The following is a 144,179-nucleotide window of genomic DNA, read 5'->3' as shown; positions in this document are numbered from 1 at the left end:
TAATAGCCCTTTTAAGGGCTAATCATTTCCATTGCTGTTTGTATCACATGCATCTAAACCCACGCATCTAAAAGATTTGTTATTTTGCATTTTTCACCCATACAGTATTTTGTTGTCTGGGGTACATTTTTTTTTATATATCTCACTCAAAAAAGCAGAAAAAAATCTTGCTTAGTTAAATTTCTCAGCCGTAAACTATTCCATGGTCTGGGATACAATTTTGTGGTATATAACACTCTAAAAAATCATGAAAACATTTTGTTAGGACAAATTTCTCACCCATACAGTATTCCATTGTCTGGGGTAAATTAATGCAATAGCTATGATTCCAAACAGAGGCATATCTAGGCTTTCTGGCACCCGGGGCAAAAATTTGGTTCTGCGACCCCCCCCTCCAAGTACATATGCGACTGGCACACTTAGCCATGTACCCACGAGCGGCTCTCCCTTATGCTCTCAATGTTCAGTAAAAAACTGAGAGAAGCAGGAAAAGAAGCTCGTAGTCACAGGACCAGTAGTATGAAAGTCTCATATGAGTGAAGTGTCCATGTGATGACACTGGAGCCTGCAGAGCTGAATCCTGACATTGCAGCTTCTGAATTCTCACAGCTAATGCACTGCACACATTTAGGATTCTCCCTTGCCGATGTACAGTCATGTTAGAACAAGTATATGATTTCTATACTTCTGGCCACGTTCTGACTAGACGTGCCCGGCCTCGCTCTGTTCATTTTCATTGAGTGAGGCCACACACGTCTAGTCAGCATGTGGCCGCATGTATGTAAATTACCGGCATGAGAGAATCCTGACAGCGTTCAGTGAGCACTGTGAGAATTCAGAAGTCTGTAGTCACATAGAATGACAGCAGACTCAGCACAAACCTGGAGAACCCCTGTAATGTTCCTAACATAAATAAAAACATGAGAATTAGTCAGTATCACAAATAACATTTACATCCAGGTACCTTATAGATGACGTCGTCTCTGCCGATCATTCTCCTTTTCTTCTTCTTGTCCAGACCCCATGATGAGTTTTCTCCTCCACATCTCGTCTCTGCAGATGTCCATCTTCTCCGGTCTTCTGCAGCAAATCTCCACACGATCCCCTTAAAGATAGAAGTGTCATTATAATGCTCCTGAATAAAAATGTCTGCAATATACTGTCGCCTCACACTATTCCCCTCTAGCATCCCACCTGTTCACCATACTGTCTCCTCATATATTTATCCCCTCACTCTCTATACTGTCTTCTCACACATACCCCTGACTCCCCATACTGTGTCTGTACACATCCCATCACCCTCACTCCCCATACTGTGTCAACATACATTCACCCGTTCGCACCCCATACTGCCTGCACCCATCCCCCACACTGTTTCCTCATACATGCCCTCATACATACATACTCTTCATTTTGTGTCCTCAAATCACCCCACCCACATTAAATCCCCCCATCCCCAATCCCCCACACACATTAAATCCCCCATCCACACTCCAAATCCCTCACACACATTAAATAACCCCCATCCTCACTCATTAACCCCCATCCCCACTCCATATCCCCCCACACATTAAGTATCCCCCATCCCCACTCAATAATCCCTCTTCCTTACTCCCAAATCCCCTTCACACATTATGTACCCCCCACTCCAAATCCCCCCACACAATAACCCCCATCCCCACTCATTAACCCCCCACTCATTAACCCCATCCCCATATTAACCCCCATCTCCACTCATTAGCCCCCACTCATTAACTCCCCACACATTAACCCCCATCCCCACTCCAAATCCCCCAAACATTAACCCCCATCCCCACTCATTAACCCCCATCCCACATTAACCTCCATCTCCACTCATTAACCCCTTCCACATCTTAACCCCCATCCCCACTCATTAACTCCCCCACTCATTAACCCCCATCCCCACATTATCCCCATCTCTGCTCATTAACCCCCACTCATTAACCCCCCTCACATTAACCCCTATCCAAACTCATTAACCCCCATCCCCACTGCAAATCCACCCACACATTAACCCCCATCCCCACTCATTAACCCCCATCCCACATTAACCCCCATCTCCACTCATTAATCCCTTCCACACATTAACCCCCATCCCCACTCATTAACCCCCACTCATTAACCCCCATCGCCACACGCTAACCCCACACACACATTAATGCCCATCCCAAACTCATTAACCCCCCCACTCATTAACCCCCATCCCCACTCATTAACCCCCCCACATTAACCCCACATCCCCACTCATAAACCCCCCACTCATTAACTCCCATCTCCACTCATTAATCCCCACACTCATTAACCCCAATCCCCACTCATTAACCCTCCACACATTACTCCCTTCCCTACTCATTAACCCCTCACTCATTAACCCCCATCCCCACTCCAAATCCCCCACACATTAACCCCCATCCCCAAAATAACCCCCATCTCCACTCATTAACCCCACTCATTAACCCCCATCCCCACTCATTAATCCCCCCACTCATTAACCCCCTTCCCACATTAACCCCCATCCCCACTCATTAACACCCCCCATCTCCCATCTTCAGTGGTTCTTCAGCTCCACAGTGGAGCACACTAACCACCAGCATTCGCTCTGGGCACCGGGGAGTGACATCAGCAGCATGATCACATGACCTGATCACGCTGCTGACGTCGCTCTGGCCCAGCGGTCAGAGCTTCAATTGTACTGGCGTCTGTATAGATGCCAGTACAATTGCTCCCTGGGAACCGGTGCATGCACCTTCTCTGCGTCAGCTGTCAGCTTGACAGCTGACACAGAGAATCGCCAACTCTCAGGCCGGGAGGTGGCAGAATGCAGACGCAAGGGGAGACACTGTGGACCGCTGCATTAGGTGGCCCAACTGCGCCCCCCCGCCCTCTGCACCCGGGGCAAATGCCCCGGCTGCCCCCCGAATACGCCTCTGATTCCAAAAATGCATACTTTTTCTGCTAGGTTAAATTTCTCAGCCATACAGTATTTCGAGGTCTGGGGTACATTTTTATAACATATGACACTCCAAAAATCGTGTTTACAAAATTATTTGGGTTAAATTTCTCATCTATACAGTATTCTGTTGTACGAGGTACATTTTTAGATATTTAGCACTCAAGAAAAGCATAAACATTTTTGCTGCAGTGAACTTCTCAGCCATACAGTGTTATATGGTATGGGGTACATTTATGTGATATCTAACACAACAATAAGGTGTTTAACATTTTTTCTGGGTTTAATTACTCACCTATAAAGTTTTCCGTGTTGTGGGGTAAATTTCTATGATGTCTAACACTTCTAAAAAGAGTTTGAAAATGTTTCTGGACCAAATTGCTCAGCTATATAGCATTATTATTATTATTATTATTATTCTGTGGTCTGGGGTACATTAATATGATATTTATCACTACAAAAAAGTTCAAATATTTTGCTGGGTGTTTTACAGTATTCTGTGCTGTGTGATACATGTTTGTGACATATAACCCTTCAAAAAAAGCTTTTAAAAATTTACAGGGTTCAATTTCTCACTCATGCAGTATTTTTCTGTCCTGGGTACACTTTTTGTGACATATATCACTCAAAAAAAGCATAAATAAATGCTGATGGGTTAAATTTCTCACCCATACACTAACTCAGTGGTCTCAGGTCCATTTCTGTGGTATATATTAAAATGTTTTTCTGTATTCAGTTAGTCATCCATACAGTGTAACATGGTCAGTGGGCAACAAAGATGGCAGAGCCATGCAAGACTCCTGTAAGAGTGACCGGAGGAATACCAAGTTCAGCTTAGCTGGCACAATAGCAGAGGTGTCAGGGGACTATAGTCTGGATGATTACTCAGAACCATCAAGTCCAGAACCCAAGCTACATACTGCTAGGGTTTTTGTTGGGTGCTGACAGAAAATCCAGGATCCAGGAACTGGTTAGTGGACTGCAGGGCCTAGGCAGGTTTGAAGAGACAAGGAGGCAAGCCAGGACCAGGAATAGAGAAATTTTGTCTGGTCCACTAGCCGTAAGATACCCAGAGTTGGCATCCTGAGGTGATGTAATTATTTATGACTGTCAGCAGAGAAAGGGGTTCATTGCAGAGTTTGGAACCCATCATCACGTCTCGATCAAACATAGGGAAGTAGAGATTGAACTGTGGTGCCCCTGAGAGCATAGTCACCACAAAGGTACTGCACCTCACCCAGAGGTGTGATATCCCACTTTCCAGGTAAGATGCAGGCACCTAACAGTACTCTAACACCTGCACCCAGCACACACCCTATAGTAGCAGGGCACCCTGGATGGACCCTACGGGAGGAGGATCTCAACCATGCCTGGGTAGTAAAGGGTGTTGGGAGGTGGGTGGAGCTTGAAGATTCAGAGCTGGAGAGTAGAGTTAGAGTTAGAGGAGTCTTCCTGTAGAGGAAGAAGTGGGCAGACATGAGTGGAGCAGCTCCTTGTCAGAAGGAGCTGCTGGGAAGGGAAAAACAGAAGGTAGCTCCCTGAAGAAGGAGCAGATCCTAGAGGCACAGAGCAGTGACCATACTGCCTGTGGGATTTGTTCCACGCTGGCTGACGTCGGGTGGAGGGATCTGGTCGTAGTGTGGTACCTTCCCCCTAGCCTAGTGGAGATATCATCAGACTTAACTAGCAAGCTGGAGGTAGAGGTACCTATAGATACCTTAGCCACAAGCCACAGTTATCTTCGCCGGAAAGGCAGCCAAAAGGGAGCAAGGGAACGCAGTGAGGACGCTACCCGACAAAGTCCCCAGCTGCTGTCCTGGGACACTGACTGTGAGGTGTTGGGAAGGAAGAGGAGAGAAACGAACACAGTGAGATGGCCAGGAAAGGCACACACTGAAGGGAGTTCTGGAAAGGTGTTCTCCATCTGTCTTGGAGGTGACTGAGCCCCTCACCTGGAGGACACAGCACCATGTGGGCATCTGTGCACACCAGAACTGTGAGTAAAGCTTTGGAACTGCATCCAGCTGTGTCCCCTCTAATTATTCCTGCGTCACCTATTCAACTCTGCTACATCCATACAACATCTTTTCTATTACATCTGCCCTGGGACTAAAGCTCTGCCTGTGGCAAGCTATTCCAACTTTGCTGTATCCCACCATCAGTCCCAGAGGATCTGCCTGCAGCACTGGTCACCTCTGACCAGAAACCACAGGTGACATCACGAACACCTATTACAAACTTTACAAACTTTATCCATTGTAAATATCCCCTTTTATTGGACTCCCAGGGCCACGGACCAGGTCACTGCTGCTGTGACACTGCCCCTTTAAGAAGTGGCCCAGTATCGAGTATGCCCACTGCCCTGGTGGGCGATCCAACTTGGCATCACGAACAGGATTAACCGACCCCTTAACAAAGGTCCCGTGTGCCTAACAGAATGTGCAAAAGAGTGAACTTATTGGACTGTAAATTGGACTGTAAAGATGGCTGCCATGGCAGCTCCACACGGTATGCAGTGAGGTGTGCCATCGTGAGTGTTAGCAGACAAGAGCGCGAGACACCATGAACCTCCCCTGCCTGTATTTCTAAGCTACTGCATCATGACCGACAGCAAAAGGGTCCGCCTCCTGGCCTGGTATGGCGGAAAAGGAAAAAGACCCCAGATGGGGGCGGGGAAAGGCCCAGAAAGAGAGCAGAAAAGAAGGCAGAGCACCAGGAGGACATCATGGCGAGTGGGGGATGGAGGTCTGTACGGCATGGGGTGGAAGCAGAAGGCTCCCCTGACCCGGAAGAACAAGGCTTCAGCCATCCGTCTGGCACTGACCTGGTGCTCCTGGAAGGAGAGGTGGAGGAGCTGACACACCAGTTCCTGCGAACGCAATAGGCTGCCATCACCAGGTGGAAGCAGACTGTTTTGGAGAAGGCCGCCGGGTCCTGGGTACCCATACCATCGGTACCCCCAGCTCCGGAACCTGCGGTGGATGACAATGGCACTGGAGGAGCAGGTACGAGTGTTGCCCCTAGGAAATGGGATACCCTGTTAAGGCCCGTAGGACCACCACCAACATCTAAATCCGGCCAGGTGGCAGTTGATGTCGCCTGGGATCGGATGGTAGACCCAGGGGTGGGCTGCTGGAACCTGTGAAGCAAGAGCACCTGCTTCCCTTAGTGCACCGCAAACTGGAGGTGATCCCCTGGGAGGACAAGGGGTCAGTGGGTGGCATTGGAGGAAAGAAACCTGCAGGTCAAAGCCCAGGTCTGCAGGGTACACATGGAGAGCCGGAACCCGATGGGTTGGGGGACTGTGATAAGCTTTGACCTAGATAGAGGTTGGGGTTTTATCCAGGACTCAAACAAAGCACCTGATATCTTCGTTAACTGTCGGGACATGGAGTCCCATCTCATCAGGGGACATCCACAGCGTGATCTTTTCCCAGGAGAGCTTGTCTCTTTCACTAGGCACTATGGTGAGAGGGGCTGGTACGCTCTTCATGTGAGCTGAATCCCAGTGAAGTTAAAAGCCCACAGAGAAGATCAGGGGGCAGTAGTGGCCATAGTGCTTCCATCCACAACAGCAGCAACAACAACCAAGGGTTCACAGGCAGAACATATCCAGGCTGAAACCACCACCAAGTCACTAGTAGGGACCACAGCTAAAGATGCTTCCTCCCAACCAGGAAGCCTTACCATCAAGCCAGAATTAATGGAAAAAGCATGTACTGTAAATAGTTAAAAGTTTAAACGGTAAAAGTTAACCTGCTAGGGGTTTGCAAGTTTTGCACAAGTTTTATAGGTTGAATAAGACAGTAGGATCATGTACAGTGAATGATCAAAACTTCCTTTGTAAATAATTTTGCCCCCTCTTTAGGTGCTTCCTCTTAGTTTTACATGTAACCTTTAGAAGCAAAAGTTTGTTGGTTTTAAAAATCACCAACAAAAACCGATTTGGTGTGGCCAAATTGGTGGTCCAGATAGGAGACCAGGTATGCCTTGCAGCCCGCCCAAGGCCTAAGTTGGAGGTTTGGAGCTTGTCCTCCATATTGCACTTAAGACATAATACTCTGCTCATGTATGTGCAACAAGTATTTTCATAAGTGCTGTACCAATTATGACCATTTGAAGTCATGGTTGTTATCTTTTCTTGTTCGTGGATTTAGGATCCTCTCCCTTTAATAGCTTGCTCTGTTTAGAACCGCCCCTTCAGTTTCCCAAGGGGCAGAAAACTTGTAGCCATTTCTCCCCAGATCTCTGAGTTACACACACATGTTCCTGCTCCCTGCAAATCACTGCTTCTGTCAAGAGGATTTAATACAGTTATGTGTTTGTGAAATGTATCTGTGTTAGCTAGTTGTAATGCTCTTTGCACTGCATGATAGATAGATGCATCCTTCCTTAAGGTAGTGCAATGCTGGCAGCCTAAGTTTGCTTAGATATGTGTTGTATTTTGCAACCTCTGTAATATTCCTGTTGCTGATGTAATAGCACCCTGTATTACTGCTGCTGTTTTGTTATCTGCCAGTACTGATATACAGTTGTGGCCAAAAGTATTGACACCCCTGCAGTTTTGTCAGATAATACTCAGTTTCTTCCTGAAAATGATTGCAATCACAAACTCTTTGGTATTATTATCTTCATTTAATTTGTCTTAAATGAAAAAACAAAAAAGAGAATGAAGCAAAAAGCAAAACATTGATCATTTCACACAAAACTCCAAAAATGGGCCAGACAAAAGTATTGGCACCCTCAGCATAATACTTGGTTGCACAAACTTTAGTCAAAATAGCTGCGACCAACCGCTTCCGGTAACCATCAATGAGTTTCTTACAATGCTCTTCTGGAATTTTAGACCATTCATCTTTGGCAAACTGCTCCTGGTCCCTGATATTAGAAAGGTGCCTTCTCCAAACTGCCATTTTTAGATCTCTCCACAGGTGTTCTATGGGATTCAGGTCTGGACTCATTGCTGGCCACTTTAGAAGTCTCCAGTGCTTTCTCTCAAACCATTTTCTACTGCTTTTTGAAGTGTGTTTTGGGTCATTGTCCTGCTGGAAGACCCATGACCTCTGAGGTAGACGCAGCTTCTCACACTGGGCCCTACATTATGCTGCAAAATTTGTTGGTAGTCTTCAGACTTCATAATGCCATGCACACGGTCAAGCAGTCAAGTGCCAGAGGCAGCAAAGCAACCCCAAAACATCAGGGAACCTCCGCCACGTTTGACTGTAGGGACCGTGTTTTTTTTCTTTGAATGCCTCTTTTTTTCTCCTGTAAACTCTATGTTGATGCCTTTGCCTAAAAAGCTCTACTTTTGTCTCATCTGACCAGAGAACATTCTTCCAAAACGTTTTAGGCTTTTTCAGGTAAGTTTTGGCAAACTCCAGCCTGGCTTTTTTATGTCTCGGGGTAAGAAGTGGGGTCTTCCTGGGTCTCCTACCATACAGTCCCTTTTCATTCAGACGCCGACGGAGAGTACGGGTTGACACTGTTGTACCATCGGACTGCAGGGCAGCTTGAAGTTGTTTGGATGTTAGTTGAGGTTCTTTATCCAACATCCGCACAATCTTGTGTTGAAATCTCTTGTCAATTTTTCTTTTCCATCCAAATCTAGGGAGGTTAGCCACAGTGCCATGGGCTTTAAACTTCTTGATGACACTGCGCATGGTAGACACAGGAACATTCAGGTCTTTGGAGATGGACTTGTAACCTTGAGATTGCTCGTGCTTCCTCACAATTTGGTTTCTCAAGTCCTCAGACAGTTCTTTGGTCTTCTTTCTTTTCTCCATGCTCAATGTGATACACACAAGGACACAGGACAGAGGTTGAGTCAACTTTAGTCCATGTCAACTGGCTGCAAGTGTGATTTAGTTATTGCCAACACCTGTTAGGTGCCACAGGTAAGTTACAGGTGCTGTTAATTACACAAATTAGAGAAGCATCACATGATTTTTCGAACAGTGCCAATACTTTTGTCCACCCTCTTTTTTCTGTTTGGTGTGTAGTTATATCCAATTTGGCTTTAGGACAATTATTTTTGTGTTTTTTAATTTAAGACAAATTAAATGAAGATAATAATAACATAGAATTTGTGTTTGCAATAATTTTCAGGAAGAAACTGAGTATTATCTGACAAAATTGCAGCGGTGTCAATACTTTTGGCCACAACTGTACTGTACTGTCTATTTCGTTGTAGTTTTTGTTTTTACCCGATCTCATCCACTATATCATCCGATCTCATCCACTATATCAACCGATCTCATCCACTTTATCATCCGTTATCATCCACTATATCATCCGTTATCATCTACCATTGTTGTTCTCCGTTACTAAGCTCATCATCATCTCAATAAACATAGACTTAAGAATCCATACAGTCATTTTACTGGGAGTGTATGAAGGGTTAAGCCATATGCTGGAAGCCACACAGTGTTATACTTGGAGGAAGGTAGAACAGCAAAAATGGAATCTGCTGGCCGCACGCAACGATTACACAGGCTATACGGGACTATCACCTAGACTCCACCGCATATGGGTGTTACAGCAGCCGCCATACAGCCGCAGGATACAAGAGTCCAGGGCCCAGTAAAAACAGAACCGCCGGTCGCAGGCGGTGGTTACACAGGCTATACGGAACCGCTATCACCCTGACTGCACCTCATACTGGTATTACAACAGCCGCCATACAGCCACAGGGAATAAGAGCCCAAGGCTCAGTATAGAGCTGCCGGTCGCACACATTGATTGCATAGACTGTACTGGACAGCTAACACCCACACTGCTCTGCATACGGGTATCACAGCAGCCGCCATACAGCCACAGAACAAGAGTGCAGCACACCAACAAGTGCTACATCATTCCAGCCACTCTGAAGTCCGTTATTACATAGACTCAGTTTCCCGCCAATAATCTCAGCAGTACACAGCTAAATACACAATGTCTCAAGACAGCACATCCTCACTCAAAGCGATATCACGAGAAAGCTCTAGCAGGCCGTCAATAGCAGAGCTCACTGCTATCGCTTTTGCCGAAGCCGAAGTGGCCAAAGCGAGATCCTCCTTCGCTGAATGAGAGATGCATCTAAAGCTGAGACAAGCAGAGCACGAAGCAGTGAAGGTACGTCTGAAGGCAGAGCAAGATCCGGAAACCACACATTTGCAGGCAGAGAGAGAAGCGGAAGCTGCATGTTTGCAGACAGAGCAAGAGGCGGAGAGTGTGCGCCTGCGAGCGTCTCTATAAAGACTTGTGGCAGACAAAGAAACAGCAGCTACAATAGCTAAAGCAGAGTATTTGTAAGCTATGAAGGATCCTGATTATGAGAGATGCAGCACCATTCTCGAACCGCATCTCCTGTAGAGCAGCATCATCCAGCGCAGTAACTTGCACAGTATGTTCATCAACATGCCGGCATGGATGATACCCCTGACGCACCACATCGATCAGCCTATGCCAATTACCAGCAATCCAACCCCGAACTTCACTATCATAGACGAGATGTCCAGCACAGAGATGTTGACCTCAGCTACCATTCCACTGAGAAGAAGATACAGCTCCCATCCCACTTCAAAGAGCCACCTTCTTCACTGAGAAGGTACTGCACAGACTTTCCAGAGTCAGAAGCATCTTACAGGTATGGTGATACACCACACACTAGACATGACTATAACACACCAGCTTGTGCCAGCACTCACAGAGCCACCATGGACTTTGCAAAGTTCTTTGCCCGCTGAGAACTGGTTACAAAAGGACTTGTAAATTTCACTGACAAACCCGAGAACTATAGGTCATGGCGAGCCTCGTTCCAGAATGCCATTCATGGTCTGGACCTTTCTTGTAGTGAGGAGTTGGATCTCCTAGCAAAGTGGCTTGGAAGTGAGTCGGTCGAGCATGCCAAAAAGCTGAGAGACATTAATATAAAGCATCCATGCACAGGTCTACGTAAATTGTGGAAAAGACTTGATGAATGCTATGGGACAGTAGAAGTCATAGAGAATGCTTTATATAAAATAATTGATGCTTTTCCTAAGATAGGACCTAAAGGTTATCAAAAGCTTAGAGATATGAGTGATTTATTGATAGTTACAGGTTGCCCAGGAGGAAGGAGACTTGCCGGATTGGCATTTTGGACACTGCTAAGGGTGTCAATCCGACAGTACAGAAACGTCCTTACAACCTACAAGAAAAGTGGATTACATGTGGTTCACGGTATCAACAAAATCTTAATGTACTATTCCCTCCTTTCACTGTATTTGCTGGTTTTGTCACCCAACAATCTAGGATTAGAAATGACCCTAGTTTTGACTTTACTCTGTCATGTTCCACTGTCCTCGGTGTCAAACCCAGTAGAACAACCGTGGCAGACCACAAAACTAACATTGTTTCCACAGGCCCTCCTCACAATGTTAATAAACCCCCTCCAGATGAGAACAAACCTCTGGATGTCAGTAAACATTGTCCTCTGAACAAGAAACCACATCCTCTAGTAAAATACAGAGCCTTCAGGGAGAAGTCTTTGGAGGATCGCAAAGGTTTCCTCAAGGAGAACATCATCTGCTTCAAATGTTGTGCCACAACCTCTCACTTCGCCAGGAACTGCGAAGCTAGCGTGAAATGTGCAGAATGCAGCACCATGGATCATAATACAGCCTTGCACCCTGGATCAACCCCACAAGTGTTGTCGCAAGCAGAGGAGAACGATGGGAAGCAGAAGGAAACTGATGAAGACACCCCTGAGGTCAGCTCTAAATGTATGGAGATCTGTAAGGGACTCACAGGAGGAAGGTCCTGTTCAAAGATCTGCCTTATCCGAGTCTATCTTGCAGGCCACAAGGACAAAGCCCTCAAGATATATGTAATCCTGGATGACCAAAGTAACAGGTCTCTAGCCAGGTACATCCTTTTGACAACTTCAGTATCATAGGCCCTGTTTCTCCCTACACCCTGAGGACATGTTCAGGTACCGTTGAGACGGCGGGGAGAAAAGCAACTGGATACAAGGTATAGTTTATAGATGGCCAAACCTGCCTACCATTACCAACCATCATGGAGTGCAACCAGATTCCTGACAATAGGTCAGAGATACCTTCACGGGTGGTGATGACACATCACCCCCATCTAAAGCATGTAGTACACCTGATACCTGAGATGGATCCAGGAACCCCAACAGCTCTACTTCTAGGAAGAGATATACTATGAGTCCCCAAAGCTAGAGAATGTATAAACGGCTCCAGGGATGCTCCATACGCACAGTGGCATGACCTTGGATGGGTCATAATAGGAGACGTCTGCCTAGGAGTAGCACACAAGCCGGCCTTAGTCAACAGTATGCTTACCAGCACACTAGAAAATGGACATCCGTCTCTCTTCCAGCCATGTCACAATAGTCTGCTGGTAAAGGAATTGCCAAAGAGAACTCCCCTACCTTGCCCTTTCTCAGTACCTACCAACATAGACCATGCCTGTGAAGGTGAACAAGACCACATGGGATGTTCAGTCTTACACAGGACAAAGTTGGATGATAAAGTAGTGATGTCCATAGAGGATAAGATGTTCCTGGACATCATGGATAGACAAATAGTGAAAGACAAATCTAACAGTTGAGTTGCACCTTTACCATTTCGACCTCAGAGAAGGAGCCTACCCAACAATAGGGAATTGGTCTACAGCCGATTCATCTCCCTCAGGCTCAAGCTTTAGAAGTCACCTGAGATGAAGGAAGACTTCTTTACCTTCATGAGGAAGATATTCCAGAACAATCACGCAGAGATTGCACCTGCAATTCGGCCCTCAGAGAAGTGTTGGTACCTGCCCATCTTCAGAGCATACCATCCTAAGAAGCCAGGTCAAATGTGAGTGGTATTCGACTCAAGCGCAAAAGCGAATATCTTTAGTTGAATGATGTCCTACTGTCGGGTCCAGACCTCAACAACAGACTTCTGAAAGTTCTACTCTCTTTCTGCAGAGATACGGTGGCATTTATGGCTAACATACAACAGATGTTAAACTGTTTTTTTGTCAAAGAGAAACACAGAAACTACTTAATGCTCTTCTGGTACTGTGACAACAATCCAGACAAGGACATCACAGAATATCGGATGAGGATGCACATCTTCGGGAACAGCCCTTCCCCAGCAGTTGCTATCTATTGCCTCTGAAATTCCACCAAAAAGGGCGAAGAAAAGTATGGGTCAGACGTCAGATCCTTCGTAGAAAAGGACTTCTACATAGACGACTGTTTGAAGTCCACACCGACAAATGAGGCTGCAATCAGTCTACTAAAAAGTGCTCAAGAAATGCTCGCTCAGTCTAACCTAAGGTTACACAAGATTTCCTCCAACAGCCAAGAGCTGATGGAAGCCTTTCCTCTCAAGACTATTCCAGTGTCTAAAGGACCTAGACCTAAGCATCGACTCTCTTCCCATGCAGCGGAGCCTTGGATTGCTTTGGGATCTGAAGACAGATGCCTTCACCTTCCAGATCAGCAAAGAGGAGAAAGCCTTCATGCGCAGAGGAGTCCTCTCTTTCGTGAGTAGTCTATATGACCCCCTAGGATTCATAGATCCAGTCAATCCAAGGAAAAATGATGCTAAGAGACTTCACCCAAGACACATCTGATTGGGATGATCCACTTCCAGCAGACAAAGCAGACCTGTGGGAAGAGTGGAGGAGTTCTTTCGAGGCCTTGAACAACCTTCGTGTGAAAAGACCTTATACTCCTGTTCCATCCACAGAAGTTAAGACAAAAGGCTTTGTATCTTCTGTGACGCATCAGTCAAAGTGATCGCAGCAATAGCATACCTCAAAACCATAGACATGGACGAACAGAGCCACATTGGGCTTGTGATGAGCCGGACTAAATTGGCACCACTCCGTGAACACACGATACCCAGACTGGAACTCTGTGCTGCTGTCCTCGCAGTCGAGTTGGCCGAGCTTATCTCAGATGCGATGAATCTGGAATACAAAGATGAAGAGTTCTACACCAATAGCAAGGTGATGCTAGGATTAGTGTTGAGCATTCCGATATGGCAATATCTGGTATCGGCCGATATTCGCGGTATTGGAGTTCTGATACTGAGTTACGATACTTTTAGAATATCGAATACCGGAATCGGAAGTTCCCATAATTCATTGAGCCAGTTTAATTTTATTCAGCCAATGAGGAATCCTAAGAAGTGTGGGGGAAGGGAATGTTTGACAACATGTTGTAAGTTGTACATGCCTGTCATTTCCAAAACTTTTAATAAAAACTATCTGATTAAAAAAAAATCCTAATAAGTGTGGGCACATCCTGTTATGCATGTTAGGCATGTTAACTAATGGCATGGCTGTGATTGGCTGCTGAAATGATGTCATGATGCACTATAAAAGCCGCCGCCGTCATTTTGGGTTCACTCTGCTATGAATTTACTTAGGGACAGGACACTGCTCTTCTGACTCTGAGGGACAGTTTGAGCTAGCGATTTGCTTTATTGTGCTTTACCCAGGCTACTTTAGCAACCGCTGTGTGAGAAGCTTTCTTTTGCCTTGCAGCACTGCTCACGGCTTTCTGTGAGGTCTCTGTGTGTGAGTGCAGCTCACGCTGTAGTGTGTTCTGCAGCCACCACCGGTTGTAGTCCGCTCAGCATGCATCACATCCTCACACATTGTCCTTTTTTGCATTAGTGCAGCTCATTTTTCCTGATTTCTCCTATTAGTGTGGTTCCATCCGTATCCAGCTAGATTGCTTGAAAACACTATATAGGAGTACATAGAGGAGCTTTTCTGCAGCCTTGCAGCGCTGTTCACGGCTGTCTGCGAGGTCTCTGTGTGTGAGTGCAGCTCACGCTGTAGTGTGTTCTGCAGACACCTCCGGTTGTAGTCCGCTCAGCGTGCGTCACTGCCTCATACATTGTCCTTTTTTGCATTAGTGCTGCTCATTTTTCAAGATTTCTCCTATTAGTGTGGTTCCATACGTATCCAGCTAGAATATTTGCAAACACTATATATGAGTAGATAGAGGAGCCTTTCTGCTGGCTTGTGCCTTGCAGCCCCAGCCAGATAAGTATTAGCCTATTTTTTGGAGCCTCATCTATTGCATTGTAGGTTACCTACCTGCATTGTAATAGCTGCAAAAAGTTTGTGATACTATCGGTTTCACATCTTTGGGCACATCCAGTGTCTTTTTGTGAGAAAAAAAAGTTAATAAAGTTCACCAAACACTCCACTTTACAGATGTGTAGGCCACATTAGCTCATATTAAAGTCTAGTCCACACTGTATAAAATTAGTGTTTCTTATACCTGTTAGCAGCTGTTCAGGAATAAGCACACTAAGCCCTTAGTACTTTTCTGCCTATCTTTATCAGTCTACCAAGATGAAGAAGGCAGGGAGTAAGGCACGTGGTCGTGGGTGTGGAGTTTCTGCAGGGCGAGGACGTGGGGATTCTGTGCTTGCTGCGGGCACCAGTGACTCAGCATTCCACAGTTTTACCAGGGAACAGTCCTTTATGCGCAGCTTTGTAGGAGCTCGCCGTACCCCACTGCTGTGGGATGAACAAATTGAAGCCGTTGTCGGATGGATGGCAGCTAAGACATCGACTTCAATTAGTTCCAGATCCTCTCAGGTCCAGAGCACTGAAGAGCACCCATCTGTCTCTTCACTACCTACCAAATTGCCCAGGCAGTCAGAGAGCCATGGACAGGAGCCATCTCTACTTCTGTTCTCTGAATCTGTTGGCTTGGAAAGAGGGCCAAGCAGCATTCGAGAATTTGAAGAAGAGGTCATATGCAGTGATGCGCAACAGCTTTGTCTCTCTGAATCTGAAGAGGTGGGTGGGCCAGTGCCTATGGTCCGCACACCTCAGTGCGCATCTGATGATGAGACTCAGGTGCCACTTTCTGGTGCATACTGTGCTGTCGAGACTACCCAGGAGAAGCTGTCGTTTGAAGAGGGTAGCCTAGATGATGAGGTCCTTGACCCATCATGGCGTGCAGGAAGGTGGTGGGAGCAGCTCTGAGGAAGAGATTCCCTGAACGGCCAAAAAAGGAGGGAGAGGGAGGGGGCAGACTCGGTTGCCTGTAGCCTCCACTTCGGCACCCATTAGGAGCATGCCTCTTCCAAAAATGGGCACTCCCAAGACTTGCAGTGCCTGGTCCTTTTTTGACACAGTTGCCGATGACATTTGCTTTGTCAAATGCAAGCTGTGTAATCAGAAAGTGAAAGTGAAAAGAGGGAAAAGTGTCAGCAACCTCAATACCACAAATATGTGGAAACATGTATGGACCAAGCACATGGTGGAGTTACAAAGACACACTGAAAACCTAGGCCAACCTACAGCACCACCTACCACCTCTTGAGCTCATGTTGTAGCCTCTTCCTCCAGCTCACACACAGCTGGTTCGGCTTCCTCACAGGATTGCCATGGAAAAACCTCTGGCACTGTTGTACAGAGACACAGTGTCATTCCACCCACAGCACCACGTTCCCTGTCATCCTCACATTCCCAGGCCAGTCTACAGCCATTGGTAGCACAGGCATGGGAGAAAAGGGGCCCATACTCGGCAAACCACCCCCGAGCACAGGCTCTGAATGCTGGCATTGCAAAACTACTGTCCCTTGAAATGTTTTCATTCAGGCTGGTGGAGACTGACATCTTCCGTAACTTCATGGCATTGGCAGTCCCACAATACAACGTGCCCAGCCGCTTTTATTTTAGCAGGCAAGCCGTCCCTGCCCTGCAAAAGCATGTGGAGGGAAAAATTAAACATGCGCTACTAAACGCCGTCAGTAGCAAGATCCACCTGACCACCGATGCGTGGACCAGTAACTATGGACAGGGACGATACTTTCCCTCACTGCCCAATGGGTAAATGTTCTGAGTCGGGTACAGCTCTTGAGAGTGGCACTCTACGTGTTCTGCCAACTCCAAGGATTGCAGGAATCCAGTCTGTACACATTGACTCCTCCTCATACTCCAGTTCCTCTGAATCAGTGCTGCAGGAGCCGTCACTGTCTACCTCCACATGGACCCGTGAACACTTATCTGTTACGACCGATATGAGCACAGCCGTTGCCAAACATCAACAGGCCGTATTGAAATTAATTTCTTTGGGGAATCGAAGCCACACCGCACAGGAGCTCTGGAATGCCATCAAGCAGGAGAGCGACGTGTGGTTTGTGCCAGCGAATCTCCAGCCAGGCATGGTAGTGTGTGACAATGGCCGAAATCTTGTGGCAGCTCTGGGCCTAGGCAACCTCACTCATCCCATGTCTGGCACATGTGCTCAACTTGGTCGTGCAGAGTTTTTTGAGGGACTATCCGGATCTTGATGCACTGCTGCACAAGGTCCGCATAGAGTGCGCTCACATGTGGCGTTCCAGCATGGCAAGATCGCGCATTGCAGCTCTGCGGCGCCGATTCCGCCTTCCGGAACATTGCATCATATGTGACCTACCCACCAGGTGGAATTTAACGTTACATATGTTGGAGAGGTTGTGTGAGCAGCAGGCAGCAGTAATGGAGTACCAGCTGCATCAGGCACAAACACGTCGCACTGCGTGCTGTTCACAATTCACCACCACTGAGTGGGCCTCTATAAAGCACATCTGCCACGTTTTGCGTGCCTTCGATGACTCCACATGGATGGCGAGTACAGGTGATACACTAGTCAGCATGACTATCCCCCTTATCTACCTGCTTGAAAAAATTCTGTAAGCACTAAGGGAGGAGGTTGTGGAAGAGGTGGAGGATGAGGAATCTCAAATGACATCTGCTTCTGGACAGTCTGCGCAACGTGGTTCCTCACAAAGGCCTAGGCAGAGGATACTTTGTGAGGAGGATGAGGAGGAGTCAATGGAGGAGGAAGACATCTGTCCAGAGGAGGGAGGTACACAATGCTCTAGTAGTCAGTATGCAGAGCGAGGGTGGGGTGATGCAGAGCAGGCAGAGATGACGCCTCAAGCAGGGGACAGCATTTCTTGGCCAGTTGGCAGTCTGCAGCACATGGTTGATTTCATGCTGCAGTGCCTGAGAAACAACCGCCGCATCGCCCACATTCTCAACAGGGCTGATTATTGGGTGTACACCCTCCTAGATCCTCGCTACCGGGACAACTTACAAAGCCTCATAACACCATTGAACCGGGAGCGTAAAATGCGGGAGTACCAAGACACACTGGTGCATTTCATCATGTTCTCCATTCCACCCGAGAGCAGTGCTGCTAGTGCTTTACAAAGCAGCTCAGTGTGTGGAGGCAGTGGAGGAAGCTCTGCACAAAGAGGAAGCAGAAGCAGCGCCTCAGCACAAGGCAAGACCAGTATGGCCCAAATGTGGCAAAGTTTTGTGTCCCCGCCACAAATGTCTACACCATCACTGACAGCTCCAGTCAGCAGGAGGCAACGTTTCCGTCAGATGGTGACAGACTACATGTCTTGCCCTCTCAGTGTTCTCCCACACGGCTCTTCCCCATTCAAGTTCTGGGTCTCTAAGCTGAATACACGGCCAGAGCTTAGCCAGTATGCATTGGAGGTGCTGGCTTGCCCTGCTGCTAGTGTATTATCAGATCGCGTCTTTATTGCTGCAGGTGGTGCACTAACAGACCGTCGCATGCGACTATCCTCCGATAACGTTGACCGGCTTACTTTTCTGAAAATGAACAAGGCCTGGATCTCGCAGGAATTTGCCTGTCCTCTTCCAGATTAAATAATTGGTTGGCAACAGTATCCAGGTCTCCTGTTGTGTTCATGTTTCTACCACCTGAACTGTAATCCCTGGGCTCTAACACCGCCAGTTGCTGCTCAGATATGCCGTCTGAACAGTCAACACTTGCTCCTGTATTATTGGGGTTCAGGAACGTCAGCTGATCCCCTGCTGTGTGTCCGGCAATTTCTCCTACTCCGACCACACTCACACTACTACAGATATTAAATGTGCTCCAATTAGGCCTCTGGCTACACTCTGTTTCTCCTGTAATCCCTGGGCTCCAACACCGCCAGCTGCTGCTCAGAAGTGCCGTACGCTCTGTTTCTCCTGTAATCTCTGGGCTCCAACACCGCCAGTTGCTGCTCAGAAGTGCCATCTGCACAGTCAACACATGCTCCAGTATTAATGGGGTTTAGTAACGTCAGCTGATCCCCTGCTGTGTGTCCGGCAATTTCGCCTGCTCTGTCCACATTCAAACTACTACAGATATTAAACTTGCTCCATCCAATTAGGCCTCTGGCTACACTCTGTTTCTACTGTAATCCCTGGGCTCCAACACCGCCAGTTGCTGCTCAGAAGTGTCCTTGGCACGGGTACTCCCTCCTGCCCAGCCTGGTTCCAGCACGCCAGCTGTTTCCGGGTAGTGTCAACGTCACTTTGCCTCCAATACGTTGTCCTGTCGTGTTGCGGTCGGGTTGGCTGACTCAATGGTGCCTGCAGTTTAGGTGCTTCCTATGTGGGCTGCGGGATCTGGCAATGAAGGCTGGTTCCGTAGTGCCAATAGGACAAGCTCCCCCTGTAGGACTGTGGGTTTCGGTAACTCCGGCCGGTTCGCGGCCTTGCAACTTCTTTTTTAATGTGTACCTTCTGCTGCCTATCTGAGTTCCAGTACCATTAGCTGGTTCTTTGGACGACAATCTTGAATATGTCCCCCTGGGTTCCAGTAATGTCAGCTGGTTCCAGGCAGAGCCTTTGGCTTAGGTGCCTCCTTCTCGGTATCCGAGTTCCACCAACGTCTGCTGGTCCTTGGTAGTGCTTTCTGGCACAGGTACCTCCTGCTTAGCAACCGGTTTCCAGTACAATCAGCTGGTTCTCGGTAGTTCCATTGACTCTTGTACTGTACCTTCGGCTACCCATCCAGGTTCCAGTACCGTCAGCTGGTTCTCAGCATTTCCTCAGCCTTCTTGTACCTTCTGCTACATTTCCAAGTTCAAGCTTTTTGAAATGGTTTTTGGTCATCACTCTGGATCTCCCTGACGACGACCCTAAAGACGACGACCCTGAAGACCACCCCGAAGAAGACAACGACCCTGAAAACGACAATCCTGGAGACGACGACCCTGAAGACCACCCAGAAGAAGGCGACGACCCCAAAAATGACAACACTGGAGACGACTGTTATGAATGAGTCACCGTAGGAGGCAAAAACAGAAATGCTAGCTAAGTCCAGAAAACCAGAGAAGTTGGCAGCTATCGGATTGCAGACCCCTGAACCTATAAACAACAACTAGCATTAGCCGTGGGGGGTTCCTACGGTGCCCTAGACCCCCCGATCACAGCCTGAGAACTACATAGCCTAAAGACAGAAAGGGAAATCTAAACTGCCCCAGAGCAGACCCCAAAGCAATAGGCAGCCCCCAACATATAATGACGGTGAAGCAAGAAGAAAAAACACTAACACAGATAGAAGGATAGACTGAGCAAATGATGGGGCCCAAGCTAACTAGATAGGACAGGATAGAAAAGCTGCTGTCTGCAATCCGCCAAAAACCCTATCAAAACAAGAGCCAACAGGCTGACAGGGAAAAAGGCCCTGAAGACGCTAGGCTTCAAAAAGACTATGTCAGTACTCAGGTATTTTCTGAAGACAGAGCAAAAAGACACAAAGGAATTCAGCTCACCCCAGCAGGGAATGGCAGAATCCAGAAAAGCAAGGCAAAATAAAACCAAAACACAAATGCAAAAATCAAGGCAGAAAACTTAGCTTTTGAGGAGCAGGTATCAGACTGGTCTCCTAGAATCCCTCAGAGAAATCACCAGCGAGGCAGAAGGGCGTCGGCTGCCATATATCCAGTCAGCAATTCCCGTCACCCAGTCATCCTCTACCAGCTTAGGTGTTTGGTAATCAGCCTCACTACCTTCCTTCAGCAGAAAAGGGAGTTCATCAGACCTCAATGGTGAAGGGAAAATGAACACATAACAGTACCTCCACCTTGAGGAGGGGTCACCGAACCCTCATCCACGCCACCAGGGCGATCAGGGTGAGCCAGATGAAAGGCACGCACCAATATTTTGGCATGAATATCAGAGGCAGAGACCCAGGAATTATCCTCCTGACCATAACCCTTCCACTTAACCAAATACTGGAGTCTCCATCTAGCCAGATGGGAATCCAGTATCTTCTCTACCTCATATTCCATGTTACCGTCAACCAATACAGGGTCCGGAGGTGCCACCACAGGGACTACTGGTTCAACAAACCTCTTCAACAAGGATTTATGAAACACATTATGGATTTTAAATGTGATAGGAAGAGCCAACTGAAAAGAGACCGGATTAATGATCTACAAAATCTTGTAAGGTCCAATAAATCTAGGCTTAAACTTAGGAGAAGCTACCTTCATAGCGATATTTTTTGATGATAACCAAACCATATCACCCACCTTAAACAGGGGACCAATGGTCCTATGTTGGTTGGAAAACCGCTGGGCCTTTTCCTGGGAGAGAGATAACTTATCCACCACTTGGTCCCAGATCTGGTGCATTCTCTCCACCACAGTGTCAACACCTGGGCAGGCAGAAGGCTCCACCTGCCCTGAAGAAAATCGAGGATGAAACCCAAAGTTGCAAAAAAAGGCATATCAGAGATGAAATCCATTGAAATATGGGTCCATGGCCTCCTGGGGACAGGCAAAGGCATCAACAACCCACTAGAAGGAGAACAAGGTTTAGACCGGGAGCAAGTCCCACAGGACTGCACAAAATTCCTGACATCACGAGAAAAGGCGGGCCACCAAAAAGACCGACTCACCAGATCTCTAGTACCAAAAATGCCTGCATGACCAGCCAATGCCGAGCAATGAACTTCAGACTTCACTCTCTTCTTCCACTGGTCAGGAACATACAACATTCCACTAGGACAACGCTGAGGTTTGTCCTCCTGGAACTCTTCCAGAGCACGTCTCAAATCGGGCAAGATGGCAGAAAGAACTACCCCTTCGCCTAAGATGGTAGCAGGCTTGGTCACCACAGGAGAATCAGCCAAGAATCTCCTAGAAAGAGCATCAGCCTTGACATTCTTAGTACCAGGAAGAAAAGAGACCACAAAGTCAAAACGTGTAAAAAACAAGGCCCATCTAGCCTGTCTAGGGTTCAAGCGTTTGGCCGACTCCAGGTAAATCAAATTCTTGTGGTCAGTGAGGACCAGGACTTGATGTTTAGCTCCCTCCAACCAATGTCTCCCCCCCTCAAATGCCCACTTCATGGCAAACAGTTCCCGATTCCCCACATCATAGTTACGTTCAGATGGGGAGAACTTTCGGGAAAAGAAAGCACAGGGATTCATTTTAGATGTTACAGGATCCTTTTGGGACAAAACAGCTCCTGCACCAATCTCAGAAGCGTCCACCTCTACCTGGAACGGGAGTGAGACATCAGGTTGCCGCAAAACCGGGGCAGAAGTGAATCTTCGCTTCAGCTCCTGAAAGGAAGAAACAGCCTCCGAAGACCAATTCAACACATCAGCACCCTGCTTAGTCAGATCAGTCAATGGCTTGGCAATACTAGAAACTTTTGCTATAAATTTCCGATAAAAATTAGCAAAACCCAAAAACTTCTGAAGGGCCTTCAAAGAAGTGGGCTGAACCCAATCATAAATGGCCTGTACCTTGGCCGGGTCCATTTGAATAGTTGACGGAGACAAAATAAATCCCAAAAATGAAATCCTCTGTACCCCAAAAAGGCATTTCGATCCCTTGACATACAGGGAATTCTCCCTCAAGTTCCAGAACACAGTCCGAACATGTTCCACATGAGAATCCCAATCCTTGGAGAAGATCAAAATATCATCCAGATAGATAATCAAAAATGTATCCGCAAAGTCTCGGAAAATGTCGTTCATGAAGCACTGGAAGACAGAAGGGGCATTAGTGAGCCCAAAAGGCATCACCAGGTACTCAAAATGTCCCTCTGGAGTATTAAACGCCATCTTCCATTCATCCCCATGCTTATTGCGGATAAGATTATACGCCCCCCTGAGGTCAAGCTTGGTAAACCAGCAAGCACCTTTAACTCTGGAGAATAGATCCGAAATCAGGGGTAACGGATACTGATATTTAATAGTAATTTTGTTGAGAGCACGATAATCAATACAAGGCCTTAATGAACCATCCTTTTTGGCCACGAAAAAAAACCCAGCACCTAATGGTGACGAGGATGGTCTAATATGACCCTTCTCCAATGCCTCCTTAATATAGGATCGCATAGCCTCGTGCTCGGGTACAGATAAATTGAAGAGCCAACCCTTGGGAAATTTACACCCCGGGCTCAGTTCAATTGCACAGTCATAACTCCTATGAGGAGGCAAAGATGCAGACTCATTCTCGCTAAATACATCATAAAAATCCACCAAATATTCAGGAACATCATGTGACTGAGGAGAGGTGGAAAAAACCGGAGCCTCACTAAGGGCACACCGACAACCCCAACTCACCACAGACACAGATTTCCAATCCAAAACTGGATTATGAATTTGCAACCAGGGAAACCCCAGAACAATGGTATCATGCAAATTATGCAACACCAAAAATCTGCAATTTTCTTGATGGTCTGGGGTGACCCGCATTACCACCTGGGTCCAAAATTGAGGTTTATTTTTCGCCAAAGGAGTAGCATCAATCCCCCTCAAAGGGATAGGCGTCCGCAGAGGTGTCATAGGAAATCCACAACGTTTAGCAAAATCCAAGTCCATTAGGTTCAGGGCTGCTCCCGAATCCACAAAAGCCTTGGCGGAAAATGTGGACAGGGAGCAGATCAGAGTAATTGCCAGAAGAAACTTAGGTTGAACACCACCCACAGAAAATGTGTGTACAATACGTTTCTTTCGTTTAGGACAGACAGAAATAATATGCGAGGCATCTCCACAAAAAAAATCACAGCTTATTACGCCTTCTGAACTCCTGACGTTGCTCCCTGGACAAAACTCTATCACATTGCATAGGTTCAGACACTTGTTCAACAGGTGGCAACACCTCTCGTGCAGTCCTGCGTTCACCTAAATGCCGATCAACACGAATGGCTAATGACATAGAATTGTCAAGACCAGAGGGAACAGGAAATCCCACCATAGTATCTTTTACGGCTTCTGACAAACCCTTCCGAAAGAGAGCTGCCAAGGCATTATCATTCCAGGTATTAAGGACTGCCCACTTTTGGAATTTTTGACAGTACAATTCTGCAGAATCTCGACCCTGGCTCAATGCCAACAGGGTCTTTTCAGCCTGATCAATAGCATTATGTTCGTCATACAACAACCCCAAGGCTTGAAAAAATGCGTTCACATTAGTCAGAATAGGATCATCTGGTTTCAAAGAAAACGCCCAATCCTGGGGTTCGCCACACAGCAAAGAGATGACAATTTTAACCTGCTGCGCGGAGCTCACTGACGAGTTAGGCTTCAAGGCAAAAAATAATTTACAATTATTTTTGAAATTCAAAAATTTAGACCGATCCCCAAAAAACACATCAGGAGTAGGAATCTTTGGTTCAGCAGCATGTGAATGAGCAAGGTAGGCGGAAATTCCCCACACTTCCGCAGCGAGCTGCTCCACACGATCAGACAATTGCTTTATCTCCATTGAGAGAAAAAAAATTCCCCCTACGGCCTCAGAGATATAGAGGAAAAAATATACACACTTTTTTTTTTTTTTTACAATTCTTTCCTGCTATTGAGTACCCTAGGTTCTGCAATATGGCTGGTGATTCTGTTATGAATGAGTCACTGTAGGAGGCAAAAACAGAAATGCTATCTAAGTCCAGAAAACCAGAGAAGTTGGCAGCTATCGGATTGCAGACCCCTGAACCTATCAACAGCAACTAGCATTAGCCGTGGGGGTTCCTACGGTTCCCCAGACCCCTCGATCACAGCCGGAGAACTACATAGCCTAAAGACAGAAAGGGAAATCTAAACTGCCCCAGAGCAGACCCCAAAGCAATAGGCAGCCCCCAACATATAATGACTGTGAAGCAAGAAGAAAAAACACTAACACAGATAGAAAGATAGACTGAGCAAATGATGGGGCCCAAGCTAACTAGATAGGACAGGATAGAAAAGCTGCTGTCTGCAATCCACCAAAAACCCTATCAAAACAAGAGCCAACAGGCTGACAGGGAAAAAGGCCCTGAAGACGCTAGGCTTCAAAAAGACTATGTCAGTACTCAGGTATTTTCTGAAGACAGAGCAAAAAGACACAAAGGAATTCAGCTCACCCCAGCAGGGAATGGCAGAATTCGGAAAAGCAAGGCAAAATAAAACCAAAACACAAATGCAAAAAGCAAGGCAGAAAACTTAGCTTTTGAGGAACAGGAATCAGACTGGTCTCCTAGAATCCCTCAGAGAAATCACCAGCGAGGCAGAAGGGCGTCGGCTGCCTTATATCCAGTCAGCAATTCCCGTCACCCAGTCATCCTCTACCAGCTCAGGTGTTTGGTAATCAGCCTCACTACCTTCCTTCACCCTTGAAGACCACCCCGAAGAAGACGACGACCCCGAAGATGACAACCCTGAAGACCACCCCGAAGAAGACCAAGAAGACGACCCTGAAGAAGACGACAAGGAGGACAAAAAACAAGAAGACAACCACCAAGGTACAGAAGAACAAGAAGCTGCAGAACAAAAAGCAGAAGAACATTAAGCATAAGACTAAAAATCAGAGCAAAAGGTATTATCTAAATTATAAGCAGAAGAAGACTAAGCAGTGTATGGGGTGAGTCCATTCCTCCTCGTGGTGCCCCTGGAAAATACCTCCTGCTGCAGGCAAAACTGAACGCGGACAAATCCTGTTGTAAATCTTTTGTGACATTCAAAACGGAAGGTGTAATCTTCAAACTTTTATAGATAACAACTACAGGAATGCCTGACACAAATAAAAAGATGAAGAAGAATAATAGTTGAATAAGAAGAATATGAAGAATGTAAAAAAAGGAATAATAGGAAGAAGGTGAAGAAAAAGAAGATGAATAAGGTGAAGAAGTTGATGAAAAAGATGCTTCTGCTGAGGATGATGGAGAAAGTGTGGGAGAAGTAAAAAAGAAGGTGAAGAGCATGGAATTAGTGAACCATAAATATCTGACAAAATATCAAAAAGCTTAACATAGTCAATATCTTTGTAACTCCGAAAGTCTTAAAAAAAATTAATTCCTTCTATTCCATTTGATTGGGCTAAACCTCTATGCCTTTAATGTCTCCTCCACCTCCCCCAATACATTCTACATTATTCTTAGTTGTTTTCCTTCATTTAGAATTAGCCTACATGGAAAGTAAGGGTTTATTTTCATTCCGATATTTGTGTCCCTTTGACTTGCATTGGTTTCCGGTATCGGAATCGGCTATATCCAATATTTTTGGGGTATCGGTCCGATCCAATCCGATATTCCCCGATATTGGAAGGTATCTTTCAACACTAGCTAGGATACATCTGCAATGGAACACAACGCTTTTATGTCTATGTCAGCAACCGGGTACTGAGGATAAGAAGATCCACCTGCCTAACCAGTGGCACTATGTGCCTACTCACCTCAATCCTGCGGACATTGTGACTAGATCCATTGCTCTAAGTTATCTTAAGGACACCACATGGTTCACAGGCCCTGCTTCCTTGTACCGTTCGATACCCCACATCGACAAGCCCGATACATTCGAACTAGTGCATCCAGATGCCGACGAAGAGCTCCATCCTTGAGTGTCTGCTCTACATATAGGGATTTCAAGCCATCACCTGGAATCTCATCGGTTCAGCAGGTTCTCAACCTGAAAGTCACTTGTTCGAGCCATCGCCTGTCTACATCATGTGGCCCAGTCCTACAAGTCAGCATTACCTGCAAGCCTTGTAAAGGTTGGCATCACTGCAAACATGTGTATACCGCCCTCAACCCAATAGTAGCAAGTAGTGGCATCAGTTGATGGCAAGCGGGGAGTGTTCTGCCCATTCATGTGCAGCAATACATTTCTTAAGTGCTGTTCCAGCTATGGCCATTAGAAGTCATAGTTGCCTTTCTCTTTACTATTCATGTGTTAAGTATCCTCTTTCCCTTTAATGGTTAATCTGTTCAGAACTGCCCCTTTTTCCTTTCCAGGTAAGCAGCATGTAACCGTTTATGCCGGACCTCTGAGGTACTCACATCTGCTCAGCTCCCCTGCAAAATCACTGCTTATATCAAGCAGATTCCGGTAAGATTTTAATGCAGTTATGTGCTGTGCATCTGTGTTAGCAGCCATGATGCAGTCCCCCATGATATTTGCAAAGTATTTTCAGTTCCTTGTAATGCTCTTGCTCTGCATGTAGTTATATGCATTTTCTGTTAAGCTAATCCAATGCTAGCAGCCTAAGTTTGTTTAATGTTGTATTGCTCAGCCTCTGTATAATGCATACTACCGATATGACAGCACTCTTTACTGCTATAGCACCTTGTGTATTGCTGTGATGTTATCTGCAAGCACTGACATACTGTTTTGTCTGTTTCTTACAGTTTTTACCCAAAATCATCCATAACTGTGTACAACAAACTCTGATATGATCTACTACTGTGTTCTACTATTACCATCTGTTATCATCTCCCATTGATGCCCATATCATTCCAATAAACAATGACTTAAGCACCCATACAGTCTTTTTACTGGGAGTGGATGAAGGGTTTAGTCGTATGCTGGAATCCTCACAGCGTCATTTGTGGAAGAAGGCAGAACAAATACTGATGTAAAATACTGACCAAATACTGAACGTGTGAACAGGGAGTTAGAGGATTAAATTTCGGATTCACTCAAAATGTAGCAGAGAAACTCTTCTGTACTTTCTATATTTTAATGGTTTACAAAAAATATTATTTGATTTAAGCCACCGTTTTCTAGACTACAAATTACTTTTGAACTTTATCAAGTACACCTGGAACCTCAACTCCTTTGTCCATACTGCGTGACGTATCACCTGCAGGATTGATCAACGCATACACAACAAGCATGGGTTAGCTTTATCTAACAATACTAGTCATCTGCACTATTAATTGCTTGGTACTACAAATCAAAATCCCTTGTAATGCTAAGCGATTAACGAGCAATGTGAATTTTAATAATTGCTGACTAGAATGGGGGTGAGGGAATTTCACTTTTAATTATTGTGTGATAATTGTAAGTCATTTAGTCGAGAATTGCTTCCATTGTAGCTTATGCTTCATTCTTATGTTAGACTTAATCCTATGCTTTTTATAAATCATTTCTTACCTTTTGCAGCAGTCTCTGATTTTCTTTGTATTTTATATTTTTTGCCATCTGTGATTGCATCTCATGTAGAGCATGTGCCACGGCGTAGACAGATTTATAAACAAGATAAGTGACCCTAAAACTGTCAGTATTATACATCATGCTCCCAAGTTCACCTAACTTAATGGTTCTGTTGCATTTGTGATCAGGTTTATGAACAAGATTTTTTCTCATTTGAAGAGTGGTAAAACATTGAAAAACAAGTTCAATGATGCTCGCCAATAAAATGTCATCTGGACGATTTCTTGGGCTTATTTCTTGTAGGAAATTTTTTAAATCTGGCATCTTTTTATTAGGTGGAGTAAATACCAAACTTCCATGAAATGGTGACCTTGTATTTTTAGGTGGCATGAAGTTAGCAATCCAACCTGCTGGTACAATTAAGGTCTTCTCATGGGCTTTGAGTTCCTTCTCAAAAAAGAATATATTGAAAACAGAAAATGTTCCACAAATGACAATGACTTGTGAAGTTGATTTGTTAATAATCTTTATTTTTTGATAATGATCTGCATGTCTTTCTGTGTTACCATTTATCTTAAAAATATACTCAACACAAATCTCATATGTGGCAGCCTTTATCTTTAATTCCTGGCTCTGCTTCTCTCCGAAATCATCATCAGATGTAATAACACCAATCCACGTCCAGTTATAATATCTGAGTAATTGTATAATGGCCAGACACTGAGTTGAGTAATTGGGAAGTGCTTGGAAGAACGATGGAAAGAGGATTGAATTGCTCATAATAGGATCCATTGCACCAAAACTGATCTGAATAATACAGTAACAACATAGAAACATAATTATTATTACTACACACAAATTCTTATCCATATGCTATTCCATACAGTTCTATAGATGGTGAACAGAGCTGAGGTTCAGCATGTGCCAAAGGTGTGTCTAGGTTTTCTGGCATCTGGGGCACAAATTTGGTTCAGCGCCCCCCCCAATCACACATGCAATTTGCACACTTAGTCATGTACCGATGAGCTGCTCTTTGCTCTCAATGTTCAGTGAAAAACTGAGAGAAGCCGTAAGAGAAGCTCGTTGTAACAGGACCATAAGTATGAAAGTCAAATATGAGTGAAGTGTCCATGTGATGACTGCTGGAACCTGCAGGGCTGAATCCTGACATAGCAGCTTCTGAATTCTCACAAGAAATGCACTGCACACTTGAGATGAGCGACTTTGCCTTTTTTATAGTCGAGTCGGGTTTCACGAAATCGGTCGACTATCGGGAAAAGTCGGAGGACCGACTGAAACACGAAACCCAATGCAAGTCAATGGGGATGCAAAGTCAGCATGAGTGGAGGACAGTAAACACACCTACAGTGCCCATTTCAATGCCAACAACATCAACTCTTATTCCTTAAGCTTGTCAACCTTAATTTACTTAATAATAATAGTTACGCATTGAAATCTGGGGGTTATTTGGCTAAAGTTGTGGAGGGGGGTAGGGCTGGCTACAGGTTTTTGTGTGCCCTGGGTGAAAGAGTGTCAGTGGGCCCCTTTAACACATACTACAATTCATGATGCTCCGATATGGCAAAGAAATATTGGTATAGTGCAATGAAAAATACTTCACTTCTTACATTACATGACTGATATCTATTTTAAATTCTACAATAGCTCAAAAACTGGACAGTATATTCCTCCATACAGTATTATGGCCACGACATAGTGCGCCATACAGAATAATTAGCCCCAAATATTGCTCCATACAGAATAATTGGTCCCATATAATGTTCCATACAGTATATGATGAGCTCCACATAATGCTACAGTATATGATGGTCCCTATATAATGTGCTATACAGTATAGGACGGTCCCCATAGAGTAGACTGAGACCCACATATTGCTCCATACAGTATAATGAGTCACATATAAAACTCCATACAGCATATGATGGGCCCCATACATATATTGCTCCATACAGAATGGGCTCCATATGTGCTCCATATAATGCTCTATACCCTATATGATGGCCCATAAATAATGAACTCCATATAATGCTCCAGTATATGATGGGCCCCATGGATGATGCTCCATTGTATGATGGGCCTATATAATGCTCCATATATAATGGGCCCCATATGATACTCCAGTATATGATGGGCCCCATGGATGATGCTCCATTGTATGATGGGCCTATATAATGCTCCATATATAATGGGCCCCAAATGATGCTCTAGTATATGATAGGCCCCATATGATGCTGCAGTATATGATGGGCCCCATGGATGATGCTCCAGTGTATGATGGGCCTATACACTGTGTGCAGGATTATAAGGCAAATTAGTATTTTGATCACATCATCCTTTTTATACATGTTGTCCTACTCCAAGCTGTATAGGCTTGAAAGCAACTGCCAATTATGTAAATCAGGTAATTTGCATCTCTGTAATGAGGAGGGGTGTGGTCTAATGACATCAACACCCTATATAAGTGGTGCTTAATTATTAGGTAACTTCCTTTCATTTGGCAAAATGGGTCAGAAGAGAGAATTAACAGACTCTGAAAAGTAAAAAATTGTGAGATGTCTTTCAGAGGGATGCAGCAGTCTTGAAATTGCCAAACCTTTGAAGCGTGATCACTGAACAATCAAGCGTTTCATGGCAAATAGCCAACAGAGTCGCAAGAGACTTGTTGATAAAAAAAAGGCTCAAAATAACTGCCCATGAATTGAGGAAAATCAAGCGTGAAGCTGCCAAGATGCCATTTGCCACCAGTTTTGCCATATTTCAGAGCTGCAACATTACTGGAGTATCAAAAAGCACAAGGTGTGCCATACTCAGGGTTGAAGATGGAGTGAAGCTCAACTCCCAGACCTAGTGCCAGTTTCTGGAAGACACCTTCTTCAAGCAATTGTACAGGAAGAAGTCAGTATCGTTCAAGAAAAACATGATTTTCATGCAGGGCAATGCTCCATCACATGCATCCAAATACTCCACAGCGTGACTGCCCAGTAAAGGTCTAAAAGAAGAAAAAATAATGACATTGCCCCCTTGTTCACCTGATCTGAACACCATAGAGAACCTGTGGTCCCTCATAAAATGTGAGATCTACAGGGAGTGAAAACATTACAACTCTCGGAACAGTGTCAGGGAGGCTGTGGTGGCTGCTGCACGCAATGTTGATCGTAAACAGATCAAGCAACTGACAGATTCTATGGATGGAAGGCTTTTAAGTGTCATCGTAAAGAAAGGTGGCTATGTTGGTGCCTTTTTTTTGGTTTTGAAAGTCAGAAATGGTTATTTCTAAATTTTGTGTTGTTATATTGGCTTACCTGCTTAAAATAAACAAGTGAGATGGGTATATATTTGGATTTTATTAAGCTGCCTAATAATTCTGCAGAGTAATAGTCATCTCCACAAACAGATATCCTCCTAAGATAGCCAAATAAAAAAAAAACCCACTCCAACTTCCAAAAATATTAAGCTTTGATATTTATGAGTCTTTTCAGTTGATTGAGAACAACAAGGTTCAATAATAAGAAGAATCCTCTCAAATACAAGTTGCCTAATAATAATTATGCAAACAGTGTATAATGCTCAATATATAATAGGTCCCATTTATAATGCTCATGTGTATAATGGGCCCCGTATATGATGCTCCAGTTTATGATGAGCCCCATTTATAATACTCCAGTGTATGATGGGCCCATATAATGCTCCATATATAATGGGCCCCATATGATGCTCCAGTGTATAATGGGCCCCATATATTGCTCCAAACATTATAAAAAATGAAATACCTCTCCTCGCTGGGCACTGCTCCACTCTAGACTCCTCAGCGCCGCTATATTCAAGCTCTCTGCACTTGGACAGACGTGATGTCAGCACGCTCTCTGACATGAATGTCACTGTCAGGAAACACAGAATAGGTCACAACGGTGGAGCAGGGAGAGATAAGTATTGCAAGTGCTGATGCCCTGAGCAAGCAGGGGGGCCCTCTCATTGGCGACAGCAGTGGCACAAGGCCCCTCAAAGTACGACGGAGTCTGTGATGGCGAGTGGGCCCCCAACGTCAGAGACACTGGCGTACTGTGAGGGGCCCTGTGCCAGTGCCGTTGCCCCGAGTGGGCCCCCCCACCTGCTCAGGGCACTACCACTTGCCCGGGTGCGCCAGGTGCTGACACTGGCCCGGGGGAGGGTACAGCCCAGTTAGGGAAGTGGAAAAACTGGCATATGTTGAGGTGTAGGATGGACGTTCAGCAGCTGTAAATGGAGGAATTGCAGAAGTCTGAGGAAGAGGAGGACAAAGCGAGCCATTTTGCTGGCAACCTATGTGGCATCAGGGGAAGGTGGTACAAAATCCTTTGAAACCCAGGCATGGTTCATTTTAATGAAGGTGAGATCACCAACATTTTGGGTCAACATCCGGGTGCTTCTTTCTGTCAGGATTGATCCAGCAGCACTGAAGACTCTTTCTGGTTGCACACAACCAGCAGGGCAAGTGAGCTCCTGTAAGGCATATTGTGTCAATTCAGGCCAGTTGTCCAGTTTAGAGGCCCAGTAGTCAAAGGGGAATGAACTGTGAGGGAGAACATCAATAAGAGAGGAGAGGTAATTTTGTCTCCTGTCAGTTTCAATCGATGCAGTATTACCAGTCGTGTGAGCGGGACTTGAAAAATCAGTCCACAACATGGTCATGAAACCCCTGTCTCCAATGTCAGTTCGGCTGTGTGCACCATGAACACCTCTTCCATTTGGCCCAATATGGCTCGTGGTAGAACCTGCACCACTGCTGTGTGCTGGGAATGCCTCTAACAAACGGTTTACCAGAGTTGTTTGTTTGTTCGCCAATATTAGCTCTAGGTTCTCCTGTGGCATGATGTGCTGTAATTTGCCTTTATAGCGTGGATCCAGGATGCTGGCCAACCAGTAGTCGTCATCCTTCATAATTTTGACAATGTGGGGGTCCCTTTTTAGGATCTGCAAGCGATAATCACACATGTAGGCCAATGTTCCAGGTGTAAATGATGCACTGACAGTGGTGGGTGGAGGAGCACTTTATTTCAAATACACATCCCTCCAGTCATGGACAAACCCTGCACCTGACTTTTTGCAAGTCAACATTCTCTCTTGCCCCCCAAGAAGCATCCTCCTCACCAAAATAATCATCCCCCTCATCCTCCTCCTCCTCTTCCTCCTCCACTGCAGAGGCCTGATCCTTAATGTGCATCAAAGTTTGCATGAGCAGACGTATAAGTGGTATGCTCATGCTTATGATGGTGTCGTCTGCGCTTACCAGCCATGTGCATTCCTCAAAACACTGAAGGACATTACAGAGGTCTTTCAGCTTTGACCAATGCACATCCGACAACTCCATGTCTGCCCTCAATCTGCCTGCCCGTGTATCCTCCCACAAATGCATTACAGCCTGCCTCTATTTGAACAGCCTCTCAACCATGTGCATAGCGGAGATCCACCTTGTTGCAACGTCTATGATTAGGTGGTGCTTGGGGAGGTGGAGCGATCACTGCAGCCTCTGCATACGACTGGAATCTATGGGCGAGAGACGGATGTGCGAGCACAGTCTTCGCACCTTATGGAGGAGGGTTGTTAACTCCGGATAATTATTTACGAAGCACTGCACCATCTGGTTAAAGGAGTGAGCCAGGCAAGGTATGTGTCTCAGTTTTGCAAGGGCTATGGCCGCCACAAAATTCCAACTGTTATCACTGACTACCTTGCCTTGTTCAAGATGTAGACTGCCCAGCCATGACTCAATTTCTCACTGCAAGTAGTCAGCCAGTACCTCTGCCGTGTGTCTGTTGTTGCCCAAAGACATCATCTTTAACACAGCCTGCTGATGCTTACCACTTGCTGTTCGATAGTGCGACATCTCATGTGCCACACTTGCAGCTGCAGATTGAGTGTTCTTGTGACTACGCTCTGTCAACGAGCTTTCGCTTCTGAAGGAGGAGGAGGAGGGTCAAACGACTACAGCCAACTGTTTCCTATACCATGGGCGAGGCAGCACTGTTCCACCGCTGCTGTCCCCTGTGGAGCCTGCATCCACCACATTAACCCAGTGCACAGTGATGGACATGTAACGGCCCTGGCCATGCCTACTGGCCCATGCATCTGTTGTGAGGTGCAACTTTCCACTCACTGATTATTTGAGTGCATGAACAATGCGGTCTTTCACATGAAGGTGGAGGGCAGGGATGGCTTTTCTGGAAAATAAGTGCCGACTGGGTAGATCATAGCGTGGGACAGCATAGGCCATGAGCTCTCGGAACGCTTCGCTTTCAACCGAACGGAAGGGCATCATTTCTAATGAGATCAGTTTGGCAATGTAGGCATTCAAAGCCAGTGTATGCGGATGAGAGGATGAGTACTTTCTTGTCCTGCTCAGAGTGTCTGGTAGGGTGAGCTGGACTTGAGAGCTGCATATGGGGGAACTAGCGGTGGACCTGACGTACTGAGAGGGGGTTGGTGATGGTGATGGTGGTGGTGATGATGGCCTAGATTCAATCTTTCGTTGCAAAAACATTGTGATTCCCTGACTGCTTTGGCCTTGCGACGACACCTCAAAATTTGTTGCTGGTGGTGTGCTTACCAGTGGGCTTACAGTGAGGGAAGCGATGGAGCCTTGCTGGCTACCTTCAGTCGGAGCAGGTGCACATGTGCTACCTGAGGTTTTGTAGGCCGTTCATGCTTTCAAGTACATGGTGGTTAAATATCTAAGCATGCAACTGGTATTCAAATTTCGGAGATTTTTCCCTCGGCTAAAGGTCCTTCCGCACTTCTTACAGATAACTAGAGCTGAGCGAAACGGGTCAAAAAAATTGAAAAGTCGCCGACTTTCGCCAAAGTCGGGTTTCATGAAACGAAACCCGACCTTAGCGTGAGGTCGGCCACGAGGTCGGCGACTTTAGCGCCAAAGTCACGCTTCAAAAGATGCTTGAGCGCCCTTTTTGCAGCCAATCAGGAAGAACGGACACTGTGGGCAACGTGATGACATAGGCAGCGGGTCACCACCATCTTGGAGAAGGGCATGCAAGTGATTGGCTTGCTTTGTGGGGCGTCACAGGGGGTATAAAAGGGCGGGGACACCGACCACCATGTTACTCATGCTGATCTCAGAATAGGGAGAGCTGCTGCTGATTCTGTAGGGAGAGTGTTAGGCAGGGAAGAAGATGCCAAAAACTGATTCTGCTGCTAGCGATTTTGCCTGTACAATACACCAGTCACTGTGCAGTGCAAGGCGAGGCTATATTTTGGTGCATCAGCTCTCTTGGTTATTAGGCTGCCTTTTAAGGCTACCTGGCAGCTGCATTGCTGTGTGCCCACTGCTGAGCCAACTGCTTTTTTCAAAGCAATCCAGATTTTATTGTTTTGTCCTTGTGAGTTACTGAGCGTTCATTTTTCACACACCGTACAGCGGTGTACGCTCCTCTCTCAGTACCGTGTAACGGCTGTTATCACGGCCACAGTGAAGCTATCTGTGTGTGACTCTGTAAGGATAAGTCGAGGAGTTGTTCATTCTTACAGACCCCCACCTTATAGTTTTGTCTGGTTTTGAAACAGTTTAGTATATTTGCTGTTTGATTACATTCAAAATTATAGAGAGACAGCGTGTGTCAGTCCGTATACTAAAACATGGAGCTTGACAATTTTACATACACTGGACAGCGGTGTACGTGCACGCTCCTCTCTCAGTACTGTGTAACGGCTGTTATCACGGCCACAGTGAAGCTATCTGTGTGTGACTCTGTAAGGATAAGTCGAGGAGTTGTTCTGTTCTTACAGACCTCCACCTTATAGTTTTGTCTGGTTTTCAAACAGTTTAGTATATTTGCTGTTTGATTACATTCAAAACTATAGAGAGTCAGCGTGTGTCAGTCCGTATACTAAAACACGGAGCTTGACAATTTTACATACACTGGACAGCGGTGTACATGCACGCTCCTCTCTCAGTACCATGTAACGGCTGTTATCACGGCCACAGAGAAGCTATCTGTGTGTGACTCTGTAAGGATAAGTCAAGGAGTTGTTCCGTTCTTACAGATCTACACTCTAGGGAGATTCCAGTTCTGCCCAATTCTATATACACCTTGTAGTTTGTCATACACTAGGCAATTTCTGCCGGTCACATTGCGGTGTTAAATAAACAGGGCCTGACTGAATCCCACAGTGTCCTGAAGTGTGGAGATATTCCAATTCTCCACAGTCCTCTATACACCTTTCTAACAGCATAGAAAATCTGCCTGTCATATTGCGGTGTTAAATAAACAGGGCCTGGCTGAATCCCACAGTGTCCTGAAGTGTAGAGACATTCCAATTCTCCACAGTCCTCTATACACCCTTCTAACAGCATAGAGAATCTGCCTGTCATATTGCGGTGTTGAATAAACAGGGCCTGACTGAATCCCACTGTGTTCTGAAGTGTAGAGACATTCCAATTCTCCACAGTCCTCTATACACCTTTCTAACAGCATAGAGAATCTGCCTGTCATATTGCGGTGTTAAATAAACAGGGCCTGACTGAATCCCACAGTGTCCTGAAGTGTAGAGACATTCCAATTCTACACAGTACTATATACACCTTGTACTTGTTTTACAGTACAAGAGAGTTGGTGTAAATTTGGGTAAATTTTTCCAAAAAATGAGGAAGTGTGGTGGAAGAGTCCGTGGAAGTGAGCGGGGGTTGGCAGCTGGTAATGATGGTGCTGGTGTTGGTGGTGGATCTGCTGGTAGTGGCAAAAGCAAAATAGCACCTAATACTGGAGGTGTTGAGGCTGCATCATCGTCTGGCTCCACAAGGCCTCGAAGATTCCCTTTTCTGGGAGAAGGTAAACCGCTTCTAAAGCCGGAGCTTCAAGAACAAGTTTTGGCTTACATTGCTGACTCGGCCTCCAGCTCTATCGCCTCCTCTTCTGAAGTTTTAAAAAATAAAAGCACTGAGTCGTCATTGAAGGCTCATGGTCATGAACCACACCTTTCCTTGTGTCCTTCACCCCTACCAAAATTGAAGGATGCGGTAGGCCACACTACAGATTACTCCATGGAGCTGTTTTCACATACCATGCCTGGGTTATCAAGTCAAATCGTGAATTCCCCAGTCCAAGATGAATCTGACATGGAGTACACTGATGCACAGCCACTGCTAGATTTATCTGCTGGTACATTCACTCAGAGCACTACAATGTCCTCGCAGTGTACTGAGCCAGAATCTGACCCTGATGAAACTCAGTTGCCCCCTCCCGCATACTATACCACCATACACGGTGACACAGAGGAAGGTGCACATGACATTGAAGAGGAGGTGATGGATGACCCAGTTGTTGACCCAGATTGGCATCCATTGGGGGTAGAGTGTGCCGCTGCCAATAGCTCAGAAGAGGAGGAGGAGCATCCGCAGCGGGCATCGACATCGCAGTTGTTATCTGGCAGGCCCAGAGCAGTCCAAAAACGGGTTACAAAAACCCCAAAAATTGCAGGACAGCTTGGCCAGACGGTCAAAAAAGCACAGCATGCAAGGCCTCAAACTGTCTTCCCTAGTAGGAAGAGTGCAGTGTGGCACTTTTTTGAACAAAATCCTAATGATCAGGCAAAGGTAATCTGTAAGAAGTGCGCAAAGACGTTTAGCCGAGGGAAAAATCTGAGAAATTTGAATACCAGTTGCATGCTAAGACATTTAACCACCATGCACTTGCAAGCGTGGATGGACTACCAAAACTCACGTACCACATGTGCTACTGCTCCCAAAGAAGGTAATCAGCAACGTAACATTGTTTCCCCCACTGTAAGTCCACCGGTTAGCACACCACCAGCAGCAAATGTTGAGTTGTCATCGCAAGGGCAAATTATTCAGGGAATCACACTGTTATTGCAACGAAATACTGAATCTAGGCCATCAGAAAGAACACCAACTCCATCACCATCATCAACCCTCTCTCAGTCCGCCATGTCCACCGCTACTTCCACCATATCCAGCTCTCAAGTCCAGCTCACCCTACCAGAGTCTATGAGTAGGACAAAAAAGTACTCATCCTCTCATCCGCGTACACTGGCTTTGAACACCAACATTGCCAAACTAATATTGTTAGAGATGATGCCCTATCGGTTGGTTGAAAGCGCAGCTTTCCGCGAACTAATGGCCTACGCAGTTCCACGCTATGAACTACCCAGTCGCCACTTCTTTTCTCACAAAGCCATCCCAGCCCTCCACCTTCATGTGAAAGACCGCATTTTCCATGCACTCAAGCTGTCAGTGAGAGGAAAGGTGCACCTCACAACTGATGCATGGTCCAGTAGGCATGGCCAGGGCCGTTACGCATCCATCACTGCACACTGGGTTAATGTGGTGGATGCAGGGTCCACAGGGGACAGCAGTGGTGGCACAGTGCTACCTAGTCCATGGTATAGGAAGCAGTTGGCTGTAGGCGTTCGACCCTCCTCCTCCTCCTCCAGAAGCGAAAGCTGGTCCACAGAGCGCAGTCGCACGAGCACTGCATCCGCAGTTGACAGTGTTGCAAACGATGTGTCCCCCTATCGATCAGCTAGTGGAAAGCGTCAGCAGGCTGTGTTGCAGATGATGTGTTTGGGCGACAGACACACCGCAGAGGTACTGGCCGACTACTTTCAGCGACAAACTGAGTCATGGCTGGGCACTCTACATATTGAGGCAGGCAAGGTAGTTAGTGATAACGGCCTGAATTTTGTGGCAGCCATAGCCATTTCAAAACTCAGACACATACCTTGCTTGACTGACACCTTGAACCTGGTGGTGCAATGCTTCCGCACTAATTATCCAGATTTAACAGGCCTGCTCCTTAAGGTTTGAAGACTGTGCTCGCACATCCGCCGATCGCCGGTACACTCCAGTCATATGCAGAAGCTGCAGCGATTGCTCCACCTTCCCAAGCACCGCCTAATTATCGACGTTGCAACAAGGTGGAACTCTACCCTGCACATGGTTGAGCGGCTGTGCGAGCAAAGGCAGGCCGTAATGCATTTGTGGGAGGATACACGGGCAGGCACTTTGAGGGCAGACATGGAGTTGACAGGGGTGCAGTGGTCGAAGCTGAAAGACCTCTGTAAAGTTCTTCAGTGTTTTGAGGAATGCACATGGCTGGTAAGCGCAGACAACGCCATCATAAGCATGAGCATCCCATTTATGCATCTGCTCATGAAAACTTTGATGCACATTAAGGAGCAGGCGTCTGCAGTCGAGGTTGATGAGTAGGAAGAGGAGGAGGGAAGCCTTGATGACAGTCAGCCATTGTCTAGTCATGGACCTCTCCTGGACGAGGTGGAGGAAGAAGAGGAAGAGGAGGAGGATGATGATGGGGGATGATTATTTAGGGGAGGAGGATGCATCTCGTGGGGCAAGAGAAAATGTTGGCTTTGCAAGGTCTGGTACAGGGTTTGTGCGTGACTGGAGGGATGTGGATTTGCCAGAAAGTACTCCTCCACCCAGCACTCGCAGTGCATCATTGACATCAGGAGCATTGGCCTACATGTCAGATTATGCTTTGCAGATCCTAAAAAGGGAGCCCCGCATTGCCAAAATGATAAACGATGTTGACTACTGGTTGGTCAGCATCCTGGATCCATGCTATAAAGGCAAATTCCAAAACATCATGCCACAGGAGAACGTTGACCTAATATTGGCTAACAAACAAGCTACTCTGGTAAACCGGTTGGTTGAGGCATTCCCAGCACACAGCAGCGGTGATGGTTCTCAGACGAGCCGTAGGGGCCGGGGGCAACTTGGAAGCGGTGTTGGTGGTGGACACATCAGAAGTGGCGTTGGAAACAGGGATTTCATGTTGTGGACTGATTTTTCAAGTCCCGCTCACACGACTGGTAATACTACATCGATTGAAACTGACAGGAGACAGCACTTGTCGAGTATGGTTACAAACTACTTTTCCTCCCATATCAAGGTTCTCCCTCACAGGTCATTCTCATTTGACTATTGGGCAGCTAAACTGGACATCTGGCCTGAATTGGCACAATATGTCTTACAGGAGCTCGCATGCCCAGCTGCAAGTGTGCTATCGGAAAGAGTCTTCAGTGCTGCTGGATCAATACTGACAGAAAAAAGGACCCGTCTGTCGACCCAAAATGTGGATGATCTAACCTTCATTAAAATGAACCATGCATGGGTTTCCAAGGATTTTGTCCCACCTTACCCTGATGACACATAGGTTGCCAGAAAAATTGTTTTCTTTGGTCCGCCTGTTCCTGGGACTCGACCAATTTCGCCTTTAGCAGCAGGTGAATGTCCCACATCAACATATGGCATTTTGTAAACCTCCCTAACTGGGCAGCCTCCTCCCTCCAATAGCTGGGGTCACCACCAAGCGCACGCAACCGTGCGAGTGCCATTACCCTGGACAGGTGGGTGGGCCGAATCGTGGGCGCGGGCACTGGCACAGAGTCCCTCATAGTGCAATGACGGTGGTGGTGGACACTCACCATCAGACACACCGCCGTACTATGAGGGGCCCAGTGCCAGTGCCGACGCCCACGAGTGGACCCCCCTTGCTTGGGCAGGGCCCCAGCATTTGCAATGTTTACCTCTCCCTCCTCCTCCGCTGTGTAGTCTGGGCTGTCAAATCCATCACTGGGACTGGCACTTCAAATTTGGTGAACTGATAGAAGATGATGGTTAAGACGTAGCTATGCCCTGTCCCGCTGGCAGGGATCCAGCTTCAGATGATCAATGGCTACCATTTCTTATGGACATCGACTCACAATGAGATGCAGTGGTGGTTTCTCATCAGCTTTAACAGTTTTCCTACCCACAGACGTGTGACATTCCAGCACAAATTTTTAAATGTGCCCTGCCCTCCCTCTCATGCCAATCCAATTGAATCGCCTACAGCCTGTGGCTTCTGTGTTTTGCACTCCAAAGTTACGTGACAGATCATGATAGGCAGTGAGCAGCATGTTTACATCTCTACCTGTGATCAAAATTGGATATGAGTAACGGCGATGGGATCAACGGTACTGCGATACAGCAACACTTTCTTCACAAAGAAAGGGTTTTGCTGTGTCCACACACTAATTAATTGAGGGTCAGCATCACCTCTGAGAATTGTGACGGAAGTTGTTCCCGTGAATAGTAATTCATAGATTTCTGCAATCACTAGACTTTAGGTACATAATTGTATGCATCTAATTTCCTATTGCAGAGAGTCTGGGCTGTCTTACTGAGACAGAAATATAAATGAAGATTTAAAAATACCACCAAAAGTGTATCATGGTGTACGCTTGAAATACATTTCCTTTTTTCTAGTTTTTAGATTGTTGTGTAATCCATGCAGAGAACACGGAGATTTTAAATGTTTAATCTATGCTCTATATAATGGCTATCCAGTGATAATGTACCCTATCTCAACTTTGTACAATCTGGTTTAATCCATACTGGGCCTGAGACCGTCTGAGCCTGCCTCCTGATCGATACACATAGGTTTTTAATGTGTAAACTATGCAACATATATGCGTGTTATCCGGTGAAACTGTACCCTTTTTCAACTTTCTCGAATCTTGTAGAATCCATACTGGGCCTAAGAATGGCTGCAGAGCTGTTAAGCAAGCTACAGCACCTGTGGTTTGGACACGTAATGTTTTGCATTTTTTCTGGAATGGCGGTTAGGCCGAAATCAGGAATTGCTGTTGACCTGCACTTACTGGGAAATCATCGTTCACGGCGAATTATTGGAATCCCAGATCCCCATCACTAACGGAGTTCAGCGGGTTATCTGCACCTGTAAGCGACAAAAGATGGTCCTTTCAGTGTAGCGCGCATGTAGCCCCGGACATGGAAGGCCATGATAGCCCTGTTATTGCTCGATCGCGCGTGCCAGAGCCTCGCGTATCCCTCTAGTAAGCTTTACGCGTACCGCAGGGGCATGCCGGAGTCTCGTTCGTTAACGGAATAAAGCTGACAACTCCTAACGGACATACCACACCACACACACAATCGACAAAGCTTTCAATGTGTGCATCTTTTTTTGAGGTGGCATGGTTGTGGTTTCCCAGGTGGAGTCCAATTAAGCCGCAGGCGACACTCCTGGTGGTGCCCTTTTGGACATTCCTTTAAGGTTCAGCTTTGCAGTCATACTGCCCCCGGAAAGCAAACACTTTGGCTTCATGGACGCTGCCCGATCGCCAGTTGCCAGAGTTTATTGGTGGGAAGTACGACGGTATATGATCATGTTCATTTTCAGATTTTGTTTTTTTGGGTTTGGTTTTTACATTTTTAGTCCAGACTTTCTTGACTTCATAAGGGCATGACAAGCCTAGATGTGTGTCTCCTCCACCTCCTCCTTTTACTCCTCCACCTCTTTTATAAATGTAGCTGCCCTTTTCCATATGTTATCTTTGTCTTCTGAGCATTTTGTCGGCTTTGGGACACCTTTTAAGGTGTTTTGTAATTGTTTTCTATGTGTTAGCATGTGTTTGTGTTTGCCTGCCATTGTTTTCAGTGTGGTTCGATGAACATTCAACGAACTTGCCTCCTGTGCGACGAACCAAAACACTAGCGGGGTGGCTCAACACTACTCATGATATATAGACATACATTGTTAATGTTTAAACTATGCTATATATACCTGCTATCTGATGATACTGTACACTTTGTCTACTTTTTATATTCTTGTCTAATCCATACTGAGCCTGGGAGTGTCTCTGTGTGACTGATGGAATATATATGGAGATTGACAATTATCCTTTGACTGAATAGAGCTGTACGCTTCTGATACAGTACCATATATGTGATGTTATTTTGTGTCTATTTTGTGCTAAATTTGGAAGTTTGGTGGAAGAGGCCGCGGACGTGGGCGTGGGAGGGCCAGCTGGTGCTGATGGTGGTGGTGCATCTGCTGATAGTGGCAAAAGCACAATAGCAGCTAAGGCAGGAGGTGTTGAGCCTGCGTCATGGTCTGTCTATGGAACGCCTGGAAGGCTACCTTTTCTGAGAGTAGGTTAACTGTTTTTAAAGCCGGAGCATGAGGAACTGGTTTGGGCTTACATTACCGGAACAGACTCCAGCAAATATGCCCTCCTCTTCTGAAGTTTCAAAAAATGCAAGCACTGAGTGGTCAAGTGCTGGCTCCTGGTCAGGAAGAACCCCTTTCCTTGTCTCCTGCACCCCCACCCAAAGTGAATGATGCAGCAGGCCACACTTCACATTAGTCCATGTAGCTCTTTCTATCATACCATGCATGGGTTATCAAGTCAAATCGTGAATTCCCCAGTCCAAGATGAATCTGACAAAGAGTATGGGTGGCCAGACAGGGCAGTGGGGTTAATCGGTACCGGGACGGTGTCTCCCTGGGATGTGTCACAGTGGTGGTGACCCGTTCCGTGGCCCTGGGCGTCCATGCAAAGGGCTGAATTACGTTTATAGGTGAATGATACGAGATGCCACCTGTGGTTTCTGAGTAGATTGACCTGCGCTGCAGTGGCGCTTCTCTGGGACAGAAGTTGTGGTGCAGCTAAGATGTAGAAGCCCTGCACGGGTATGGCCATTGTCACAGGGCACATGAAAGAGTTGGTAGATGGTGTGCAGTGCAGGATGTAGCAGAGCCATGCGCCAGGCGCAGGAGAAAGCGGACAGACACAGTCGTGCAGTTCCTTTACCTGTACTTGGTAAGTGCCGTCCGGGACCCAGAGTACAGATGGAGAAGGAGTTGGTCAGCCTGGAAGCCAACTTGGAATTCTCTCTGCAGATAGGTAGTGTGGCCTCCGTTCTAGCGCTTATCTGAGGTACTCGCAGTGCTGAGTTCAATGAAGTTCCCCCTGTTGACTCTCTCTTGAAGCTTTCTCATATGGCAGGCAGCCGTAGCCTTTTACTTCTGGCTCCCACACGTCGCTGCTGGGGCCTCCGAGCCTTAGTTGAGTACAGAGCATTTACAGCTGCTTCTTCATCCGGTTTCTGCTGCAGGAAAGTCAGTGTCCCTACAAACTCGGAGACCGGAATCCAGACCATGTGATCAAGCTAGGAGTGAGCCTTAACTCTGCTTATCCTCCAGCTCCCCTTCTCATGTCCACACACTTCCCCTTCCCTTCACAGACTGCCCTAACTTACCTCCTCCGACCACAGACAGCAGTTCCTCTGCAGTCAGGTTCAGAGGTCTCCCTGCTGGACTGGAGTGGGAAATGTGTTGTGTGTTGGTTTAACTGCTAGAGAGATCCTTCATTGCTCCCAAGCATGACATCACACTCCCTAGGAGGAAGGTAATGCCACTGTGGCGACCGTACTCCTGGGGGCGCCAATCACTGCAATGCCCTTCTCTAAGATGGTGGTGGCCGCTGCCCATGTCATCGCGTTGCCCTCAGTGTGCGTCCTTACTCATTGGCTGAGAAAAGGCGCCTGCAAGCATTATGGGAAACCCGACTTTGGCGCTCGGGTCGACGACCGCATGGCTGACCTCACTCTATTGTCAGGTTTCGCTCGACGAAACCCGACTTTGGCGAAAGTCGGCGACTTTTGAATCTGACCGATCTGTTTCGCTCAACTCTTCTGCCCACTTTTAGGATTCTACCTTACCGGTGGCAAGAGTACATGGTCATGTCAGCACAAGCATGTGATTTATATAGTGTACATCTGGCCACATTCCCACTAGATGTGCCGGGCATCGCTCGGTTCATTTTCATTGAGTAAGGTCACACATGTCTAGTCAGCATGTGAACGCATGTATGTAAATTACTGGCATGAGAGAATCCTAACAGCGTTCATTGAGCACTGTTAGAATTCAGAAATCTGCAGTCACCTAGAATGCAGTCACCTAACAAATAAAAAACATGAGAATAAGTCAGTTTCGCAAATAATATTTACATCTAGGTATCTTATAGATGACATCATCTCTGGAGTCGCTCTCCTTTTCTTCATCTTGTCCAGACCTCATGTTGAGTTTTTTCATCCACAGCTGTCTCTGCAGACTTCTATCTTCTCCGTCTTCTGCAGCAAATCTCCACACAATGCCCTTAAAGATAGAAGTGTCATTATAATGCTCCTGAATAAAAATATTTGCAGTATGCTGAGCCCCTGAATAAATAATTTTCCCTCAAAATATTGTCTGCACAAAATATCACCCCACATTGTCCCTCTTTTGGTACATGCTCTTCACACTGACCTCTCCTTTCCAGACTGGGATACCTTTTCACACTGTCCTCTCTCTCTGCCCTCCCTATAGGGCTCATTCTGTAAACTGTACTTTTTCATCATACTCCCCCCTCCTTGGTATATTGTCCCCTCCTGGCTGTACCTTTACACTGTCCCCACCCATGCTACTCCCCCACTACTCCGTCTCTGTTCTGTGCCCACTCACTTTTTCCCCCCCAAACTGTCACCTCAAACTATTCCCCTTCCTCCTTACACTGTCTCCTCTCACATCCCCCTGTTCACCATACTGTCTCCTCATATATTTACCCCTCACTCTATACTGTCTGCTCACACATACCCCTGACTCCCCATACTGTGTCTGCACACATCCCATTACCTTTACTCCCCATACTGTGTCCACATACATTTTTTCGAACAATTGTTGGGTAACTCACCAAACCCTGACTAATGCACTGGCAGGATACAGCAAAGCCCCAATGATAAAGGCTGGGGCAGCACAGGTGCATTCCACTGATGAAGACAGCCAGTTAACCCATCAAGGTCTGGCTGCCTAGTGACCTTGATGGGTTAACTGGCTGTCTTCATCAGTGGAATGCACCTGTGCTGCCCCAGCCTTTATCATTGGGGCTTTGCTGTATCCTGCCAGTGCATTAGTCAGGGTTTGGTGAGTTACCCAACAATTGTTCGCTTTTTGTAAATTTTTGGAAAATTTATTTTTCCTTGTGTTCGCCATTTAGATTTAGTGTTAGGGACTCACAATATCTGGGGACCCTTGACGGTGGGTTGTGAGCTTATCTGCTTTGGCCAAAATAGTAACCAATACCCCATATTTTTTTATCATTTATCTTTTTGCACTTTTTATCATTTTTACAGGATACAGCTTAGCCCTTCATGTTGGCTTGGTTTTTTGGTGTGACGCATGTATACAGTGCTGAGCGGCCCGCCTATTTTGGTGTCATTGATAGGCTGCTCAGACACTATGCATCACACTTATCAGTGTGACTTATGTCTTATGCAAGCCTTATTAGTGTGCATTTCCCACTAGGCAGCCAGACCTTGATGGGTTAACTGGCTGTCTTCATCAGTGGAATGCACCTGTGCTGCCCCAGCCTTTATCACTGGGGCTTTGCTGTATCCTGCCAGTGCATTAGTCAGGGTTTGGTGAGTTACCCAACAATTGTTCGCTTTTTGTAAATTTTTGGAAAATTTATTTTTCCTTGTGTTCGCCACATACATTTTTTCCCATCACTACTCATACTGTGTCCCCATACACTCCCTCGTTTACTCCACATACTGTCTGCACCCATCCCCCACTCACCATACTGTGTCTGCACCCATCTCTCATACTGTTTCCTCATACATGCCCTCATACTTACATGCTCCTCATTTTGTGTCCTCAAATCTCACCACACACATTAAATCCCCCATCTCAATCCAATAGTTCATCATCATCGATCAGCTGCGCTCACGGGAGAGCACGGCTGATCGTGGCTGGGTATCAGCTGATTATCACAGCTGATACCTAGCACTATGTGCCAGGAGTGGTCACGAACCACTCCGGCACATTAACCCTGGCACACTGCGATCAAACATGCGGCATGCGGCCTGCTTACCCTATCTTTAGCATTGGGTACGCAGGCCGTGCCGATGAAGGCGGTTGCCTCTGCATGCGTCTTTTTGATGGTGCGGTGACCGCAACAAAATGCAACACGTTTCCTTCGGTGCAGGTCGCAGCACCATCAAAAAGATGCATGCTAAAGATAGGGTACGCAGGCCACATGCCAACGGAGGCGGAGCTGACCAGAGGAGGTGCGGCAGTGGGTGGAGATTCACTGAGGAAGTCCGCATCCCTCCGCAGCTCCTGCATTCGCTAGTGTGAAACTAGCCTTAGCAATGTAAAATATTTGTTATTCTGTTACTTTTTTTATTGTCCCCATTGTCCAAGCTCTTTTTGGCCTTAAACGGAATTTTCACTCTGTTTTTGCTACTAATCTGAGAGGAGCATGATGTTGGGGCAGAGTGCCTGTTCTGGCATGGCTGTGATTGGCCAGCGCACTACGTGATGCGGCCAGTATAAAGGCAGGATCATGAGTGCCACTGCTATTCTGCTCTTAATTATGTAGAGATTGGACACAGGTGAAGTGAGAGACAGACTCTGATTGCGCACTCTGCAAAAACACCACTGAGTGTACTCTGCAGCCCATATCCATAGGAGTACTGTGCCAAAAGCTGCTGTGCGTACTCTGCTACTCATTGTTAGGGTTGGCAAATTTCAAAAAATAAAACAAAATGAATAAACTGCAATCACAACCCAGAGTCCACCGTGCAGCGATGTTAACCTGCTGCTAGTATGAACAATGACAGATAAAAAAACTAGAGAGTGTTCTTCCTTAAACGCAATTAACTCCACACAGTGTGAAAGGAATGCAGAAAACCAACCCCAGATACTACTAAGATGCACAGGAAGAGGAGTGCCAGCGAAGCTAGCCACCGCGGGGTACAGAGACAATAAATACCAGCTCAGCTAACCACCGGGGGGTACAGGGAAAGTAAGTTGCAGCTCAGCTAACCACTGAGGGGTACAGGGAAAGTAAGTACCAGCTCAGCTAACCACCGAGGGGTAGAGGGAAAGTAAGTACCTGCTCAGCTAACCACTGAAAGGTACAGGGACCATAAGTCCCAGCTTAGCTAACCACCGAGGGGTACTGGTGTAGGAGGAGTAGTCCCCGCTGTGTAACCGGACTGGAACCAAGGGGACTGTCACCAATGTTCCTAGGGGGACTGTTTCCGGAGGACATAATTGGAGGATGGACCAGAAAAAGTTCTACAAGGGAAGGGGGTGGAGCAAGTATAAAAGGGGCTGAGGATGCCAGCTGGGGGCACTCGACCGAGCAGGAGAGGAGGAGCAGGAAGACTAGAGGGTGCCAGAGAGCCAGAGCGAGAGCCAGAACTAGAAGAAGAGAGCAGCGACTGGAGGGACTGGAGAGAGTTTCACCGCAGATAGGCGAGAGACAGCACTGAGCCGTCCAGTAGAGAGACACTGACTGCCTGACTGCGCTCCTCATGGCTGTCACTGACTCCAGCCAACAGCTGCGGCTGCCACAGTCCACTCCAGCCCGCAGCTGCGGACTGCTTGCTGCTGCTCGCGGCCATCGCAGCTCCGCTCCAGCCCGAGGCTGCAGCCTGCCCGCTGCTGCCCGCGGCCACAACAGCTTGACTTCAGCTTGTGGCTGCGGCCTGCCAGTCGCCACCCGTGGCCGCCATAACCCAATCCCAGCCTGCTGCTGCAGCTTGTGCACTGCCACTCGCAGCCGCCGCTGCCCGGCACCAGCTTGTGGCTGCGGCCTACACACCCTGGTCCCCGGGCAATGCCGTCCCGCCTCTGCCGGGAGGCGCAATGCAGAGGAACTTTTCAGAGGCCTGTTGTGCCCTCACTCCGCCTGGGCGGAGGAATGCCCAAAGCTTGCACCAGATTCTCATCGGCTGGGCCCAGCGGCTGAAACGCCAAAGCAGCACAGACCACCACTCTGCCGGACGTCAGAGGAGGATAAGTGACACATTGTAGTTAATACTCTGTAGTTTTCTTGACCCATAGTTGGCCATACCGCCGCCCTATAGTTACCGGTCTCCACATGTCCAGCTTGGACAACCAATATTTATAATGCACAGAGGAATGACGGAGGACATTGTTACGGTCAGAAAGGTACTCCCTTAGCATCTTCCAAAACATTGCATTCCTTGTTACAGTACCTTGCGCCTCTTTGTCAGGGAAATGTGAGGGTCTGTTAAAACTCTGTAAGAACTTTCCCATTGTTCCACTGCCTCTGCTGTATTGGAGTTGTGTCTCTCTCACCTGTACTCCTTTGGTTGGCCAACGAACTGTGTCCTCTGTCGCCAGTGTTTGAGATAGTAATTTTATTAATAATTACACTATAAGGGCCCTCTGGTACAGCAACATTTTAGTACATCTGTCTGCCTCAGGTCTAAGAGATATAAAGTTCTCCGATTACCGTGGGTCTAGAAGTGTCACAAATCAGTATTGCCTGTCTTGATACAGGAAAGATGTATATCTTTGTACCGTGTTAGCCAGTAGATAGAAAAATATTGAGAATTGAGAGTCCTCAGTGGTTGATATCTTTTAATGGCTAACTGAAAAGATGGTAACACATTGCAAGCTTTCGAGACTACTCAGGTCTCTTCATCAGGCATAGACTAATACACAATCTGAAGTCACATATTTATGCACAATACAACACAGAAAAAATGCAATGGATAAGACAAGTGACGTGAAGCAGAATTATGATTATGGGAGAGGGAGAAACATAAATATTGGACCAGTACATAGATAAGGAGTCCGGATGTTTTATGGTCCTCTGATTGGGGTCTCCTAATGTGTTGTGATGCCCCCACCAGGTCTTGAAAGCAAATTCCTTAATTGATGTAAAAAGACATAAATCCATGCGACACATTCATTCCAGTGTCATAGGTCGTCATAAATTTATACTCCCAAACACGTCTCTCTCTCTCTGAGATGTGAAGTTACCTTTCAATACCAGTAATTTCATATCCATGTTGCTGTGATCAGGGATACAAAAATGTTTTGCCACAGGTAGATCCATTCTTTTTCTCTTATTGTGTGACGATGGGCATTCATCCTTGTTCTAAGCTTTTTCCCTGTCTCCCCCACATGCAGACCCCAGTTGGACATTTAGTACAAATAATTAAGTACACCACATTAGATGTAATGCAGGTGAAAGTACCTGGGATCTTGTAGCCCTGATGTGAGTTGGGGATCTTTATCTTGTCCGTGGTCATTATAAATGGACAAGTTTTACATTTTTTCTGGTTGCAAGGAAAGGTTCCTGCAGCTGTTGGAGAGGACAGGGAGCTTCTGACAATGATGTTTCTTAAATTTGGGGGCTGCCTAAAACACAGCAGTGGGGGGTCTGGAAAAATGGATTGTAATCGGGCATCTTTTTGTAGTAAACGTTGTAATTTCCGTGCAGCTCCCCTTAGCACTTCCAGATTTGGGTTGTAGGTGACCACTAGAGGCACCCGGTTATTTTCTTCTTTAGCTTTGTAATGTAGCAGGTGATTCCTTGACAATCTGGTGGCTCTTGTAATTTGGTTTTCAATTGTTTTTGTCAGGCTTGACAAAGACGGGTCACCGTTGAAACGTTGCCATCTGAGGATCAGTGAAGTATCCACTTTTTTCACATTTAATTTGAGTGCTGCCTATTTTTTTTCTTTTGTCATTTTGGCTGTTTGGACACTGCTGAATAGGTTTTGCACCTGCTGTATTATTTTGGTAGTGCTGCCCTTTTTTCTTGATTTATTTATATTTATAGTTATTTCATCTTACTCTGCTTGTCCCCTTATGGTATGAGGTCAAGTAACTTTTCAAAGTGGTTAATGACCCATGTAGGTCTGGACATTTGTCTATCTGCTCAATGCATATATGGTGGCCTGCTGTCTTAACTTAGCTAACCACCGAGCGGTACAAGTGTAGGTGGAGTAGTCCCTACTGTGTAACTGGACTGGAACCAAGGGGACTGTCACCAATGTTCCTAGGGGGACTGTTTCCGGAGGACATAATTGGAGGATGGACCAGAAAGAATTCTACAGGGGAAGGGGGTGGAGCAAGTATAAAAGGGGCTGAGGACGCCAGCTGGGGCCACTCGACCGAGCAGGAGAGGAGGAGCAGGAAGACTAGAGGGTGCCAGAGAGCCAGAGCGAGAGCCAGAGCTAGAAGAAGAGAGCAGCGACTGGAGGGACTGGAGAGAGACTCACCGCAGATAGGAGAGAGACGGCACTGAGCCGTCCAGCAGAGAGACACCGACTGCCTTACTGTGCTCCTCATGGCTGCCACTGACTCAAGCCCGGAGCTGCGGCCACCACAGCTCCACTCCAGCCCATGGCTGCGGACTGCTTGCTGCTGCTCGCGGCCACCACAGCTCCGCTCCAGCCCGAGGATGCGGCCTGCCCGCTGCTGCCCGCGGCCAACAACCATTTGGTTGTTCAAAAATTGACTATTGCCACATACGCTCTAAAACTTGGCTAGTGTGAAATTTCATTGATTTAAAAAAAATTGTCTGTTAGAGGTGTACAAATTTGGTTGTTCAAAAATTGAGCATTGTCAACTACACTGTAGAACTTGGTTTGTCTGAAATATAGTCTCTTTCTAATAAAAACGGTAATTGTCCTTATATCAGTGTCAAAATTTGGTTGCTTCAAAATTGAGTATTCTCGTATGTACTCTAAAACTTGGTTTGTGTTAAATTTCATCTCTTTCAAATAAAAATCATAATTGGCCTGATACAGGAGTAGAACTTCAGTCCGTCTGTACTCGGTCGCCAGCAGTCACTACTTTTCCTGCTCTGGCGTTCCTGTCTTTTATCAGACCATGTCCAGGAGCATCACTCATGCCCTTCCCAATGAACTTACTGGGATTGTCTACTTAACAACTGACATGTGGACAAGTGCTTGTAGCCAGGGATGCTATATGCCCCTGACGGCACACTGTGTGACCATTGTGTAGCTGGGAACCGAGTCCCCACCCTGGCATGAAACATTTTTTTTTACACCAAGAATTACTGCCCTTACTTCTATCACTGTTTCCTCCATTTCCTACACTAGTTATTGCAGTGCCTCATGCTCCTTATCATCCTCCATTTCTGATATGCTATCTCAGAACACATCATCCTCATCAACTGAAAGTTCTGTAGCACTGCCTCAGCAAAGCAGCAACAGGTTCTGCTGAATATAATTTGTCTAGGAGACAAACATGGCAGAGTTACTTAAAGGAATAACAAAGCAGATAGATCTTTGTTTCCTGCTGCTGAACCTCCTACCAGGTATGGTCGTGTGTAATAATGGGTGTAACCTGGTGATTGATGTGAAGCGTTGCAAGCTCACACATGCATCATGCTTGACATGTGCACAATTTGGTAGTTCAGCAGTTTCTGAAAGCGTCCCCAGATTTCACAGAGATTCTGGTCAAGGTATGCCGTGTAAGCACCTATTTCCGCAAAACTCCTACAGCTACCACCTCTCTGGCACTATGGCAGCAGTGCATGCCAGTGCCAACTCACTGACTGGTGTGCCACGCACTCACACATTGGAACTTGACACTGCACATGCATGCAAGGCTTTGTGACCAGCAAAGTTGAATATATATATATATATAGAACAAAAAGAAGCGGGTGGCACCGCTGTTACCGTGCTAGGATCCGTGACTTTCAGCCGGCGGTAAGCTCACATCCAGGATCCCGGGTGCTTGACCTCGTAGCAAACCACTAGGACAATCCAGAAGAAAAGGGTCGCACTCAACGGGATTAATGTGAATGTTTTAATGACACATAGTTACATGTCACGTCGGGGATGTGATAGCATGAGTGTCAAGGGCTGATAACGGCCGTTTCGCGCTACTCGAGCGCTTCCACGGGTGAAAGTGCAGGGGGAAATGATGGATTCTTATGCTGACCATGTCATCCAGTCACACCTCCAACACCTGCCGCTGTTAAATAACAATGAAATAAACTACACAAGTGCTCAGTGCAAACATATAAAATGAACATACAAATCACCGCTGCAGCAGGAAAAAAATTAGTACATAGAAAGATAAATATCACAATGACTGCTTAATCATATAAATCGTACAAAATTATCCCTATTATTGAGTTAACCCTTCAGGGTGATTAAATCTGAGAAATCTACTAGTTAACTGTAGATCTAGGGACTACCCAGCACTGGATCTATAACAAATATATGCCTCCATGAATCGTGATCTATGCCACCTATATATCTCTTTTTAATAGTATCTCGGCCCCAACATTAGGAATTAATTATCACTACCATCTGTGTTTTTTAACCCATTAAGGCTGGTTTCACATTTGCGTTTTTTTGCGCTTTAAAAAAACGCATACGTGCGCATGCGTTTTTTCCCCTATATTTAACATGGGTGCGCATACCTGCGCGCTGGTAAGCGCATGTATGCGATTTTCATGCGCTGCGTTTTTTTGGGGTGTGCGTTTGTATTTTCCAGACGCAGCATGTTGCATTTTTTGGCCCTGCAAAAAAGCGCATGCGCACGTATGCGCACGTTTTGCGCTAAAAATGGCCATTATAGCCTATGGAAGTGCATACGTGCGCACTGGCATGCTCATGTATGCGTTTTTTTGCACATGCGTTTTTTTTTGTTAACCATGGAATTTAGGGGTTTGGGTTAGAGTTAGGGTTAGTTAAGGGGGTTTAGGGTTAGGGTTAGGGTCAGGGTCAGGGTTAGGGTTGGGGTTAGGGTCAGGGTTAGGGTTAAGTATGGTTTGGTTAAGGGTTAGGGTCAGGGTTAGGGTTAAGTATCGTTTGGTTAAGGGTTAGGGTCAGGGTTAGGGTTAGGGTTAGGGTTAAGGTTAGTTAGGGTTTGGGTTAGGGTTAAGTATGGTTTGGTTAAGGGTTAGGGTCAGGGTTAGGGTTAGGTTCAGGGTTAGGGTTAAGTATGGTTTGGTTAAGGGTTAGGGTTAGGGTCAGGGTTAGGGTTAAGTATGGTTTGGTTAAGGGTTAGGGTTAGGGTCAGGGTTAGGGTTAGGGTTAGGGTTAGGGTTAGGGTCAGGGTTAGGGTTAGGGTTAGGGTTAGGGTCAGGGTTAGGGTTAGGGTTAGGGTTTAGGGTTTGGGTTAGGGTTAAGTATGGTTTGGTTAAGGGTTAGGGTCAGGGTTAGGGTTAGGGTTAGGGTCAGGGTTAGGGTTAGGGTTAGGGTTAAGGTTAGTTAGGGTTTGGGTTAGGGTTAAGTATGGTTTTGTTAAGGGTTAGGGTCAGGGTTAGGGTTAAGTATGGTTTGGTTAAGGGTTAGGGTTAGGGTCAGGGTTAGGGTTAAGTATGGTTTGGTTAAGGGTTAGGGTCAGGGTTAGGGTTAGGGTTAGGGTTAAGGTTAGTTAGGGTTTGGGTTAGTGTTAAGTATGGTTTGGTTAAGGGTTAGGGTCAGGGTTAGGGTTAGGGTCAGGGTTAGGGTTAAGTATGGTTTGGTTAAGGGTTAGGGTTAGGGTCAGGGTTAGGGTTAAGTATGGTTTGGTTAAGGGTTAGGGTCAGGGTTAGGGTAAGGGTTAGGGTTAGGGTCAGGGTTAGGGTTAGGGTTAGGGTTAGGGTCAGGGTTAGGGTTAGGGTTAGGGTTAGTTAGGGTTTAGGGTTTGGGTTAGGGTTAAGTATGGTTTGGTTAAGGGTTAGGGTCAGGGTTAGGGTTAGGGTCAGGGTTAGGGTTAGGGTTAGGGTTAGTAAAGTCATGGTTTGGGTTAGTGTGAGGGGCCACCTAATGTTGGAAAAAAACGCAAACACGGTAAAAACGCACTAAAAACGCATACAAACGCGTAAAAACGCTGCGTTTTTTTCATGCATGCTCATAAAAATGCTTGAAAAAAACGCAGCAGTTGTATGCTTTTGTATGCGTTTTTTCAATGCGTTTTTTTGCGGGAAAAACGCGCTGCAAAAAAAAGCAAGTGTGAAACTAGCCTAAGCCATGCTGATAATCATAAAAAATGATCGTTTTCTCACTTTTACCGGTATTTAACCAAAATATAGATCGTAGGTCAAAATTAACCAATTGAAAACCGAGTCCCAATATGTACGTTTCAAACACTATATATTGTTTATTGCCAAAAGGACACTATGTCATCTAGACATGATCTTAGAACTTCTAATCTAATTAATTCCATATCATATTTAAACCAGTTATCATAAAAAAATGGCCATATCTACGTTATCATTAAAACCTACAGGACCAGTAGCTCGTGTATCCATAATCCCTTTGGATTCTCGCTTCAACAGTAATTTATGCAAATTCCCCCCTTGTGGGGGTAACGTCACTTTTTCAATACCCGCAAAGGAGAGGACACCTGGATCCATCCCATGTGCACTCCTAACATGATTAATAAGCCGTGGAACTCCTTTACCTGTTTTTATCGACTTAAAGTGCTCTCGAAATCGTACATAAAGCAGGCGTATTGTCTTTCCTATGTAAAAAAATCGGCATGTACAGAAGATGACATAGACCACTTAATCAGTCTTACATGTGATTAGACTGGACACAGTGTGTCTAACTGCACATATCTGTAATGTGCGGTCCGTACAATGATACCTGCAATAGGAACATTGTCCGCATTTGTAATTTCCTTTAGGGATTCCTGAATTCAACCATGTGTCACGTTGAATTGTTAATCGGTTTTGAACTAAAACATCCCTAATCCTTGTACTTCGTTTGTTAGAAATAAGTGGTCCTCTCGACACTATATCAATCAGTTCCCTATCTTGTTCCAGGATGTGCCAATGTTTCCTGATAACCGATCTAATCTGTCTATCCATCGGTCCATAACGGAAACAAAAAGTAAATCTCTTTTCTTTCTTTTTAAATTTATTCTGTTGATACACCATACATCTCCTATTGTCATCCCATTGTGATTTCACTTTTTGAACTGTGGTATCCAATAATTTATCAGAATATCCTCGTTGTATCAATCTATCTTATAATTCTCTGACTTGTCGTTCCCGACTCTCTACTGTGTTGTTCAACCGGAATATTCTTAAAAATTGGCTGTATGGTACTGAATTAACGGTGTGTTCTGGATGATAACTATCAAACCGCAATATGGAATTGGTTGCTATTGGTTTCCTAAAAACCGATGTGCAAATAATGTCATCTTTGATTTCCAACAGAACATCGAGAAACTCCAATTTCACACCTCCAAAATTATGTGTGAATACCATATTCATTTGATTTACCTCATTCAAATAGTTAACAAACTCCACAAATGTTTCTTTTGTACCCTCCCAAATTATGAACATGTCGTCCACATATCTAAGGTATAATCTGATATGTCTGAAATATTTCTGCGTATTATAAATGTATTTCTCCTCAAAAGCCCCCAAGAACAAATTCGCGAACGTACATGATACTGGAGTACCCATCGCGGTTCCCACATTCTGACAATACCACTTTGATTCAAATGTAAAGGCATTATGTGTTAAAATAAAACTCAATGCGTCACAAGCGAAATCAACAAAACCTTGTTCTTTTACTGCGGTACCTAATATCTCCCTAATAGTATCAACACCCAATTGTTGGGGAATTCTTGTATAAAGACTTTCTACATCTATTGATGCTAAGAAAAGACCAGGTTGCCACACAAACTCATGTATTTCTTTTAAAAGGCTTTCGTGTCTCTTATATAGGACGGAATCTGGATTAACAGCGGTCGTAATAGCCAATCTATATATTGTGACAGTGCCTCCGTGACTGAGCCTATCCCACACACGATGGGGTGACCTGGAGGACAAGATAGGGTTTTATGTATTTTTGGTACATGATACCAGTGAGGGCGCATTGGAAATTCAGGTAATAATTTTTCTGCCTTTTTTTCAGAAATGATATTTTTTATAACATATTGCCTGAGTAAGGACCTCAAATCTCTTAAAAATCTGGGGTAGGATCCCCTACCAATTTAGTGTATGTTACTGTGTCAGACAATTGTCGGTAGGCTTCTGCCAAATACATATCTCTAGGCATCAACACCGTGTTCCCTCCTTTGTCAGATGGTCTAACTACTGTGTCTGCCCAGTCTCTGATTTCTCTCATTGCTCGCTTTTCTGCCAACGTTAAATTCGGGGGAGCGGTCGGGTATATTAATGCCTCTACAACTTTTATAACTTGTATCTCAAATAAGTCAATCAGATTACAGGGGGAAACCGGGGGCATATACTGTGATGTAACCCCCCTAAAAATGGAGTATTAACCGTGTGTGAATCAACTACATTGTCACCCTCAGGTTCATTAAGACTCAACAAGAACGCAGCATCTTCAAGCACTTCCGCTAACGTACCCACTCCTGCCATGAATCCCAAGGGACCCACTTTACATTGGGCTTCCCCTGGTAATGGGGTGTCATTAGGAGGTTTTAATAAAAAATGCTAATATAAATGCATTTTCCTGATGGATTTAAACAAGTCAATCTTAAATTCTGTCAAATCAAATTTCTCTGGTATGCAAAAATTCAAACCCTTAGCTAATAACGAATAATGAGGCTCATTCAGTACATGACTAGTTAAATTTATCACTGTATATGACGTTGTGTCCATTAATCATAGAATCATAAAATCATAGAATCGTAGAGTTGGAAGGGACCTCCTGGGCCATCTGGTCCAACTCCCTGCTCAAAGCAGGATTCGCTAAATCATCCCAGTCAGATGTCTGTCAAGCCTCTGTTTGAAGACTTCCATTGAAGGAGAACTCACCACTTCTCGTGGCAGCCTGTTCCACTCATTGATCACTCTAACTGTCAAAAAGTTTTTTCTAATATCTAATCTGTGTCTCCTCCCATTCAGTTTCATCCCATTGCTTCTAGTCTTTCCTTGTGCAAATGAGAATAAAGTTGATCCTTCTACAATGTGACAGCCCTTTAGATATTTGTAGACAGCTATTAAGTCTCCTCTCAGTCTTCTCTTTTGCAAACTAAACACTCCCAAATCCTGCAACCTTTCCTCATAAGACAGGGTCTCGGTCTCCATGAGACCTGTTTTCTCTAGCGAGAATATATAATATATAATATACTAGTCAGCCTCTTCACATAACAACTGAAGAGTGGGCATGGAATCCAGACATTTGTTCAGTTCTCCAAGACTTTGAGGACTCCAAAAAAATAGTGAGAGACAAAGATGCCATAATCAGCGCAACAACCCCACTTCTGTACCTAGGTAAACAATCGCTGCTGACTATTAAGCATGAAGCTTTGCATGCGAACAAGACAGAGAAGTGGTTAGAGGTGGAGTTGGAGACGGAGGAAAACATGAGCCAGAGAGATATTTCCCAGCCTCGGGTAACAATGAGTAGGTGGAGGCTGAAGGAGAGAAGGAGCTAGCTGAGCAGAAAAGAGGCTATTACCAATGCAAACTTTACCCCTTTCTCTCCTATGTGGATGGGTTGAGGAGGGAAATGAGGAGTAAGAGATGGAGAATGAGGAGATGGAGAGTAGTAATCATGGTGGAGACAGGGATATCTTGGCTGTAGAGACCTTAGCACACATGGCAGACATTTTGTACTTTACATTCTTCTTTGCCAAAAAAGAGTACTGGTTGTTTTATTGATGGACCCACTATAAAAGGAAAACTTTTCATCTCTCCTTCCTGAGGTGGAAAGGTCTTCTAATACAGTGCTATACCAGAAGGCCATTGTGGAAAATATGTGGAAAAAATTCCCATCAGACAACCCTAGCGACAGGGGGCAAGCTTCCTTGCCCAAGTAAGGAGGAAAGGTGAGGAAGAGACACCCAAGTACAGCAGAGGCAGGGGTACACTGTCAAAAGGTTCAGTGATATCATAGATGAGATTTACGGATGACATCTTGTTTGTTTGGCAGGGTTCAAGAACAGAGTTGGAAAAATGTCTTCAATATTTGAATAACAACACCATGAACATCAAACTCACCTGTACCATCAAACAAGATGCCATTGACTTCCTGGGAATATCAGAGGATTATTCTGGACAAGTTCATGCGACTATATTTTGTTAAAAAAACTGTGTAAATGCATTACTCCATTCGAGCTATACCAACTGGACAATTTTTGAGAACCAGACGTATAATGTTAGGGATGGCGGAACGCACCAAATAATAAAGATGATAGTAAGGTGCGTTCGCAGCCCGGGGTCCACCGTGCAGAGGTAGTAAACTGCTGCTTGGTAATGGCGGATGCTATATGGCGATATAAAATACCACACGCAGGTTAATAGTCACCCGACGTGTACTGGAGCAGACTCTGTTACGTCACAGAGCCGCACTACCACAGAACATAAATGCCGGAGCCTGTCAGAACTCACAAAGCTTCGCAAAGGAGCTGTCAGGAACACCGCACTGCACTGGCTCACTGAGCCAGTGCGCGTGTCCTGAGTACAAAAACAGTGCTCAAAGATACCTGTGGAGCAGGGCAGCAGCGGTGACGATACGTACTTCAGACTATCAGGACCTGAAGCACTTGACTGCTGGGGGCGTGGCCTAAGCTCCACAGAGCTAGGAGCGGCAGGGAAACTCCTAGAAAGGTAACTATGGGACAAGTAACCAAGGGGCATAGACAGGGACACAAAACAGATTAATCCGGGTCAAAGCGCAAGATAGCAGGACAGTACCAAAGGGTTAGACAGAGCAAATAGTAAGGACGTAGCAATAGATCAGAAAACCAGAACGGGCAATGGACAGTACAATAGGGACAAACTGTAATGGAGTAACAATAGCCAAGCCAGGAGGTCAGAACCAGAGAAGACAATAATACCAAAACGAGAGACAGAGAACTGAGTGAGGGGGCAGACCGGGTCATACACGGGAATCAAACAAGCAATGCAGTATCCACGCACACCAAGGGGGTCAGACATACAGCCAGAATAACAGTATAGCTGACAGGGAATCCTAGTCTGGAGTGAGTATAAATACCCCTCCCAGATCCAAACAGAGGCCGGCAAAAGTTAACCCTGTGAGAACAGGACATTAACCATGTCCTAACCATGACAGTACCCCCCTCTTATTGGGGGGCCACTGGACCCCCAGGTTTCTCAGGGTATCTGGCATGAAAAGCCCACACCAGTCGATCAGCGGGCACCGAACTGGCCGGAACCCATGACCGATCCTCAACGGAATATCCCTTCCAATGAATAAGGTACTGAAGTCTCCGACGCACCCACCGTGAATCAATGATGCGCCCTACCTCGTACTCCAGTTGACCCTCTACCAACACTGGTGGGGCCACAGATGAGGGATCTTCTCTAACTGTCCCCACAGGTTTTAATAGGGACCTGTGGAAGACGTTAGATATTTTGAAGGAGGTGGGCAACTGTAATCTGTATGCCACCGGGTTGATCACCTCTGCAATCTTGTATGGGCCAATACATTTTGGGCCCAACTTCATAGAGGGTATTTTAAGTTTGATGTTACGGGTGGACAACCAGACTTTTTCCCCCACTGTTAACGCAGGACCCAACCCCCTCCTCCTGTCCGCAAAATGTTTATATTTCTTCTGGGCTTTGGAGATGTTCCCCTGCACCTCCCTCCAGAGGGTTTTTAACTGTTGTACCATCCCCTCGGCACCAGGGCAATCCGTATCCATATGGGAAAATTCCCCAAACTCCGGAACAAACCCATAATTGACCTGAAAGGGAGACTTTACAGTAGACTGATTAATACGACAGTTGAATGCAAATTCTGCCATGGGCGATACCTCACACCAGTCTTCCTGTTTGGAGGAGGCCAGGCATCTCAGAATCTGCTCCAATGACTGGTTGGTGCGTTCAGTCTGTCCATTGGATTCCGAGTGATAGGCAGAGGAGAATGACAACGTGACCCCCAACTTCATAAAAAACACTCTCCAAATCTGGCCACAAATTGCACACCCCTGTTCGACACCACATTCACGGGCACTTCATGCAATCGAACAATGTGCTGTATAAACAAGCGGGCCAAGGTTTCAGCAGATGGTAACGCAAATAATGGCACAAAGTGGGCCTGCTTAGAAAATCTATCAACCACTACCCATACCACTGAGTTGCCCTTGGAAGATGGAAGATTAGTGATAAAGTCCATGGACAGGTGTGTCCATGGTTTATCCGGAATTGGCAAAGGCACCTATTCCCCGTCGGCCGGACGTGAGAGCTTTTAGAGCGCGCGCACACCCCACAAGTATTTACAAACATTTTTATATCAGTACCCATAGAGGGCCACCAAAAACCCCTAGCTACTGCCCCCCAGGTAGCTGCAATACCAGGGTGTGCACTAAACACAGAATCATGAAATTCTTGAAGGAGTGTGAGATGGAATTGTTCGGGTACAAACAATTTACCTGGGGGTTTATTCCTGGGAGCTTGTGCTTGTGCTTCAGGAATCTCTCTCTGTAACTCAGAGAAGATTTCGGCTACAACCACTCCCGGGTGAAAAATGGAGGAAGGAGGTTCTGGAGGGGACACAGAATCAAAACTTCGGGATAAGGCATCCGCCTTTACATTTTTAGACCCTGTTCGAAACGTGATGGTAAAATGAAATCGAGAAAAAAAAAGTGCCCACCAAGCCTGTCTGGGGGTCAATCTCTTAGCAGACTTGATATAGGCCAGGTTTTTATGATCAGTGATGACTGTAATGGGATGAGCGGCTCCCTCCAAAAAATGCCTCCATTCTTCGAAGGCCAATTTAACCGCTAACAATTCCCTGTTACTGACATCATAGTTTCTCTCGGCCGCAGAGAACTTCTTAGAGAAAATGGCACAGGGTTTGAGGTTAGTCAGGGTAGAGGGGCCCCGTGACAATACTGCCCCCACCCCCACCTCCGAAGCATCGACATCGACGATAAAAGGTCTTGATGAATCGGGTTGTACCAACACAGGGGCTGTGGTAAACACTTCTTTAATGTAAGGAATAGTGTTGAGCATTCCGATACTGCAACTATCGGGTATCGGCCAATATTCGCGGTTTCAGAATTCCGATACTGAGTTCCGATACTTTTTGCATATCGAGTACCGGAATCGGAAGTTCCCATAATGCTATGAGCCAGTTTGATTTGATTCAGCCAATGAGGAATCCTAAGAAGTGTGGGCACATCCTGCTAGGCATGTAGGCATGTTAACTAATGGCATGGCTGTGATTGGCTGCTGAAATGATGTCATGATGCACTATAAAAGCCGCCACCGCCATTTTGGGTTCGCTCTGCTGTGAATCTAGTTAGGGACAGGACGCTGCTGTACAAACTCTGAGGGACAGTTAGAGATAGCGATTTTCGATATAGTGCTTTACCCAAGCTACTTTATCAACCGCTGTAGCTTTCTTTTGCCTTGAAGCGCTGTTCACAGCTGTCTGCAAGGTCTGTGTGTGTGAGTGCAGCTCACGCTGTAGTGTGTTCTGCAGCCACCTCTGGTTGTAGTCCGCTCAGCGTGCGTCACTGCCTCATACATTGTCCTTTTTTGCTGCTTTAGTGCTGCTTATTTTTCCTGAATTTCTCCTATTAGGCTACTTTCACACATCAGGTTTTCGGCGTCAGGCGCGATCCGGCGTCGTGCCGAGACGCCGGATCCGGCAAATGTTTCGTAAAACCGGATGTGACGGATCCGGTTTTCTGGCGGATCCGTCTTTTTCTGGACAGACAAAACCGGATCCGTCTCATCCGGTTCATCCGTTTTTCTATCCGTTTTTTGACGGATTACGCCGGATCCGGTTTTTAAAATTGACCCTTGTGGCCTTCCGAACGGGATTGGCTACTGGAAAACTATATATAGCATGTTCCTACAGCCCTTCTTTGACAGGTTGTAGAGGAGAAAGTGCAGGTTGGAGAGAAGAGCAAGTTACTGGCGAAGATGGATGTTGTCATTGGAAATATTTTGAAGAATTTGGCGGATTTTACAGCGGAGGCAAATCGTTTGAGGGTGATTGTTCTGGAGAAGGAGAGAGCGAGACAGCAGCGCATCAGGCATTGTAGACGACGTTTGTGGATCCACCCCATCACAGCCAAGAGAATGACGCGTGGGGTCTATTCTACACTATGCATGGACCTTCGACGAAACCCGGATAAATTTTTTGGATATGTTAGGATGAAAATGGAGAATTTTGATTACTTGGTGGAGCGCATTGCACACCTCATAAGAAAAGCGAACACCTATTGCCGCTTCTCTGTTTCACCCGCAGAGCGTCTGATGGTGACTTTAAGGTAAGCCACATTTATTGGATATGATCGCATCAGAGCACACTTTCACTGCAATCTTGTTGGTGGTAGTTTGTATCTCCAAGTGTTATAGGTCAGTTTTGGTATGTAATGCTGTGATTTAAAACTAATTTATTGTTTTTTAATTCCCCACAGATTTCTTGCAACTGGAGAATCCCTTTCGTCACTGCATTTCCAGTACAGACTCGGGATTTCCACCATATCTGGAATTGTGAAGTACACATGCCGTGCACTGTGGGACTCCTTAGCTGAAGAGTTTTTACCAGAGCCCACAACAGAGAGATGGATTGAAATTGCTGACAAGTTTCAACAGATATGTCAGTTTCCAAACTGCTTGGGCGCTGTGGACGGGAAACATATCCGCATTGTAAAGCCAGCTGGATCGGGATCGGAATATTTCAATTACAAGAAATATTTTTCAATTGTCCTCATGGCCATCGCTGACGCGGAATACAAATTTATTGCGGTTGATATTGGGGCCTATGGCCGCTCCAATGACTCTCAAGTTTTCAAACTGTCTGCCATGGGGCGTAAACTGTATGGAAACACCTTCCAGTTCCCACCACCTAGACCGCTGCCGCAAACATCTGGTCCACCTATGCCATTTGTCTGTGTAGGGGATGAAGCCTTCCAGCTGTCAGAACACCTTTTGAAACCGTACTCTAGCAGAGGATTGACAAGACCAAAACGCATTTTTAATTACCGCCTCACAAGAGCAAGAAGAATGGTTGAATGTACCTTTGGTATTCTGACAGCCAAATGGCGGGTCCTATTGACTGCGATCAACCTCAAGACAGAAACTGTGGACGAGGTGATCAAAGCGTGCGTGGTACTCCACAATTTTGTTATCTGCAAGGAACCCATTTCCATTGAGGACACCTCTGAAGAAACCACCTTGCAAGATTACCATGACATTACCACTAGAAGTTCTGTGACAGTTTCAGTAATGAGGGACAATTTTGCACTATACTTTATGTCACCTCAAGGCAGAGTACACTGGCAGGATGACAGAGTGTGAAAGATTTGTGCCCAACCAAACTTGTGTACCTTCTGTACCAACAGTATATACCTTTGCCAACCAAAGTTGGCTATCTTGTCATGGTCTCTATTTTTAGCTTTAGGCCACAGGTGTGTACCTGGTTGTGTTTTATGCAAAGTATTTCACCTTTTAACAAAAGTTGTGTACATTGTTAGGAAATCACCAACAATAAACACAACTTTTTAGGTGAAATACTTTGCTTCAAACACAACCAGGAACACAACTGTGGCAAAAAGCTAAAATTTACCCACAGTTATATACCTAGTTTTGAATACCATTTCACCTTTTAAATACCCTGTATTTAACCTTTTTCGCCGCAGAAAGAAATGACAGACAACCAGTGTAAAATAATTTAACTTTTATTGAAAAATGTTTTTTTTAGTAAACTTTTTTAAAATTTTAATAAACTTGTTTAATAAAACTTTGAAACTATAAAACTGAAACCATAAAACTGGTCATTTTTATTTAAATACACACATTATAAATCTGTGTAGTGTGTGGTGGAAATACTGCTGTAGGGGCTGCGGGACACTTCGACACTGGGAGTGTGGAGAGAGGACTGGGATCGTGGTGGGGAAGGAACAGTTAGAGGTGAAGGTGTGGAAAAAACTACAGAATGGGTGGACATGTGGGAAGCAGAAGAGGTGGTGGGTGGTGGAGTGGAGGGTTGGGCAGGGACTGTAGGAGCAGATGATGTTGATGGCAAGTTGTATGGGGAAGGAGTTTGGTACGGGGCAGGTTGCTGGAAGTGGGGAGATGTCTGGTACGGGGCAGGTTGCTGGAAGTGGGGAGATGTCTGGTACGGGGCAGGTTGCTGGAAGTGGGGAGATGTCTGGTACGGGGCAGGTTGCTGGAAGTGGGGAGATGTCTGGTACTGGGGAGGTTGCTGGTACTGGGGAGTTTGCAGGTGCTGGGGAGGTTGCTGGTGCTGGGGAGGTGGATGGTGCTGGGGAGGTGGATGGTGCTGGGGAGGTGGAAGGTGCTGGGGAGGTGGATGGTGCTGGGGAGGTGGATGGTATGTAATAGGAGGGGGAGGATGGAAAGTGGCTGGAGGTGGATGGTATGTAATAGGAGGGGGAGGATGGAAAGTGGCTGGAGGGGGTGTAGATGTAATAGGAGGGGGAGGATGGAAAGTGGCTGGAGGGGGTGTAGATGTAATAGGAGGGGGAGGATGGAAAGTGGCATGAGGGGGTGCAGGTGGAGGAACTACTGTGGTGGGAGGAGGAGGAGGTTGGGAGGTAACTTGCTGGAGAGCAGCGTGGCATGAATGCATTACATGCATCTGCTGGGCAGGAGAGAGCGTTTCCATGCGCTCCACAACAGACCTGAAAAAGGTGTGGTTTGGCGAAGATCTTGCTTCTGAATGCATGGTTTGCAGAAGTGTCTTCACCTCCAGAATGCTGGAGTTGATCTGCTGATAGCCTGCGGAGATTTGCTCTGACAAGACTTTTAGACAGTTCTGGAAAGATGCATTCAGATGCAAGAACTCTGGCGCATAAGTCTTTTCCTGACCCCTCTGCCGCTGCCGCCCAGTACCCGCAGGTGTACTAGAGGTGGCAGGGGCAGAAGGGTGGGGTAAAGGGAAAGCGATCTCCTCACCAGCAGCTTCATGTAATGTAGGTGGCCACGATGCTCCTGTGCTGGTGGATGGGACAGATGGGTCGAATGTGTGGGAAGGCTGGGAAGGTGCAGATGTACCGGGGTGGTCGAAGTGTCCCTCGGTGCCGGTCTCCTCAGGGATCGCCTCAGAAGGGTCCAATCGTGCCGGCTCCCGAGTGCTGCTCACCGTGCTGTGGAATAAAGAGAAAAAAAAACAATTAAAATACTGACATGGTATGGCCCTGGCTGAAAAAAAAATTTACATCTAACATTTTTTTTCACATGTGGTGTGTAATATTTACCTTCTGGTGACCATTGTTTCCCGGAGGAACGACAGGGCTTCTGCATACTTGTACTTGCTCCTGCGTCCTCCAGATCCACTCGGGGCCCGCATCTCTTTATTGAACTCCTTCTTGAAACGATCTCTCACAGACCGCCACCGATTCACAATTCTGTTCCCTGAAACGAGAAAGGAGTGGTTAGTATACAACATCAGTGTTTCCCAAACTCCAGTCCTCATGGTCCCCAGGGGTCATGTTTTCAGGATTTCCATAGTAAATAGAAATCCTGAACACATGATCCGTGGGGACCACGAGGACTGGAGTTCGGGAAACACTGGTTTACATCAAGCAACCGGTACTGTATATACTTACGCTCTTTAATCTGGGCCCGAGCTTCGAGGTCCTCCCAGCGGCCCACAAGGAGCGAACAGATTTCCTCCCAGAGTCGTCGGGTAACAATCAGGTCAGCGTGGCGGCGGTCAGCCATATTCCAGAGCGGCTCCCTTTCTCTGACGAGATCGATGAGGCGGTCCACATCAATCCCTCCATCCTCACCGTCAGAGTTGGGAGCACGCTGTGAAGGCTGTTAAAGAAAAAGACAAAAATAACATAATTAGCCTCCACAAAAGAAATGAAATAAAAAGTGCAAAAAAACAAAGCAAAAATATTTATACTTACACGCTGTTGACCGCCGCGTTGCTGTCGCCGACGACCCTGGGAGGCACTGCGAGGACCTCTTGGCCAAGCACCAGATTGGGAAGACTAGAGAAGAAAACAAAAAATGTTATGTCTTTGGATGTAGGCATTTGTTTGCTGTGTGTGGTCTGCAGAACATTGTTTTCTATGTGTTGTGTGTAGTGTGATGTTGTGTTTCTGCGTTTGATGCAAAAAACTTACCAATTGTGAGCCCACTCCAGGTGTCTGTCCACCCCTTCCTTCTTCTTCTGGGAGCTCCTCTTCATCTTGTGATTCCTGTTTTGAAATAAAAGGCAATGAATAGACATATATTACAGAGAAGATGGATTTTGGAAATAAAAACTTACCGTCAAACGCTGACGATGCGAGGGAGGGCTCCCAGAAGATGATGTGCTGTCTTCCTGGTGGCCACACTCCATGCCTGTGGGTGGTGTTCCAGCTGCTGCCATTGCTGCTGCTGCTGCTGCTGCATCTATTGGGCGGCTGTTGAATAAAGAGAAACAAAGGGCCAATGAATATCTTGATATTCAATAGCCCTAGTTTGGAGGAATGGGTGATTTGATAATTACCGTCTCTCATCTGCTGCTGGCCTCCCCTCCTCAGCATGTTCTATTTGCTGCTCCATTTGGGGTGGTGGTGGTGCGGATGGTGCTGCAGTGGTCTCCTGCCTTCTCCTGCTTCGCTTGGTTGCTTTCTTGGGTGGCATGTTGGGTGTGGCTGTGGGTCCCACTGTCTTGCTTTTATATATGTCTTGTGGGCAGAGCTACTGAGCATGCTCAGACCAAAAAACCGGATCCGGCTTTCGCCGGATCCGGCGCATTGCGGCGCTCATAGGCTTTCATTGTGTGAAAAAGCCGGACACGCCGGATCCGGCGTGTCTGGCTTTTTCGCCGGAGACAAAAAACGTTACAGTCACCGTTTTTTCCAGACGCCGGATCGCAACACATTGCCGGATCCGGCGAAAACCGGATGAAACGCATGGCCATCCGGCGCGATCCGGCGCAAATGCAAGTCAATGGGGGGAAACCGGATCCGGCATTGCATTTCGCCGGATCCGGTTTCTGTCAAAAGCGCCGGATCGCGCCTGACGGCGAAAACCTGATGTGTGAAAGAGGCCTTAGTGTGCTTCCATCCGTATCCAGCTAGATTGGTTGCAAACACTATATAGGAGTAGATAGAGGAGCCTTTCTGCTGGCTTGTGCCCTGCAGCCCCAGCCAGATTAGTATTAGCCTGTTTTTTGGAGCCTCATCTATTGCATTGTAGGTTACCTTCCTGCATTGTAGTAGCTACAAAAAGTTTGTGATACTATCGGTTTTACATCTTTGTTCTCATCTAGTGTTGAGCATTCCGATACCGCAAGGATCGGGTATCGGCCGATATTCGCGGTATCGGAATTCCAATACTGAGTTCTGATACTTTTAGGATATCGAATACCGGAATCGGAAGTTCCCATAATGCTATGAGCCAGTTTGATTTGATTCAGCCAACGACAATCATCAGAAGTGTGGGCACATCCTGTTAGGCATGTAGGCATGTTATCTAATGGCATGGCTGTGATTGGCTGCTGAAATGATGTCATGATGCACTATAAAAGCCGCTGCCGCCGCAATTTAGGGTTCACTCTGCTGTGAATTCAGTTAGGGACAGGCTACTGTTCAATACTGTGAGGGACAGTTAGAGATAGCGATTATCCATATTATATTGTGCTTTACCCAGGCTACATTCTCAATAAGTGTAACTTTCTTTTGCCTTGCAGCAGCGCTGTTCACAGCTGTCTGCAAGGTCTGTGTGAGTGCAGCTCACGCTGTGTAGTGTGTCCTGCAGGCACGTCTGCTTGTAGGCCGCTCAGCGTGTCACTGCCTCATACATATTTTTCTTTTATTGTTGCTCATTTTTCATTCTCCTATTCGTGTGCATCCATCCGTCTCCATATACGTTGGTTGCAAACACTATAGGAGTAGACAGCGGAGCCTTTCTGCAGCCTTTCAGTGCTAGTGCCCAATTCTCTGCACTGTTCACGGCTGTCTGAGAGGTCTCTGTGTGTGAGTGCAGCTCACGCTGTAGTGTGTCCTGCAGGCACGTCTGCTTGTAGGCTTCTCAGCGTGCGTCACTGCCTCATACATTTTTTTCTTTTATTGCAGCTCATTTTTCATTAATTCTCCTATTAGTGTGCATCCATCCGTATGCATCTACATTGGTTGGTTGCAAACACTATATAGGAGTAGATAGAGGAGCCTTTTTTCTGGCTTGTGCTCTGCAGCAGAAGCCAGATTAGTATTACCCTATTTTTTGGAGCCTCATCTTTTGCATTGTAGGTTACCTTCCTGCATTGTAATAGCTCCAAAAAGTTTGTGATACTATCGCTTTCACATCTTTGGTCACATCCTTTTTGTTTTTTTGAAAAAATAAAACAAAATAAAGTTCACCAAACATTCCACTTGACAGTTGTGTAGGCCACATTAGCTCGTATTAAAGTGTAGACCACACACCAATCAATCAATCAATCAATCAATCAAATTTATTATCGCCAAGTACATATTACATATATACAAGGAATTCTTTGTGGCAAAGAGGCAACATAATATATAACAACAGATACAACAAGTAACATCTAACAAGACAGATACAGTATATAGTCTACACATGACGATTTAATTGTTGAACAGAGAGTGGATAGAAGCTGTTCATATGGCGGTTGGTACTGCATTTGGGGACTCTGAAGCGACGTCCTGAAGGGAGTAGTTGGAATGAGGAGTGTCCCGGGTGAGAGGGATCGGACGAAATTTTCAATGCGTGGGATCGAATACTCTTATCATAAAGATCCTGGATTTTAGGCAGGGGGAGCCTATAATTCTCTCTGCTGTTCTGAAAGTCCTTTGTAAGCGGAGTTTGTCATGCGCAGTGGCTCCCCCATACCAGACTATCAGAGAGGAACAAATCACAGATCTGATGACAGCATTAAAGAATAAGATCAGCAGATTCTTAGACAAACCATATCTTTTCAGCTGACGCAGGAAGAACATCCTCTGTTGTGCTTTTCTTATAACAGCATCCACGTTTTTCCCCCATTTAAGATCATGAGAGATGATAACACCAAGGAATTTGGTCTCTGTGACCCTAAGAACCACTTCGTCATGGATGTAGATTGGAAGTATCTCATGTTGATCTTTCCTAAAATCCACAACCATCTCAGCAGTTTTTTTAGTGTTGAGTACAAGATTATTGGCTTTACACCAGTCACATATTCTTTCCACCTCACTCCGATACAAGTCTTCAGCATTTCCCCTGATGAGACCAATCAGTGTCATATCATCGGCAAATTTCAAGATTTTTACTGAGTCTGCTGAAGAGATGCAATCATTCGTATAGAGAGAAAACAGTAATGGGGACAAAACACACCCCTGAGGTGCCCCGATGTTTGTGACCAAGGTGTCCGAAGTGAATGGTCCAACTTTTACACTCTGTATCCTGGCTGTCAGGAAGTTATAAATCCACAAGCATAAGTTGAGAGGGACTCCAAGAGCTACCATTTTCTTATGAAGTAAATTCGGATCAATGGTATTGAACGCTGAGCTAAAGTCCATGAAAAGAATCCGGACATATGAGTGCCGCTCATCTGTATGATCCAAAATGTACTTCAGTGCCAGATTGACAGTGTCGTTTGCCGAACGATTCTCCTTATAGGCAAACTGAAGCGGGTCCCATAGCTTCTGCGTGAATTTTATCAGGTGGGACATCAAAATTCTTTCGAAGACTTTCATAGCTACAGATGTGAGTGCTACTGGTCTATAGTCGTTCAACTCAGAGGATCCCACTTTCTTGGGGACAGGGATAATTGTGGAATTTTTCCAACACTGAGGTACAACGCACTCTTTCAGTGACACATTGTATATATTTGTCAGTATAGGGGCAAGCTGGGTAGCACATACTTTCAGACACATTGGAGATACACCATCAGGGCCAGGTGCCTTTTTGACCTTAAGTCCCTTCAGGATGCGTATCACCTCTGCCTCGGAGATCACTACTTGGGTGTTGCACAATGAATGATCTTTATATGAACAGACTGAGGAGCTTAGAGATGAATAGCCACTGTGTGTAGAGCTTGCCTCAAATCTGCAGTAGAATTCATTTAACTCTGCTGCCAGACTTCTGCTGGGGTTCACTATAGTGGGGTGGCTTTTATAATTGGTGACCTCTCTTAATCCTCTCCATGCAGATCTAGTATCTTTTGATGAGAACCTTTCCTCCAGAATCTTTGCATACTCGTGTTTGGCTAACTTGATCTCTTTAGATAGCGAGTTCCTAAGTTTCTTGAATTCAGTAATATCGCCTGCTTTATAAGCCTCCTCTTTTCTCTTACGGATCAACCTGACTTTATTTGTAAACCACGGCTTGTTGTTTCCCCGAAAGTGGACAGATTTGGATGGAATAAACGTGTCTTCACAAAAACGGATATATGAGGACACTGCATCAACCCATTCATCCAGACCCGAGCATGTTTCCTGGAATACCTCCCAGTCCGTGCATTCAAAGCATGCTTGCAGTTGCAATTTTGCCTTCTCAGACCATGTCTTCTTTGTATAAACTGTAGGTTTGGATGTTTTCAACCTTTGCCTGTAGGCTGGAATTAAATGAATTAGACAATGATCTGAAAAGCCCACTGCTGCTCTCCTCACTGCCCTGTAGGCCCCTTTTAAGACAGTACAGCAGTGATCAAGCGTATTGTTCTCTCTCGTGAAGCAGTTTATATGTTGAGTAAATTTGGGGAGATCCAGGTTGAGTTTTCCTTTGTTAAAGTCCCCCATTACGATCACAAATGCTTCAGGAGATCCTTTCTCCCATTCTGATATTTTGCAAGCTAATTCACCAATAGCAGCTTTAACAGATGCTTGAGGGGGAATATATACTGCAACCAGAACCATAGATGAAAACTCTCTTGGAGCGTAAAATGGTCTACAATTGAGTGCAAGGTACTCTAGACCTGGAGAGCAACCTTTTCCCAGTATGTTAACATCACAGCACCAGCTAGTGTTGATGTAGAGACATACCCCACCCCCCCTTTGTTTACCTGAAGCTACACAATCACGGTCAGCTCTGTAGATAACAAAACCAGGTAGATCCAGACTACAATCAGGGATGGTGTCATTCAACCAGGTCTCAGTAAAACAAAGAGCAGCTGAATTGGCCATATCAGATCTCATGTTACAAAGTAAGTTCAGTTCCTCCATTTTGTTAGATAAGGAACGGACATTAGCCAAGTGGAATGAAGGAAGAGCTGTTCTGAACCCTCTCCTCCGAAGGCGTGCCAGGACTCCTCCTCTCCTACCTCTCTTGCAGTACACCTCCACAGGTTTCACAGAAGTAATGGATTTTATGTACTCAATTGTTGAATTAGCAATCATGCTCCAAGAAGGGGAGTCCATGAGAAATTGCGGATGATTCCAGAATAATAAATCGTCCCTTGAAATCATAAGAGTAGGTTTACAGAGTGCAGTGGCCATGACTACACTCAGCTTGTAGCTATAAAGACTGAACAGTCACAGCTTAGCAGAGTTAAATGTACAACTTTCCATAAAGGGTGCTCCCAGCACTGCTGGGGGAGAGGGCATGGGTGCAACAAGACAGGGACATCAGGGGACACGCCAACAGTCAGTCCAAACCTGCCCAGCTCACCCTTTCAGCTCCACCTGGATCACAAGGTCTCCAGAACATCTCCAGCACCGCACACTCCACCAGCTTTCCTATCCCAGGATCATCTGCATGCTGGAAATGGGTACAAGGCAGGTAGCCAGCAGCTTCACTCTCTCCCAGCTGAAACCAGGCACGGAGCTCCACGAGGACAGAAAGACACCGGTCCCAGCTGGTCGCAGTCTCCACACTACTCCCAGCTCTGCCGAATCCTGTAGCCCTACAGCTCCATGTGGACCACAAGATCTCCAGAACAACTCCAGCACCGCACACTCCACCAGGTTTCCTATCCTGGGATCATCTGCATGCTGGAAATGGGTACAAGGCAGGCAGCCAGCAGCTTCACTCTCTCCCAGCTGAATCCAGGCACGGAGCTCCACGAGGACAGAAAGACACCGGTCCCAGCTGATCGCAGTCTCCACACTACTCCCAGCTCTGCCGAATCCTGTAGCTACGCAATGGTGAGTGAACCAAAGGGAGAATTAACAATTAAACGGGGTAAAAAACTAAAAAACTCAGGAGCCTCATGCCAGAGCAGCCATCTCTCGGCGCTCCTCCTCCTTAGAACTCCTTAAAATTACTGTTTCTTATACCTGTTAGCAGCTGTTCAGGAATAAGCACACTAAGCCTCCCCTTAGTACTTTTCTGCCTATCTTTATCAGACTACCAAGATGAAGAAGGCAGGGAGTAAGGCACGTGGTCGTGGGTGTGGAGTTGCAGCAGGGAGAGGACATGGGGATTCTGTGCCTGCTGCGGGCACCAGTGAGTCAGCATCCCCCAGTTTTACCAGGCAGCAGTCCTTTATGCGCAGCTTTGTAGGACCTCGCCGTATCCCACTGCTGCGTGACGAACAAATTAAAGCCGTTGTCGGATGGATGGCAGCTAACGCATCGACTTCAATGACTTCCACATCCTCTCAGGGCCAGAGCACTGAAGAGCAACCATTTGTCTCTTCACCACCTGGAAATTGCCCAGGCAGTCAGAGAGCCCTGGACAGGAGCCATCACAGTCTCTACTTCTGTTCTCTGAATCTGTTGGCTTGGAAAGAGGGGGCCAGCCAAGAAGCATTCAAGAATGTGAAGAAGAGGGAGTATGCAGTGATGCACAACTGCTTTGTCCCTCTGAATCTGAAGAGGAGGGTGGGCCAGTGCCTATAGTCAGCACACCTCAGTATGCATCAGATGATGATGAGACTCAGGTGCCACTTTCTGGTGCGCACGGTGCTGGCGAGACTACCCAGGAGAAGCAGGTGTTTGAAGAGGGGAGTGTAAATGATGAGGTCCTTGACCCATCATGGCGTGAGGAACAGGAAGGTGGTGGGAGCAGCTCTGAGGCAGAGATTCCCAGAACCGCCAAAACAGGAGGGAGATGGAGGGGGCAGACTTGGTTGCCTGTAGCCTCCACTTCGGCACCCATTATGAGCATTCCTCTTCCAAAAGCCAAAGCGGGCACTGCCAAGACTTGCAGTGCGTGGTCCTTTTTTGACACAGTTGCAGATGACATTTGCTTTGTCAAATGCAAGCTGTGTTATCAGAAAGTCAAAAGAGGGAAAAGTGTCAGCAACCTCAATACCACAAATACATGGAAACATGTGCGGACCAAGCACGTGGTGGAGTTACAAAGACACACTGAAGACATAGGCCAACCTACAGCACCACCTACCACCTCTTCAGCTCGTGTTGTTGTAGCCTCTTCCTCCAGCTCACACACAGCTGGTTCGGCTTCCTCACAGGATCGCCATGGAAGAACCTCTGGCACTGTTGTCCAGAGACCCAGTGACATTCCACTCACAGCACCACATTTCCGTTCATCCTCACACTCCCAGTCCACTCTACAGCCATCGGGAGCACAGGCATGGGAGAAAAGGCGGCCATACTCGGCAAACCATCCCCGAGCACAGGCTCTGAATGCTGGCATTGCAAAGTTACTGGCCCTTGAAATGCTCTCATTCAGGCAGGTGGAGACTGACACCTTCCGGAACTTCATGGCATTGGCAGTCCCACAATACACCGTCCCCAGCCGCTTTTATTTCAGCAGGTAAGCCTGCCCTGCAAAAGCATGTGGAGGCAAAAATTAAACATGCGCTACTAAACGCTGTCAGTAGCAAGGTCCACCTGACCACCGATGCGTGGACCAGTACCCATGGACAGGGACGATACCTTTCCCTCACTGCCCATTGGGTCAATGTTGTGGAGCCGGGTATGGATCTTGAGAGAGGCGCTGTACGTGTTCTGCCAACGCCAAGTATTGCAGGAATCCAGTCTGTACACATTGACTCCTCGTCATACTCCAGTTCCTCAGAATCAGCGCTGCAGGAGCCTGTTACGACCGATATGAGCACAGCCGTGGCCAAACGTCAACAGGCCGTACTGAAATTAATTTATTTGGGGAATCGAAGCCACACAGCGCAGAAGCTCTGGAATGCCATCAATTAGGAGAGCAACGTGTGGTTTGTGCCAGCGAACCTCCAGCCAGGCTTGGTAGTGTGTGACAATGGCCGAAATCTGGTGGCAGCTCTGGGCCTAGGCAACCTCACTCACATCCCATGACTGGCACATGTGCTCAACTTGGTCATGCAAAGCTTTCTGAGGGACTATCCGGATCTTGATGCACTGCTGCACAAGGTCCGCATAGAGTGTGCTCACTTGCGGCACTCCAGCACGGCAAGATCGCGCATTGCAGCTCTGCAGCGCCGATTACGCCTTCCGGAACATCGCATCATATGTGACCTACCCACCAGGTGGAATTCAACGTTACATATGTTGGAGCGGTTGTGTGAGTAGCAGGCAGCAGTAATTGAGTACCAGCTGCATCAGGCGCAAACAAGTCGCACTGTGCGCCGGTCACACTTCAGCACCACTGAGTGGGCCTCTATGAAGGACATCTGCCACGTTTTGCGTGCCTTTGATGATTCCACACGGATGGCGAGTGCAGATGATGCTGCAGTGCCTGAGAAATGACCGCCGCATCACCCACATTCTCAACACGACTGATTGTTGGGTGTACACCCTCCTAGATCCTCGTTACCGGGACAACTTACAAAGTGTCATAACACCGTTGAACCGGGAGCGTAAAATGCGGGAGTACCAAGACACACTGGTGCAGTCCATCATGTTCTCCATTCCACCCGAGAGCAGTGCTGCTAGTGCTTTACATAGCAGCTCTGTGCGTCGAGGCAGTGGAGGAAGCTCTGCACAACGAGGGAGCAGAAGCAGTGCCTCAGCACATGCAAGACCAGTATGGCCCAAATGTGGCAAATTTTTGTGTCCCCGCCACAAATGTCTACACCATCATAGATGGCTCCAGTCAGCAGGAGGCAACGTTTCTGTCAGATGGTGACAGACTACTTGTCTTGCCCTGTCAGTGTTCTCCCACACGGCTCTTCCCCCTTCAAGTTTTGGGTCTCTAAGCTGGATACATGGCCAGAGCTTAGCCAGTATGCATTGGAGGTGCTGGCTTGCCCTGCTGCCAGTGTGTTATCGGAGTGCGTCTTTAGTGCCGCAGGCAGGGCCGCCATCATGTCATGACAGCCCTTACTGCTGTATGGGGCCCCGTGAACATCAGTACAGAAGGGGGCCCCGCAGATCAGAGGCCCCGCTCCTGTGCTTCCAGTCATCGGGCCCCAAGTGCTGCATGTCATAGGGCGCCAGGCGGGCCCCAAGAGTGCGCTGTGGCCGGGCCTGCAGCGCACACATCAGCAGTGCCCCCACAACCGCCGACATCAGAGCTACAGAAGAGCTGAAGGACCTGTGGTGACATCATCATTACCAAAGGCCTTCACCATTGATCAGCCCGCCCCCTGATCACATGATGATGACGTCACCACAGGTCCTTTCAGCTCACACAGCTGCAGCTCCATCTTCAACACAGGAGCGAGGCCAGGTAAGAAAAAAGTTTTTATTTTATTTTATTATTGAAAGGGGCAATATGTTTCCCTGGCAGAATGGAGACTCGGGGGCAGGACTGGAGACACACAGGGGCAAATATGGAGAAATGGGGGCAGAATACAGACATGATGGGGCAGAATGCAGACATGATGGGGGCAGAATGCAGACATGGTGGGGGCAAAATGCAAGACATGATGGGGACAGAATGCAGACATGATGGGGGCAGAATGCAAGACATGATGGGGACAGAATGCAGACATGATGGGGGCAGAATGCAGACATGATGGGGACAGAATGCAGACATGATGGGGCAGAATGCAAGACATGATGGGGGCAGAATGCAGACATGATGGGGACAGAATGCAGACATGATGGGGCAGAATGCAAGACATGATGGGGACAGAATGCAGACATGATGGGGACAGAATGCAGACATGATGGGGGCAGAATGCAGACATGATGGGGACAGAATGCAGACATGATGGGGGCAGATTGCAGACATGATGGGGGCAGAATGCAGACATGATGGGGACAGAATGCAGACATGATAGGGCAGAATGCTGACATGATGGGGGCAGAATGAAGACTTGATGGGGCAGAATGCAGACATGATGGGGTAGAATGCAGACATGATGGGACAGAATGCAGACATGATGGGGACAGAATGCAGACATGATGGGGGCAGAATGCAGACATGATGGGGCAGAATGCAGACATGATGGGGCAGAATGCAGACATGATGGGGGTAGAATGCAGACATGATAGGGCAGAATGCAGACATGATAGGGCAGAATGCAGACATGATAGGGCAGAATGCTGACATGATGGGGGCAGAATGAAGACTTGATGGGGACAGAATGCAGACATGATAGGGCAGAATGCAGACATGATAGGGCAGAATGCAGACATGATGGGGGTAGAATGCAGACATGATGGGGACAGAATGCAGACATGATAGGGCAGAATGCTGACATGATGGGGGCAGAATGAAGACTTGATGGGGCAGAATGCAGACATGATGGGGTAGAATGCAGACATGATGGGACAGAATGCAGACATGATGGGGACAGAATGCAGACATGATGGGGGCAGAATGCAGACATGATGGGGCAGAATGCAGACATGATGGGGCAGAATGCAGACATGATGGGGGTAGAATGCAGACATGATGGGGGCAGAATGCAAGACATGAGGGCAGAATGCAGACATGATGGGGCAAAATGTAAGACATGGGGGCAGAATGCAAGACATGACTGCAGAATGCAGACATGATGGGGCAGAATGTAAGATATGATGGGGGCAGAATGCAAGACATGAGGGCAGAATGCAGACATGATGGGGGAAGAATGCTGACATGATGGGGGCAGAATGCAGACTTGATAGGGGAAGAATGCAGACTTGATGGGGGCAGAATGCAGACATGATGGGGCAGAATGTAAGACATGATGGGGCAGAATGCAGACATGATGGGGGCAGAATGCAGACATGATGGGGGCAGAATGTAAGACATGATGGGTCAGAATGCAGACATGATGGGGCAGAATGCAAGACATGGGCCAGAATGCAAGACATGATGGGGGCAGAATGCAGACATGATGGGGCAGAATGTGCCAATAAGACAGGATGGGGCTGAATGTGACAGTGAGACACAGGAGGGGACAGAAAGTGAGACATGGGGGCAGAATGCAAGACATGGGGCAGAATGTGACAGTGAGGCATAGGAGGGGGCAGAATGTGACAGTGAGACACAGGAGGGGGCAGAATGTGACAGACACAGGAGGGGCAGAATGCGACAATGAGACCCAGGCGGGGGCAGAATGGACATGGGGCAAAATGTGACAGTAAGACACAGGAGGGGGCAGAATGGGACAGTGAGACAAAGGAGGGGGCAGAATGGGACAGTAAGACACAGGAGGGGGCAGAATGTGACAGTAAGACACAGGAGGGGGCATAATGTGACAGTGAGACACAGGAGGGGGCAGAATGTGAGGCACGGGGCAGAATGTGACTTTAAGACACAAGAAGGGGTAGAATGTGAAAATAGGACACAGGAGGGGGCATCATGTGACAGTGAGACACAGGAGGGGCAGAATGTGAGGCACGGGGGCAGAATGTGACAGTAAGACACAAGAGGGGGCAAAATGTGAAAGTGAGACACAGGAGGGGGCAGAATGTGAGGCATGGGGCAGAATGTGACTTTAAGACACAGGAAGGGGCAGAATGTGAAAATAGGACACAGGAGGGGGCAGAATGTGACAGTGAGACACAGGAGGGGCAGAATGTGAGGCACGGGGGCAGAATGTGACAGTAAGACACAAGAGGGGGCAGAATGTGAAAGTGAGACACAGGATGGGGCAGAATGTGAGACACAGGGGGCAGGATGGGAGACACATGGTGCAGGATCATGGGGCAGGATGGATACGATGTAGACAGGGCAGGATCGGGAGATCATATGGGGGCAGAATGGATACTCATGAGGGCAGGATGAGAGAAAATATGGCTGAAGCCAAGAATGAGACACACGGGGGTCAGGATGGGGGATATTATTACCATAGGGGCTAATTAAGGGGTATTATTACTGCAGTGATGCATTTATTTTGTTTTTTTGAGGATACTGTTTTAAATGGGGGGCGGTCCTGTTACTGTGCAGAGCGACACTATGTCACCTTTTTTTCTTCATCTGGTGTAGTGTAGAAGTAGGGAAAATAATAAGTAATGTGTTCTGCAAGTGGAGCTCTGGATAACTCTGTTATTTCCTGCAGAGACGAGCCCTGGCTGGAAAATGTGATGGCGGTGTGTGCTGGATGAAAGATGAAAAACAAAGATGAAGAACTTCATCTAGAGATGTCAATGGTGAGTGAGTGTGTTACCTGTACACTGACACTATACATTATATACAGAGTGCCTTTGTACAATGTCACCAGTGATCACTGTGTTATCTGTACACTGACACTATATACAGAGCTCCTGTGTATAATGTCACCAGTGATCATTTTATTACCTGTACACTGACACTATATACAGAGCTCCTGTGTATAATGTCACCAGTGATCACTTTATTACCTGTACACTGGCACTATATACAGAGTTCCTGTGTATAATGTCACCGGTGATCACTGTATTACCTGTACACAGACACCACATGCTAAGTACAGCTCTCCTGTGTATAATAGCACTTATGGTGATAGTATGTTTTTTTTATTAATTATCAGTATTGTAGTATTCAGTCACCATGTGGTCGTAATATGTTGTCTGGGCATGGTGCAATGGTATTTGTTCCTTGTATGTGCTATTATTCTGTCACTGGTGGTAATATGTGGTCCGGTCATGGTGTGTCGGTATTTGTTACATGTCTGTGGTATTATTGGACACTTTGTTGTTATGATGAGTCACCAAAGGAGGAAAAAACAAAATAAAAGCTAAGTCCAGAAAAACCAGAGAGGTTGGCAGCTATCGGATTGCAGACCCCTGGACCTATCCACAACAACTAGCAGTAGCCGTGGGGGGTTCCTACTGTGCCCTAGAGCCCTCGATCACAGTCGGAGAACTACATAGCCTAAAGACAGAAAGGGGAAAAACTAAACTGCCCCAGAGCAGACCCCAAAGCAATAGGCAGCCCCCAACATATAATGACGGTGAAGCAAGATGTAAACACTAACACAGATAGAAAGATAGGTTGAGCAAATGATGGGGCCCAAGCTAACTACATAGGACAGGATAGGAAAGCTGCTGTCTGCCATCCGCAAAAACCCTATCAAAATGAGCCAACCGACTGATAGGAAAAACTGGCCCTGAAGTCGCTAGGCTTCAAAAGACTATATCAGCACTCAGGTATATTCTGAAGACAGAGCAAAAGATCAACAGATCAGAGACAAAATTGGAATTCAGCTCACCCCCGGCAGGGGATGGCAGAACTCCCAAAAAACAAGGCAAAACAAAAACAGAACTGAAGAGTACAAAGCAGAGCAGAAAAACTTAGCTTTGAGATGCAGGAATCAGACTGGTCTCCAAGAATCCAGCAGGAAAATCACCAGCCAGGAAGAAGGGCGTCGGCAGCCTTATATCCAGTCCTCAATTCCAGCCACCAAGTCATCATCTAGCTGCCCAGGTGTTTGATAATCAGCCTCACTACCTTCCTTCACCAGAGGAGGGAGTTCCTCAGACCTCAATGGTGAAGGGAAAAATGAACTCACAACACTTTGTGGTGGTTATATGGTGTCTGGTCATGATGCGGTGGTACTTGTCCCTTGTATGTGCTATTATTCTGTCTCTGTGGTGGTAATATGCGGTCTGGTCATGGTGCAGTGGTATTTGTTCCTTGTATGTGATATTATTCGGTCACTATGATAGTAATATGTGGTCTGGTCATGGTGTGGCTGTATTTGTTCCTTGTATGTGGTATTATAGGTCACTATGTTGTGGTAATATGTGGTCTGGACATGGTGCGGTGGTTTCTGTCCCTTTGGATGTGATATTATTGGTCATTTTAAAAATTGAAAAATAAATAAAAAATATCCCTAAATTGTATTGGATATTTTAGCAAATTTGTAATAGGTTAGAGTAGAGTAGGGCCCTTCCAAAAGAGTCTACCTTGTCGTGGTAGCAGATTTAAAAAATCTTTTGGCCAAAACAAGAGCTGCTGGCTAGATGTGTGATCTGGTAATGGGAACTGTTAATGTGTGATTGATGAGAAGTGCAGTTTTTCCAAGAGAGAGCGGTGGGACTGTGGACAGTTTGAGGGGTGGAGGCGTGGCTGGGGTGGAGCCTGGGTGGAGTCTCAAGGGGGCCCCAAAAATGTTACCAGTATGGGGCCCCGAAATTCCTAGTGGCAGCCCTGGCCGCAGGTGGTGTACTAACAGACCGTCGCACGCGTCTATCCTCCGATAACGCTGACCGGCTTACTTTTCTAAAAATGAACAAGGCATGGATCTCGCCTGAATTTGCCAGTCCTCTTCCAGAATAAAAAATTGGTTGGCAACAGTATCCAGGTCTCCTGTTGTGTTCATGTTTCTACCACCTGAACTGTAATCCCTGGGCTTCAACACAGCCAGTTGTTGCTCAGAAGTGCCGTCTGCACAGAGACAAACACTAGCTCCTGTGTAAGTGGGGTTCCGTAATGCCAGCTGCTCCCCTGCTGTGTGGACGACAATGTCTACTGCCGCCTCCACATTCACACTACTACTGATTTCAAACTTGCTCTAACTAGGCCTCTGGCTCCATCCTGTCTCTAGTATTTCCCCTGGCCTCCAACACCGCCAGTTGCTGCTCAAAAGTGGCGTCTGCACAATCAACACTTGTTCCTGTGTTAGTGTGGTTCAGTAGCGTCAGCTGATCCCCTGATGTGTGTACGGCAATGTCTCCTGCTCTGTCCACATTCCCACTAATAGTAGTGGGAATGTGGACAGAGCAGGAGACATTGCCGGACACACAGCAGGGGATCAGCTGACGTTACTGAACCCCACTAACTCAGGAACAAGTGTTGATTGTGCAGACGCCACTTTTGAGCAGCAACTGGAGGTGTTGGAGGCGTGGGGAAATACAAGAGACAGAGTGGAGCTAGAGTCGTAATTGGAGCACGTTTAAAATCAGTAGTAGTCTATGTAGTCACATATTAAACTTGATGAATTTAGGCCTCAACCTACTCCATGATTGACCCTGGGCTCCAACATCGCCAGTTGTTGCTCGGAAGTGCCATCTGCACAGAGAAAAACACTAGCTCCTGTGTTAGTGGGGTTCAGTAACGCCAGCTGTTCCCCTGCTGTGTAGACGGCAATATCTCCTGCTGCCTCCACATTCAAACTAGATCATATTTTCAATTTCAACTTGCTCCAAGTAGGTCTCAGCCTACTCCATGAGTGACCATGGGCTCCAACATCGCCAGCTGTTGCTCGGAAGTGTCGTCCGCACAGAGAAAAACACAAGCTCCTGTGTTAGTGGGGTTCAGTAACGCCAGCTGCTCCCCTGCTGTGTGGATGGCAATATCTAATGCTGCCTCCACATTCACACTACTACTGATTTCAAACTTGCTACACCTATGCCTCTGGCTCCACCCTGTCTCTAGTATTTTCCCAGGCCTCCAACACCGCCAGTTGCTGTTCAGAAGTGGCGTCTGCACAATCAATACTTGTTCCTGTGTTAGTGGGGTGCAGTAACGCCAGCTGCTCTCCTGCTGTGTGTACGGCAAAGTCTCCTGCTCCCTCCAAAATCACACTATATCAGCTTTTCAACTTGCTACAAGTAGGCCTCAGCCTACAACATGATTCACCCTGGGCTTCCACACAGCCAGTTGTTGATCAGAAGTGCCGTGTACACAGAGAAAAACACGTATTCCAGTGTTAGTGAGGTGCGATAACGCCAGCTGCTCCCCAACTGTGTGTGCGGCAAAGTCTCCTGCTCCCTACAAAATCACACAATATCAGCTTTTCAACTTGCTACAAGTAGGCCTCAGCCTACACCATGACTCACCCTGGGCTTCAACACAGCCAGTTGTTGCTCGGAAGTGCCGTGTACACAGAGAAAAACACATATTCCAGTGTTAGTGGGGTGCAGTAACGCCAGCTGTTCCCCTGCTGTGTGTACAGCAAAGTCTCTTGCTCCGTACAAAATCACACTATATCAGCTTTTCAATTTGCTACAAGTAGGCCTCAGCCTACACCATGATTAACCCTGGCTTCAACACAGCCAGTTGTTGCTCAGAAGTGCCATGTACACAGAGAAAAACACATGTTCCAGTGTTAGTGGGGTGCAGTAACGCCAGCTGCTCCCCTGCTGTGTGTACGGCAAAGTCTCCTGCTCCCTCCAAAATCACACTATATCAGCTTTTCAACTTGCTACAAGTAGGCCTCAGCCTACACCATGATTCACCCTGGGCTTCAACACAGCCAGTTGTTGCTCGGAAGTGCCGTGTACACAGAGAAAAACACATGTTCCAGTGTTAGTGGGGTGCAGTAACGCCAGCTGCTCCCCTGCTGTGTGTACGGCAAAGTCTCCTGCTCCCTCCAAAATCACACTATATCAGCTTTTCAACTTGCTACAAGTAGGCCTCAGCCTACACCATGATTCACCCTGGGCTTCAACACAGCCAGTTGTTGCTCGGAAGTGCCGTGTACACAGAGAAAAACACATGTTCCAGTGTTAGTGGGGTGCAGTAACGCCAGCTGCTCCCCTGCTGTCTGTACGGCAAAGTCTCCTGCTCCCTACAAAATCACACTATATCAGCTTTTCAACTTGCTACAAGTAGGCCTCAGCCTACACCATGATTTACCCTGGGCTTCAACACAGCCAGTTGTTGCTCAGAAGTGCCGTGTGCACAGAGAAAAACACATGTTCCAGTGTTAGTGGGGTGCAATAACGCCAGCTGCTCCCCTGCTGTGTGTGCGGCAAAGTCTTCTGCTCCCTACAAAATCACACTATATCAGCTTTTCAACTAGATAGAAGTAGGCCTCAGCCTACACCATGATTCACCCTGGGCTTCAACACAGCCAATTGTTGCTTGGAAGTTCCGTGTACACAGAGAAAAACACATGATCCAGTGTTAGTGGGGTGCAGTAATGCCAGCTGCTCCCCTGCTGTGTGTACGGCAATGTCTACTGCTGCCTCCACATTCAGACTACTACTGATTTTTAACCGTGCTCCAATTAGGCCTCTGGATCTAGTGTCTCTAGTATTTACCCTTGCCTCCAACACCGCAAGTTGCTGCTCAAAAGTGCAGTCTGCACAATCAACACTTGTTCCTGTGTTACTGGTGCTCAGTAACGTCAGTTGATCCCCTGATGTGTGCCCGGCAATGTCTCCTGCTCTGTCCACATTCCCACTACTACTAGTGGGAATGTGGACAGAGCAGAAGACATTGCTGGACACACATCAGGGGATCAACTGATGTTACAGAACCCCTGTAACACAGGAACAAGTGTTGATTTCGCAGACTGCACTTTTGAGCAGCAACTTGCGGTGTTGGAGGCCAGGGTAAATACTAGAGACACTGGAGCCAGAGGCCTAATTGGAGCACGGTTAAAATCTGTAGTAGTCTACAAGCGATATTAAACTTGATGAAATTAGGCCTCAGCCTATACCCAGATTGAACCTGGGCTCCAACATCGCCAGTTGCTACTCAGAAGTGTCTTTGGCATGGGTACTCCCTCCTGCCCAGCCTGGTTACAGCACACCCGCTGATTCCTGGTAGCGTCAACGTCACTTTGCCACCAATACGTTGTCCTGGGGTGTTGCGGTCGGGTTAGCTGACTCTATGGTGCCTGCAGTTTAGGTGCTTCCTATGTGGGCTGCGGGATCTGGCAATACAGGCTGGTTCCGTAGAGCCAATAGGACAAGCACCCCCTGTTGGACTGTGGGTTTCGGTAACTGCGGCCGGCTCGCGGCCTTGCAACTTTGTTTTTCATGGGTACCTTCTGCTACCCATCCAGGTTCCAGTACCGTCAGCTGGTTCTTGGCAGTGCCTTTGGCTTAGGTGCCTCCTTTTCGGTATCCAAGTTCCAGCAACGTCTGCTGGTCCAGTGCTTTCTAGCACAGGTACCTCCTGCTTAGTAACCAGGTTCCAGTACCATCAGCTGGTCCTCGGTAGTGCCATTGGCTCTTGTTCCTTCTGCTACCCATCTGGGTTCCAGTGCCATCAGCTGGTTCTCGGCAGTTCCTCAGCCTTCTTGTACCTTCTGCTACATTTCCAAGTTCAAGCTTTTTAAAATAGTTTTTGTTAATCACTCAGGATCTCCCTGATGACCACCCTGAAGATGACAACCCTGAAGACCACCCCGAAGAAGACGACGACCCCGAAGACGATGACCCTGAAGACGACGACCTTGAAGACCACCCCGAAGAAGACGACGACCCCAAACACGATGACGCTGAAGACGACAACCCTGAAGACCACCCCAAAGAAGACCAAAAAGATGACCCTGAAAAAGATGACCAAGAGGACAAAGAACATGAAGACAACCACCAAGATACAGAACAACAATTGACAGAAGACCAAGAAGCAGAAGAACAAAAAGCGGAAAAACGAAAAGAAGAAGAACATTAAGCATAAGACTAAAAATCAGAGCAAAAGATATTATCTTAATTATATGCAGAAGAAGACTAAGCAGTGTATGGGGGTGAGTACGTTCCTCCTCATGGTGCCCCTGGAAAATGCCTGCTGCTGCAGGCCAAACTGAACGCGGACAAATCCTGTTGTAAATCTTTTGTGACAGGCTGAACGGAAGGTGACATATTCAAACTTTTATAGATAACAACTACAGGAAGGCCTGTCACAAATAAGAATATGATGAAGAAGAAGAATAGGAAGAAGATGAATAAGGAGAATATGAAGAAGATTAATTTTTGAATAAGAAGAATATGAATAATGTAAAAAAAAGAATAATAGGAAGAAGGTGAAGAAGAAGAAGATGAATGAGGTGAAGAAGTTCATGAAAAAGAGGCTGCTGCTGCTGAGGATCATGAAGGAGAAAGTGTGGGAGAAGTAAAAAAGAAGGTGAAGAGCATGGAAGTAGTGAATCATACATATCTGACAAAATATAAAAAAGGTTAACATAGTCAATATCTTTGTAACTCCGAACGTCTTAAAAAAAAAAAAATTCCTGCTATTCCATTTGATTGGGCTAAACCTCTTTGCCTTTAATGTCTCCTCCACCTCCCCCAATACATTCTACATTATTCTTAGTTGGTTTCCTTCTTGTAGAATTAACCTACAAGGAAAGAAAGGGTTTATTTTAATTCCGATATTTCTGTCCCATTGACTTGCATTGGTTTCCGGTATCGGAATCGGCGATATCCGATACTTTTTGGGTATCGGTCCGCTCCAATCCGATCCGATATTTCCCGATATCGGAAGGTATCGCTCAACACTAGTAAGGAAGGAATTTTTTGCGGCCACGGACAAATTTTTTTACATCTGCCCCTTTAAGAGTGAGGTCCGTCAAGGGTTTCACCACCTGCGAGAACCCTTTAATGAACTTCCTATAATAATTAGCGAAGCCCAGAAATCACTGCAACCTCTTCAGGTCATGAGGCTGCACCCAATCGATGAGAGGATTGTGGCGTTGCAACCAGGGCATCCCCAATACCAGTCCTGCAGGCAGATTATTCATAACGAAACAACTTAACTTTTCCACATGAGTGGAACCCATTTTCATAGAAAAAACTTCAGACATAAAGCAAATTCCATCCCGGGTAAGAGGGGATGAATCCACAGCCACAATTTTAACAGGGTCTTTTAACCTGACTGTCCCTATCTTTTTAAGAGTCACAACTTGGGCATCAATCAGATTAATGGAGGAACCACAGTCAACAAAGGCGGTGGTCATAACAGGACAGCCAGCAAGTTCCAATTAAACCTGCAGCACCTTCTTTGTACATGAGAAAAAATGTACCTGGGAGTCTGGACAACCTCCTCGATTGTTGCCCAGACTCAGTTGTTTCTCTTATGGTTTCTCTGAAGAAGGGCAGGAGGGGCAATTCCTTTTCCAAAGTCCAGAGGCTCCACAGTAAAAGCATTGTAGGTTGTCTCTACGGTGCCTTCTCTCTTTCTCCTTAACCGAGACTGACCCAACCTCTATGGGCTCAGATACAGGTGCAGTGTCACACAATTTGGGGTACAAGGGAGACTCTTGTTGCATCATTCCTCTAGCACGGAATCTCCAGTCCATACGGACCGCCTGCATCATGGCATCTTCCAGGGTATCAGGAGGAGGATGTAATGCCAGAGCGTCCTGCAGACAGTCAGACAGGCCCCTGCGGAACAACCCAATTAGGGCGGCGGTGTTCCAGGATACTTCGGCGGTCCAACGTCTAAACTCTGAGCAGAACCATTCAGCAGATTTCCTCCCCTGTGTCACACTCATCCCCATATCCTCTGCCAGACGTACTCTATCAGGCTCATCATAAATGTGCCCCAGAGCCTCAAAGAACAAATTCACAGACATACGTTCAGGAGCAGAGGAAGAGAGAGAGAAAGCCCATGCCAGTGGAGCTCCCCGAAGTAGGGAAATGACAACCCCCACTATCTGGAACTCATCCCCGGAGGAGCGGGGACTCAGAGAAAAAGAAAGCTTGCATCCTTCTCTTAACGACCTGAACTCCATTTTATCCCCTGAGAAAGGGTCTGGCAATTTGACTGTAGATTTGGGGGATGCAAATGACACATCTCTATCCCCAGCACTTAGAGCCCCTGCAGCAACAGCCCTCTGCACAGTATCCACCAACTGTTGCTTGGGTATGGGCCATCGTGCGCTGTTCCACATTAAGTTTGTGGAACATTTGTGTCAGGTGCTTGACCTGATCAGCCAAATCTTGTATGGGATCCATGAGGATAACACACTTTTTTTTTTCCTTCAGAGGAAAAAAAAACTGAAATGGTCAGCTATAGTGTCAGGAACACCGCAATGCACTTGCTCACTGAGCCAGTGCGCGTGTCCTGAGTACAAAAACAGTGCTCAAAGATACCTGTGGAGCAGGGCAGCAGCGGTGACAATACATGCTTCAGACTATCAGGACCTGAAGCACGTGACTGCTGAGGGTGTGGCCTAAGCTCCACAGAGCTAGGAGCTGCAGGGAAACTCCTAGAAAGGTAACTATGGGACAAGTTACCAAGGGGCATAGACAGTGACGTAAAACAGATCAAGCCGGGTCAAAGCGCGACATAGCAGGACAGTACCAAAGGGTTAGACAGAGCGAATAGTCAGGACGTAGCAATAGATCAGAAAACCAGAATGGGCAATGGACGGTACAACAGGTACAAACTGTAATGGAGTAACAATAGCCAAGCCAGGAGGTCAGATCCAGAGAGGACAATAATACCAAAACAAGAGACAGAGAACTGAGTGAGGGGACAGACCGGGTCATACACGGGAATAAAACAAGCAATGCAGTATCCACGCACACCAGGGGGGGTCAGTCACACAGCCAGAATAACAGTATAGCTGACAGGGAATCCTAGTCTGGAGTGAGTATAAATACCCCTCCCAGATCCAAAGAGAGGCCGGGAAAAGTTAACCCTGTGAGAACAGGACATTAACCATGTCCTAACCAGGACAGGAGCGCACAGAATGTGGTCACAGAAGTCTGCCCCAAGGATACGGGGTCAGAGTCCCTCTAGACCTTCTGAGCATGTGGCGTCGCACCTGTGGATGCCACAATAGACGCTGACTATGGTGGAGTGTCGAATAAGTGCACTGTGGCATGTAGAGCCACTGGTGGACACTGATTCCAATCTCTGACTCTGCCTCTACCTACACCTAGGCCATATTTTTGATTCTAAGGCTCCTAAGTGGGGGTCTTTCAATTGCAGGACCTGTAAAGCCTGCAAACACATGGTTAAAACCATGATTCCACACATGAGCATGAAGATAACATTCTGCATTTTATAAATTGTTGCACATCCATGGTTATTTATCAAGCATCTTGTCCATGCAATTTAAAATACTTTGGAATGACCACACATGAACATCGTGTTTGAACCCTTGAGCACATTAAAGACATCAAAGCAGCAGAAAAAATTGACACTGAGGACGTAGAAACTATATCTAAATTAAAACCTTTAGTGAGGCATTTTCACCACTTCCACCATAATCAGTCTCACTTATTAAAAGTTAGAGGAATTGTAATGTATAATAATTAGATCTGTCTCTTTAAGCAAGCCAGACTTATGGGACTTGGGGGGTGGAGACAAGAGGGATGAGAAGGGAAGTTTCAGTTTCACTTCTGGGTCGCATGGGAATGCAACTGTTATGCTGTGTGCTGGAGGACGAAGAATAAAACATATCTAAAGTTTAATACCTTGAATTCTTCATAACGTGTGGATATTACAACTGGCAATGAGGATGGGATATAATCACCTACTGCTGTGAGTACGGAATATATTTTACCGCTTCACACGCCAGCACCACTGAGAGACTCTATCATGGCTGACTACTTGCACACATTCCCACAATTTGATATGACTGATGTCATTAATCTCTCCCATAACTGGAGAAAATGGCTAAACAGATTTGAGAATTTCCTAGAAGCCATGGACATAAAGGAGGAGAAAAGAAAGAGAGCTTTGCTCCTGCATTGTGCAGGCATAGGAGTCTATGACATATACAGTACGTTACCTGCAGCAGAAACAGACACATACAGCAACTGCACTAAAGCTCTCACTGACTACTTCAACCCCAAACAGAACATCAGATATGAAAGATATAAATTCAGGATTGCCAAGCAGCTTCCAGAAGAGTCCATAGACACTTATGTCACACGGCTGAAAGAGTTAGCACATGGATGTGCCTTTACAGATGTAGATGATGAAATCCTAACTCAAATAATTGTCACCTGCTCGTCTAATAACCTAAGGCGTAAGGCTCTGCAGCAGGATAGCTCTCTACATGACTTGCTCAAAATGGCCCGTGCTATAGAAATAGCAGATCATCAGGCTACCGTAATGGAGAATGGGGATAAATTACATGTGCATAATCTCAAACAGAAAAATTTACCAGACAAACAAGCCCAGAAACAGAAGAAATGTTATAGATGTGGACAGGATTTCCCTCACCACCAGAACAAATGTCCAGCTATGGGACAAACCTGCAGTAAATGTGGAAAAGGGAATCATTTTGCAGCTGTTTGCAAATCAGCGCACTACAAGCCTCCGCTGCCTATGACAAAATCTGCAGATGTAAAAGTAATAAATCAGGACACAGAAGAAATGTCTGCGACTGAGAACTATGTGTTCACTACCTCTGTCACTGGTTCAGTACAGTCTCCCTGTGTTACACTCTCAATCTGCAACACTGACATTACCTTTACAATAGATACAGGAGCTTCAGTGGATATCATAGATGGCACTACATATGAACAATTGAAAACAAGGCCAGTCTTACAACAAGTGCAGACTAAAATCTTTCCTTATGGATCTAAAACACCTCTAGCTATAATGGGACAATTTGATGCTGAAATTAGATATAAAGAAAACAGGCAGAAAACCACTTTCCACACATTACAAGGATCAGGAGGCTGTCTTCTCAGCTATCACACTGCCTTGGAGCTAGGGCTCATCCAGATTATTCATACCATAACTGACCCTGCGGATATGGATGTACAAACTATGGTGAACAGCTTTCCCTCCCTATTTAGTGGTTTGGGAAAACTAAAGGACTCTCAAGTACACCTTCATGTGGATGACAATGTTCGTCCAGTAGCCCAGCCTCACAGGCGTATTCCATTTCACCTGAGACAGAAGGTAGAAAAGGAACTCCAATTGCTCATGGATGAGGACGTTATTGAAACTGTTACTGGTCCCACTCCGTGGGTCTCTCCACTTGTGGTAGTTCCAAAACCAAAGACTCCTGATCAAGTGAGACTGTGTGTTGACATGCGCCTGCCCAACACCGCTATCCAGAGGGAAAGACATATCTCACCCACGATTGATGACATTATTCATTTATTAAATGGAGCCACCGTCTTCTCAAAGCTCGACCTCAATTAGGGATATCATCAATTAGAACTGAGTCCAGAGTCCCGATACTTGACCACATTTTCCACCCATGTGGGCCTCAGAAGATACAAAAGATTGACTTTTGGAGTCTGCTCAGCAGCAGAAATTTTTCAGGATGCAATAAGGATAGTGTTGAGCATTCCGATACCGCAAGTATCGGGTATCGGCCGATACTTGCTGTATCGGAATTCCGATACCGACTTCCGATATTTTTTCAATATCGGAAGTCGGCATCGGAATCGGAAGTTCAAAGTTGATTGACAGCTGAAATGACGTCATCATGATGCGCGGTGTGTGCGCATCATGATGCGCCGTCATTTCGGGCCTTCCGGGGGTCTCTGCCGGCCTGCCGGGGGGCTGTGTGGACTGCCCGGGGTCTGTACCGGCCTGCCGGGGGGCTGTGCCGGCCTGCCGGGGGTCTGTGCACCCTGTGGGGGTCTGTACCGGCATGCCGGGGGGGCAGTGCCGGCCTGCCGGTGGTCTGTGCACCCTGTGGGGGTCTGTACCGGCCTGCCGGGGGGCTGTGCCGGCCTGCCGGGGGGCTGTGCTGATGTCCGGGGGTCTGTGCAAGCATCGTCCGATGGGACTATAAGTCCCATCTGGCGATGCCTGCTACCATGACAGTGATTGACACATTAGCCAATGATGGGACAGTAGTAGTCCCATCATCCGGCTAATGTGTTAAATGTTAAAAAAAAAAAAAAAAAAATACTACATACATACTACATACATACTACATGCATGCTACATACATACTACATGCTACATACATACTACATATATACTACATGCATGCTACATACATACTGCATGCTACATACATACTACATACATACTACATACATACCACATATATGCTACATACATACTACATGCATGCTACATACATACTACATACATACTACATACATACTACATACATACCACATATATATTACATACATACTACATGCATGCTACATACATACTACATACATACTACATACATACTACATGCATGCTACATACATAACACATATATACTACATGCTACATACATACTACATGCTACATACATACTACATATATACTACATACATACTACATACATACTACATGCATGCTACATACATACTACATGCTACATACATACTACATATATACTACATGCATGCTACATACATACTACATGCTACATAAATACTACATATATACTAGATACATACTACATACATACTACATGCATGCTACATACATACTACATGCTACATACATACTACATATATACTACATACATACTACATACATACATGCTACATACATACTGCATGCTACATACATACTACATACATACCACATATATACTACATACATACTACATGCATGCTACATACATACCACATACATACTACATACATACTACATACATACTACATGCATGCTACATACATAACACATATATACTACATGCATGCTACATACATACTACATGCTACATACATACCACATACATACTACATACATACTACATACATACTACATGCATGCTACATACATACTACATACATACTACATATATACTACATGCATGCTACATACATACTACATATATACTACATACATACTACATACATACTACATGCATGCTACATACATACTACATGCTACATACATACCACATACATACTACATACATACTACATGCTACATGCTACATACATACTACATATATACTACATGCATGCTACATACATACTGCATGCTACATGCATGCTACATACATACTACATACATACTACATGCTACATACATACCACATATATACTACATACATACTACATACAATACATTCATACAATACATACATAGACATACAGTACATATAACATAGAGTAACATACTTACCAATACTTGTCACATTGTTCCCCGAAGCCATTGTCTTTTACGGAATAAATATTAACATAACAAACCACAAAAATACTCACCCACGATCCGAAGCAGTCCACGAGTGTGTCCCACGACGATCTTGGGTAGAGAACTGCAGCATCAGCTGATGCTGCCGTTCTCTACGGGCTGCAGGAATCCAATGACGGAAGGTAGGTATCCTTCCGCACTGTATTCCTCCGCCACTTAAAAAAAAAAAGTCCCTAGTCTCACTTTATGCCATTGCTGCGTGGGAAATTCCCACACAGCAATGGCATAAAGTGAGACTAGGGACTTTTTTTTTTTTAAGTGGCGGAGGAATACAGTGCGGAAGGATACCTACCTTCCGTCATTGGATTCCTGCAGCCCGTAGAGAACGGCAGCATCAGCTGATGCTGCAGTTCTCTACCCAAGATCGTCGTGGGACACACTCGTGGACTGCTTCGGATCGTGGGTGAGTATTTTTGTGGTTTGTTATGTTAATATTTATTCCGTAAAAGACAATGGCTTCGGGGAACAATGTGACAAGTATTGGTAAGTATGTTACTCTATGTTATATGTACTGTATGTCTATGTATGTATTGTATGAATGTATTGTATGTAGAATGTATGTAGTATATATGTGGTATGTATGTAGCATGTAGTATGTATGTAGTATGTATGTAGCATGCATGTAGCATGCAGTATTTATGTAGCATGCATGTAGCATATATGTAGTATGTATGTGGTATGTATGTAGCATGTAGTATGTATGTAGCATGCATGTAGTATGTATGTAGTATGTATGTTACATGCATGTAGTATATATGTAGTATGTATGTAGCATGTAGTATGTATGTAGCATCGATGTAGTATATATGTAGTATGTATGTAGCATGTAGTATGTATGTAGCATGCATGTAGTATGTATGTAGTATGTATGTAGTATGTATGTGGTATGTATGTAGCATGTAGTATGTATGTAGCATGCATGTAGTATATATGTGTTATGTATGTAGCATGTAGCATGCATGTAGCATGCATGTAGTATGTATGTAGTATGTATGTAGTATGTATGTGGTATGTATGTAGCATGTAGCATGCATGTAGTATGTATGTAGTATATATGTGGTATGTATGTAGCATGTAGTATGTATGTAGCATGCAGTATGTATGTAGCATGCATGTAGTATATATGTAGTATGTATGTAGCATATATGTAGTATGTATGTAGCATGCAGTATGTATGTAGCATGCAGTATGTATGTAGCATGCATGTAGTATATATGTAGTATGTATGTAGCATATATGTAGTATGTATGTAGCATGTAGTATATATGTAGTATGCATGTTGCATGCATGTAGTATATATGTAGTATGTATGTTGCATGTAGTATATATGTAGTATGCATGTTGCATGCATGTAGTATATATGTAGTATGTATGTTGCATGTAGTATATATGTAGTATGAATGTAGCATGTATGTAGTATGTAGTATGAATGTAGCATGTATGTAGTATGCATGTTGTATGTATGTAGCATGTATGTAGCATGTAATTTTTTTTTTTTTTTTTACATTCAACACATTAGCCGGATGATGGGACTACTACTGTCCCATCATTGGCTAATGTGTCAATCACTGTCATGGTAGCAGGCATCGCCCGATGGGACTTGTAGTCCCATCGGACGATGCCTGCACAGACCCCCGAAGCCTGCACAGACCACCGGCAGGCTGGCACAGCCCCCCGGCAGGCCGGCACAGCCCACCGGAGCCTGCACAGACCACCGGCAGGCCGGCACAGACCACCGGAGCCTGCACAGACCCCCTGGCAGGCCGGCACAGCCCCCCGAAAGGCCCGTACAGACCCCAGAGAGGCTGTACAAGGCAAAAACAGGGTTTTTCTTATTCCGATACCGGAAGTCCCATAGACTTGAATGGGACTTCCGGTATCGGAATCGGCGATACCGATATTTTTTTTTAAGATCGGCCGATCCATTCCGATCCGATACTTTGAAGTATCGGACAGTATCGCTCAACTCTAAATAAGGAGTGTCATTCAACACATCCCAAATGCCTTTAATTACAGTGATGACATATTGGTTTTTGGTAAAACTCAAGCTGAGCATAATCGTGCTCTATATGCTATCTTCGAATGTCTGCTTTCTGCTGGACTCACTTTAAACAAAGAGAAGTGCGAGTTGGACAAGGGTTCATTAGAATTCTATGGTCACATCTTCTCGGCAAAAGGAGTACAACCAGACCCCAAGAAAGTGGAAGCTATCAGAACAGCCTCAATTCCACAGGATGCCAGTGAAGTGCGTTCTTTCCTTGGAATGGCAAGTTACTGTGCTAGATATATTCCGAATTTTTCAACAATCAGCAATCCACTACGGGAACATACAAAACAAAGTTGTATTTTTCAATGGTCTCAAGACTGTCAGGCCTCTTTTGAAACAATTAAAAATGAACTCTGCTCGACAACCACTATGGCTTATTTTGATCCAGCCCTTCGAACTGAACTGATTGTGGACGCCAGTCCCGTAGGACTGGGTGCTATTCTAGCGCAGTACAAGGATAACAATCAAAATCCTCACATCATTTCTTATGCAAGTAAGAGTTTAACAAACACTGAAAGAAAATATTCTCAACCTGAAAAAGAAAGCTTGGCAGTTGTCTGGGGATGTGAACACTTTCACTTATTTCTCTATGGAGCTCCCTTCACCATTGTCACAGATCATCAAGCACTTCTTACAATTTTTGGAAATCCCAGAGCTAAAATGCCTGCACGAATTGAACGATGGGGTCTACGTCTACAGGACTACAACTATAAAATTGTTCACAGACCTGGAAAATACAGCAATCCGGCTGATTATCTTTCAAGACATCCTACTAATGATGATATACCTGTGCATTCCTCGATTGAAGAATACCTACGTTTTGTTACAGATCATGCCGTGCCAAAAGCACTTTCTCTTGATCAATTTATAAATGAAACAACAAAAGACAAGACACTCTGTGCCCTAATACAAATCATCCTGTCAGAGACACCGCACTGCACTTGCTCATAGAGCCAGTGCGCGTGTCCTGAGAACAGAAGCAGTGCTAAAAGATACCTGGGGAGCAGGGCAGCAGAGGTGACCAGGCGTGCTTCAGGCTAATAGTGTCAGGGTCCAGTCAGTGCTGGAAAGTAAAGAGGCATAGGACCTGCGGACACTAAAACTGAATAATGTGCACGGGACCTATGGTCATGTGACTGCAAGGGGACGGGGCTTAGCGTCCTGTATTCAGATAGGACAGGACACCATACAACAACTCAGAGTCAGGCAAAACAGAGGTCACACACAGTACGGGCGAACGAGGTACAGGAGGGACGAACAGACGGGTAGTCAGACAGAGCCAAAGGTCATACACAAAAGGGCGACGTGGTACCAAGGGGACGAGCAGAGAGAAGTCGGGTCACAAGCAGAGAGTCATACACGAGAGGTAGCGCAGTACAAGAGGGTCAGGCAGAACTCGTAACAGGGACAGAACCAGATCACAACCGAACAAACAAGCAAGATATCAGGCACAAGACACACGTATACAAGAGGTCACTTAACTCAGCCGAGGGCAGGAGTATAACTGACACCGGACCCAGGTCCAGTGAGCACTAAATAGCCTCCTGCTGCCAGAGAGAGGCAGCACAATTAACCCCTAGTCTAACCAGGACAGGTCAAAGCGAAATCCCGTCCTGGATCATGACAGTACCCTCCTCTCAATGGGGGGCCACCGGACCCCCAGGTCTCTCAGGGTACTTGGCGTGAAAGGCTCGGATCAACCGATCTGCATGAACTGATCGAGCAGGAACCCACAAGCGTTCCTCAGGACCGTAGCCCTTCCAATGTATCAAATACTGAAGGGCGCGACGGACCAACCTGGAGTCGACAATTCGTTCCACCTCGTACTCAGCCTGCCCATCTACCAGAACCGGTGTCGGGGAAGATGATGATCCCTCCCCACTGGACCTCACAGGTTTCAAAAGGGCCTTATGGAAAACATTTAGGATCCGCAGAGATGGCGGGAGCTGCAACCGAAAAGCCACCGGGTTAACTGCTTCGGTAATTACATAGGGACCTATAAACTTGGGTCCAAGCTTCGCAGAGGGGACCTTGAGCCTTATATTTTTGGTGGATAACCATACCTTATCCCCGACCTGAAACACTGGACCCACGGATCGTTTTTTTGTCCGCAAAAAATTTAAATTTGTCCTGGGCCTTCGTAATGTTATTCTGGACCTCCCGCCATACCTCCCCCAACCGCTGGATCGACTCGTCCACCCCAGGACACCCAGAATTCAAGCGGGAAAATTCTCCAAAATGAGGACGAAACCCATAATTGCAAAAAAAAGGAGATGTACCCGTAGACTGGTTAGTGCGGTTGTTAAAAGCAAACTCAGCCAATGGTAACACAGAACACCAATCATCCTGTCGGGCTGAGGTCAAACAACGCAGAATTTGCTCCAGAGACAGATTGGTCCGCTCAGTCTGCCCATTAGTCTCTGGATGGTAGGCAGATGAAAAGGACAGACTAATACCCAACCTCCTACAAAAAGCTCTCCAAAATCTGGACACAAATTGCACTCCCCTATCAGACACCACATTCAGGGGTACCCCATGCAACCGCCCCACATGCTCCACAAACAATCTGGACAATGTTTCCGCATTAGGTAGAGCTGCCAAAGGTACAAAATGTGCCTGCTTACTAAACCTGTCCACTACGACCCAGACCACGGTATTACCCTTGGAAGGGGGAAGGTTGGTGATGAAATCCATGGACAGATGAGTCCATGGTCTCTCAGGAATTGGCAGTGGTACCAATTCCCCGGCCGGCCGGTTATGGGGAGTTTTCGCACGGGCACAAACCTCACATGCAGACACATACTCCCCAACATCAGAGGCTAAAGAAGACCACCAGAACATTCTAGCAATGGCCTTCCGGGTCGCTGAGATCCCTGGATGTCCACCCAGAACTGAGTCATGGAACTCCTGGAGGACCTTGAGACGAAACTGAGCTGGCACATAAAGTTTATCCACCGGCTTAGCTGGAGGTGCAAGAGCCTGGGCTTCTCGAATCTCTCATTCCAACACATTAGAAACCTCTGCCACCACCACCCCAGGCTGAAGAATGGAGGATGGAGGTTCCGGGGGGGACACCGGATCTAGACTGCGTGACAACGCATCCGCTCTGATATTCTTGGATCCTGGTCGGAAAGTGATCGAGAAGTTGAATCGAGAAAAAAAAAATGACCATCTAGCCTGTCTGGGAGTCAACCTTTTAGCAGACTCGATGTAAGCTAGGTTTTTGTGGTCCGTGATTACCGTTATAGGATGGACAGCCCCCTCCAAAAAATGCCTCCATTCTGCAAAAGCCAATTTTACGGCCAGAAGTTCCCGATTCCCCACATCATAGTTTCTCTCTGCCGGAGAGAACTTCTTTGAGAAAAAGGCGCAAGGTCTTAAATTGGTCAAAGTGGCGGGTCCCTGGGACAATACCGCCCCCACCCCCACCTCTGAGGCGTCTACCTCAACAATAAATGGTTCAGAGGGGTCCGGTTGGATAAGAACCGGGGCCGACATGAAACATTTTTTCAAAAACTGAAATGCCGCTACCGCTGCGGTTGACCAAATCTTGATATCGGCCCCCTTTTGAGTCATGTCTGTGAGGGGTTTAACCACCTGTGAGAACCCCCTTATAAATTTCCGATAATAATTAGCGAACCCTAGGAAACGTTGCAGAACCTTCAAATCACACGGTTGAACCCACTCGAGAATGGCCTGCACCTTATTAGGATCCATGCGATACCCTTCAGCAGACACAATGAACCCCAGAAAGGACAGTTCCTGAACAAAAAATAAACATTTTTCAAGTTTAGCAAACAGACAGTTCTCCCTGAGCCTTTGGAGAACTGCCCGAACATGACCAATGTGAGTCTGTTTATCAGGCGAGTAGATTAAAATGTCATCCAAATACACCACCATAAAACGTCCAATCAAATCGGAGAACACATGATTTATGAAATTTTGGAAGACCGCTGGAGCGTTGGTCAGGCCGAAGGGCATGACCAAATTTTCAAACAACCCTTCAGTAGTGAGAAAGGCGGTCTTCCATTCATCTCCATCCCGGACTCGGATAAGGTTATACTCTCCCCGTAGGTCTAATTTCGAAAACCACTTAGCTCCGGACAACTGATTGTATAAATCAGGAATAAGTGGAAGGGGATAAGTATTCCTCACAGTTATTTTATTTAACTCACGAAAATCGAGGCATGGGCGCAAACCACCGTCTTTTTTTTTTACAAAAAAGAACCCTGCCGCCACAGGAGAAACAGAAGGACGAATATGTCCCTTACGGAGGCTCTCAGAAATATATTCCTTCATCGCAGCCCGTTCCGGACCCGAGAGGTTATACAGGCGGGCTTTGGGCAATTTAGCACCTGGAACCAGGTCAATGGCACAATCAAATGGGCGGTGTGGTGGTAAAACCTCAGCCTCTTTTTCGGAGAAAACGTCAGTATAATCTATCAGGCACTCCGGAATGCCTTCTAGACCCACGGACGACACAGACACAGAAACAAGACATTTCTCAGAGCAATAGGGACCCCATTTAACAATATCCCGAGATTCCCAATTAATCACAGGATTATGCAGCTGTAACCAGGGGAACCCCAACACCAGTCCCGCAGGCAGGTTGTTCATTACAAAACATGAAATACGTTCCTGATGTAAGGAACTCACTTTAAGGAGAAACTCTTCAGTACAAAACACAATGTCATTCTTACCCAGTGGTGTTTTGTCAATAACAACAAGGTGAATCGGAGTCTCCAACCTAACTGTCCCTAACTTACACCTGGCCACCAAGTCAGAGTCAATAAAGTTCAATGATGAACCGCAATCCACGAAGGCAGTTGTGGATGTGGAGACACCCCCACAACAAAGTTCCACTTGGAATGACATTTTAGAAAATGCAGAAAAGGGTACCTGAGAGCCTGGGTGACCTCCACGATAATCACCCGGGCTCAGTCGTTTGTTGGTTAGTGGCCGGGAGGGGCAATCCTTTTTCCCATGTCCAGACTCGCCACTGTGAACACAGCATTTTCTCACGTGCCATTGCCTCCTTTCTTCCTCCTTACGGTTGATGGTTCCCATCGCCGTGATTTTCAGTGAAGAACTGGCTCCCCTTCCTTGGGAGAACAATGATGTCTCGGTTTGTATCACTCCCCTTGCCCGTAACCTGCGATCCATTCGGACGGCCTGTGTCATAGCTTCCTCCAGGGCATCAGGTGGGGGGTGGAGAGCCAAGGCGTCTTTCAGATGCTCAGACAGGCCTCTGCGGAACAACCCCCGGAGAGCAGCGTCGTTCCAGCAGACCTCAGCAGCCCAGCGTCTGAACTCTGAGCAAAACCACTCGGCTGAGTGTTTCCCCTGGCAAACATTCATCAGCCTGTCCTCAGCCATACGCACCCGATCAGGCTCATCATAAATATGCCCCAGGGCCTCAAAAAATGCATCCACAGTCATACGCTCAGGGGCCGTGGTAGGAAGGGAGAAAGCCCAAGCTTGGGGGGCTCCCCTTAACAGAGACATAATGACCCCCACTCTCTGACTTTCATCCCCAGAAGAGTGTGGTCTTAATGAAAAAAAAAGCTTACAGCCCTCCTTGAAAACTCTGAAGTCATTTTTATCTCCAGAAAAGGTATCTGGTAACTTCACTGGAGACTCAGGGGAAATTAATGTAACATCCCGAGCCCCCCATGAAAGAACCCCCTGCACAGTGTCGGCGATCAGCTGCTGAGACTGAGCCAGGACTCTTTGTTCTCCAAAGAGTTTCTGAGACATCTGCGTCAGATGCTTAACCTGCTCAGAAAGAGCGTGCACAGGATCCATCACACACACACAGGTGAATGGGAGCAGAGAAAAAAAAATGGTATGGGTCAGTTATAATGTCAGAGACACCGCACTGCACTTGCTCACAGAGCCAGTGCGCGTGTCCTGAGAACAGAAGCAGTGCTAAAAGATACCTGGGGAGCAGGGCAGCAGAGGTGACCAGGCGTGCTTCAGGCTAATAGTGTCAGGACCCAGTCAGTGCTGGAAAGTAAAGATGCATAGGAACTGCGGACACTGAAACTGAATAGTCTGCACGGGACCTATGGTCATGTGACTGCAAGGGGGCGGGGCTTAGCGTCCTGTATTCAGATAGGACAGGACACCATACAACAACTCAGAGTCAGGCAAAACAGAGGTCACACACAGTACGGGCGAACGAGGTACAGGAGGGATGAACAGACGGGTAGTCAGACAGAGCCAAAGGTCATACACAAGAGGGCGACGTGGTACCAAGGGGACGAGCAGAGAGAAGTCGGGTCACAAGCAGAGAGTCATACACGAGAGGTAGCGCAGTACAAGAGGGTCAGGCAGAACTCGTAACAGGGACAGAACCAGATCACAACTGAACAAACAAGCAAGATATCAGGCACAAGACACACGTATACAAGAGGTCACTTAACTCAGCCGAGGGCAGGAGTATAACTGACACCGGACCCAGGTCCAGTGAGCACTAAATAGCCTCCTGCTGCCAGAGAGAGGCAGCACAATTAACCCCTAGTCTAACCAGGACAGGTCAAAGCGAAATCCCGTCCTGGATCATGACACATCCAAAATCGAAGGTGGCATGAAATTCAAAAGGAAAAATTTCCTGATTCTGAGATTGATCTGAAAGAGTTAAAACTATTCTCAAACGTACGTGAGGAATTATCAGTCACTGAAGAACACCTCATTCTTCGAGGTACCAAACTAGTTGTACCTAAGACTTTGCGTAACTTAGTCATACAGATAGCACATGAAGGTCATTTAGGAATTGTTGGCACAAAGAAGTTACTCAGAGAAAAAGTGTGGTTCCCAAATATGGATCACTTGGTGGAAGAAAAGATTAGACGCTGTTCTACTTGTCAATTGATCACTCCATCATCAAACTTAGAGCCATTACAAATGTCTCCGTTACCCACTGCTGTCTGGGAGGAAGTGGCAGTCGATATATATGGACCATTGCCAAATGGCCAAAACATTCTCGTAACAATTGATGAATATTCTCGATACCCTGTCATTTCATTTATCTCTTCAACATCTGCTAATAATGTCATACCAGAGCTGGACGACATTTTCTCGGCATATGGTATTCCAAGAGTGGTTAAAACAGACAATGGACCTCCATTCAATGGACATGTGTTTACACAATTTTCTGAATACTTGGGATTCAATCACAGGAAAATCACACCTTGCTGGCCGCAAGCCAAAGGAATTGTGGAACGTTTTATGCGCACTCTGGGGAAACGTATCAAGGCAGCGAGTCTGGAGCACATCCCACTGAAACAGTCATTATACAAATTCATGCATAATTACCGCAATACGCCACACTCCACTACTAATGCTGCTCCAGCTCATTTAATGTTCAGCAGAACCCTGCGTATACGTCTCCCTGATGTGACCAGCCATCCCCGACCGAGTGACTCCTCAGTGAGATCCACAGATTTCTCCAACAAACAAGCCATGAAATGTTATGCAGAGAGAAGGTGAAGGACACAGTCAAGTGCCATCGAAAGACGGGATGTCGTGGTGGTACGTCAAAGACCAACCAACAAGACCTCACCTGTATATGGTCCTGCAAAATATTATGTTACTAAAAGGAAAGGCAGCATGATCACAGCTGAACGAGATGGACACTCCATAACGCGAAATTCTTCATATTTTAAAGTCATACCGCAGAATGATGACAATGAACTCTCTTTGGTGGAAGATTTGATATCCGATGGTGAAGAGGACCAACAAGAGGTAGCTGGTCCATCAATAATGAACTCTCTCAATGAGCCCAGACGTTATCCTACACGAGAGAGAAGAGCTCCATCGAGGCTTATTGAAGAAGTGTAATTACAGTTTTGTTTTTTTTTGTTTTTTTGTTTGTTTCTCTGGTTTTGGAATTGAACAAATAAGACAAAACGGACATATGATTTCTTTGGACGTTTTCATGTTGTTGAATTTATCAGTAATATGGGTTATTTATAGTAAAAAAAAAAATAAAAAGGGGATGATGTAATGTATAATAATTAGATCTGTCTCTTTAAGCAAGCCAGACTTATGGGACTTGGGGGATAGAGACAAGAGGGATGAGAAGGGAAGTTTCAGTTTCACTTCTGGGTCGCATGGGAATGCAACTGTTATGCTGTGTGCTGGAGGACGAAGAATAAAACATATCTAAAGTTTAATACCTTGAATTCTTCATAACGTGTGGATATTACAGGAATTGGCCGCATTTATCCTGGCAATAGGAGGGTAGATTTAGGTAAAAGACTGGCACACAAAGAGTGCAAATGGATTACGCTCTTGAAGACTATGACTCCGTGTGGCTTGAATGAACAGTGAGGTCTCTCTAGTTTCCTGTGAATACTAAGGTTCGGCTCTGTTTACAGTTTTTCTTCATTATTTCTTCATTATTTTATTTTATTATTATAATTAATATTTATTTTATGTGGTTTTATCGTTCTCTTCAACATCTCTTATTGGACAAGTTCTTTTTGGGTGTTCTATGGGTCAATGATATATGCATAATATTCATCTTTTTGACTTGCTATATGTTTATATATTTTTTTAAATAAAGGATGTATAACCTTTATATCGGTAAATAAGGGTATATATATATGACTGTTGTCATGGGTTATGGATTTGGTCCATCATGAGTGATGGATTTTTTCATGTTACATAATTCTTTTAAATATAGTGGCTTGCTATGTTTAACGATATAATAAAATGATTTATGTTACATTTGCACTGTCATTTTCACTTTATGTATGTCTGTTTTTATTACTGGCACTTTATTTATGTACATCATATTTACATGTGGTTTCTCACTTTTATCAATTGATTCACCAAAAATTTTATGATTACTCAATTCACTTGTCACTGTAATTCTATAATTTAGCCTTACGTTACTTTATCACACATATTCATTCTCTCTGTTATCTTTATCTCACTAACATTATTACTGACACCAAATTATATGCTCACTACAATAATTATCTCATTCATGGTCAGTTGTATATTATTTCTTTATTATTCCATTATATATATTCATATTTGATTCACTTATATATCAGTGAGGCTGCAGTGCAATGAATTATGACATTATTTTTATTAACCTAAATCATTTATACTTCTTTGAGATTATACTAAAATGTTTACGCTATTTCCAACACCATGACAATATCATTTGACCATCTCAATGTACAGGGTAGGCCATTTATATGGATGCACCTAAATAAAATGGGAATGGTTGGTGATATCAGCTTCCTGTTTGTGGCACATTAGTATATGGGAGGGGGGAAACTTTTCAAGATGGGTGGTGACCATGGTGGCCATTTTGAAGTCAGCCATTTTGGATCCAACTTTATTTTTTCCAATCGTAAGAGGGTCATGTGACACATCAAATTTATTGAGAATTTCACAAGAAAAACAGTGGTGTGCTTGGTTTTAATGTAACTTTATTCTTTCATGAGTTATTTACAAGTTTATGACCTCTTATAAAATGTGTTCAAAGTGCTGCCCATTGTGTTGGATTGCAATCAATCCTCTTCTCCCAGTCTTGGCACACTGATAGCAACTCAGAGTACCCAACTTAGTTATGTCACAAAGATGTACTAAACCCTGTTAAGTGTCACAGGGATAAATAACATATGGGGTGATGTAAGTAACACAATTGACACTAGGTGTGGAAACCTATCACTTTCCCAGGGAAGTCTAGCCTAAGGGTTGGACTTGCTCTGTAACTCAGCTGTGCTAACCTCACACACAAAGGAGACAGATGCTAAGCTAAGCGGGAGTTACCCTGTCCTAACCTATCTGCCAACATAGACAGCCTCTGAGTTTAGAGGGACACACATACACGTGCAGAGTGGTAGAGTATCCACTCACACACACCACACATTAGAGATAATAGCGTGCCCATGTGCACCGGTTGAAGCCTTTTATACCCTAAGCTCCACCCCAAACACTAACACCCAGTCGGCCGAGGCATTGCCCGCGTGCCAATCCGGTGCTGACACCTCACCAGAGCAGCAAACGTCTGACCACCAATGAGATGACGCCACATCACAGACTTGCTCATTAAGGTGATTTCTAGACTTAGACTCCAAAACGTAAGGATGTACCTGTACACCACTGGTTACTATAGACTTGACTGGAGAGCCAGATGTAACCAAACGTATCCCATGTGCCTGAGCAAGATGCTGGGACTAACATCTGTGCAGAACAGCACTCACAGTGGCAGGACCTGAATGGGAGACCACAGTGCCAGGCAATGCTTGGGATCTATCCCGTGCAGCTGGAGAATCCTGACGCCTTTTCAAGCCGTATATCCGCCTTAATGTTTAATCACATATTTTATATATTAAATGAGCCACATTGGTATTTATCACAGATACATATATTTTTTTTCCTGCGTTGTGCGCTTTATTTATTCTTATTTTTTCATCTGTGATTCATCTCAATTATTTTTGTTCTTCATTTTTGGATATTTCAGTTATTGCTTTATCTACCATTTGCCAATTAGGCTCATCTATCTTTCACCAGCATACATTTGTGATTTTATATTTCTTTTTGACCGTTCTCTTCTGTTTTGTGATATCATGTTTTAATTATGAATTGTTGTCTAATCATGATATATATATATATATATATATACACACAATACAGACCAAAAGTTACAGACTACCTCTTCAAGCTCATCAAGAGAATGCCAAGAGTGTGCAAAGCAAAAGGTGGCTACTTTGAAGAACCTAGAATATAAGACATATTTTCAGTTTCATAGTTTTGATGCCTTCAGAGTGAATCTACAATTTTCATAGTCATGAAAACTCTTTGAATGAGAAGGTGTGTCCAAACTTTTGGTCTGTACTGTATATATATGTTAGGCGTCAGATTTCTGTCGCTGCACAGCGGGAATCCTGAGCCTTACTTCCAGCGGTCTCCCATTACTCTCCAGCCGCAGAGGAGGTTGTTCAGCAAACTCGTTGGTACAGGCGCTCTGCCCAGACCAGCTCCGTGGGTTTGCTTGCTGCTGCCACCTCTTGCACAGCTATGGCAATACATGCTGCTCAGCAGCGAGATTCTCCAGGGACTTAGTCCCCATGTCAGGCCACTGAGCATGCCTGTGGAGTGATCTCCCATTGGAGATCGAAGGTCACATGCTCAGGTCCTGCTCATGTTCGGATTGGCCCATCCGAGAAGCCAGGAAGGTCCCGGATGCTCGCAGCAATAAAAGGTTTGCATGGCCGCTCGGCCATGCGCTAGGATAGACTGTATTTTTCAGACTATGTGGAGTGAGTGATGTATGCACGTATGAATGTCTCTGGTGAATGACTCATTAAGAAAACACTACCCTTGGTACCCATGTGTTGTGCAGCCTAGCCTGCTAGCACCCAGGCTTAGGTGTAGGTAGGTCAGAGGTTGCGTCAGGCATCAGTCCTCACCAGGGACTCGGCACGCCTCAGTGCACGTGCTCCACACCTCATAGCCAGCGTCTATAGCGGCGCTCGCGGCAGCGACACTGCGCTCAGTGGGCCTAGAGGGACTCAAAAGCTGTGTCCTTGGGGTAGAGTTCTGTGGCCATACACTGTGCGCTCTTTTGGCCGGGCTCTGTAAGCTAAACAGGCTCTGGCATCTACGTTCAGCGGTTGTGCGGCTCTGTGCATTAACAGAGTTCGCTCCCGTTCACATTGGGTGACGTAACCCACGTGTGACTGTTTTCACACCGCTTAATTCTTCCGCCATTATCTAGCAGCAGTGTACCACCTCTGCACGGTGGACCCCGGATATTCGGATATGGAAATCCTTTCTCAAGCTTGAAACTCGTATATTAAATAGTCATTACAGAATAAATTCACTCAATACTTGGTCGGGGCTCTTTTTGCATTAATTACTGCATCAATGCGTTGTGGCATGGCGGCGATCAGCCTGTGGCACTGCTGAGGGGCTATGGCAGCTCTGGTTGCTTTGATAGCAGCCTTCAGCTCGTCTACATTGTTGGGTCTGGTGTCTCTCATCTTCCTCTTTCTCTATGGGGTTAAGGTGAGGTTAGTTTGCTGGCCAATCAAGCACAGTGATACTGTTGTTTTTAACCAGGTATTGGCACTTTTGGCAGTGTGAACATGTGCCAAGTTCTGCTAAAGAATGAAATGTCTTTCTCCAAATAGCTTGTCGGCAAAGGGAAGCATGAAGTGCTCTAAAATATCCTAGTAGACGGCTGTGCTGGCTTAGATCTTAATAAAACACAGTGGACCTACACCAGCAGATGACATGGCTCCCAAACTATCACTGATTGTGGAAACTTCACACTAGACATTGGAAATCAAGGTCCCAGAGTCTGGAGGAAGAGTGGAGAGGCCACAATCCAAGCTGCTTGAGGTCTAGTGTGAAGTTTCCACAATCAGTGATGGTTTGAGGAGCTATGCCATCTGCTGGTAAAGGTACACTGTGTTTTATCAAGACTAAAGTCAGTGCAGCTGTAGACAAGGAAATTTTATAGCACTTCATGCTTCCTTCTGCAGACAAACTTTTTGGAGATAGAAATTTAATTTTCCAGCAGGACTTGGCCCCTGTCCACACTGCCAAAAGTACCAATTCCTCTTCTAAAAACAAACAGTATCACTGTGCTTGATTGTCCAGCAAATTCAGCTGACCTTAACCCTATAGAGAATCTATGGTGGTATTGTCAAGAGAAAGATGAGAGACACCAGACCCATCAATGCAGACGAGCTGAAGGCTGCTATCAAAGCAACCTGGGCTTCCATAACCCCTCAGCAGTGCCACAGGCTGATCGCCTTCATGTCACGCCGCATTGATGCAGTAATTGATGCCAAAGGAGCCCTGACCAAGTATTGAGTGCATTTACTAAACATAACTTTCAGTAGGACAGCATTTCAGATTGTAAAATCATTTTTTCAAGCTGGTGTTATAAAGTATTCTAATTTACTGAGATAATGACTTTTGGGTTTCCACTGACTGTAAAGCATAATCATAAACATTAACGGAAATAAACACTTGAACACTCTGTTTGTAATGACTCTATACAATACAGATGATATTCTTATTTTGTGAGATGCACCTGTGTATATATATTTATATGTTTTATTGTGCACATTTATTTCTTTGACTACTTGTATTTGGGTTATATATTATGTACACTGTCAAAAGCCTGACCCAATTTCATGACACCATCCCACCGTCCACTCCCTCATGACCCGATATATTTGAAAAGAATAGAAAAATTTTAAAAGATGGTGAAGCATTATCTCGCCTATGAAACCAGCACACTCACTAATTTTTTTGCGACATTTATATTGGGTTGGAAGCTGGGCACTAGGCATAAGCTGTGCCTCTATGCCTTGGAGGTGTTGTGCTGCCCTGCCGCTACTGTCTTGTCTGAGCAGAGTTTTAGTGATAGAGTGGGATCATAACAGACATATCTTTTTGCCTGTCAACAGAAAGTGCTCACAGGATCACCCTGATAATAATTAGCAAATCCTAGCTTAGACCTGAATTTTACACATCACCAGAAAACAGCAGCACGTAAAGTGTTTTTAATATTCTATATTTGAATTAGGCCTGCCAGTTACTGACTTCTAGGGTGTATGAATGACCCTACACATTATTTTTTGTGGGTTTTGCACTTTATGTAAAGCCTTTACGATAGTAGGAGTATCACAACTACAGTTTGTTCAAAATATTTGAATGAAGCAAAACAGTTGATGCCTTCAAGGGTGTATGGATGATCTTGCTTGTAAAGTTTGGCAGGATTTACACTTAGTGCATAGCCTTTATGAGATCAGGAATGCCAATAAGGTACAGGACAATTTGAACAGAATGTGCATGAGGCCTTCCTTTAAGTCTAATAAAGTGTGTATCTGAGTCCCTCCGAGACCCTAATTTCTGGCAGTTCTTGCTTCCTTCATAAATTAAGCAAATTAATAAATGAAATAAAAAAAAACTATTTTGCTTTACTTAATTTTTCTTAATTTTTTTTTTTTTTTAAATCCTCTTTAAATTTTGCCGTATATACAAATCATTATGCAGGAAAAAAAGATTTCTTATTTTTTTCCTGTAAAATTTAATTTCTCATCAGTTTGGAATTTTTAATTGTCAGTTCTTAAAGTGGAGTAAAAGTACGACAACATTGTTCTCAGCAGTGATCTGGAGGTCAGAGATGCTTCCAGGGATCTTCCCCATACTGTTCTCCTCCTTCCATTCACCACTTTTCCAATCCATTTCAACATTTTAACTGCTCCCCAGACCTCTTTGTAGGATCTTCTGCAAAAAGCTTGCATTTTCCATTGACGCCCATTATACTCGCTATTCGAAACAAGCCTTTGCATATTATGAATTGGTCGGTTTGAGCAACGAGCACCCGAGTCTTTTAGAGCTCGCTCTTCCCTACTTTCAATCTGTCAACATTAAAATGGCTTTGGGTTGTTTATTATAATTAGCTCTCATTTACGCATCAGAAATGACCACTGTGGTAATTAATGGGACCTATGGGGGAACGGTGAGGGTGAGTACCTTTTCACTTATTATTATCAGGTGGTTTGAGCTCTTTAAGTATAATTTTGTTTGGCTTGAATTCCCCTTTAAGTGCCACATGATTGTTTTACCTATTGTATTTATCTTTTATTTTGGGAAAAGGAGTTCTTACAGATCCTTTGGTTTGATTTTACTTTAGTGTAGAGACTCGCGAGAGTGAGGACCTTTGACGTGGGTTGCAAACTTGGGTACTTTGGCCAAAATATTGATGAATATCTCATATTTAAATTATGGTTTCCTGTATATTTTATATCTAATATATAAAGCTCAAGTGTGTGCATGTATGTGTGTGTATGTCCAGGATTGGCATCCGCACCGTCGCAGCTACAGCCACAAAATATGGCTCAGTCACACGTCTGGACCCCGAGAGTGTCCTAAGCTATGTTGTGAGGCGAAATTTTAACCCCGCGCGTTCCAATTCACCAAACAATTTTGCCCCTATCTACTTAATGGGGAAAAAGTGTGTGCATCAAGCCCCGCCCCTCATTATGATGTTATAATGGTTGCAATGGCAACGCTGATGTCATCATAGGTTGCAAGCCCCGCCAATCATTATGATGTCATAATGGTTGACTATGGGATGGAGTGTTGTGAGTTCATTTTCCCCTTCACTACTGAGGCCCGAGGAACTCCCTCTTCTGGTAAAGAAAGGTAGTGAGCCTGATTATCAAACACCTGAGGCTGATGATGATGACTGGCTGAGTGGAGTTACTGACTGGATATAAGGCTGCCGACGCCCTTCTGCCCTGCGGGTGATTTCTCTGTGGGATCCTTGGAGACCAGTCTGAATTCCTGCTCCTCTAAAGCTAAGTTTGCTGCTCGGCTTTTTGCATTTGTGCTTTGACTTTGTTTTGCTTTGTTTTTCTGGATTTCTGCCATTCCCTGCTGGGGTGTGCTGAATTCCTTTAGCTCTGTCTTCTGAAAATATCTGAGTGCTGATTTAGTTTTTGAAGCCTAGCAGCTTCAGGGTCTTTTTCATATCAGCTTGTTGGCTTATGTCTTTGATAGGGTTTTGGCAGATTGCAGACAGCAGCCTTCCTGTCCTTTCCTATCTAGGTAGTTTTGGGCCCCGGCTTTGCTCAGTCTATCTTTCTGTCTGTGTTAGTGTTTTCATCTTGCTTCACCGTCATTATATGTTGGGGGCTGCCTATTGCTTTGGGGTCTGCTCTGGGGCAGTTTAGATTTCCCCTTTCTTTCTTTAGGCCTATTTAATTCTCCGGCTGTGATCGAGGGGTCTAGGGCACCGTAGGAACCCCCCACGGCTTCTGCTAGTTGTGTTGATAGGTTCAGGGGTCTGCAATCTGATAGTTGCCAATTTCTCTGGTTTTCTGGACTTAGCTCGTAATTCTGTTTTTGCCTCCTACGGTGACTCATTCATAACAGAATCACCCGCCATACCGCAGATCCTAGGGTACTCAATAGCAGGAAAGAATTGTAAAAAAAAAAAAAAAGTGTGTATATTTTTTCCTCTATATCTCTGAGGCCGAAGGGGGAATTTTTTTTTCTCTCAATGGAGATAAAGCAATTGTCTGATCATGTGGAGCAGCTCGCTGTGGAAGTGCGGGGAATTTCCGCCTACCTTGCTCATTCATATGCTGCTGAACCAAAGACTCCTACACCTGATGTATTTTTTGGGGATCGGTCTAAATTTTTGAATTTCAAAAATAATTGTAAATTATTTTTTGCCTTGAAGCCTAACTCGTCAGGGAGCTCCGCGCAGCAGGTTCAAATTGTCATCTCTTTGCTGCGTGGCGATCCCCAGGATTGGGCGTTTTCTTTGAAACCAGATGATCCTATTCTGACTAATGTGAACGCATTTTTTCAGGCCTTGGGGTTGTTGTATGACGAACCTAATGCCATTGATCAGGCTGAAAAGACCCTGCTGGCATTGAACCAGGATCGTGATTCTGCAGAATTGTACTGTCAAAAATTCCGAAAGTGGGCAGTACTTACTACCTGGAATGATAATGCCTTGGCTGCTCTCTTTCGGAAGGGGTTGTCAGAAGCCGTAAAAGATACTATGGTCGGATTTCCTGTTCCCTCTGGTCTTGACGATTCTATGTCATTAGCCATTCAGGTTGATCGGCGTTTGCGCGAACGCAAAGCTGCACGAGTGGTGTTGCCACCTGTTGAACAAATGTCTGAACCTATGCAATGTGATAGAGTTTTTTCCCAGAGAGCAGCGTCAGGAGTTCAGAAGGCGTAATAAGTTGTGTTTTTTCTGTGGAGATGCCTCGCATATTATTTCTGTCTGTCCTAAACGAGAGAAATGCTTTGCACACACGTTTTCTGTTGGGGGTGTTCAACCTAAGTTTCTTCTGGCTATTACTCTGATCTGCTCCCTGTCCACATTTTCCGCCAAGGCTTTTGTGGATTCGGGAGCAGCCCTAAACCTAATGGACTTGGATTTTGCTAAACGTTGTGGATTTCCGATGATACCTCTGCAGACGCCTATCCCTTTGAGGGGGATTGATGCTACTCCTTTGGCTAAAAATAAACTTCAGTTTTGGACCCAGGTGGTAATGCGGGTCGCCCCAGACCATCAAGAAAATTGCAGATTTTTGGTGTTGCATAATCTGCATGATACTATTGTTCTGGGGTTTCCCTGGTTACAAATTCTTAATCCAGTTTTGGATTGGAAATCTGTGTCTGTGGTGAGTTGGGGTTGTCGGTGTGCCTTTAGTGAGGCTCCGGTGTTTTCCACCTCTCCTCAGTCGCATGATGTTCCTGATTATTTGGCGGACTTTTATGATGTATTTAGTGAGAATGAGTCTGCGTCTCTGCCTCCTCATAGGAGTTATGACTGTGCAATTGAACTGAGCCCAGGGTGTAAATTTCCCAAGGGTCGGCTCTTCAATTTATCTGTACCCGAGCATGAGGCTATGCGATCCTATATTAAGGAGGCGTTGGAGAAGGGTCATATTAAACCATCCTCGTCACCCTTAGGTGCCGGGTTTTTTTTTGTAGCCAAAAAGGATGGATCATTAAGACCTTGTATTGATTATCGTGCCCTCAACAAAATTACTGTTAAATATCAGTATCCGTTACCCCTGATTTCTGATCTATTCTCCAGAGTTAAAGGTGCTTGCTGGTTTACCAAACTTGACCTCAGTGGGGCGTATAAGCTTATTCGCATTAAGCATGGGGATGAATGGAAGACGGCGTTTAATACTCCGGAGGGACATTTTGAGTACCTGGTGATGCCTTTTGGGATCACTAATTCCCCTTCTGTCTTCCAGTGCTTCATGAACGATATTTTCCAAGACTTTGTGGATAAATTTTTGATTATCTATCTGGATGATATTTTGATCTTCTCCAAGGATTGGGATTCTCATGTGGAACATGTTCGGACTGTGTTCCGGATCTTGAGGGAGAATTCCCTGTAAGTCAAAGGATCTAAATGCCTTTTTGGAGTACAGAGGATTTCTTTTTTGGGATTTATTTTGTCCCCGTCAACTAATGAAATGGACCCAGCCAAGGTACAGGCCATTTACGATTGGGTTCAGCCCACTTCTTTGAAGGCCCTCCAGAAGTTTTTGGGTTTTGCTAATTTTTATCGGAAATTTATAGCAAAATTTTCTAGTATTGCCAAGCCATTGACTGATTTGCCTAAGAAGGGTGCTGATGTGTTAAATTGGTCTCCGGAGGCTGTTTCTTCCTTTCAGGAGCTGAAGCGAAGATTCACCTCCGCCCCGGTTTTGCGGCAACCTGATGTCTCACTTCCATTCCAGGTAGAGGTGGATGCTTCTGAGATTGGTGCAGGAGCTGTTTTGTCCCAAAAGGATCCTGTAACATCTAAAATGAATCCCTGTGCTTTCTTTTCCTGAAAGTTCTCTCCATCTGAACGTAACTATGATGTGGGGAATAGGGAACTGTTGGCCATGAAATGGGCATTTGAGGAGTGGAGACATTGGTTGGAGGGAGCTAAGCATCAAGTTGTGGTCCTCACTGACCACAAGAATTTGATTTACCTAGAGTCGGCTAAGCGCTTGAACCCTAGACAGGCTAGGTGGGCCTTGTTTTTTACACGTTTTGATTTTGTGGTTTCTTTTCTTCCTGTAACGAAGAATGTCAAGGCAGACGCCCTCTCTAGGAGCTTCTTTGCTGATTCTCCTGTGGTGACCAAGCCTGCTACCATCTTAGGCGAAGGGGTAGTTCTTTCTGCCATCTCGCCCGATTTGAGACGTGCTCTGGAAGAGTTCCAGGAGGACAAACCTGAGCGTTGTCCCAGTGGAAAGTTGTATGTTGCTGACCAGTGGAAGAAGAGAGTGATGTCTGAAGTTCATTGCTCTGCTTTGGCTGGTCATCGAGGTATTTTTGGTACTAGAGATCTGGTGAGTCGGTTTTTTTGGTGGCCCTCCTTGTTTCGTGATGTCAGGAATTTTGTGCAGTCCTGTGGGACGTGCTCCCGGTCTAAATCGTGTTCTCGCTCTAGTGGGTTGTTGATGCCTTTGCCTGTCCCCAAGAGGCCATGGACCCATATTTCAATGGATTTCATCTCTGATATGCCTGTCTCTCAAAGGATGACTGTTATTTGGGTGATTTGTGATAGGTTCTCTAAGATGGTTCATCTTGTACCACTCCCTAAGTTGCCGTCTTCCTCTGAGTTGGTGCCCCTGTTTTTACAACAGGTGGTTCATTTGCATGGGATTCCTGAGAACATTGTATCTGACAGAGGAGTCCAGTTTGTGTCTAGATTTTGGAGAACTTTCTGTTCCAGGCTGGGAATTCAGTTGTCCTTCTCCTCTGCTTTTCACCCATCAGACCAATGGGCAGACAGAGAGAACCAGACCTTGGAGTCATATTTGAGATGTTTTATTTCTGCTGATCAGGATGATTGGGTTTCATTTTTGCCCTTGGCCGAATTTGCTTTAAATAATAGAGCTAGTTCTGCCACTTTGATGTCACCTTTTTTTTGTAACTTTGGGTTTCATCCTCGATTTTCTTCAGGGCAGGTGGAGCCCTCTGCCTGCCCAGGTGTTGACACTGTGGTGAGAGAATGCACCAGATCTGGGACCAAGTGGTGGATAAGTTATCTCTCTCCCAGGAAAAGGCCCAGCGGTTTTCCAACCGACATAGGACCATTGGTCCCCAGTTTAAGGTTGGTGATATGGTGTGGTTATCATCAAAAAATATTGCTATGAAGGTGGCTTCTCCTAAGTTTAAGCCTAGATTTATTGGACCTTACAAGATTGTGGAGATTATTAATCCGGTCTCTTTTCGTTTGGCTTTTCCTGTCACATTTAAAATCCATAATGTGCTCCATAAATCTTTGTTGAAGAGGTTTGTTGAACCTGTTGTTCCGGGGGTGGCACCTCCAGACCCTGTATTGGTTGAAGGTAACATGGAATATGAGGTAGAGAAAGTACTGGATTCCCGTCTGGCTAGACGGAGACTCCAGTATTTGGCTAAGTGGAAGGGTTATGGTCAGGAGGATAATTCCTGGGTCTCTGCCTCTGATATTCAAGCCAAAAGATTGGTGCGTACCTTTCATCGGGCTCACCCTGATCGCCCTTGTGGCGTGGTTGAGGGTTCGGTGACCCCTCCTCAAGGGGGAGGTACTGTTGTGAGTTCATTTTCCCCTTCACTACTGAGGCCCGAGGAACTCCCTCTTCAGGTAAAGAAAGGTAGTGAGCCTGATTATCAAACACCTGAGGCTGATGATGATGACTGGCTGAGTGGAGTTACTGACTGGATATAAGGCTGCCAACGCCCTTCTGCCCTGCGGGTGATTTCTCTGTGGGATCCTTGGAGACCAGTCTGAATTCCTGCTCCTCTAAAGCTAAGTTTGCTGCTCGGCTTTTTGCATTTGTGCTTTGACTTTGTTTTGCTTTGTTTTTCTGGATTTCTGCCATTCCCTGCTGGGGTGTGCTGAATTCCTTTAGCTCTGTCTTCTGAAAATACCTGAGTGCCGATTTAGTTTTTGAAGCCTAGCAGCTTCAGGGTCTTTTTCATATCAGCTTGTTGGCTTATGTCTTTGATAGGGTTTTGGCAGATTGCAGACAGCAGCCTTCCTGTCCTTTCCTATCTAGGTAGTTTTGGGCCCCGGCTTTGCTCAGTCTATCTTTCTGTCTGTGTTAGTGTTTTCATCTTGCTTCACCGTCATTATATGTTGGGGGCTGCCTATTGCTTTGGGGTCTGCTCTGGGGCAGTTTAGATTTCCCCTTTCTTTCTTTAGGCCTATTTAATTCTCCGGCTGTGATCGAGGGGTCTAGGGCATCGTAGGAACCCCCCACGGCTTCTGCTAGTTGTGTTGATAGGTTCAGGGGTCTGCAATCTGATAGTTGCCAATTTCTCTGGTTTTCTGGACTTAGCTCGTATTTCTGTTTTTGCCTCCTACGGTGACTCATTCATAACAATGGAGGATGTGTGATGGGTATATGGGCACTGGACTATGGGATGGAGGATATGTATGACGGGTATATGGGCACGGGACTATGGGATGGAGGATATGTGATGGGTATATGGGCACTGGACTATGGGATGGAGGAAATGTATGATGGGTATATCGGCACGGGACTATGGGATGGCGGATATGTATGATGGGTATATGGGCACGGGACTATAGGATGGAGGAAGAGTCTTGAGGAGATCATTTGCATATTCCCAGTGCCTTCTGGGATAAGTGAAGAGTCTCCGCGAGCTCAACGATCACTGGGTTTTGGCCGTTGCAGCTGAAAAGAGGAAATCGGAAAAACCGCGCGCCGATGAAATTTGGCTCATCTTTCATCGTTTTTAAGAAATCTCAAGATGGAAGAGGCCAGGAGCCATTTGGTGAGCTGCATTTCTTGCTACATGTTCACAGACTTACCAGTGGAAAAGCCAAACTTCACATGCCACAAATGCAAGCTTGTGTCCCTGTTGGAGGAAAAGTTGCAAAATCTCGAAGAGAGGTTAGCTACATTGAAGATCATTAAGGAAGGTGAAGAGTTCTTGGACAGAGCAGAATTATCTCTTCATGTTACAGAAAGAGAAGAAATTCGAAGTGCACCTGAAGAAACAGAGAAATGGAGACATGTGACCCAGAGAAGCAGGAGGATCAGGAGGCAGTCAGCACCCATACTGCTCAGAAACCAGTACCAGGCTCTCACGCAGGAAAACAATGAAGAAATACATCAGGATAAGACTTTGCTAACAAGCAGCAACCTTCAGAGTCCTCCTGGATGGAGAAAGAAAAATGTTGTGAAGAAGAAACGGAGAGTGGTGGTCATGGGGGATTCCCTGTTGAGAGGAACTGAGGCCGCTATCTGCAGACCGGATATAACTTCAAGAGAAATGTGTTGTCTTCCAGGTGCAAAAATTAAAGATGTGTCTGACAGGATATCAGGACTCTTCAGACCTACAGATGACTACCCATTCCTGCTACTACATGTGGGGACAAATGACACTGCAAGAAATGACCTGGAAACCATCTGCAGAGACTTTGAAGACTTAGGCAAGAAAGTGAAAGAACTGGGAGCGCAGGTGGTCTTCTCTTCCATCCTCCCAGTGGATGGCCATGGAACAAGGAGGTGGAATAAGATTCTGCAGGTGAACAACTGGCTACGTCGATGGTGCCGTCAGCAACGATTTGGATTTCTGGATCACGGAGTGAACTACTTATACGATGGACTACTTGCTAGAGATGGGGTGCACCTTACGAAGACTGGTAAGCATGTATTTGGAAGTCGCCTTGCTACACTTGTAAGGAGAGCTTTAAACTAGAACAACATGGGAAGGGAAGCAAAAGACCAGAAAAAGCCATACACCTGACAAATGCTATTGACAACTCTGCTATTCGAAGTGGAAAGGAAGAACAAAGACGAAAGAATCTAATTAATAAAAATATTGGAGAAAGAGAAACCAATCACAAACTAAAATGTTTCTATACTAATGCACAAACCATGGGCAACAAACAAGGAGAATTGGAACTACTAACACAGGAAAAGAAATATGATGTCATTGGAATCACTGAAACTTGGTGGGACAATACACATGATTGGAATACAAGACTAGAAGGATACAACTTATTTGCAAGAAACAGACTTGATAAACGAGGAGGGGGTGTCGCATTGTATGTTAGAAACGCGTATATCTGCACAGAGATTGAAGCTTCAGAGACTGGGAGTTCTGTGGAAACTGTTTGGGTAAGAATACAAGGACAGAACAACGGAAAGGACACCATTGTAGGCATTTACTACAGGCCGCCTGTGCAAGCTGAAGCTATGGATGAACTCTTTATGCATCAAATGGCCAAGTTCTCCAAAAAATATGACATAGTTGTCATGGGAGATTTCAACTATCCAGACATTTGTTGGGAATCTCTCTCAGGCAAAACTAACAGGTCAAGGAAATTCTTATCCTCTCTTGCTGACAACTTTATCTTCCAAAAGGTAAGGGAGAAAACAAGGGGAATTGCTACCTTGGATCTAATCCTTATAAACAGGGAGGAAATGGTTGAGGAGGTAAAAGTGGCTGGGACCCTAGGAGGTAGCGACCATGCTATTTTAGAATTTTGGATAACTAGAGGCGGAAGACCTGTGAAGACTCAGACGTCAAGGTTAGATTTCAGAAAGGCAGATTTTAATGGATTCAGAAAGAGAATTGGAGGGATCCAATGGCTGGATATCCTTAAAGACAAAAATGTCCAGGAAGGATGGGAAATCTTGAAAAATGAAATTCTCAAAGCACAGTTGTTAACAATTCCGAAAAGAGGGAAGAATAGGAAGCAGTTAAGGAAACCAGGATGGATGAACACAGAACTTAAGCACATGCTAAAAAGGAAGAAAAAAATGTTTATAAAATGGAAAGAGGGAGGCATATCTAAAGAAGAATATAATGCTGTCTGCAGAACCTGCAGGGCACAAATCAGATTAGCTAAAGCTAAAAATGAATTGAGGCTTGCAAGAGATGTCAAAAGCAATAATAAAGGATTTTGGGGATATGTCAAAAGTAAAAGAAAAGTCAAAGATGCTATAGGATTTTTACAGGATGAAAATGATGAAATAGTAAGTCAGGATGTTGAGAAGGCTGAACTTTTAAATTCCTATTTTGCATCTGTTTTCTCTCAGAAAGGAAATGTAACATCAACTGTTATTCACTGTCCTATTAAGGGAATAGAAGAATCCAGGATATCTATAAACAGAAAGATAGTGAAGAAACAATTAGCTAACCTAAATGAATTCAAGTCTCCAGGTCCAGATGAATTACACCCCAGAGTCTTGAAGGAGATAGCAGAAGAAATTTTTGAACCCCTCTCTATAATCTTTGAAAATTCTTGGAGAACAGGAGAAGTGCCAGAAGACTGGAGAAGAGCAAATGTTGTTCCTATCTTCAAAAAGGGGAAGAAGGTGGACCCAGGTAACTATAGGCCGGTGAGTCTGACTTCTATACCAGGAAAGATCTTTGAACAAATTATTAAACAACATGTATGTCAATACCTGGATAAGAATGAAGTGATTAAACAGAGTCAGCATGGGTTTGTAACTAATAAATCATGTCAGACTAACTTAATTTCCTTCTATGACGGTATCACTGATTGGGTAGATCAAGGAAATGCTGTAGATATAGTATATCTTGACTTCAGCAAAGCATTTGACAAAGTCTCTCATACAATCCTTATTGAAAAAATGATTAAGTATGGAATGGACAAGGCAACTGTTAGGTGGATTCATAGCTGGCTTAGTGATCGGACCCAAAGAGTGGTCGTAAATGGCTGCACATCCAGTTGGAAGAATGTCTCAAGTGGGGTACCACATGGCTCTGTCCTGGGCCCTGTATTGTTCAACATCTTTATCAACGATTTAGATGAAGGAATTGAGGGTAAACTGATTAAATTTGCTGATGACACAAAGCTAGGAGGGATAGCTAATACTAGAGAAGAGAGAGAGAGGATTCAAAAAGATTTAAATAAACTGGAGAAGTGGGCAGCAACTAACAGAATGGTTTTTAACAGGGAGAAATGCAAAGTACTACATCTGGGCAATAAAAATGGAAAAAGCATATATAGAATGGGAGGAATAGGGCTAAGTGACAGCACATGTGAAAAAGACTTGGGTATACTAATAGATCACAGACTGAATATGAGTCAACAGTGTGATGCAGCAGCAAAAAAGGCAAATGCAATTCTAGGATGTATTAACAGAAGCATACAGTCTAGATCACGTGAAGTCATTATTTCCCTCTACTCCTCTTTGGTCAGACCTCATCTGGAATATTGTGTCCAGTTTTGGGCACCACATTTTAAAAAAGACATCAACAAACTGGAGCAAGTTCAGAAAAGAGCGACCAGAATGGTGACCGGTCTGCAAACCCTGTCTTATGAGGAAAGGTTGCAGGATTTGGGAATGTTTAGTTTGCAAAAGAGAAGACTGAGAGGAGACTTAATAGCTGTCTACAAATATCTAAAGGGCTGTCACATTGTAGAAGGATCAACTTTATTCTCATTTGCACAAGGAAAGACTAGAAGCAATGGGATGAAACTGAATGGGAGGAGACACAGATTAGATATTAGAAAAAACTTTTTGACAGTTAGAGTGATCAATGAGTGGAACAGGCTGCCACAAGAAGTGGTGAGTTCTCCTTCAATGGAAGTCTTCAAACAGAGGCTGGACAGACATCTGACTGGGATGATTTAGCGAATCCTGCTTTGAGCAGGGGGTTGGACCAGATGGCCCAGGAGGTCCCTTCCAACTCTACGATTCTATGATTCTATGATATGTGTGATGGGTATATGGGCATGGGACTATGAGATGGAGGATATGTGTGATGGGTATATGGGCACTCGACTATGGGATAGCGGATATGTATGATGGGTATATGGGCATGGGACTATGGGATGGAGGATATGTATGATGGGTATATGGGCATGGGACTATGAGATGAAGGATGTGTGATGGGTATATGGGCACTCGACTATGGGATGGCGAATATGTATAATGGGTATATGGGCATGGTACTATGGGATGAAGGATGTGTGATGGGTATATGGGCACTCGACTATGGGATGTCTAATATGTATGATGGGTATATGGGCATGGGACTATGGGATGGAGAATATGTGAGATGGGTATATGGGCATGGGACTATGGGATGGAGGATGCATGATGGGTATATGGGCACTCGACTATGGGATGGAGGATATGTATGATGGTATATGGGCACGGGACTATGGGATGGAGGATAATTATAATTTGTTATAACTAACCACAGTTAGTTACTATGCCCGGGCAGCGCCGGGCTCTTCAGCTAGTATATTATATAAAGATTTTTTTTCACAGGTTACAGTGGAGCCCATCAATGATGACCTTGTAAATTAGGTGCTTGTACTCTGTGATGCACCTATAGAGTACGGGGCAGCCCACCTTATAGTAATAATATGGGACTGTATTAGTCTGTTAGCTGGGCACCATGCTATACATGTGTGTGACTTGCACACTATTGCAAGACTCACATGTGTTCTCTACTTATACTGGGCAATCACTCCCTTCAAGAACTGGAAGGTTGTGAGCCATCAGCATTTTAGACATGTGTTACATCTACCTTTATTAGGCCTCTTTCACATGTCCGTGTCTCTGGTACGTGTGGTGACAGTTTTCACACATACTGGTGACACTCACTTAGACCCATTCAAACGAATGGGTCTGTGCACATGTGTGTGTCTTTCCATGTGTCCATGGACAAAAAAGATGACATGTCCTTTTTTTGCCATCAACATGGTTGGCAAAACGTCCTGCACACATGCACACATAGAACACTCATTGATATCCTCTGTGTGCACGGACAGCCGCCGGGGAAGAAGAGCTACTGTAAAGTGCTGTTCCCCTGAGGGAGATGCTTAACGCAGCTCTCATTCTCCCCTGCTCTGCCGGCGATCGGTGCAAGCAGAGAAGAATTAATGAATGAAAACCCCGACATGGGTTCCCCCTATGTTTTTGAACCAACCCAGCAAATCTCACAAGTGCGGGCTACTATTCTCAGGTTGGTAAGGGGCCATGGATATGGGGCCCCCCCAGCCTAAAAACAGCACCCCGCAACTGCCCAGAAAAGGCGCATCTATTAGATGCACCAATTCTGGAGCTTTACCTGGCTCTTCCCCCTTGCCTTATTATAATGGCAAGTGGGGTTAATGTGTGTGTGGCTAATGTCACCTTTCTATTGTAAGGAGGCATCAAGCCCACAGCTTAGTAATGGAGAGGTATCAAAAAGACACCTATCCATTACAATTCCTAGAGTTGGGAAAATGCAAGTGATGAGGTCACCATGACACAGCTTGACCTGCCGTGACCTCATCACATGCATATTCCCAAGGTCCTGAGGTCACAGAGTTCAGGCCAGCAGTGAGCTCTGTGACATCACCGCTAGTCACTGAGCCTGCGGCTTCTCATTCATTCAACAGTAGTTTACTGCCAGGGCGGTCGCATTTAGCACCGCTCCGGTTGTAAACTGATTATTCTCTACATATGGATGATGGCGTGGGTCAGAATGGCCATCAATTATGGTATATTGTTGGCTTATTATTTTATCTTTATTACAGGAGATCGAGGGTGTCATTTGGAATAGCAGATCAATAGATGGCAAAACTGTGTGGTGTATGATTTCATTAAAATACTTTACTCTGGCTGTGTGTTTATTTAACCACTTAACAGCTCTAGGATTAGTAACTGATAGATGTCCAATTGACACCTATCCATTACTAATCTATGGGCTTGATGTCACCTTACAATAACCACACAAACATTAACCCCACTTGCCATCCCTACAGAGCAAGTGGGAAGAGCAGGGCAAAGCTCCAGAATTGGCGCACCTAATAGATGCACCTTTTTGGGGGCTGCTGTTTTAGGCTGAGGGGGCCTTATCCATCTCCCCTTACCAGCCTGAGAATAGCACTCCGCACATGTGAGCTTTGCCGGGTAGGTTAAAAAACATAGGGGAAACTCACATCGGGTTTTTGATTCATTCATTCTCTTTTGCTCGTGCCGATCAATGGCAGAGCAGGGGAGAATGAGAGCCGCATTCAGCACCTGCCACCATGGAACAGCGCTTTCAGTAGCACTTTTTCCCTGGCGGCTGTCCGTGTGGTACTGATACGGCATACGGTTGCCACACCTGTGCCGCACACATAAGACCTAACAGATCAGGAAATTTCCTCTATCTTGACATTGACAGTATGCAGAAGATTACAAGACATGAACTATAATCTCCCAGTTGGCTAATTTGAAACACCAGAAGTCATACAATACATCACTCAGGTCTATCCACATCTAAAAAATGCAGGGGATGTCACTAAGAATCAAGCTCAATCATACATATATTTTTGCCAGGTCTTACAATGCCATGAGGGCCTCTAACGTGAACACATCCATTTGTTCATTTGACATCATAACATCTCAACATGGTGCCCGCAAGGCCTACTGAGTCATGATACTGGAGAAGTTATGACACATGAAGTTATGCCAAAATTAGAATCAGTATATCAGAGAACAAGTCAGAACCTGAAGTCTTGGCACCGAGTAGAGTTGGAAAAAGAGGACATTGTGTGCTGGAGGAAGCAAGAGGCCCGATGTAGAAGAGATAAGGATGTTGGACTACAGTGGTGGGACCTTTGAGACATGCTGGGGCATAGCAGGAAGTATTTGATTCACATTGAGCAATTTTGTTACAAATGAAATTTCCTTTCCAAATTCGAATCTCAGCAGATACGCTCATCAGTATTGATGACACATTTATTTGCAGCTGCTAAACACCAATAGTTTCTGGGTCTGTGGATGGTATATGCAGAAAAATTCCAGACACCTGGAAACCATGGATTTCATCCATTTACAGAAGTCTAGAGAATCAAAGATTCACATTTTTTTTCAAAATCTTATTCTTGTTAACATTGGACAATTCAATTAAATTAATGTTTCAACTTTGAAGACTTTTGCTTACCTCGAGTGAAATGGTTTTCTCATCATTTCCCTTCCTAACCATGGAGCTACTCGCCCTTCAGAATGACTCAACATCCGCATAACTTAAATATTCAAATCCCATTCCTCACCCACACAGTTAAGCATCTCACTCCTCTTGCGAATTCCCATTATTTAACCAAAGATGATAGAATAAAACCGACATAGATATTTCTGTAATAAAATAACTCACCTGTGAGTATCCGAGAACACCCAATACCTGTGCTAAGGTTAAAGATATGCCTGGATTCAGATCTCCAATAACACCAACCAAGTTTCCAAAATTCTTACAAAAGTAATTAGGAATTGGATCTCCAGGACCGGATAGAATCTGTAGAACACTATATAGAGCATTACTTACAGAGTTACAAGAGTCGTACACATGGTATCCCAGAGTCATATTTGGTAAAATATCAGGATTCTTGTTAATTTCTTCAATTGCAAAAATAAAAGCCATAAGATATCTGTAGAAATGAGGCACAGGTCTGTAGAAAATTAGAAAAAAAAATCAAAGAGAGAGAAAGGAAAGAAAATGCAAAAATAAATACTTTGCCAGTCTAATAATTCAAGAGTGCTGCTGATGGCCTCCAAATGACCAGGCTTCTCTGACAGGTGACCTTTTAATGAATTTGGCTATGTGTTTTACCAGAATTCTTACTTCATGATTAGCTGTGGCGTTCCGCCCCGGTCTCCCCCTTTCTCCCCATTTTACTGGAGTTGGATGAGATTGATGTTTAAATGCAGAAAGTTGAAAAATCTCTGCGCAACCTCGAATTGCATGAAAATTTGCAAGAAATCAAAGTATTGTATCTGACCCAAATGTTCAATCAGTGTACATTGTGGATATAAGCACAGAATATCCACGTTCACTGACGTCAAACATAGATCTTATAATAATGGAGTATTAGAAAGTTGAACAACTCTCATCATGCAATGATTAGGATGAATTCGCATAAAACCGGAAAAGCTTTGTTTAAAGGGAACCTTTCATACCCCAAAATTCTATTGACTTGCAGACACAGAGCTAATTTGCAGGTTAATAGCATTACAAGCCTGACCGGAGCATAACTGAATGCACTGCTATTGGGAGAAATTGAACTTTTTCTGTTCCAGGACCTGCCGGCTTTCCGTCAGAGAGGCTTACCCTGGATGCCTACAGTCATTGTGAGCCATGGCTGTAACCATGTGCCGATACATCTGATCGCTCAGTCCACCATTTTCTGTCTTTCTCTTTTGATTATGACAGACCTGCCTGATGCTAACATGATCATTACCATCGTAATCTACATCTAAAAAATAAAACTGCAGCAGACAAGAATATACAAGGTACTTACAAGTCACAGCGAGAGACAATATCATTTAATTTCTTTTGTAAAATGTGCTCCGTAAAACTGACAGTAAATATCCCTCCGATGATCAGATCTCCATTCTGCACATAATTTGCATTAAATAAAGTCACTTTTTTCTGTATAAAGCATTGCGGACTTGTGTCTGATATTTGGCACTGAGATAATGAAATGGTAATAAAATATAATATTGCTTTAGACTGAAATGTGTCCATCATAGCTGCATTAGACGTATTGGATTCATTAATTTCACATAGAAGATCGAGCGCAGAAGGTGACATGTATCTGTTCTTCGGGGAAGTGTGCAGCGTTCTACCGACTTATATAGGCAATGCGAGAGAGAGAGATTTATTCATAGATTCTCATTATGTTTCTATTCTTTTGTTATTTATTAATATATTGAATTGAAAAACAGATGCATATAGCTGTTCAAAGCTAAAACGTGTCAGTATTTTAACTTTTTTCTGTTTATAACATTATAATTTTTGCTGAAAAGAATGTTCCATGTAGTAAGAGACAAACATTTCAAAAGTGAAGAGACATCCTGTCATTGTACCTTACATCAGCATGTTATCGCTTCCTTTGAAATATATATATTTTGTTGCTTTATAGTTAACTAGCTGAAGAGCCCGGCGCTGTCCGGGCATAGTAACTAACTGTGGATAGTTATAGCAAATTACAATTATCCTCCGGCCCATAGTCCCGTGCCCATATACCCATCATACATATCCATGATCCCATAGGCCCATGCCCATATACCCATCATACATATCCTCCATTCCATAGTCGAGTGCCCATATACCCGTCATACACATTCTCCATCTCATAGTCCCATGCCCATATACCCATCATACATCCTCCATCCCATAGTCCCGTGCCCATATACCCATCATACATATCCGCCATCCCATAGTCCCGTGCCCATATACCCATCATACATTCTCCATCCCATAGTCCAGTGCCCATATACCCATCACACATCCTCCATCCCATAGTCAACCATTATGACATCATAATGAGCGGCGGGGCTTGACACACACACACTTTTTCCCCATTATGTAGATGGGGCAAAATTGTTTGGTGAATTGGAATGCACGGGGTTAAAATTTCACCTCACAACATAGCCTAGGATACTCTCGGGGTTCAGACGTGTGACTGTGCCAAATTTTGTAAAGCACAAGCCACGGAGACACCATCACATGTTTCTCAACGCAAGCAATGACTAGCCAGGTCTTTCCCCGGGAAGGAACAACCACGGGAAGGGCAGTCTCCAATGAAGGAAACCACCTATGCCAAAACATGGTATCCATCCACAGACAGCTGTTTCGGGGTATTGCCCCTCATCAGTGTGGAGTAGGAAACTGGCCAGTAGGAGCAATGCCTAGTAGAAGACTGTGAAAAATGAGGATGAATGAACTCATGGAATCATAGAATCATAGAATCATAGAATCATAGAATCGTAGAGTTGGAAGGGACCTCCTGGGCCATCTGGTCCAACCCCCTGCTCAAAGCAGGATTCGCTAAATCATCCCAGTCAGATGTCTGTCCAGCCTCTGTTTGAAGACTTCCATTGAAGGAGAACTCACCACTTCTCGTGGCAGCCTGTTCCACTCATTGATCACTCTAACTGTCAAAAAGTTTTTTCTAATATCTAATCTGTGTCTCTTCCCATTCAGTTTCATCCCATTGCTTCTAGTCTTTCCTTGTGCAAATGAGAATAAAGTTGATCCTTCTACAATGTGACAGCCCTTTAGATATTTGTAGACAGCTATTAAGTCTCCTCTCAGTCTTCTCTTTTGCAAACTAAACATTCCCAAATCCTGCAACCTTTCCTCATAAGACAGGGTTTGCAGACCGGTCACCATTCTGGTCGCTCTTTTCTGAACTTGCTCCAGTTTGTTGATGTCTTTTTTAAAATGTGGTGCCCAAAACTGGACACAATATTCCAGATGAGGTCTGACCAAAGAGGAGTAGAGGGAAATAATGACTTCACGTGATCTAGACTGTATGCTTCTGTTAATACATCCTAGAATTGCATTTGCCTTTTTTGCTGCTGCATCACACTGTTGACTCATATTCAGTCTGTGATCTATTAGTATACCCAAGTCTTTTTCACATGTGCTGTCACTTAGCCCTATTCCTCCCATTCTATATATGCTTTTTTCATTTTTATTGCCCAGATGTAGTACTTTGCATTTCTCCCTGTTAAAAACCATTCTGTTAGTTCCTGCCCACTTCTCCAGTTTATTTAAATCTTTTTGAATCCTCTCTCTCTCTTCTCTAGTATTAGCTATCCCTCCTAGCTTTGTGTCATCAGCAAATTTAATCAGTTTACCCTCAATTCCTTCATCTAAATCGTTGATAAAGATGTTGAACAATACAGGGCCCAGGACAGAGCCCTGTGGTACCCCACTTGAGACATTCTTCCAACTGGATGTGCAGCCATTTACGACCACTCTTTGGGTCCGATCACTAAGCCAGTTATGAATCCACCTAACAGTTGCCTTGTCCATTCCATACTTAGTCATTTTTTCAATAAGGATTGTATGAGAGACTTTGTCAAATGCTTTGCTGAAGTCAAGATATACTATATCTACAGCATTTCCTTGATCCACCCAATCAGTGATACCGTCATAGAAGGAAATTAAGTTAGTCTGACATGACTTATTAGTTAGAAACCCATGCTGACTCTGTTTAATCACTTCATTCTTATCCAGGTATTGACATACATGTTGTTTAATAATTTGTTCAAAGATCTTTCCTGGTATAGAAGTCAGACTCACCGGCCTATAGTTGCCTGGGTCCACCTTCTTCCCCTTTTTGAAGATAGGAACAACATTTGCTCTTCTCCAGTCTTCTGGCACTTCTCCTGTTCTCCAAGAATTTTCAAAGATTATGGAGAGGGGTTCAAAAATTTCTTCTGCTATCTCCTTCAGTACTCTGGGGTGTAATTCATCTGGACCTGGAGACTTGAATTCATTTAGGTTAGCTAAGTGTTTCCTCACTATCTTTCTGTTTATAGATATCCTGGATTCTTCTATTCCCTTAATAGGACAGTGAATAACAGTTGATGTTGCATTTCCTTTCTGAGAGAAAACAGATGCAAAATAGGAATTTAAAAGTTCAGCCTTCTCAACATCCTGTCTTACCATTTCATCATTTTCATCCTGTAAAAATCCTATAGCATCTTTGACTTTTCTTTTACTTTTGACATATCCCCAAAATCCTTTATTATTGCTTTTGACATCTCTTGCAAGCCTCAGTTCATTTTCAGCTTTAGCTAATCTGATTTGTGCCCTGCAGGTTCTGCAGACAGCATTATATTCTTCTTTAGATATGCCTCCCTCTTTCCATTTTATAAACATTTTTTTCTTCCTTTTTAGCATGTGCTTAAGTTCTGTGTTCATCCATCCTGGTTTCCTTAAATGCTTCCTATTCTTCCCTCTTTTCGGAATTGTTAACAACTGTGCTTTGAGAATTTCATTTTTCAAGATTTCCCATCCTTCCTGGACATTTTTGTCTTTAAGGATATCCAGCCATTGGATCCCTCCAATTCTCTTTCTGAATCCCTTAAAATCTGCCTTTCTGAAATCTAACCTTGACGTCTGAGTCTTCACAGGTCTTCCACCTCTAGTAATCCAAAATTCTAAAATAGCATGGTCGCTACCTCCTAGGGTCCCAGCCACTTTTACCTCCTCAATAGAGTTGAGCGATACCAGCCGATACTTGAAAATATCGGATCGGAATGGATCGGCCGATCTTAAAAAAAAGTATCGGTATCGCCGATTCCGATACCGGGAACCAATGCAAGTCAATGGGGCCAAAATATCGGAATTAAAAAAAACCCTTTCTTTCCTTGTAGGTTAATTCTACATGAAGAAAAACAACTAAGAATAATGTAGAATGTATTGTGGGAGGTGGAGGAGACATTAAAGCCATAGAGGTTTAGCCCAATCAAATGGAATAGCAGGAATTAAACTTTTTTTTTTAAAGATGTTAGGAGTTACAAAGATATTGACTATGTTAGCCTCATTTATATTTTGCCAGACATGTATGTCTTCTTCTTCTACTTCCTTTTTTTACATTCTTCTTCTTCTTCTTCTACTTCCTTTTTTTACATTCTTCTTCTTCTTCTTCTACTTCCTTTTTTTACATTCTTCTTCTTATTCCTTTTTTTACATTCTTCTTCTTCTTCTTCTACTTCCTTTTTTTACATTCTTCTTCTTCTTCTTCTTCTTCTTCTTCTTCCTTTTCTTACATTCTTCATATTCTTCTTATTCAACAATTATTATTCTACATATTCAGCTTCTTCATCTTCTTCCTATTCTTCTTCATCATATTCTTGTTTGTGTCAGGCATTCCTGTAGTTGTTATCTAGAAAAGTTAGAAGTTTACACCTTCCGTTCTGCCTGTCACAAAAGATTTACAACAGGATTTGTCCGCGTTCAGTTTGGCCTGCAGAAGCAGGCCTTTTCCAGGGGCACCACGAGGAGGAACGGACTCACCCCCATACACTGCTTAGTCTTCTTCTGCTTATAAATAAGATAATATCATTTGCTCAGAGTATTAGTCTTATGCTTAATGTTCTTCTGCTTTGTTTTTTTTATGCTTCTTTGTCTTCTCTCTCTTGTTGTTCTGCATCTTGGTGGTTGTCTTCCTGTTCTTTGTCCTCTTGAACCAGCTGACGGTACTGGCACCCGGAGGGGCAGCAGAAGGAACAAGAGCCAATGGCACTACCGAGGACCAGCTGACGGTGCTGGAACCCGGTTACTAAGCAGGAGGTACCTGTGCTACAAAGCACTACCAAGGACCAGCAGACGTTGCCGGAACTCGGATACCGAGATGGAGGCACCTAGGCCAAACGCTCTGACGAGAACCAGCTGACGGTGCTGGAACCCGGAGGGGTAGCATAAGCTGCAAGAGCAAATGGAAATAGCGAGGACCAGCTGACAGTGCTGGCACCCGGAGGGGCAGCAGAAGGAATAAGAGCCAATGGCACAACCGAGGACCAGCTGACGGTGCTGGAACCCGGTTACTAAGCAGGAGGTACCTGTGCTACAAAGCACTACCAAGGACCAGCAGACGTTGCCGGAACTCGGATACCGAGATGGAGGCACCTAGGCCAAAGGCTCTGACGAGAACCAGCTGACGGTGCTGGAACCCGGAGGGGTAGCATAAGCTGCAAGAGCAAATGGAAATAGCGAGGACCAGCTGACAGTGCTGGCACCCGGAGGGGCAGCAGAAGGAATAAGAGCCAATGGCACAACCGAGGACCAGCTGACGGTGCTGGAACCCGGTTACTAAGCAGGAGGTACCTGTGCTACAAAGCACTACCAAGGACCAGCAGACGTTGCTGGAACTCGGATACCGAGATGGAGGCACCTAGGCCAAAGGCTCTGATGAGAACCAGCTGACGGTGCTGGAACCCGGAGGGGTATCAGAAGTTACCCCTGAAAAGCAAAGTTGGCATGCCGCAAGCTGGCCGCAGTTACCGAATCACACAGTCCTACAGGGGGTGCTTGTCCTACTGGCACTATGGAACAAACCTTTCTTACCAGAACCCGCAGTCCACATAGGAAGCACCTAAACTGCTGGCACCCTAGCCTCGGCTAACCCAACCGCAACACGACATGGCAACTTGGGGTGGCAAACTGACATTGACACTTCCCGGAAACAGCAGGCAGGGCTGGAACCAAGCTGGGCAGGAGGGAGTACCCGTGCCAAAGTCAGTTATGAGCAGCAACTGGCGATGTTGGAGCCCAGGACAAGCACTTAGCAGGCTGAGGCCTGATGTGCTGTCAATTGGGAGGCAGCAGGACAGATTGCCATCAAAACAGCAGGGGAACAGCTGACGTTACTGAACCCCACAAACACAGGAGCTAGTGTTTTACTCTGTGAAGACGGCACTTCCGAGCAACAACTGGCTGTGTTGAAGCCCAGGGACAAGCACGGAGCAGGCTTAGGCTGCATTGAAGAAATTTTAAGATCGGTTGTAGACTACTAATTTGAACCAAGCTCCACTTAGGCCTGTGGATTCACTGATTTTCGTATTTCCCCTGTCCTCCAACCCCGCCAGTTACAGCTCCGAAGTGGCGTCTGCACAATCCACACTTGTTCCTGTGTTACAGGTGTTCAGTCCGGTCAGTTAATCCCCTGATGTGTGTCCGGCAATGTCGCCTGCTCTGTCCACATTCCGATAATGGGAATGTGGACAGAGCAGGCGACATTGCCGGACACACATCAGGGGATTAACTGATCGGACTGAACACCTGTAACACAGGAACAAGTGTGGATTGTGCAGACGCCACTTCGGAGCTGTAACTGGCAGGGTTGGAGGACAGGGGAAATACGAGAGACAGTGGAGCCACAGGCCTAATTGGAGCACGGTTAAAAATCAGTAGTGGTACGACTGTGTAGGCAGCAGGAGACTTTGCCATCCACACAGCAGGGGATCAGCTGACATTACTGAACCCCACTGAGACACGGGAGCAAGTATCTCTTTCCGTGTGGACGGCACTTCCGAACTACAACTGGCTGTGTTGAAGCCCAGGAAATAGGAGGGTGTAGGCAGAGGCCTACTGTATTTTGAATGAGTTTACAGCAGGAGAGACTGCCATCCACACAGCAGGGGATCAGCTGACGTTACTGAACCCCACTGAGACACGGGAGCAAGTATCTCTTTCCGTGTGGACGGCACTTCCGAACTACAACTGGCTGTGTTGAAGCCCAGGAAATAGGAGGGTGTAGGCAGAGGCCTACTGAATTTTGAATGAGGTGACAGCAGGAGAGACTGCCATCCACACAGCAGGGGATCAGCTGACGTTACTGAACCCCACTGAGACACGGGAGCAAGTGTCTCTTTCCGTGTGGACGGCACTTCCGAACTACAACTGGCTGTGTTGAAGCCCAGGAAATAGGAGGGTGTAGGCAGAGGCCTACTGTATTTTGAATGAGTTTACAGCAGGAGAGACTGCCATCCACACAGCAGGGGATCAGCTGACGTTACTGAACCCCACTGAGACACGGGAGCAAGTATCTCTTTCCGTGTGGACGGCACTTCCGAACTACAACTGGCTGTGTTGAAGCCCAGGAAATAGGAGGGTGTAGGCAGAGGCCTACTGTATTTTGAATGAGTTTACAGCAGGAGAGACTGCCATCCACACAGCAGGGGATCAGCTGACGTTACTGAACCCCACTGAGACACGGGAGCAAGTATCTCTTTCCGTGTGGACGGCACTTCCGAACTACAACTGGCTGTGTTGAAGCCCAGGAAATAGGAGGGTGTAGGCAGAGGCCTACTGAATTTTGAATGAGGTGACAGCAGGAGAGACTGCCATCCACACAGCAGGGGATCAGCTGACGTTACTGAACCCCACTGAGACACGGGAGCAAGTATCTCTTTCCGTGTGGACGGCACTTCCGAACTACAACTGGCTGTGTTGAAGCCCAGGAAATAGGAGGGTGTAGGCAGAGGCCTACTGAATTTTGAATGAGGTGACAGCAGGAGAGACTGCCATCCACACAGCAGGGGATCAGCTGACGTTACTGAACCCCACTGAGACACGGGAGCAAGTGTCTCTTTCCGTGTGGACGGCACTTCCGAACTACAACTGGCTGTGTTGAAGCCCAGGAAATAGGAGGGTGTAGGCAGAGGCCTACTGTATTTTGAATGAGTTTACAGCAGGAGAGACTGCCATCCACACAGCAGGGGATCAGCTGACGTTACTGAACCCCACTGAGACACGGGAGCAAGTATCTCTTTCCGTGTGGACGGCACTTCCGAACTACAACTGGCTGTGTTGAAGCCCAGGAAATAGGAGGGTGTAGGCAGAGGCCTACTGAATTTTGAATGAGGTGACAGCAGGAGAGACTGCCATCCACACAGCAGGGGATCAGCTGACGTTACTGAACCCCACTGAGACACGGGAGCAAGTATCTCTTTCCGTGTGGACGGCACTTCCGAACTACAACTGGCTGTGTTGAAGCCCAGGAAATAGGAGGGTGTAGGCAGAGGCCTACTGAATTTTGAATGAGGTGACAGCAGGAGAGACTGCCATCCACACAGCAGGGGATCAGCTGACGTTACTGAACCCCACTGAGACACGGGAGCAAGTATCTCTTTCCGTGTGGACGGCACTTCCGAACTACAACTGGCTGTGTTGAAGCCCAGGAAATAGGAGGGTGTAGGCAGAGGCCTACTGAATTTTGAATGAGGTGACAGCAGGAGAGACTGCCATCCACACAGCAGGGGATCAGCTGACGTTACTGAACCCCACTGAGACACGGGAGCAAGTGTCTCTTTCCGTGTGGACGGCACTTCCGAACTACAACTGGCTGTGTTGAAGCCCAGGAAATAGGAGGGTGTAGGCAGAGGCCTACTGTCTTTGTAATGCGGAGACAGCAGGAGAGACTGCCATCTCCACAGCAGGGGAACAGCTGGCAGTGCTGAACCCCACTAACACTTGAACGAACGTGTTTGGTTCTGTGGAGACGACACTTCTGAACACCAACTGACGCTGTTGGAGCCCAGGATTAGGCGAGGAGCAGGCTGGGGCCTACTGGATTTTGGCAGGTGAAGGCAGCAGGAGACTTGCCATCTCCACAGCAGGGGAACAGCTGGCAGTGCTGAACCCCACTAACACTTGAACGAACGTGTTTGGTTCTGTGGAGACGACACTTCTGAACACCAACTGACGCTGTTGGAGCCCAGGATTAGGCGAGGAGCAGGCTGGGGCCTACTGGATTTTGGCAGGTGAAGGCAGCAGGAGACTTGCCATCTCCACAGCAGGGGAACAGCTGGCAGTGCTGAACCCCACTAACACTTGAACGAACGTGTTTGGTTCTGTGGAGACGACACTTCTGAACACCAACTGACGCTGTTGGAGCCCAGGATTAGGCGAGGAGCAGGCTGGGGCCTACTGGATTTTGGCAGGTGAATGCAGCAGGAGACTTGCCATCTCCACAGCAGGGGAACAGCTGGCAGTGCTGAACCCCACTAACACTTGAACGAACGTGTTTGGTTCTGTGGAGACGACACTTCTGAACACCAACTGACGCTGTTGGAGCCCAGGATTAGGCGAGGAGCAGGCTGGGGCCTACTGGATTTTGGCAGGTGAATGCAGCAGGAGACTTGCCATCTCCACAGCAGGGGAACAGCTGGCATTGCTGAACCCCACTAACACTTGAACGAACGTGTTTGGTTCTGTGGAGACGACACTTCTGAACACCAACTGACGCTGTTGGAGCCCAGGATTAGGCGAGGAGCAGGCTGGGGCCTACTGGATTTTGGCAGGTGAAGGCAGCAGGAGACTTGCCATCTCCACAGCAGGGGAACAGCTGGCAGTGCTGAACCCCACTAACACTTGAACGAACGTGTTTGGTTCTGTGGAGACGACACTTCTGAACACCAACTGACGCTGTTGGAGCCCAGGATTAGGCGAGGAGCAGGCTGGGGCCTACTGGATTTTGGCAGGTGAATGCAGCAGGAGACTTGCCATCTCCACAGCAGGGGAACAGCTGGCAGTGCTGAACCCCACTAACACTTGAACGAATGTGTTTGGTTCTGTGGAGACGACACTTCTGAACACCAACTGACGCTGTTGGAGCCCAGGATTAGGCGAGGAGCAGGCTGGGGCCTACTGGATTTTGGCAGGTGAAGGCAGCAGGAGACTTGCCATCTCCACAGCAGGGGAACAGCTGGCAGTGCTGAACCCCACTAACACTTGAACGAACGTGTTTGGTTCTGTGGAGACGACACTTCTGAACACCAACTGACGCTGTTGGAGCCCAGGATTAGGCGAGGAGCAGGCTGGGGCCTACTGGATTTTGGCAGGTGAATGCAGCAGGAGACTTGCCATCTCCACAGCAGGGGAACAGCTGGCAGTGCTGAACCCCACTAACACTTGAACGAATGTGTTTGGTTCTGTGGAGACGACACTTCTGAACACCAACTGACGCTGTTGGAGCCCAGGATTAGGCGAGGAGCAGGCTGGGGCCTACTGGATTTTGGCAGGTGAAGGCAGCAGGAGACTTGCCATCTCCACAGCAGGGGAACAGCTGGCAGTGCTGAACCCCACTAACACTTGAACGAATGTGTTTGGTTCTGTGGAGACGACACTTCTGAACACCAACTGACGCTGTTGGAGCCCAGGATTAGGCGAGGAGCAGGCTGGGGCCTACTGGATTTTGGCAGGTGAAGGCAGCAGGAGACTTGCCATCTCCACAGCAGGGGAACAGCTGGCAGTGCTGAACCCCACTAACACTTGAACGAATGTGTTTGGTTCTGTGGAGACGACACTTCTGAACACCAACTGACGCTGTTGGAGCCCAGGATTAGGCGAGGAGCAGGCTGGGGCCTACTGGATTTTGGCAGGTGAATGCAGCAGGAGACTTGCCATCTCCACAGCAGGGGAACAGCTGGCAGTGCTGAACCCCACTAACACTTGAACGAATGTGTTTGGTTCTGTGGAGACGACACTTCTGAACACCAACTGACGCTGTTGGAGCCCAGGATTAGGCGAGGAGCAGGCTGGGGCCTACTGGATTTTGGCAGGTGAAGGCAGCAGGAGACTTGCCATCTCCACAGCAGGGGAACAGCTGGCAGTGCTGAACCCCACTACCACTTGAACGAATGTGTTTGGTTCTGTGGAGACGACACTTCTGAACACCAACTGACGCTGTTGGAGCCCAGGATTAGGCGAGGAGCAGGCTGGGGCCTACTGGATTTTGGCAGGTGAAGGCAGCAGGAGACTTGCCATCTCCACAGCAGGGGAACAGCTGGCAGTGCTGAACCCCACTAACACTTGAACGAATGTGTTTGGTTCTGTGGAGACGACACTTCTGAACACCAACTGACGCTGTTGGAGCCCAGGATTAGGCGAGGAGCAGGCTGGGGCCTACTGGATTTTGGCAGGTGAAGGCAGCAGGAGACTTGCCATCTCCACAGCAGGGGAACAGCTGGCAGTGCTGAACCCCACTAACACTTGAACGAATGTGTTTGGTTCTGTGGAGACGACACTTCTGAACACCAACTGACGCTGTTGGAGCCCAGGATTAGGCGAGGAGCAGGCTGGGGCCTACTGGATTTTGGCAGGTGAAGGCAGCAGGAGACTTGCCATCTCCACAGCAGGGGAACAGCTGGCAGTGCTGAACCCCACTAACACTTGAACGAATGTGTTTGGTTCTGTGGAGACGACACTTCTGAACACCAACTGACGCTGTTGGAGCCCAGGATTAGGCGAGGAGCAGGCTGGGGCCTACTGGATTTTGGCAGGTGAAGGCAGCAGGAGACTTGCCATCTCCACAGCAGGGGAACAGCTGGCAGTGCTGAACCCCACTAACACTTGAACGAATGTGTTTGGTTCTGTGGAGACGACACTTCTGAACACCAACTGACGCTGTTGGAGCCCAGGATTAGGCGAGGAGCAGGCTGGGGCCTACTGGATTTTGGCAGGTGAAGGCAGCAGGAGACTTGCCATCTCCACAGCAGGGGAACAGCTGGCAGTGCTGAACCCCACTAACACTTGAACGAATGTGTTTGGCTCTGTGGAGACGACACTTCTGAACACCAACTGACGCTGTTGGTGCCCAGGATTACGCATGCCGCATGCAGAGGCCAATGGGCAGCGGTTTTTATGGAGGTTGTGGACTACTACTGATTCTAACCATGCTCCACTTAGGCCTCTGGCTCCACTGTCTCTACTATTTACCCTGGCCTCCAACCCCGCCAGCTACATCTCTGAAGTGGCGTCAGCACAATCTACACTTGTTCCTGTGTTACTGGTGCTCAGTCCCATCAGTTGATCCCCTGATGTTTGTCCGGCAAGTTCGCCAGCTCTGTCCTCATTCCCACTACTGGTTATGGGAATGTGGACAGAGCAGGAGACCTTGCCGGACACACATCAGGGGATAAACTGATGGGACTGAGCCACAGGAACACAGGAACAAGTGTAGATTGTGCTGACGCCACTTCAGAGATGTAGATGGCGGGGTTGGAGGTCAGGGGAAATAGTAGAGACAGTGGAGCCAGAGACCTAAGTTGGGCACGGTTAAAAATCAGTAGTGGTTTGAATGTTGATGGAGCTGGTGACTCTGCCGTCCACACAGCAGGGGATCAGCTGGCATTACTGAACCCCAGTAACACAGGAGCTAGTGTGTTTCTCTGTGCAGACGACACATCTGAGCGACAACTGGCTGTGTTGAAGCACAGGGATTATAGTTCAGGTGGTAGAAAAATGAACACACCAGCAGACCTGGATACAGTTGCCAACCACTAATTTAGTCTGTAAGAGGAATGGCAAAGTCTTTGGAGATCCAGGCCTTGTTCATTTTCAGAAAAGTCAGCCGGTCAACATTATCGGAAGATAGTCGCGTGCGACGGTCTGTTAGTACACCACCTGCGGCACTAAAGACACGTTCCGATAATACACTGGCAGCAGGGCAAGCCAGCACCTCCAATGCATACTGGCTAAGCTCTGGCCATGTATCCAGCTTAGAGACCCAAAACTTGAAGGGGGAAGAGCCATCTGGGAGTACAGCGACAGGGCAAGACATGTAGTCTGACACCATCTGACGGAAGCGTTGCCTCCTGCTGACTCGAGGCGTCGCTGATGGTGTAGACAATTGTGGTGGACACACAAAACTTTGCCACATTTGGGCCATAGTGGTCTTGCCTTGTGCTGCGGCACTGCCTCTGCTCCCTCTTTGTGCAGAGTTTCCTCCACTGCCTCGACGCACAGAGCTGCTTTGTAAAGCACTTGCAACAATGCTGTCGGGTGGAATGGAAAACATTATGGACTGCACCAGTGACTCTTCGTACTCCCGCATTTTACGCTCCCGGTTCAACGTTGGTATGAGCCTTTGTACGCTGTCCCGGTAGCGAGGATCTAGGAGGGTGTACACCCAATAATCAGCCGAGACGAGAATGTGGGTGATGCGGCGGTCGTTTCTCAGGCACTGCAGCATGAAATCAACCATGTGCTGCAGACTCCCAACTGCCAAAGAACCGCTGTCCCCTGTTTGAGGCGTGACCTCGACCTGCTCTGCATCACCCCACCCTCGCTGTACATACTGAGTAGAGGTTTGTGTACCTCCCTCCTCTGGAGAGATGTCTTCCTCCTCCATCGACTCCTCCTCATCCTCCTCACAAAGTGTCCCCTGCCTAGGCCTTTGTGAGGAAACACGTAGCGCAGACTGTCCAGAAGCAGATGGCATTTGGGACTCCTCATCCTCCACCTCTTCTGAAACCTCATCCCTTAGTGCTTGCAGTGTTTGTTGAAGCAGGCAGATAAGGGGGACAGTCATGCTGACTAGTGCATCATCTGCACTCGCCATCCGCGTGGATTCATCGAAGGCACGCAAAACGAGGCAGATGTCCTTCATAGAGGCCCACTCAATGGTGCTGAAGTGTGAACGGCGCACAGTGCGACTTGTTTGCGCCTGATGCAGCTGGTACTCCATGACTGCTGCCTGCTGCTCACACAACCGCTCCAACATATGTAACGTTGAATTCCACCGGGTGGGTAGGTCACATATGATGCGATGTTCTGGAAGGCCAAATCGTCGCTGCAGAGCAGCGAGGCGCGATCTTGCCGTGCTGGAACGTCGCAAGTGAGCGCACTCTATGCGGACCTTGTGCAACAGTGCATCAAGATCCGGATAGTCCCTCAGAAAGCTCTGCACGACCAAGTTAAGAACATGTGCCAGACATGGGATGTGTGTGAGGTTGCCTAGGCCAAGAGCTGCCACCAGATTTCGGCCATTGTCACACACTACCAAGCCCGGCTGGAGATTCGCTGGCCCAAACCACACATCGCTCTCCAGCTTGATAGCATTCCAGAGCTCCTGCGCTGTGTGGCTTCGATTCCCCAAAGAAATTAATTTGAGTACAGCCTGTTGACGTTTGGCCACGGCTGTGCTCATATCGGTCGTAACAGGCTCCTGCTCTGCTGTTTCTGAGGAACTTGAGTAGGAGGAGGAGTCTATGTGTACAGACTGGAGTCCTGCAATCCGTGGCGTTGGAAGAACACGTACAGCGCCACTCTCCAGATCCGTACCCGGCTCCACAACATTGACCCAGTGGGCAGTGAGGGAAAGGTATCGTCCCTGTCCATGGTTACTGGTCCACGCATCGGTGGTCAGGTGGACCTTGCTACTAACGGCGTTTAGTAGCGCATGTTTTATTTTGCCCTCAACATGTTTCTGCAGGGCAGGGACGGCTCGCCTGCTGAAATAAAAGCGGCTGGGCACGTTGTATTGGGGGACTGCCAATGCCATTAAGTCCCGGAAGGTGTCAGTGTCCACCAGCCTGAATGACAGCATTTCAACTGCCAGAAGTTTGGCAATGCCAGCATTCAGAGACTGTGCTCTGGGATGGTTTGCCGAGTAAGGGCGCCTTTTATCCCATGCCTGTGCTACCGATGGCTGTGATGGATGGGAACGTGCTGTTATGGGTGGAATCTGACAGGGTCTCCGGACAACAGTGGCAGAGGTTCTTCCTTGGCGATCCTGTGAGGAAGCCGAACCAGCAGTGTGTGAGCTGGAGGAAGAGGGCCCAACACGAACTGAAGAGGTGGTAGGTGGTGCTGTACGTTGGCCTACGTCTTGAGGGTGTCTCTGCAACTCCAACTCGTGCTTGGTGCGCACATGTTTCCACATATTTGTGGTATTGAGGTTGCTGACATTTCTCCCTCTTTTGACTCTCTGATGACACAGCTTGCATTTGACAAAGCAAATGTCATCTGCAACTGTGTCAAAAAAGGACCACGCACTGCAACTCTTGTGAGCGCCCGGTTTGCCTTTGGAAGGAGGAATGCTCCTAACGGGTGCCGAAGTGGAGGGTACAGGCAACCAAGTCTTCCCCCTCCCTCTGCCTCCTGTTTTGGCCGGTAGGGGAATCTCTTCCTCCGAGCTGCTCCCACCACCTTCCTGTTGCTCACGCCATGATGGGTCAAGGACCTCATCATCTTCCCTCCCCTCTTCAAACAGCTGCTTCTCCGGGGTTGTCTCGCCAGCACCGTACGCACCAGAATTTGGCAACTGAGTCTCGTCATCATCTGATGCGTACTGAGGTGTGCTGACCATAGGCACTGGCCCACTCGCCTCTTCAGATTCAGAGGGACAAAGAAGTTGCGCATCACTGCATACTCCCTCTTCTTCACATTCAGGAATGCTGCTTGGCTGGCCCCCTCTTTCCAAGCCAACAGATTCCGAGAACAGAAGTAGAGATTGTGATGGCTCCTGTCCATGTCTCTCTGACTGCCTGGGCACTTTGGCAGGTGGTGAAGAGACAGATGGTTGCTCTTCGGTGCTCTGACCCTGAGAGGATGCGGAAGTAATTGAAGTCGATGCGTTAGCTGCCATCCATCCGACAACGGCTTCAATTTGTTCCTCCCGCAGCAGTGGGGTACGTTGAGGTCCTACAAAGCTGCGCATAAAGGACTGTTGCCTGCTAAAACTGGGGGATGCTGATCCACTGGTGCCCGCAGCAGGCCCAGAATCCCCACGTCCTCTACCTGTAGAATCCCCACGTCCTCTCCCTGCAGAATCCCCACGTCCTCTCCCTGCTGAAACTCCACGCCCACGCCCACGCCCCCGCGCCTTACTCCCTGCCTTCTTCATCTTGCAAGACTGCTTAAGATAGGCAAAAAAGGACAAAGGGGGGCCTTAGTGTGCTTATTCCTGAACAGCTGGTTACAGGTACAAGAAACACTAATTTTATGAAGTGTGTGTGTGTGGACTAGACTTTAATAGGAGCTGATGTGGCCTACACAAGTTCAAAATGTAGTGTTTGGTGAACTTTTTATGTGGTTTCTTTGTTTGAAACAAACTCAAAGTATGAGAACAAAGAATTGAAACTGATAGTATCACCAACTTTTTGGAGCTATTACAATGCAGGCAGGTAACCTACAATGCAAAAGATGAGGCTCCAAAAAAATTGGGTAATACTAATCTGGCTGCGCCGGCAGGGCACAAGCCAGAAAAAAAGGCTCCTCTATCTACTCCTATATAGTGTTTGCAACCAACCAATGTTGATGGATACGGATGGATGCACACTAATAGGAGAAGAAAAAATGAGCTGCACTCAGAGACAAATATGTGTGAGGCAGTGACGCACGTTGAGCGTCCTACAACCAGACGTAGCTGCAGGACACTCTACTCAGCGTGAGCTGCACTCACACACAGTCAGAGACCTCTCAGACAGCCGTCAACAGTGCAGCTAAGTGGGCACTGGCACTGACAGGCTGCAGAAAGGCTCCGCTGTGTACTCCTATATAGTGTTTGCAACCACCGTAGATGGAGACGGATGGATGCACACTAATAGAAGAAAAAATGAGCTGCACTCAAATAAAAATATGTGTGAGGCAGTGACGCACGCTGAGCGTCCTACAGCCAGACGTAGCTGCAGGACACACTACTCAGCGTGAGCTGCACTCACACACAGTCAGAGACCTCTCAGACAGCCGTGAACAGTGCAGCAAAGTGGACACTAGCACTGAAAGGCTGCAGAAAGGCTCCGCTGTCTACTACTAGTGTTTGCAACCAACGTATATGGATACGGATGGAAGCACACTAGATTTAAATTATTTAAAAAATGCAGCTCAAAAAATAAAAGATGTATGAGGCAGCAGTGATCACACTGGGTGGCCTACAGCCTGACGTGGCTGCAGGACCCACTCCACAGCGTGAGCTGCACTCACACAGCCCTTGCAGACAGCTGTGAAAACAGCGCTGCTAGGGAAAAGCAAGCTACAGTGGTGGTTTATGTAGCCTGGATAAAGCACAATATTGTTTTTAGAATCGCTATTTCTAACTGTCCCTCACAGTCTTCTACAGCAGCCTGTCCCTAACTGAATTCACAGCAGAGTGACCAGAAATGGCGGCTGCGGTGGCTTTTATAGTGCATCATGACATCATTTCGGCAGCCAATCACAGCCATGCCAATAGTTAACATGCCTACATGCCTAACAGGATGTGCCCACACTTCGGAGGATTCCCATTGGCTTAATCAAAGCAAGCAGGCTCATAGCATGATGGGAACTTCCTATTCCGATTCCGATCCCGGAATCCGATATAAAAAAAGTATCGGAATTAAGTATCGGAATTCCGATACCGCTGATATCGGCCGATACCCGATACTTGCGGTATCGGAATGCTCAACACTACTCCTCAACCATTTCCTCCCTGTTTATAAGGATTAGATCCAAGGTAGCAGTTCCCCTTGTTTTCTCCCTTACCTTTTGGAAGATAAAGTTGTCAGCAAGAGAGGATAAGAATTTCCTTGACCTGTTAGTTTTGCCTGAGAGAGATTCCCAACAAATGTCTGGATAGTTGAAATCTCCCATGACAACTATGTCATATTTTTTGGAGAACTTGGCCATCTGATGCATAAAGAGTTCATCTATATATTCGGCTTGCACAGGCGGCCTGTAGTAAATGCCTACAATGGTGTCCTTTCCATTGTTCTGTCCTTGTATTCTTACCCAAACATTTTCCACAGAACTCCCAGTCTCTGAAGCTTCAATCTCTGTGCAGATATACGCGTTTCGAACATACAATGCGACACCCCCTCCTCGTTTATCAAGTCTGTTTCTTGCAAATAAGTTGTATCCTTCTAGTCTTGTATTCCAATCATGTGTATTGTCCCACCAAGTTTCAGTGATTCCAATTACATCATATTTCTGTTCCTGTGTTAGTAGTTCCAATTCTCCTTGTTTGTTGCCCATGCTTTGTGCATTAGTATAGAAACATTTTAGTTTGTGATTGGTTTCTCTTTCTCCAATATTTTTATTAATTAGATTCTTTCGTCTTTGTTCTTCCTTTCCACTTCTAATAGCAGAGTTCTCAATAGCATTTGTCAGGTGTATGGCTTTTTCTGGTCTTTTGCTTCCCTTCCCATGTTGTTCTAGTTTAATGGAGATCAACATCCAACACTGCAGAGACACCATCACGTGTTTCTCAACACAGTGATTCTAGAGCAATGCCCCCATCCCTTATGGGAATTATGCAAAAACATGCAAAACACAAGCCGCAGAGACACCATCACATGTTTCTCAACGCAAGCAATGACTAGCCAGGTCTTTCCCCGGGAAGGAACAACCACGGGAAGGGCAGTCTCCAATGAAGGAAACCACCTATGCCAAAACATGGTATCCATCCACAGACAGCTGTTTCTTCTTTCTTTAAAACCATTCAGGTTAGTTATAAACAACTCAATATAAGCTCATCAACTTAAACGTCGTTGTTTCAACTCTTATCATCATGGTTCATATTTATTTTAGTATAACAAACCAAGGGTATACACAAAAGACATCCTGAACATCAATAAACATCACTAAAATTCACTGATATTTGATCAGGTGCTGCCATTTTTTAAATTTCCAGACACCCTCTGCATCAGAACCACCACAGCCTTCGCTGTCTAATTTATAAATCAAGTATAATCTAGAAAGGATCAGCCCGACACACTTATTCACAGATACATGCTTCTCTTTGAAAATTCCTAAATTCCTCACATCCCACAAACTCTGCATCACACAAGTCATAATTAACCATAGGATTCTATTTTTCACACGACCACATGCACCAATTCCAAACATCGCAATGCGCCAGTCAATAAAAGTCACACCTGCTAACTCCTTACACAACCCACCTACACACTTCCACACACTGCACGCGTAATCACAGTCCCACATAGTATGCCACACAGTCTCACATCCACCACATCCTTCCCTCGGGCACACATCAGTTCTGGTCAGACCTCGTCTCTTCTGAACCTGTCGCACAGGCAAAATATTGTGCAAGGACATCCATACAATATCCCTTTGTCTATTAGACATCCCGTGCGTTTCCAAACTCTTCCATGCAACCGAAACTTCATTCCCTCTCAACCCCACAATATTACATTCCACATCATTCTTACGTATTATTTTCATCACATTCTTAACCATTCTAAAATCGTTCATTGATGCACTCAGTAAATCATGCTTCATCACAAACTTCTCAATCACCTCATACCAGACCGGACACTTGAAAGCAACAGGCACTCTAGCATCCCTCTTTCTCCAACATAAGCCATATAATATCCAACCAGCTGAATAACTTGCCATATACGCTCCCTTATTTCCTTTATTCAGCAAAATAACAACAGTTTTGATATACTGAAGCCCCAGAAAAATCTCAATGTTTGGAAAGGCCATGCCACCATGGTGACAGGCCTTGAAAAGACTCTCTCTCTTAAGTTTCTCTATTTTACTGCTCCAGAAAAAAGTAAAAACTAACTTTTCCACTCTTTTTATTTTCCTACATGATGGGGGAAAAACCGTTGCAATAAAAAGCAAAATCGGAAGAATCACCGCTAGTGTTGAGCATTCCGATACCGCAAGTATCGGGTATCGGCCGATACTTGCTGTATCGGAATTCCGATACCGACTTCCGATATTTTTTCAATATCGGAATTCGGCATCGGAATCGGAAGTTCAGTTGATTGACGGCCTGACGTCATCATGATGCGCGGTGTGTGCGCATCATGATGCGCCGTCATTTCGGGCCTTCCGGGGGTCTCTGCCGGCCTGCCGGGGGGCTGTGCCGGCCTGCCGGGGGGCTGTGTGGACTGCCCGGGGTCTGTACCGGCCTGCCGGGGGGCTGTGCCGGCCTGCCGGTGGTCTGTGCACCCTGTGGGGGTCTGTACCGGCCTGCCGGG

Source organism: Dendrobates tinctorius, unplaced genomic scaffold (genome assembly GCF_039654945.1).
Source record: "Dendrobates tinctorius isolate UK_male_01 unplaced genomic scaffold, ASM3965494v1 ptg000095l, whole genome shotgun sequence".
NCBI classification, from domain to species: Eukaryota; Metazoa; Chordata; class Amphibia; order Anura; family Dendrobatidae; genus Dendrobates; species Dendrobates tinctorius.
This window is presented reverse-complemented; position numbering follows the sequence as displayed.